General features: G+C 44.1%; 1 long non-coding RNA gene across 1 annotated transcript; it reads right to left on the bottom strand.

Annotated features, from left to right (window-relative positions):
• Positions 1-51,479: 51,479 nt before the first annotated feature.
• LOC310830293 lies at positions 51,480-104,859 on the bottom strand. The gene is made up of 3 exons (XR_014557550.1): positions 104,835-104,859; positions 73,429-73,570; positions 51,480-51,490 (listed from the first exon to the last, which is right to left on the bottom strand). It is a non-coding gene; the product is annotated as an uncharacterized lncRNA (long non-coding RNA).
• Between the last annotated feature and the right edge of the window lie 39,320 nt (positions 104,860-144,179).

Genomic DNA, 144,179 nt, shown 5'->3' with positions numbered 1-144,179 from the left:
GAGAGAGAGAAGAAGTGAAGCCAGTGGTAGTGGTGGTGTGGGAATGTAGCCACACACAAAAGTGCTGAATGTAGTGGGCAGTGGGCAGCTCCTTCCTTGACTTCCCCTGAAGTGATAGTGGTGAGATTCTGTCCATGAAGAGCATTTTCAGATAATCTTCGCTCTCTTTCTCTCCTCCCACCCCATACCCGATTTCAGCTCAGTTCTGCTTTTCCTCCTGATTGGTAATGACTCTCCATGATCTGAGGCAGAGGCATTTCTCAGTCCTGCTCCTAGAGGTCTGTTAAGCAGAGATGTTTGGGAGCGTACCCAGTATGCATGGAGAATATGTGCTCTGCCTATGAGGTCTGGCTCATCTAGCAACACTGGGGAATGTTAGTTGAAGTGTAATTGTGTGTGTGTGTCTTTGTTGTCTCTCTGCTTGACTTCCACTCCTTTTTCTGTATTTACAAATGATGTCTGATGGTAACAGAACTGCAACTTGCTGCTGTTTCCCATAAAGACAAGTGGTTGTTGTCATGAACAGGCATTTGTTGGAGATATATTTCAACTTTAACTAAATCATATAATCTCACATCCCTCCACTGGCATTCTTCATAAATCACTTTTTTTAAAAAAAACACGCACAACCCCAAATGCCTGTATTTCATTTTCATCCCACGCATTACTAAATGCATTACCAAATCATGAGCTGAGATGGAAAACAACAGAATCCAAATAAATATTGCAAGGAGACACGTCAAAAAGATGCTGAATTACAGTGGAGCGAGTCCAAATTAGAAGTGTCTTTGTTATCCTGCAAGATCAATCATTTTACAGTAACATAAAAGGCAAACATCTTTCTCAGCATAACATGCTCTGCAGATCCCAGTCCAAGATTCTGCAGCGAGGAAAGATGCAGCATGAAGCATCTGACAGCCATTTCCATTATGTTGGTGCAACATCTCCCTCTAGTGGGAGTAATGTTACTGCATAAACAGTTGAATGCCACTCTTTTTTTTAGAGCAAGAGGTCTCCAAACTTTCTGCCTTGAGGCAATTACCTTGCCACATCATTTTGAGCTCTGTTAAATACCTGCATCAATCTATTACTTAATCTATGCACGTTGCAAAGGTTTCCGTCTATGCAGGAGTGCTTAAGAAAGTCACCATCACCCCATGTGAATTAAGAACCCTCAACCCACTGCTACAGCTGCACGTAGCAAGGGAAGATCAGCTCTGATGGGAAAGCTTGTCTTCCAAGGAAATCTCCAACCACTGTGGATTTTCTTAATTAAAAAACCTTGATAAGTTCCCAAATTACTGCATTGTAATATTTTGTTGGAAGCTGCCCAGAGTGGCTGGGGAAGCCCAGCCAGATGGGCGGGGTATAAATAATAAATTATTGTTGTTGTTGTTGTTGTTGTTAAGAGCTGCAGGCTCACCTGCAACAACACAGCATAAGAGTCGTTGTTCACCCAGATGACCAGTGCAAAGTGCGATGCAACTGAATGTTAGGTTCTGTAGGCTAGCCCTGCTGCAGAGAGAGAGATGGTCTGAGGCCTCCATCCCTCTCTCCCATGCTTGCTTGCATCAGATCACTGTGCACAAGTGAGGGGGGGGGGAGTTAGGAGAAATCCTAGTACAGTGGTACCTCGGTTTACGAACTTAATTCATTCCGGAAGTCCATTCTTAAAACAAAACCGTTCTTAAATCGAGGTGTGTTTTGTCTAATGAGGCCTCCCGCCGCTGGTGCCCTTCCACCATTCAGATTCCGTTCTTAGACCAAGGCAAAGTTCTCAAACCAAGACACTATTTCCAGTTTTGCAGAGTTCGTAAACCGAATCATTCTTAAACCGGACTGTTCTTAAACCGAGGTACCACTGTACTTTTGAATTATAGTGCTGGAGGAGACTCTGGAGAGTCCCATGGACTGCAAGAAGATCAAACCTCTCCATTCTGAGGGAATTCAGCCCTGAGTGCTCACTGGAAGGACAGATCCTGAAGCTGAGGCTCTAATACTTTGGCCACCTCATGAGAAGAGAAGAGAAGTCCTTTGCCCCTCTTTGCTTCACTTGCAACAGAGGTTTCTTTTTCTGTGGGGGTTTTCTTATTAAAGATGGAGATTACTTCCAGAAGGCCTTGGTGTTCTTCTCCCCACAGGTGTGAGGAACAACTTGTCCTCTAGGCATTGCTAAACTACGACTTCCAGAGACAGACAGATGTCAACTTGCTTGCTGCAAATTTTGGAGCAAAGGTTGGGAACCTTTTGTTCTCTGGATGTTGCTGAACTACAACTCCTATCATCCCTGGCCACTGGCCATACTTGATGGGAGTTGTAGTTCAGCAACATCTGGAGAACCAAAGGTTCCCAACCTTTGCTCCAAAACTTGCAGCAAGCAAGTTGGCGTCTGTCTATCTCGGGAGGACAATGAAGGAGTGTATCTTGGGGGGTGAAGTCTAACCATTGGAGAGTTGCAGTGTCTGTTGTGGCTGTAGAGTCCCATGCAGAAGAGACATGTTTAGTTGCAGCTGGGGCAGATGAAGGCATCTGGTTGTGCTGCTGCAGATGCACCATGGCAACAGCTCCTGCATATGAAACCGGATTATCCACTGCATCTGTTAAAAATATGTTAAATGTTGAAAAATGTGAGTCATCTAATTGTTTATTCAAATATGCATGACTGAGCAGTTTTGTAATAAACTACTGAGGTGTCAGTAGATTATCCCCCTCATCATGTTTTGGGATGGAATAATTTTCCACTTAATTCTGGCTACATGGCTCTGTCTCTGTTTTCACCCACCATTCCAAGAGAAACCTCATGTATGTGTTCTGATTTCACTCTTTTTGTGGAATGAAGCAGTCTTATTAATGAACCTAATGTTGTGCTCTCTGCATAGCTGTCATGTCAATATGCTGGTGAATTTAACAGAAGATTACCCATTAGCTCTGATGCCACACTTAGCTTCCTGCCTTGCCAAGCATGAACAAAGTGAGCACCAAGGGCTGTGAAATGCAACGTGGCTTGACAGAAACCTGCCTTTTCAGGCCACGAACTGTTGCAATAACACACCTTAACAAGGAAAGTGTTGCTTTTAAGACACGGCTCCTGTTGCTTTCACATATTCTTCAGCACATCGTAAAAAAGTAAGCACTGCGCTGGTGTTACTCTGCATGTGAAACATGCCCTGTGAAACACATTTGCTTCTAAAATCAGAAGGTGCCTGTTTGTGTGTATGTGGTAATTGTGTGACTAAATATCTCAATATGTTGCATGAAATGGGATTCAGCAACCGGCAAAACCAAGGGAGAATAATTCTCAGGAGCAACACAAACAATTGATTTAAAAGCCCAAAGCATTTTGGAGAAATTGCTTCATCAGAGGCATCATTACAAATGAATCTAATCTCATCATCCTCCCAGTGAAATATGCCCTTGATGAAGGAATTTCTCCAAAATTTGTTGGAATTTTAAATAAATTGTTTGGGGCACACCTGAGAACTCTTCTCTCTTGGTTTTGCTGGTTTGTGGAGTGCCCTATCTGCTTTTGGTTTCTTCAGCAACCACTAGCAACAGGGTCAAAAATCGGTGGTCATCACCCCACACGAACTATGTATATCTGAGAACATACAAAGCTCCCCTGCAGTTCCATGTTTCAAAAGGAGGTTGCTAGTGATGGGCAAGCGGTCTTTTAGGGTGTGGGAGAAGTAATGTACTGCATGTGGCAAGAAGACTTCCCAGCAGTCTACTTTGTATGAGGTACGAGGGTGGTGCTGTGGTCTAAACCACGGAGCCTCTTGGGCTTCTCAATCAGAAGGTTGGCGGTTCGAATCCCCATGACAGTGTGAGCTCCCATTGCTCTGTCCCAGCTCCTGCCAACCTAGCAGTTCGAAAGCATGTCAGTGCAAGTAGATAAATAGATATTGTTGCAGCAGGAAGGTAAATGGTGTTTCCATGCGCTCTGGCACTCGTTGTAGTGTTCCGTTGCACCAGAGGCAGGTTAGTCATGCTGGTCACATGTAGAGATGTAAAATTTCCAGAAATTTTGAAGCCATGAGGGGGGGGGAAAGTCCCCCCCCAGGGTGAAATAAACATTTTTTTCCAATTTTTCTGGGGAAAACGGCTTTCGGAGAAAAATGGGGGGAAACTTGGGGTCCCCCCCCCATTTTTCTGTTTTTTCCCCCCAGGCCTACCCATCTCTAGTCACATGACCCAGAAAGCTATCTATGGAGAAACATCTGCACCCTCGGCCTGAAGGCGAGATGAGCACCGCAACCCCATACTTGCCTTTGGCTGGACTTAACCGTCCAGGGGTCTTTTACCTTTTACCTTTTACTTTGTATGAGTAAGGATTGAGGTATCAGTCCTCTGTCCCCCTTTCTCAAGAAACCTTCTAAGGAGGGAGGGGAATTTCAGAAGGCTCCCCCCCAAAAATTAGTCAGTTAGGTGATCTGAAATATCAAAATTCTAATGATTGATGTAGGTTTTAATGAAGACCTTTAAAAGGTAAAGGTAAAGGTACCCCTGCCCGTACGGGCCAGTCGGGTCCGACTCTAGGGTTGTGCGCCCATCTCACTTAAGAGGCCGGGGGCTAGCGCTGTCTGGAGACACTTCCGGGTCACGTGGCCAGCATGACGAAGCTGCTCTGGCGAGCCGGCACCAGCACAGCACACGGAAACGCCGTTTACCTTTCCGCTATAAAGCGGTACCTATTTATCTACTTGCTCTTAGGGGTGCTTTCGAACTACTAGGTGGGCAGGAGCTGGGACCGAAAGACAGGAGCTCACCCCGCCGCGGGGATTCGAATCACCGACCATGTGATCGGCAAGCCCTAGGTGCTGAGGTTTTACCCACAGCGCCACCCGCGTCCCTTTAAAATATCCTAAATCCAGTTTGACAATATCATTGCCAATTAGCCCACAAAGTATACGATTCACAGCATATTTTTAGATGAAAAGATATGGTGACAGTAATATATGCCTTCCAGGTGGGTGCCCACAGGCATTCGTGTGCCCACCAGAACCTGCTATGGTTCATGCAAAAGGTCTCAGTAAACATCGTCTCAAAAATCAACAATATATAAGAGACCTTGCTTGCTCTGTTCTTGTTTACAAAGGATTAGCTTCTCCAAATTTAATAAAATGGGAATCTTTTCTAATCTTCTCTGTATCGTTCCAATTTTAGTATATGTGCTGCCAAAGCGAGCACAATATGCCCCCTTAAAAATGGACACATTTTATTGTATGTCTGGAAGGGTTAAAAAATTCTCTTCCCCAGCCAGAACCTCTGGGAAAACCACCAACCCAAACTAAGCAATTAGGCTTGAAAAAAAGTTCACAATGCTTTCTTGAGCCTATCTAAAGGGCAGCAGAGGGACATGGGTGGCGCTGTGGTCTAAACCACAGAGCCTTGGACTTCCCAATCAGAAGGTTGGCGGTTCGAATCCCCACAACAGGGTGAACTCCTGTTGTTTGGTCCCAGCTCCTGCCCACCTAGCACTTCGAAAGCATATCAAGTGCAAGTAGATAAATAGGTACCGCTCCGGCGGGAAAGTAAACGGTGTTTCCATGTGCTGCTCTGGTTTGCCAGAAGCGGCTTAGTCATGCTGGCCACATGACCCGGAAGCTGTCTGCGGACAAACGCCACCTCCCTCGGCCTATAGAGTGAGATGAGCACACAATCCCAGAGTCGTCCACGACTGGACCGAACAGTCAGGGGTACCTTTACCTTTTAAGGGGCAGAAGAGAGTGAAATCTTTCTGCATGGTATGTGTGAGGCATTGTGCGTGGTGTATGCTGTGTATGTGTGAGAGAGAGAGGGGGAGGTTGTTGGGAAAACGCCCTGGGGTGCCCCTGCAGCCCCCGAGCTCCGCGCATCCTCCAGTATGCGCAGCTCTGGAAAAGGAATTCCCCTTCTTCTCCAGTGTGCTTCAGTGACATATACCAACTGGTATATGTACACTAATCTTCTGCCATAACACAGCAAAGAAGAATGAGACATTGTAGAGCTAATCTATGCATTTATTTACACACTACGTTACAAACAAAGGAATCATTGAGTCCTTTCTCTCCAGCTCCTAGAGACCAGACAGGACAGTGTAAGAGAAAAGACTGTCTTCCATTCCCACACTCTCCCAGAGAGGCATGTGAATTACACCAATCACATCTGCAGCATCAGAGGCATGAAATACTAACAGAGGTATGGCTTTAGTAGAAATATTATAAGGAACTAAGTACAAATAGATTATTAATGTATTAAAGGGAAAAAATAAGGTTAGAACATGTTAAGATAAATTACAGGACAGAAAACAGAGGAAGATGGAAAGGAATTGCTGAAACAGTTAATTGAAGTGGAACACAAAAAGGGAGGTGTGAGGAGGTCGTTGAAACAAGTTAATGAAAGATAAGATATTGAAATTATTGGATGTGTTTTAAATTGTTTTTGTTTTGTCTTGTTAATTCAATGTTTTAGTGTTAGTGTTATGTAGTGTCTTTGTTTTTGTATCGTATTGTATTGTTTTGTTTAATTCCTTTTCTTTCTTTTGTAGTCTCTAAACTGTTAATAAATATTATTATTTTTAAAAAATGAAATACTAACAGAGGTGACTGTGAGAGTATTTTTTATTTATTCTGCTCTTTTTCTGTCCCCTTCCTTTCACCTTTTTAAAGCTCTCCATTAATGAGCAAGCCACAACTGAAATGTCTGAAGAGAGACCCTCCCGTGATATCAATAATAAATTTTCCAACCTTCATCTTGAAAGTAGTCAGATTCTTTAGAGAGCATTCAAATTCTTCCTTCTGAGATCAAAGCCGTCGTATTTTCTGCAAAATGCTATTTATGACCAAGGCACTCTCATTCATTACCTAACTTACAGGCTACCTATATTCTACTTTAGCATATATGGCGATTTCTCCTTCCTTCATATTAATCCTCCTGGTACATTTTTATGCCTGAATCGTATCTCCTTATGCACATTATGACACAGCCTTAAAGTACTTGTAATACAGTGGGAAAGAATTGTGTTGTTTTATGATTTTAGGACACAGTGTTTCATATTATTAGTTTAAATTGCAGATTTTAATATTTTGCAACTGATTTGGGAAGCATTTGTGGCGGGTGGGGAGAAAGAAGGAATGAGGGAAACCTCAGCTCCCTGCAGACTTAGCCAGTAGGAATTGGATAAGAGTATAATGTCACCCAGATCCCATTTTTCTCGTGCCTCCCTTTCTGACTAGGAAGTTACCCATCACCCTTTATGTTCCCCTTATATAAGCATCTGCAGAATGTGCATTGCCTAGTTCCCTTGCATCCCTCATAAGTAGAACCACCAGAACTAGAGAAGAAAGCTTTGCTCCCTGCTGGCTTCTTTGGATGCAGGTAGGAAGAGTCTTACTCAGGGACGCGGGTGGCACTGTGGGTTAAACCACAGAGCCTAGGACTTGCTGATCAGAAGGTCAGTGGTTCGAATCCCTGCGATGGGGTGAACTCCTGTTGTTCGGTCCCAGCTCCTGCCAACCTAGCAGTTTGAAAGCACGTCAAAGTGCAAGTAGATAAATAGGTACCGCTCCGGCGGGAAGGTAAACGGCGTTTCCGTGCTCTGCTCTGGTTCGCCAGAAGTGGCTTAGTCATGCTGGCCACATGACCCGGAAGCTGTACTCCGGCTCCCTCGGCCAATAAAGCAAGATGAGCACCGCAACCCCAGAGTCAGCCACGACTGGACCTAATGGTCAGGGGTCCCTTTACCATTACCTTTCGCCATGGTGGGTATGTTCTGCCTCCACAGTTGGAGAAAACAATGCTTCTGAAGACCAGTTGCTGGAAACCACAGGAGGGGAGAGTGCTCTTGTGCTCAAATCCTGCTTGTGGGTTTACCACAAACATCTGTTTGGCCACTGTGGGAACAGGATGCTGACTTGGGTTCCAGATTATGGGTGCCCAGCAGCATGTGTGACGTTACGTGACGGTATCCCACCACCTGAGGTGGCTGCTTCAGCCTGCCTCACGGACCCTGAGTATCCTGGTCCCAAGCTCTATAGGGCTTTTAACACCAGAGCTTAGCCCAATAGCTAATTGGCAGCCCGTGCAATGCTTTCAGCAACAGCATGACATGACAGCAATAGTCGGCTGCAGTGAGAAGTTGAGCCGCTGCGTTTTGCACTAGCTGATCTTGGCACACTGTAAGCTGCTTTAAGCATAATGTACACAGGAAGCTGATAAGCAAATAAAGTAACCCTAGCCCTTAACTTGTGAGCAGGTCATTCCTTATGTACCCATAGGTCAAGCCGCTGGCTGCCTCCATGGCAGAGTGATTACTTCCTTCTCCACTTGGTCCTCTACCTTCATCCTCATACACCCACTTAAATGCATTGTTCCTGTGGTGTAGGGTTTGACAAGGTCCCCCTGAATTCTCAAACACGGGTATTACCAAAAAGGAGAGAGACAGAGACAGACAGACAGACAAGTCCCGCCACAAAATCAGTTTATATCTCCATAACTTCTAATAGTTAGTCTGCTTAATAACATCTGGTGGTTCAGGTATCATGAAGCGGTATGCCAGTGTTGCGAAGCAGGGGTGGGAAAACATTTAGCTTAATGGCATCAGGGCATGAGATTATATGAATTGTGCATTGTGGTTTGAGAGGGGAGAATTCAACACAGGGCTTCTCTTATGGGTAGCAGCCCTGCAGCTATCTCCTGGTTCTTAACTTCACTTGGGCTCTAGGATGTCAGTTCCTTTTTTTGACAAAGCTTTGGGTTACAGTTGTTTGTTTGTTGTTTTGCATCTTAAACCCAGGCCCGCAACCCTTCATGGAATCATTAATCCAAGTGTGAGGGGCTGCCAAGTTCAGCTGTGAACAAAATATTATGGAAACATGTGTTAAACAGATTCTGACATTTTCCTTCTACATTTGTCATCGTTATTCATCAGCTTTATGGAGTCTGAAATAAGCAGCATCAAAATCATCTCCCTAGACATAAGTATATTAAAAACAAACATATGTCTATAAAAATAAATGCCAACCGAAAGCAAATGTGTCATAATATTTATCAAACATTCTGGGCCAATTCCAATCTGGGTTCAGGCCTGATTTGGGAGCTGAATTGGACAAAATTGATGTGCACCCCTGTTGGTCTTCCATGATTCCCAGAGGCTTTTGATACCATTGACCATGTTGCCCTCCTGGAATGGCTCTGAAGCTGTGAGTGGATGGCACTGTGTTAAGGTAGTTCTCCGCCTATCTGCAGTCCCAGTTCCAGAGACATTGGGTGACAATATTTTGACTCTGTGGCATTTATGTTGTGGGATGCTACAGGGTACCATCTTGTCCCCCAGCACAATTTAACATCTATATGAAGCCACTGGGAGTGGTCATTAGGGACTTTTGGATCATGTAACTGTCAGGAGCTCATCCTACACTCGAGTAGGACCCTGGCAGAGACACATGCCCAACTGGCTTGTTCTCTCCCTCCTGGTCAATCATTCAGGAGCTTCAAAAGCTTTCTTGAGCCTGAACATCACAGCGACCGATGCCAACAGACATCGGCACACATCTGCAGAGTCTTCGCAGCTTGCGTAACAGACCTCGGCAACTCAGCATTTTGGCTAATCTACTTTCATATAAACACACATGGAGCACTGCAACATGGCTCCCTCTCTCTCTAGCATCAGACAGCAAAGAGAAAGAATAAAGGACAACAGTCCCACTTCACGGAACACAGTAACACAAACATCCTGTCTCCGTCACTTCCCACTCTGTGGAGTCAAAACATATACCGTCATGTGAAAGACAACAATCCCATGAATGCAATCACGGAGCGGGAATTCTAACAGTAACATGTGAGTTATATGTCGCTGGCCACAATATTCCTTATGCATTCCTGGGAGAAAAGGAAATGCTAATGTACATAGCAAACAGCTGTATTCTCATTGCCTTGCAAGTGAAAGTGACAGTGTGAGAAACTGTATTGGCTTATCTGTGAAAGCTAATTAGTGCACGCTCATACTTTACCAGCCATGTGACATTCCAATAATTCCTACGGAATAAATGCTGAGCACAAGGAAATCATATTAACTCCTGCAAGGAGAGTTTACAAATAGCAGGCCATGCTAAGTTCAGGTTTGTAAATGGGGGCATTAGACAAGGTCAATTGTGATCACAATTATCTTCTACATTTGTGATGCTACATGCCCTAAGCCAGTGGTTCTCAACCCGTGGGTCCCCAGATGTTGTTGGACTACAACTCCCATCATCCCTGACCACTGGTCATGCTGGCTAGGAATGATGGGAGTTGTAGTCCAACAACATCTGGGGTCCCACAGGTTGAGAACCACTGCCCTAAGCCCTTGACCATGGGTAAGCAAACTAAGGCCCGGGGGCCGGATCCAGCCCAATCGCCTTCTAAATCCGGCCCACGGATGGTCCAGGAATCAGCGTGTTTTTGCATGAGTAGAATGTGTCCTTTTATTTAAAATGCATCTCTGGGTTATTTGTGGGACCTGTCTGGTGTTTTTACATGAACAGAATATGTGCTTTTATCTAAAATGCATCTCTGGGTTATTTGTGGGGCATAGGAATTGGTTCATTTTCTCTCTCTGCAAAATATAGTCCAGTCCCCCACAAGGTCTGAGGAACAGTGGACCGACCCCCTGCTGAAAAAGCTTGCTGACCCCTGCCCTTGACCATTCACCCACAATCTCATCATGGTTCAACTATTGGCCCTCATCCAAATCACAACTGAGTCCATATAATGGTCCCGGATCTGCACAGTCACACCTGATTCAGATGTAACAGAGAAACAGAGTTGCATTTCATCAGTGTCCTAATGACACCATGATACAAATCCAGCCTGGTTTAACACCTGGCAATGAGGAAACTTTAGAAATTCTGTGGACCACCATACATGGCTGCTGCATTGTGTTTGGCTTCATGGATGACAAGACAGGAATGTAAGAAGATGTTATTTCCATTCTGCCCTTGTATTTGGCACACACAGCACTGTTTCTGTTCCACTGCCGTTGGGCTTCCACCCAAACCTATTATTTGTCTTGGAGGGGAATGTAGTCAATTATATATTTCTTGTGAACTTAAAGAAACAACATCAGCAAATCTCAATATACAGTATTTGCTTTTTGTTCCAGACTCAGGGGAAATCCGCGAACATCAACATCAGTTTCCATTTTTTTTCTCAGTTCTCAGACAACCAGGATAGAGTTGCTTTCACCTTCCCTCTCTGTGTGAAGAACAGCATGAGCTTTGATAGAGTCCAGCCGCTTTACTTTTCTCAACTACTTGGTCTCAAGTGTGTTTGTCATGGATCTCTCTCGTGAAAGGGAATAGCTAATGTACAACTGGGAAGTATTCTGGTAGGACCTCTGTGGCAGTTCACTTCAAGATGGGAAGGATCTTTTGTCTCTGGTAGCTGAGGACAAAATGATAAAAGTGCAAAAGAAGGAGTGGTGCCCTTGTTAAGGGATGCAGTTAATGGGTTAACTCTCCATGAGTCCGCAGAGATGACTCATTCTCTACATGTGCCTGCAGGCATATTGTGACTGTCTTATCAGTGTTACTGAGCTGATTTAGCATGTAACTACATAAGGGCTCAGTTTGCAGCATACTGTGTGGGTTGCAGTAGGAGATTGCATGAACAGCTGAAGGCTAGCTGTTGGAACTGTGAATTTGAGTGAGTACTTTTTGGATAGATTGTCTGAGAAGAAGTTGGAGAACTGCCAGACTTCAGAACTCAGAGAGCTCTATCAGTTACAGGATTTTGAAAGCAACTGAACTTGGCTGCGGACAAGACATAAGAACTTTGAAGCAGAGAACCCTCTCTGGGCTCAGAGAGAGAAGACTACTTGTGACATCCATAAATAGTGTGTGCATGTATATGTTGGTGCTAGCCTAGTCAAGACAACTCTGCTAACGACTGTTTTGTGTGGTGAGCTTAGCCGCTTTATTTAGCTTTTCCAAAGCATATACCTAACAGCCTTTAGGATTGGGATGGGAGGCAGTCCACAGACATTTCTCTATGCAAGCACCACTGAAATAGCAAAATACTGGAAAAGTGAGTTGGTACCAACAAAAGACGAGTGGCAACTGAAGTTGTGTCAGTACCTCGAACTAGCCAAAATGACAGAACTAATAAGAAACCACTCAGGAGACAAGGTAAACAAGGAATGGGTTTGCTTCCAAAACTACGTGACTAAGGATGGTTCCAAAAATAATACTTGGTTGTGCTTAGATTAATTTCACAGATATAATGGAAAAAAATGATTTAAATAAAGGAGTACAGATTATTGGTAACTAATGAGAAGTGTTGAAGCCACAAAGGGATAGAGGGAAGTCAATTAACATATCAGGGATTCAAACAAGTTTGGTGGAACAGAAAGAAAGTGATTGTAAGGAAAGAAAGAAAAGAAGAAATATTAATGTAATTTCTTTCTGGGAGCCTTTTGTATAGAATATTCAAATTTTGGTTTGTATCCTTTGAGCACTTGTGTGTATCTTTTAAATTCTTTTTTATTATTCTTTTTGCGTATTCGGGTGTAACTTTTAATTTATACTTTTTCTCTGTAACTTTCAAAAATGCAATAAAAATAGTAAAATTAATAAAAATGAAATAAATAGTTGTTGTCTGAAAACATGTTTCTTGTTCATTTCAGGAGAATTTAAGATTGAAATCTACTCACCCTTGTCAGTGGGATAAACTGGATTTAAATCAAGCTTTCCTGCTCGACTAGTCTTTCAGTTGAGCTGAAAGTCAAATAAATATGATTGCTATACTATCCCAAAATAATGCTGAGGTTCTTCGGTGAGAACTGGTGACACCTGTATAATAGCAGTCTCTGATGGCTTCTTGTAATAACACCCAAAGGAGAAGAGAGTAGCTTGAGGTTCCTCAGTTGATTGATGCTTTGAGAAAGAAACATTATTTTGTGTAGCATGATCATGCGGACAGAAAAAAGGAAATGAATCAAAGGGCAATGTTGGTGTCTATATTACACGGTGCTTTAAAGAAACAATCACAGGAGGATACTTCCTCTCTTGTTAGAATTCAAAATACACATGGTTCCCTCAGCTTAATATTGAGCTGGGATATTTTGAAAGCTGCAGTGAATTTGCTTCCGCCAAAACTGATTCCTTGTCAATAAAAAGCATCTAACCATATTTATATATATTCCGCATGAATATTGATAGTTTGCAATTGACATTTGAGAGTAGCTAATATTGCATATAGAATTATATTTAGTAATTGACATGTTTAATATCTGACAGACAGCAGCTTTCAGAACTATTATTGGCTTGTGACAGTGTAAGTATTAGGTAGCTAAGTGTGCTTAGAACTGTGACGTGTGGATCTGGATTTGCATCCTACATGCATTCATCTTACATGTGATAGTCAACATCTGTTATCTCCTGGCAGCCAACCTGAGTCTGATCTAAAGTCTCAAGCATCTGGTTTTACCTTTCAGAAAGTGCTTAAAGGATATTGGAGGTAGAGTTACAGTATATCAAATGCAGTAGTGTAGTGGCAAATTCAGAAGTACAGGGTCCCTTCATGGTAACTAGACCACAACCCCTCACATCCATGGCCCCTTGTAATACTATACAATAAAAATGAGCTTTCTGTCTCATGCTTTGTTTGGAGTTCTGTTGAGTGATGAACTCAAGATGAGGGCATGTCTTTTTGAGGTTCAGAAAGAATACAATTGAAATATACTCAGAGTCGCAAAGTGATTTCATGATCTTTATTCAGCTCATAGTGGTGAGGAGGAATGAATGAAAGCCCCCTCAAAGTATCTGCTTTATATACATTATTTACACAATGGGCTGCACATGATTGGCTAATTCTGGAATTCTACTGTAAGCCAATCAGGTTGTGGATTCACTTATATCTGGAGCATGATTGGGTGGTTCCTGCCAACCAATCATACTGCTGCATTGTTCTAGGACCAATCAGACTGCTGCAATTTGGATCCTATTGTTCTAGGACCAATCAGACTGCTGCAATTTGGATCCTATTGTTCTAGGACCAATCAGACTGCTGCAGTTTGGATCCTATTCAACTCAGTGCACAACAACAATGAAAGAAAGAGCAAAAGTGAGGTTTTGGGGTTTATTTTAGAGAGTTAAGTTCAGCTAAGAGAGAGCAAATCTCTCTCTCCCCCCCCCCCCTCTCTCTCTCTCACACACACAGAGAAAATGAAAGTGTGTTGTTACTGTTTTGCAGAGCAAAGTAAAGCAGCTTTCAAAAATTTCAATAGTTCAGTGACGTTTAAATAAAAAAAGAGAGTTGTGGGGTAGAGACATCAACATGCGGAACTGAAATAAAAAGCCCCACGTTTCAAAAAACCACATACACAGCCCAACAAGGCAACGACAAGAATCCGCCAATAGCATACAAATCAATCTGGCTAACCTGATTCAAAAACACACACCCACCCACCCCACTCACACTTGAAAACAAAGTTCACCACAGCCAATCACAAACAAACAACCACACCCTAGGCCAACCCCAACCTCTCTCACCACCAAAAGAACACAAACAAATAGTAAAGAGAACTCGCACAAACAACACTGACACAAAACCCCACACATACACTAAGTAGAATAGAAGCATTGCCACACGACCCCACCCCCACTCACCATGCCCCCCGCCTCTTTCCTCCTTTTCTCCCTAATGTAGCACTAATGTCTAAACAAATGAGACTGATCTGTAGAAACTGTAACTTGAAAAAAGAGACATTGCAATACTATTGTAAACAAAGAAATCTTCAATAAAAATATGTTAAAAATAAGTAAATACCAGAAGCCTTACTAAAGTAACAGCAATTTTCCTTCAAATGAAGCCCACTGCAAGCACTTCTCCAGAGAATGGAGGCACCGGGAGGAATAGAACGAGCAGAATCTTCAGATATCCCTGAGCATCCTTGACAACGGATGTTATGGCAAGAAATTGCAAAACTCTGAGGGGGAAAATTCTGGTGGTGCAGATGATGACCTATTAGGCTCATTCTTTAACTGCTTAGAGGAGCGGTTCTCAACCTGTGGGTCCTCAGATGTTGTTGGACTACAGCGCCCATCATCCCTGAGCTCTGGCCTTGCTAGCTAGGGGTGATGGGAGTTGTAGTTCAACAACATCTGGGGAACCACAGGTGGAGAAAAGCTGGCTTAGAGGGCAATTTACACCAGAACTTGGCAGCTCCTCAAGGCATGTCAATGCATATAATTACATTTTTGGGAGCTGGGATCATAGGATGCTGACCCAGCGAGAGCCCTGCTTCCAGAAAAATTACAGGTCTATGACCCTAAATGGCCCAAGATAACTAGACCCCTTTCCCTCATACATGTTAAAATTAAAGCTTGATTTAAACTGGGAACCGAGTTTGCTTTCAGGGATACTACCACTGGGCTTTTGAACTCTTGTTTAACTTCATTTGGTAAACATGGGGTGCATATGTTTCTTTCTAAACATATGCGGTTGCTGAGCAGCTTGGTAGGTTTCTGGAGGAAACATCGGCATTAGATCCATTTCAGTCTGGTTTCCGTCCTGGTTTTGGGACGGAGACGGCTCTGGTTGCCTTAACAGACGATCTCCGTAGACAACTGGATCGAGGCGGGTCAGGACTGCTGATCCTTTTAGATTTGTCAGCAGCCTTTGACATGGTCGATCATGATCTTCTGGACCACCGCCTCGCAGACGTGGGGATACAGGGCATAGCCCGTAACTGGTTGTGCTCTTTTATCTCTGGTCGGGGACAGAGGGTGGCACTAGGGAGGGAAATGTCGTCGCGCCACTCCTTGGTGTGTGGAGTGCCGCAGGGCGCAATTCTCTCCCCGATGCTTTTTAACATCTTTATGCGCCCCCTTGCCCAGATTATCCGGAGCTTTGGGCTGGGCTGTCACCAATATGCTGATGACACTCAGCTCTATCTGCTGATGGATGGCCACACCGACTCGGCCCCAAACACATTGACCAGATGCTTGGAAGCTGTGGCTGGATGGTTTCGTGGGAGCCGATTGAAACTAAATCCTTCAAAGACAGAGGTCCTATGGCTAGGTCGGGATGGCATGGGGATGAGGGACCAACTCCCTTCTCTTGCGGGGGCCCAATTAGTGCCATTGCCTTCCGTTAAGAGTTTGGGTGTAATCCTTGACGCCTCCCTTTCCATGGAGGCGCAGGTTACAGCAACAGCCAAGGCGACATTTTTCCACCTTCGCCGCATCAAGCAGTTGGTCCCTTACCTTTCCCGCTCTGACTTGGCCACAGTGATCCATGCGACGGTCATCTCCAGGCTTGACTACTGTAATTCGCTCTACGCGGGGCTGCCCTTGAAGCTGTCCCAGAAACTCCAGCGGGTACAGAATGCTGCAGCGAGGCTCCTCACGGGGTCTCTGCCATGGGAGCATATTCACCCAGTGCTTTTCAAGCTGCACTGGCTCCCGGTGGAGTACAGGGTCAGATTTAAGGTGCTGCTTTTGACCTTTAAAGCCCTTCACGGCCTAGGACCCTCGTACCTCCGGGACCGCCTCTCCTGGTATGCCCCACGGAGAGCCTCAAGGTCCATAAATAACAACACCCTAGTGGTCCCTGGCCCTAAGGAAGTTAGATTGGCTTCGACCAGAGCCAGGGCCTTTTCAACTCTGGCTCCGGCCTGGTGGAACGCTCTGCCTCATGAGACCAGGGCCCTGCAGGATCTGATTTCTTTCTGCAGGGCCTGTAAGACAGAGTTGTTCCACCTGGCCTTTGGCTTGGAGCCAGTTTGATTCCCTCCCTCCCCTCCCCTCTCTCTCTCTCTCTCTCTCTTTCCCCCCCTTCTTTTCCTTCTCCTCCTGCGATGAGGCTACATTTTAATATTTTAATGTTCCATTATTTTAATTGTTGTGTTTTATTTTTGTTTTTAAGTTTGTAATCATTCATCTTGTTTTTATTATTGCTTGTAAGCCGCTCTGAGCCCGGCCTTGGCTGGGGAGGGCGGGGTATAAATAAAAAATTATTATTATTATTATTATTATTATTATTATTATTATTATTATTATTAAAGATACTTCTCAAGCAAGAGCATCAAGCTGGGATGTGTGCAACCAAGATGATCAAGAGTCTGGAAACCAAGCCTTATGAAGAAGGATGGAAGGAGCTGGGTATGTTTAGTCTGGAGAAGAGGAGTTATGAGCCATTTCAAATATCTCAAAGGCTGTGACAGTTCCAGAGGGTAGGACCCTTACCAACGGATTCAAGTTACAAGAAAGGAGATTCTGACTAAACATTCGGAAAATCTTTCTGACAGTAGGAGCTGTTGGCGGACTCTCATTGCTTGGAGATGATGATGATGATTAATTCCATTTATATATTGCCTTTTATCAGAAGATCCCAGAGCGGTGTACAACATTAGAAACACAATTACAGAACACCAAAGATAAAAACATAATAAAAAGCATAAACAGAGGTTGGATGGCTGTCATGGATGCTTTAGCTGAGATTCTTGCATTGCAGAAGGTTGGACTAGATGACTTCCAAGTCTACGATTCCATGATTCTCTTAAGCTATGAACTCAAACTCGCTTCAATCCCAGTCAGCATGGCCAATGGTCAGGGATGACAGGAGCTTTCATTCTCCTAGGGTTGTATCCAGTGCTCTCTGTACACTAGTGCATGGGCTCTTGCACTAGCAGCTGGGTGAGTTTTAATCTTGTGCCAAAGAAGAATGCAGCACAGCAGCACAGCAGCAATCTGTGGTGCAACAGATTGCACCATCTACTGCCCAACACAGTTATCAGCAAGCTTGCTATGCATTCTGTTGCATGACAAAGTCCCTTGGAGTAAAAGCTTTATTTGAACGTCATGAGCCTGTTTCTGCCACCTATTTATTTATTTCCGTAAGAGGCAACCCTGTCCATGCAAGGCAACTTAAAGAACCCTATACCATGAGATGATTGTACTTTCTTTTCTGATAGGAACTATGACAGTATTGTCTACAGTTTAAACCTGAAGCCCCATCCAGTCCAGAACTCTCTCAATCCTGAATATGTTTATTTATAGATAGGCAGCGGAAGCCAGAGGTCTAGTAAGCCCCTGTAGGACTGTCTTGCATGGCCCCTGGTGCTACATTGCAAACCTCTGCAAATAGTCTGAATAACCAGCCTGATTTAAAATAAAACAAACGAATAAAGAGCAATTCTGATTCAATTGCCCTTCGTAAAGCACCTAGCATATCGCCCTTTTTTTATCTCACCTGTCACTGCACCATTACAGAATAAGAATAATGAAATACAGAAGATTTCAGGTGTGCTAGAAACCTTCCATAATGGAGAATGTCAAAACAGGTTTCAAATACTTGAAAGCAATTAGTTCTGACTTCTTCTTTAAGCAGGAAAGATTCCATCCAAAATCTGAGCAATTAACAGAGCGAGCAGGCAAAGGTCACATGCTATGGATCGTTGGCTGCTCAAATTATTTCAGGTAGTCTGGCTGCTCTTTTGGAGTCTGAGTCAGTTCACACCAGGTTGCCCCATAAAATGTTTTTTGATGGGCATAAAATTGATTCACAGCATGACCTAATACCTTTCAAAACTTTTTTTATATAAAAAAAATATGGGGAATATTCCTCTTTTTCTATCCACCTGTGGATAATTTGCTACTTTAATGAATAAATATGCAGCACGAGATATGGCAGAGCATTCCAAACATAAGCTTTATCCCGCCAGGTGTTCAGGGCTGATGTGCAGAGTGGCTACTTTATCATCATCTTGTTTTATAGGCTAACATAGTCAATAGACAAGTTGCTGCGGTGAGCAGTTTATAGTCTAAGTTTAGAAACTATGAGAGCTTCTCTCATAATTCTTCAACTCTAGAGTGCCCAGTGAAGTTGATTGGCCATAGCTTAAAGAATGACAAAAGGAGGAACTTTTCCATACTACAGTGGTACCTCGGAAGTTGAACAGAATCCATTCCGGAAGTCCGTTTGACTTCAAAAACATTCAGAAACCAAGGTACAGCTTCCGATTGGCTGCAGGGAGCTCCTGCAGCCAATCAGAAGCTGCAGAAGCTGTGTCAGACATTCTCAAACCAGAACACTCACTTCTGGGTTTGCTGCGTTCGAATTGAAAGGCGTTCATCAGCCAACGCACGACTGTACACACAATTAACTTTGAAACTCACCACCTCAAGATGTAATGATTACCTCAAGCCTAGATGACTTTAAAAATAAGATTAGACAAATCAACATGTGTCCTCAGTCGTGTATACACTCTCTCACACAATGAATATCCAAACACAGTGTGTTTCCTAAGATCCTGGCCCAAAGTCATGGCACGATGATAACAAGTTTTTCACAATGATAACAAGAAAGTAGGAATAGCAGATAGCCTACAACAGCATCCAGCACTGAATGCACATTACTGTGCAGTGTGCACATACTCCAATTCAGAGTAAGGGCAATGCTTCTAGAATTGCTGTCCTTTAAATGCTACAGCAGGTGGGATAAGACCCATGACTGGAATGTAATAATGGAGGGATACAATCTATTTCAGAGAAACAGACCAGACAAGAAAGGAGGAGGAGTGGCGTTATATGTCAGGGATGTGTATACCTGTGAAGAGATCCAAGATTTAGAACCTCAATTCCACCTAAACATTAGGAAGAACTTCCTGACAGTAAGAGCTGTTCGACAGTGGAATTTGCTGCCAAGGAGTGTGGTGGAGTCTCCTTCTTTGGAGGTCTTTAAGCAGAGGCTTGACAACCATATGTCAGGAGTGCTCTGATGGTGTTTCCTGCTTGGCAGGGGGTTGGACTCGATGGCCCTTGTGGTCTCTTCCAACTCTATGATTCTATGATTCTATGATTCTATGAGATATATGGAAGCCTGTTTTAAACAGCTGAACCCACACTACTGCTGCACTGATAAGAGACCCAACCATGTGATGGCTGGTCATACACATTACAGCAGTGCTGTGGAAGAGACTCAGGAAGGTAGCAACTACAGCACTGCTGTAACATCTAAACAAGCGTCACTTTTGAACCCCCTTCTAGCAATTCACTGGGAAAATGTGGCAAGGGAGGACGTTTTTCAGTGCTGCTGGGAATTTGCATGAAATGCACTCTCTTCCCCTAAATGAACTCAGCCCCAACTGTGAAAGGATGGAAAGGAGTTGTGTTGCCTGCTTGCCTATGCTAAGGATCCCCTTTTCAGACAATGCCTAAGACCTCCCATCACACATCTGTGCTGCTTCTCTACTGAAGACGTGTTCCATGAAGCTAGGCTGGCACCTGAAAGCCCGTGCAAAATTTGACTTCCTGCAGATCTTCCCCCCACAACCTCATTTCGAGCCACCTGTACTCAGACACAAACTGCTCACCCTGCCCTTCTTCCCCACAACCAACAAGCAACTTCTTTTTCCTTTTCCTCTTCATCTTAAAACTTAAGGTGCTTAAGATGCTAGGGGAGTATAAGCAAGAAAGGATTATAAATACAAGCTTCTGAAGTGTCCTGCAGAGACTATGTCAAGCAAAGTACAAGCTGCAAGGTGCAAATTCCTCTTTGTGGATAATAAGCAGCCTGAATACGTACTTATTATGTGAAGCAACAACACAAGAACCCCTGCCATGGAAAACCGAAGCAGATGCTTGAAGCTCAAAATATGAGTGGCTTGGAAGAAAATGAAGGGGCAAATCGTTTCTCCTCCTTCGATGGCTGCAGTCCCACTATATCTGAGTACCAAAAATAGCTGGAGGATATAAACAATAATTCTCAGTTGATCTCCATGTTCGTTTAAACGGCCTTTCCTCAAAAATCAGTAAAAGTTTATGCCAGCATGATAAGCCTGGTGTAGAATACTACACACTGCACACACACACTCTGCAATAATAGCCAATGGGAGCTTCCCCCACATTCAGATTTGCAGGCAAAGGGACCCTGATCTGGGCTGAGATCATAGTTTGTGTCTCTCTGTGTCTGTTTCTCTGTGTGTCATTGGATCTGATATGGATCTGCCTGCACTGGCAATTTGTGAAAGCATTGGGGTTGTTTTTGTTTTTTGTTTTTGTTTGTTTGTTTTGCCCTCAGCTAACTTCCCACGTAGTTTGGACTTTGAAATTGAAATATTTTATTGTCACTTGTACAACTTGTATACGGTGAGATAACACGAGCACCCCCCACTCAGCTCTCTTAGTCTTAATTCCCCTCGTTTACTGACGCACACCCACCAAACCCGAAAGTCAGTTGCCCTGTTGTTATCTTTTCATTCAGCAGCCCACGGATAGAAGCTGTTCTTTACCCTGTTGGTGTGACTAATCATGCATCTATATCTTCTGCCTGAGGGCAGGAGATCAAGAAAGTGCCGGACAGGGTGTGAATCATCCCTGAGAATTTTCCTTACTCTCCTGAGGCAATGTTCTTCCGCTATTTCATCCAGCAGATTCACAGGACAGGCCATAATATCTTGTGCTGTATTCACCACCCTCTTTAGGCACTTCCTATCAGATGATGTCAAACCAGCGTACCACACCGTGATGCAGTATGAAAGGACACTTTCTATTGTTGACCATTAGAAGGAGATCATCAGATGTTGATTGAAATCATTCCTCTCCAATACTCTGAGGAGATGGAGTCTCTGTTGGGCTTTCTTAACCACCTGGGTTGTATTTATTTTCCAAGTAATATACCAGTTTTGTGCATGAGTAGGTGAAGTATTGGGAGCTCAGAGCCACAGCCATCGTGGAACAGTGAGCTTCAGTCCAATGAAGCAATTGTTGTGTGAAAAAATGGTCAGATCCTATGCAGTTGTCCTAAGATCCTTGGAGGAAGGATGGAATTAAAATGTACTTTTTTAAAAAATAAAATTTTAATAAAGCTAATAGATAAGCACAATATGAATAGTTAATTTATCAGTCAATGGACCAGATAGCTTCTCCAGTGGAAGGCTGTTCTGATACGGCATATATGCCACAGAAGAAAGTTACATTTTTTATAAATGTAATTTCTAATGACAAAGATTATAACCCCTTGCTCTGCTTCCATGCATGTAGTGCCCCTAGTTGGATTAGGGCTGTTATGCTGAGACGCTAAATGCAACAGCAGACTAATAAGTGTTTTGGAGGCAAAACATGTCTGGCCGTAGTAAGAACAGGACAAGGTGTCTAGAAGAACAACAAGCTAGCCAACATTTTCATCAGGGAGCCACGTGCAATGATTCTGCTTATCCCTGCAACCCTGGAACAGCCCTTCATATTTTTAAGAATATGTCCATATTTTTCTCCATGTTGTATATATACCTTTTTTTAAAAAAAAAGATCTACAATTGAATAAATGGAGAACACTTGCAACCATTGGGTTGCCTTGCTTCTGAGATGAGGCAGCTCATTCTTACCAACATGGCTTCACTCAGCACTGTGTAAACATAGGGGTGCTGACTAGCTAGCAGACCTCAAGGGTGCCAGCAGACATCGCCTGTGCTGGAAGCCAATCAGCGGCAGAGATGTGTGAGGATTTCATTTGGCCCACATTTGTGAACCAACCTGATTCACACTTTCCAGACTAACATGTATTCAAACATCAGTTTTTGCACCCTTCTGGACTCTGCAATGTAATTCTATGGGTAGGGGGTGAGGGATAATTTTGATTCACTTCACATTTATGGGTGAGCCTACCAAATTCACCCTTTTTGAAGCAATACAGGAAGCACAGCTATCTGCCACTTTTTAAAAAAATAAATAAATTGCAGTTCTCCAGCCAAGTAATGTGCACCAAAAAATATGTGCCTGTTGGTGAAAATGGTATACAAAAATGCATTATACAAGGCATTCCTTCAGAATGGATAGGTTTGATCTTCTTGCGGTCCATGGGACTCTCAAGATTCTCCTAGCCAGGCACAAACAGCAAGGGGGGGGGGGGAATCAGGACGCAAATGTTTGGATTTGAGAAGAGGTATGATCTGGAATAAGGAAGGAAGGAACAGAAGCAAAGGTCATCCAAACTTCTGAAAGCAAAGAAAGGACAAAATCAAATACAAACTCCAAAATCACTTAGGCACTGCTGCTAACAGTTAATTAGCAAAGGGCACAGAAATCACTGGAAGAGTTCTTTCTACATAAAAGAGTATTTTGTATATTAATAAGACAAGATAGATCAGAAAGGTCGAAAGTAAGCTAGGATGGATAAAAGTCCATGATTCATACAAATATAACTGACTCATCCATCTCTCTGCTCTGTATATAAATCATCACCCTGGCCGAGCATACGGTCAGTCTGTGATTTCCACAACAGATAACTGAGCAAATGACCATCTGGAGAAGCCAATCCCAGATTGGAAGCTAGAGTTGTCAGTCACAGAACCCCACTTCTTCCTGTGCCTCCCCACCCCAGGTGTTTTCAGTCTATGGGGAGCTTGGAGGAAATTACAGTGGTACCTCAGTTTACAAACAGCCCTGTTTACAAACTATTTGGTTTATGAACTCCGCAAAACCAGAAGTAGTGTCCCGGTTTGCAAACTTTACCTCGGTCTAAGAATGGAATCCAAACAGTGGAAGGGCACCAGAGGCAGGAGGCCTCATTAGGGAAAGCACACCTCGGTTTCAGAACAGTTTCGGTTTAAGAACAGACTTCCAGAACGGATTAAGTTCGTAAACTGAGGTACCACTGTACAAAAATGCAGCAAATATTTTAGAAGCCCCTCACCCTGCCAAGGTTCCAGGAGAACTGAGCCAGCTGGCCTTGCCTTGGGCCGCCTCAGACTCCAAGACAGTTCCAATATCTTCAAGGTGAGGATTCTCACCCCAAACTCATTCCTCATCCGAGTCAAATATACAGCCCTGGCCTTCCCTCCCTCAAAATCCAAAATCCATTCATATGGATATGTGTACTTTTGCATTTAAATTTCTAAAATTGTGTCTCCTAGTTTCGACAAGTAGAAAACCAAATGAACAGCTAAAACTCTAAACCTCATAATTTACTCTTAGATGTCAGGCCAGTGGTGATCCTCCTCTTGGTTACTGCTCATCTTCATTTTCTTCTTGTTAAAATTTCTTAGAAACCATCCTAAAAATTTAAAATACCGTATTTTTTGCTCTATAAGACTCACTTTTCCCTCCTAAAAAGTAAGGGGAAATGTGTGTGCGTCTTATGGAGTGAATGCAGGCTGCGCAGCTATCCCAGAAGCCAGAACAGCAAGAGGGATTGCTGCTTTCACTTAGGAATATTTTTGTACTTGTTTCCGCCTCCAAAAACTAGGTGCGTCTTATAGAGCGAAAAATACGGTAGATCAGCAGCAGCAGCAGCTCGTTTCACACAGGAATTTTCAAATAATAAATTCCTTAAGCAACTCTGCTGTGAATTAAGCATGTGCATAGCTCTGCTATTGAAACCAAGAAAACATGGCCAACTTATCAGCTCTCTTGCCCCACCTCTACACACACACACACACACACACACACACACACACAAACCTTTGATTTTTAGGAGGAAACCTGCTGCTTTCAACAGCATGGCTAACATTCTTGGAGACCAGAAGTCATGGAGTTCTATTTACATAATCTCATACCCCCTGCCCCTCTGCAGGATGTGTTGATTTATTGAGAGCATTGAATATAAATTGCTCAGCTCTGCTTTTCACCCTGCAATGTCCTTGATATAGAGCTACCTTTAAATCTTTGACTTAACCTGTTCTCAATGACTTTGTCTCCAATAAGAGTGTTCCAAGGCCTTAAATTTAATTTGGGACAATTACTCTTGATGAATTCAGGACATTTAAGCTTGAGTAGTTGGGAGGGAGATCCAGAGGTTTTGAATTAGCCGCGTAATATTTTATGTCCTCATGACTCCTGTATTTTAGTTAAATGGAGGTGATGGTATTAATTGAACCAGCTTCGTTAGAAAATGAACTGCCTATTACATATCATTGTTGATGGGGTGGGGAGAGACAGGAGTTTAGGCGGGGCTTCTTTCCACTTTAAAGTCTCTACCAGCTTTACACACCCTAAGATTAATTGCTTTGAGATTAACACATTAATTAAACTACGTGCACACATTATATTATGTACTATAAAAATCCCTTTCTCAGAAGCTTCTGACACACACCATGGCAGAGCAGGCCCCCAATTCTTGGACTCATAGATCACTTACCGTTGTCAGAAATGTTAATAAAGGTCCATTGGCAGTACACCACAAAAGGAAGGGCAATAGCATATTTTTATGGAAAAAAAATAGACCTTGAGGTTCTCTCCTAAAATGTGATTGTGCACATGAGGCACTTTGCAAGCAGAAACGCTGCATACCTTGCAAATGACGGATGGAAGGATTTTAGATACTGTTTTTATCAGAAGTGGAAATCTGAGAAATCTTACTAGACTTAGCAAAATTATTTGTTGTGTGGCAAGTTCCCGCCTTCCCCCAGTGGAAATAATGATACATGGCACAGTTATTTTAGGTTAATGGGCTAAAATTGGCCACAACTTTATTGGTTACAGGTGATGAGCGGTATTGGCTTAGGCATTGGTCCTAATCGACTATCCAGCTTCATCCTGATTGCTTGAAGTCCGGGAAGGGTTAACCACCAGTAAAAAAAGGGGGGGTCCTGCTGATGCACATCAACTAGGAACTCCACCGGTGTCACCGCTCTGGGGTGTGCCTTAGGCCCTCACCTCCGTAGGCTTCGGACAGGGCCATGCCCCCCCGGAATCCTTTATCAGACTACCCTTCGAAATCCGGGGGAGGTGATGGCACTTCCTCCCCCCTTCATCTACATAACAATACCCATACCAATGCCTAACTGCCAATCTGAGGAAGTTGTGACGATTTGCTACGAGGTAGGTGAAAAACCAAGTGGCTGGTGCCAATTTGCCAAGTGGAAAAAAATTCCTACCAGGCCCCTTAATGGCGACCAACCGAGGTCCATAGCAAGGTCAACAGAAAATCTTAAAGGGCGGGAGGGTGGGAAACCGAAGAAGCTGCAGCAGCGAAAGAGGGAGATCCCCGGCCACGCTGGGGCTAAATAGCCCAGGCCACTCCCCCCGGGCCAGCTGATTGGCTGGCCAGGGGATGACGCAGCTGGGAATTCCCTCAATCGCACAGAGGCCAGCCCCTGCGCATGTGGAGGGGGCGTGAAGCCTGCAACTCCACCTCCTCTCTGGCTCAGAAATGGCTTTCTCTCCTGAAAAATTGATTGGATGTTTCTCCTGAATGGGACCCTCCAAATTCATCTGAGGCATGCTTACCCTTCCTTCCATCTTCCTTCCCTCCCTCGATCCCCTTTCCTTATGTTTATATTGGAAGCTCTCCAGGGCAGAGATCTGTACATGCCTGTACATAGGAACACTAAGTTACATAGGGCCATCGGTCCATCTATCTCAGCATCATTGACATTGACTGGAATAAGTTCTCCATCATTTCAGACAAGAGCCTGTTTTGGAGACACTGAGGACTGGACACTTTAGATGCAAAGCTGATGCTCGATTACTGAGCTACACTTGTGGCCAAAATTGTGGAAATCTTTTGGGGAAAGTATTTCTGAGGTTTGATGGCTCATAACACCACTTTTTTTTGAGTAATACCACAAATTTATATATCAATGGAAAGATAATTTAATGAAGAATGTAATGGAACAAAGTTTGTTCAGTTATCTGTATTATTTCAAAAGTTATAACCAAATAACCAGAAAAAAGAAGCACAACTTGCTTAGGTTGATATGCAGTAGCTTTCCTTCATCTGAATGTAACCAATGAGCATGAATGTTTAGAGAGCCAATCAGGTGTTATCAAACCTTGGAAATACACTTTTCCCAAAAGGTTTCCACAATTTTGGCCACTAGAGTACAGCCACTCTCTCAGCAAAGCACTATTCATACCAATGGCACTGTGTACATATTTCTCACTATATCCATACAACAAGAAATGCAATCCCAGCCTCAGATTCGCAGCTGGGAATCCAGTGCTACGGAAAGGCAAATGGCGTTCACAGAATAGCTGGACTAATCATCTGAATGAATTCCTCGCAGGTGTCAGGTAAGAATGTATTAAATCTCCCTGGGGAATATTCAGTCTTATCTGGATTCCTGCCTCCCCCCCCTCCCCCAAGTTGAAACACCTGGGTGTTTCAAGAAGCCAGGGTGGCTATCTAAAGAAACACCTGGGTGTTTCAAGAAGCCAGGGTGGCTATCTAAAGAACTTTTAACTGAGTTAAGATTAAAAAAGGATGTGTAAAAAAAATGGAAAAGGGGGGAAACCACCAAAGAGGAATTCAAACAAATAGCCAGCACGTGTAGACACAAAGTCAGAAAAGCTAAAGCACAGAATGAACTCAGGCTGGCTAGAGAGGTTAAAAGCAACAAAAAAGGCTTTTATGGGTATGTTCGTAGCAAAAGGAAGAACAAAGAAACAGTGGGGTCACTCAGAGGAGAAGATGGTGAAATGCAAACAGGGGACACAGAAAGGGCGGAACTCCTCAATGCCTTCTTTGCCTCAGTCTTCTCTGATAAAGAAAACAATGCCCGACCTGAGGAATTTGGAGCAAATGATTCAGCAGAGGAAACACAGCCCAGAATAATTAAGGAGATAGTACAAGAATACTTGGCTAGTTTAGATGTATTCAAGTCTCCAGGGCCAGATGAACTGCATCCAAGAGTATTAAAAGAACTGGGAGATGTGATCTCAGAACCACTGGCAGTCATCTTTGAGAATTCCTGGAGATCAGGCGAAGGCCCGGCAGACTGGAGGAGGGCAAATGTTGTCCCTATTTTCAAAAAGGGGAAAAGAGAGGACCCAAGTAATTACCACCCAGTCAGTCTGACATCAATACCAGGGTAGATTCTGGAGCAGATCATTAAGCAAACAGTCTGTGAGCACCTAGAAAGGAATGCTGTGATCACCAATAGTCAGCATGGATTTCTGAAAAATAATGTCAGACTAACCTGATCTTGTTTTTTGACAGAATTACAAGCCTGGTAGATGAAGAGAACGCAGTGGATGTAGCCTACCTTGATTTCAGCAAGGCATTTGTCAAGGTGCCCCATGATATTCTTGTAAAGAAGCTGGTAAAATGCGGACTTGACTATGCTACCACTCAGTGGATTTGTAACTGGCTGACTGACCGAACCCAAAGGGTGCTCATCAATGGTTCCTCTTCATCCTGGAGAAGAGTGACTAGTGGGGTGCCACAGGGTTCTGTCTTGGGCCCGGTCTTATTCAACATCTTTATCAACGACTTGGATGATGGACTCAAGGGCATCCTGATCAAATTTGCAGATGACACCAAACTGGGAGGGGTGGCTAACACCCCAGAGGACAGGATCACACTTCAAAACGACCTTGACAGATTAGAGAACTGGGCCAAAACAAACAAGATGAATTTTAACAGGGAGAAATGTAAAGTATTGCACTTGGGCAAAAAAAATGAGAGGCACAAATACAAGATGGGTGACACCTGGCTTGAGAGCAGTACATGTGAAAAGGATCTAGGAGTCTTGGTTGACCACAAACTTGACATGAGCCAACAGTGTGACGCGGCAGCTAAAAAAGCCAATGCAATTCTGGGCTGCATCAGTAGGAATATAGCATCTAGATCAAGGGAAGTAATAGTGCCACTGTATTCTGCTCTGGTCAGACCTCACCTGGAGTACTGTGTCCAGTTCTGGGCACCACAGTTCAAGAAGGACACTGACAAACTGGAACGTGTCCAGAGGAGGGCAACCAAAATGGTCAAAGGCCTGGAAATGATGCCTTATGATGAACGACTAAGGGAGCTGGGCATGTCTAGCCTGGAGAAGAGGAGGTTAAGGGGTGATATGATAGCCATGTTCAAATATATAAAAGGATGTCACATAGAGGAGGGAGAAAGGATGTTTTCTGCTGCTCCAGAGAAGCGGACACGGAGCAATGGATCCAAACTACAAGAAAGAAGATTCCACCTAAACATTAGGAAGAACTTCCTGACAGTAAGAGCTGTTCGACAGTGGAATTTGCTGCCCAGGAGTGTGGTGGAGTCTCCTTCTTTGGAGGTCTTTAAGCAGAGGCTTGACAACCATATGTCAGGAGTGCTCTGATGGTGTTTCCTGCTTGGCAGGGGGTTGGACTCGATGGCCCTTGAGGTCTCTTCCAACTCTATGATTCTATGATTCTATGATTCTACACCTCAAATATTTAACCTTGAATTTTTGCTCGAGGCAAAATTTGCCTCCATTGTTGAAATCTTTTTAGTAAGCCACCCACTTGCATTTTCCGCTCAGCTACCTTTACAGAAAGCTATAGAGAAAATAACACCCTCCACCAATTTGCAGAAGCAGAAAGCACAAGGGGAACTGAAACACAGTATGCATATTGGATAGAGTTGCCCTCCGTGTTTTATTGTAACGTCTGGAATATAAGTTAATGAGCAGAAGGGTATCTAGGCCATTTGTATCTTCTTGTCAGCCAGCTTCCCTCAGAAAGGTGCAGCCAGATGCTGGTCTGTCCTGAACATAGGACCTCCGGAAAGCAGGGGGGCACAGAACTTCTCATGGAGAGACGTTGTTGTTGTTTAGTCGTTTAGTCATGTCCGACTCTTCGTGACCCCATGGACCAGAGCACGCCAGGCACTCCTGTCTTCAACTGCCTCCCGCAGTTTGGTCAAACTCATGCTAGTAGCTTCAAGAACACTGTCCAACCATCTCATCCTCTGTCATCCCCTTCTCCTTGTGCCCTCAATCTTTCCCACCATCAGGGTCTTTTCCAGGGAGTCTTCTCTTCTCATGAGGTGGCCAAAGTATTGGAACCTCAGCTTCATGATCTGCCCTTCCAGTGAACATTCAGGGCTGATTTCCTTAAGAATGGATAGGTTTGACCTTCTTGCAGTCCATGGGACTCTCAAGAGTTTCCTCCAGCACCATCATGGAGAGATAGGAAGTCCTTTCTGTTTGCGAAAGACAGCTGAGATTGAAGATCCTGCAGAATGCTTTAAATGGGGATTTGCTAACCTTTACTGACTGAATCACTTCTTGCTAAAATAACACACAGGAGGGGAAGCACTGAGTGACCCTAATACCTTGGATCTGGTTTAGCAATTCCTGGCTTTGAGTTGCAGAAACTTTGATTCTGCCACCTGCTGGTTGGAGTTCCTTATTGCAACACACTCCCATTGCTACTGCAGCCTCTGTGTTGAAACAGGATATTGCAACAATTGCAAATTCTGTTTCCAAAGTAACCTTACACATTTGCTGCATCCCTGAACGTGACTGTGAGTAAGGGGCACAGACTTGCTTTGGCATGGGAAGAGGTTGGACATGTTGGACAAATATAAATGTTGTTTGGTTACCTATATTGCTAATCTTCAGCTGATCCACTGTTATTTGTTAGGCGAATAAATATCATTGCTTTCACGTATCTTGGGGCTCTGTGTGCTAAGGTAAAGCTGCTACTGAGTTACCCCCAACTGCCAACTCAAGGGTTCCATTTGAATGCATTTTAAAGGGTTTTTGCCAGGTTTTGATTAAGTCAACAATGAAATACAACATTGCTATTCTTTATTAATTGGGAGCATCAGGACATGAGACAAGTCAGCTAAACTTGGGGTGGCAGAAGTGGAACCTAGGTTTTCAGATAGTTACATTGTCTCATTGTCTGGTACATTAACCAGTCACAGACCAGTATAAATACCAACTCATAGAAGGGACCGTGAGAGTCATATAGTCCAACTCTCTGCAATGCGGGAATCTTTTGCCCAACATGACCCTAAGATTAAGAGTCTCATGCTCTACCGACTGAGTTGTCAAGCTCTTCTTATCTTTTCTTGTTTGCTCTTATTCCTATTTACACTGCCATGCTCAGGATATGAGCCGAAAGAGAAGGTTGGAAAAAATCCGGTTCCTTGTAGATAAAGCAGCTTATAGCTCTCGTATCTTCCTGTTTGTTTTCCCCCTAGCAGTAATGTTTATGGCACAGGCTCACTGCAGCACTACCAAGTAAGAGCAGTTTATAAGCATAATGCCGCCAGGCAGAAATTAGTTGCTGCATCATGATAGCATGGATTCCATGAGCTTGATCTAGGCCAAGGGCAAGTTGCAGCCAGACAGGCAGCCAAAGATAAATGTTGTGGTTAATGGTGTTTCCAGAGAGTTTCTGTGGCTGCCTTGCTCCACACCCACCCCACCCAGATAATCACAGGAGCATCTCGGAGCATCTGCTGTTCTAGCAGCCACAAGAACATTCAATCACATCAAACACTTAATTATTGTCTGTCCAAAAGAGGCCATGGAAGAAAAATGGGCAGATCTGAAGTCAGTGACAGTTGTCTGGGTCTAAGGAAACCAGGAGGAAAGCTTTGATGGTTGAGATATAATCCCTGGGCCTATTTTGACCAATGCCGTAGGTAAACTGGAGACCATAGGCATTGCAAATCAAGGGAAACAACCCACAATTTATATTGTTGATTTGTTCCTGCCTAGCTAGTTTTAGTTTAGTGAATAAAACAGTTGTTCTCCGAGAGCCAAGCACTAAAGGAGTTTAGGTCCAAGTACCAACTGCATTTTGCTAACTAGGATAGTTTCTTTTTATGTTACTTCAGTGGTTCGGTCAAATTTGGAGTAGCATTTTGGTCAAAGCCTCAAATCACAGGGGTTCTCCTGCTAAAATACTAGAAGGTATTGGTTGTTTCTATAATAATGGGGTGTATGGGATATGAGGGGAGGGGTAGTACCTCATTGGTGGACTGACCATCTTATGTCCGCAGCTCAACAAGAGTGATAATTTCGTGGTGACTGATGATAGCCAAGAGATAAATCTTGGCTCTCAAAATTCACTCTAGATGTAAGAGTGAACAGGGATTAACCTCTGATTTTCTGCCTAAGTTAGGAGACTGAGAAGCTGCCAGCTCCTGGGAACCCAGATGAGGGTGAGCGACTTAAGAGTAAAGAAGCAACATGGTACCCAAAAGCCACATAAGAGCCCTCATTGACAAATAGGGTCTGCAAGCCTCCCATTCTGTAACAATACAATGGTACCTCTGGATGTGAATGGGATCTGTTGCGGAGCCCCGTTTGCATCCTGAAGCGAACGTAAAATGAATCTGCACATCTGTGCATGCACAGGTCATGTTCTGCCACTTCTGTGCATGCGCATGACATCATTTTGAGCGCATGTGCATGCACGAGCGGCGAAACCCGGAAGAAACGTGCTCTGTTACTTCCAGGTCACCGTGGAGCACAACCCGAAAATGATTATCCTGAAGTGTATTCATCCTGAGGTATGACTGTAGCTGAAACAGATATAATTCATAACTTTGAGAGATGCTCTGTCTGCCAGTGTAAATTTGCATCTCTTGTGTGAGCTACTTTCTGACTCTGAGAGTAGCCGATTGTAAAAGTCTGAAGGCAAAACTGCCATTTTTGGGTTCTCTCTGTTTCTCATTTCTCCAAACTTAAATTCAGTTTCCCACATTTCCATGTGTTTTCTTTTTTAAAAGTCCTCATGAAAATATTCAGCACTTTATTAAGTGTTTGTCCCAATATGCACATTTTAACAATGAATTTTCCATAATATAATGCATTTTTGTATATTATTTTCACTCAAATATGCAGTTTATGCATATTTCCCCATATATATATTTCTGCAATTTTTTATGGTAGGAGAACTACATTGCTGATTTCGGGGAAGTGTGAATTTTGTGTTGCGAATTGTTCAGTGAAGTGTGAATCCCCACTGCTGCCGCTGCCTCTACTGCCGCTGCCACTGCTGCCATTCCTATTCTGAAGCAGTGACATTTACTTCACTGTGGCCTCTTTAGGGTAAAAGAACTGAGTATTACTATCTTACTTCTATTTCTTTTAATAACTGGGCTTCTGTTACTTGTGCAAGCTACATTTATTGTTCTGGGTTTCATTTCAAATCTCATTCCCTTCTTAATAAGCAGATTAGCATTTTTATTGGGATAGCTTGAACAGCTGGGGGTGGGGGGAGTTTCCCACATATATGCTATTATTTTTCCCAGAGCATGGACAGCCTCCTGCAAGGTTCTGTAGCAAATTTGTACTTTGTCTTGGATGCTAATGCCTCTGTTTAAATTATTCATTATTGTCTGTTTATCAGTGCCGTTTTTAGTTGCATAATGTGTTTGTGTCTGTGAGAAACATAAACAACTGGCTGCCATTTTGAAATACTACTGGATATGTTGTCACTGGAACATAGGAAACTGCTGCCTCTTTGCTTTGGGATGGCGCTTCAAGCCATTAAAGCATGAATTCTATGAGGCACAGACCAGGATTGACAATATAACAGGTTGTATTCGTGAGACAAGAGGAAATAAATAATTGTGAAGCTAAGTTTATCAGTGAGTTTACAGTAAGAATTTCTGGGTTTGTTTGTTTGTACACTTCTTTATACAGAAAAGAAGCAAGTATTTTAATTGAGTTTTCTAATTTTTCTGGTTTTTTTCTTTATTATATTTTTTAGACTTTATTGTCAAACAATTTAGGCAACAATTTATAAATAAATAAATTTAGACAAACACCGGCTCCCTTGGCCTATAGAGCAAGATGAGCGCTGCAACCCCAGAGTCATCCGCGACTGGACCTAATGGTCAGGGGTACCTTTACCTTTTACTAGACTTCATAAAGACTGTGGTGTTGAGCTGTATATGAATGTTTTGAATACATAAATAACTACACAGTGAGTGTTCATGATTGCCTAGGCTTCTTCTATTTGTTGTGTAGTACCATTGTAGAAAAACACTCATAGGGAGAATACCTTATCTGCAATGAAAACACCAGAGGAAACATGCATCTCGATTCTTTGGAAGGAAGGAAGGAAGGAAGGGCAAAGTTGGACCAGTTGTTCTTAAGAGATTCCACAGATGATAAAAGGAAACTAAACAAGGAAGCACTAAAGAGGAGGGGGGAACTGCAACTATTTAGGACCCATAAAGTTTGCATGGTTTCTGGAGTATAAATAGCTTACTCACCAATCACAATTCTGACATCACACGTTGGCTAAAAAGACTGAAACCAGGAGCAGCCAGGCTGGCTTATCTCACAGAAATTGCTTAGAGGGGTGCCCGTACATTTCCTTCTAGGGGCTTGCTTCTTTTTAATGAGAGTTCAGAGTCTTGGCCCTCTTGCAGGCAATGGCACCATTTGCGCCATTATGAATCCAGCCATTTTCCAAATTCCCTGAAGTTCTGAGCTGGCTTGAGCAACTGTGCTTTAATTGACATATGTAAGATTCTGCATTCGTTATATGAGATTAATAATAAATGATACTTTTTAAAATATAGGCTAGTTCTCCTTAAGGTGAAAATCTGCCCCTGGCCTCATTGCAAACTACAGACCAGGGCTCATACATGATGTGATGATGTATCCCTTCCACATAGGGAGGGAAAAACCCTCATAACACAGAAAAACTATGTACGACTGAGAACTTTGGGCTATGTTGTGTGTCTATTACGATTATCAAATGTTGTTATTGTTGATATCAAAGAGGTTCAGCCCAGGTTTATTGTCTCAGTGAGATCTAAACCTTTATTTACCATTTATTGTGGACTAACACAGGTAAGGTAAAAGGACCCCTGACCATTAGGTCCAGTCGTGACCGACTTTGGGGTTGCAGCACTCATCTCGCTTTATTGGCCAATGGAGTCGGCATACAACTTCTGGGTCATGTGGCCAGCATGACTAAGCCGTTTCTGGCAAACCAGAGCAGTGCACAGTAACACCGTTTTACCTTCCCGCCGGAGCAATACCTATTTATCTACTTGTACTGGCGTGCTTTCAAACTGCTAGGTTGGCAGGAGCAGGAACCGAGCAACGGGAGCTCACCCCGTTGCGGGGATTTAAACCACCAACCTTCTGATCGGCAAGTCCTAGGCTTTGTGGTTTAACCCACAGAGCCATCCGTGTCCCTTGTGGACTAACATAGGAGAACAATAATAGAATCTTAGAGTTGAAAGGTACCCAATATCAGCTAAAGCATCCATGACAGATGACCATCCAACCTCTGTTTAAAACCTCCAAGGAAGGTGAGTCCACTACCTCTTGAGGGAGTCTGTTCCATTGCTGAACAGCTCCCACTGTTAGAAAGTTTCCCCAAATGGTTTGAGTCGTATCCTCCAGAGCAAGAGAAAACAAGCACACTCCCCCCTCCATCTGGCAGCCCTTAAGATATTTAAAGATGGCTATTATATCATATACTTTTATGTCTATGTATCTCTATTGTGTTAAATATCCAGGCAAGCAGGCAATATATATGCAGACAAATATTAAACAGAAAACCAACCATCTGAAATTAAAATATAATTGCAAACAGCAGCAGATGAGACCAGAGAGCCTTTAGAATATGATGTTAATTCTCAGAATCAGGAAATGTCAAACAACATCCCTCACTTGGTTACAACAATGAGGTTGTTTCTTTAAAAATATTACAGATGTGCTGGGCGGGGGGGAGTAAAGCTGAAAGAAATATACTGGAGATTATATAATTAATGATGGCTATAATTTAGAAAGCATAGCCTTTCCCAGCAGTTCTGAAGAAACACGGAGACATTCATTGTGGCCATTAATCAGCAGGCATTTCTAATAAGGGTCAGTACGATCTAGCATTATTCTGTAGATTATTATCAGTGAGCTAGTAAAGAAACTTTGATATCTACCAAGTGGCTATTATCAAGCTGCCTTGATTTTATCTCAGCTGTTTAGAATCAACAGCCAGAATATAAATATGTGTGCATGTGTATTCGTATATCCTTGGGCTCATTCAAATACCCCAAATTGATGCTAATAATCCTTCCCATCTGATTTCAAGTTGTAATTTGCTCAAAGTGGCAATGCTAATTTGTGGATCATAGAGATGCCATTGAAACTGGGATGGGGGGGTCCACTAGTTGCTGAGATGTCACTTTTTTGCCCCCCCCCAAAAAAAAAGAGAGAGAATGAAAGCAGAAATAAAGAGTCATTGGTTTAATTATATGGGTAGCAACCACATGAGGATATTTTTTAAAAAACAACAACAACAACAACAAAAACAACAACAACTATGCATGGTGGGGAGAGGTTTAACCTTTTTTTTTTTTGCTCTAGAAACATTCCTGATTAAAATCTCCCCCGTGGCAATTAGCTTTGGGAGTGGGGTAATTCACCAGCATCAATTGTTTCCCTAAAACTAATTATCACAGGAGATATTTTTGTCAAGATCTTGGCTGGGGAGGGAAGTGCTAAACCTCTTTACAGACCCGATGAGAATCAGGAAGAGGGAACATACCTATTATTAAATTGGAAAAATCCCCTGATGTGAGCCCTGCAATCTAACTTTTTAAAAACCAACAACAGCATCCCTTTCCTAAAAGATAAAATGACTATTCCCTTGGCAAAGTGTATAGGAGTGGTACCATGGACAGCGTTCAATTAAACACCTGCACTTAGGCACTTTTAGACATTGCTTTATTAACTAGTAGTGTCCAATAATAAGAAGGTTTTTTTATAGCAAATTGTACATAAAAAAGTAAAATAATGTTAAGGCTGAAATTCTACACTCACTTTTCTGGGAGTATGCCTCATTGAACTTAAAGGGTAAAAAAATGAGGTGCCAATTCTCATATCTGTGGGCAGTTCATAATAGCTGCAGAGGGGTGCAGAGATGCTGGTACTCTGTACTGGTGAATACCAGCCTAATAAAAAAACTACTGGACGTCACCATCACTCCACACATCAGCACTGGCTCACACACTTGAGCTGGTGGATGATTTTGTTTACCTGGGTTCCACCATAACCTCTCTATCAATGCTGAGCTGCATAAGCATATTGACTAGGCAGCTATGGCAATGGCTCTCCTCTCCAAAAGGGTATGGGAGAATGTGAACATCCAATACCAAGATGAAGGTCCACCAGGTTTGCATGTTGAGCATGCGGCTTTATGGAAGTGAGTTGTGGGCAACTTTCAGCTGCTAGAAGGAATGCCTCGACACCTTCCACATGCACTGTGTCCGGAAGATTTGGGGCGTCACATGGCAGGACAGAGCCTCAAACAAAGATGTGGTCTCCCAAGTCCACATTACCAGTATGTTGACACTAGTATGTTGTGTCAGTGATGTCTATGTTGGCTTGGTCATGTTCACACAATGAAAGATGGTAGGTTCCCCAAAGATGTGCTGTATGGGGAGTTGGCTTCAGGCACCATGCCCATTGGCAGACCAACTCTTCATTACAAAGATGTTTCCAGTACATTTCCAAGCAGAAGAAGAAGAGTTTGGATTTGATACCCAGCTTTATCACTACCCGAAGGAGTCTCAAAGCAGCTAACATTCTCCTTTCCCTTCCTCCCCCACAACAAACACTCTGTGAGGTGAGTGGGGCTGAGAGACTTCAGAGAAGTGTGACTAGCCCAAGGTCACCCAGCAGCTGCACGTGGAGGAGCGGAGACGCGAACCCGGTTCCCCAGATTACGAGTCTACCGCTCTTAACCACTACACCACACTGGCTCTCAGCACAGTTCAAAGTGTTGGTGCTGACCTTTAAAACCCTAAACGGCCTCAGTCCTGTATACCTGAAGGAGTGCCTCCACCCCCATCATTATGCCCAAACACTGAGGTCCAGCTCCGAGGGCCTTCTGGCAGTTCCCTCACTGTAAGAAGTGAAGTTACAGGGAACCAGGCAGAGGGCATTCTTAGCAGTGGTGCCCGCCTTGTGGAACACCCTCCCACCAGATGTCAAAGGGGAAAAAAACAACTACCAGACTTTTAAGAGACATCTGAAGGCAGCCCTGTTTAGGGAAGTTTGAAATATTTAATGCTGTACTGTTTTTAACACTCGATTGGGAGCTGCCCAGAGTGGCTGGGGAAACTCAGCCAGATAGGCGAGGTATAAACAAATTATTATTATTATTATTATTAGTCTGCAAACATGACATGAGGTCTGGCAACATCAACCCTGCCATGTGACTGCAGTGTCTGGTTGTGTATCCATAGCAACAACCAGAAGAGGAATGACCGCTGGGAGGAGGGCAGAGAGAAGAATCTCCATGGTGCATCTGCAGCAGCACAACTAGACACCTTTATGTGCCCTAGCTGCAACAAAACATGTCTCTCTCATATCACTCTCTACAGCCACGGCAGGCACTGTAACCTTCCAACAGTTTGACATCACCCACAAAGGCGCACTCCCCCACTGTCTTCCAAGACAATGGTTGCCAACCAGGACCTGTATAGGATTGTGCTGTTAATACTGTGCTGCACCTATCTTCCTATGCTTGTGAGCTCTGATCATTAATATCTCTTTGTTCTCCAAAGCTATTCCTCACTCAAGGTTGGGCATCAATGTTAGATTGACGTATTTATGAGACAGATACACCAACACAGAGCTCCCTGGGGCATATATTATCTAACACAGCTTGTTAGATCAGCATGCTTGTAATTGGCATCTTCGATTGGAAGATCAATCCATCACGAAAACACATCTTAAATTAGAAGTCTGACATGCCAGCTCATATCCTTCCAGTAGTATTAGGGTTAACATAGAATATGTCGTCTTTAAATTTTAGCTATACATTTTGGCTTTTTTAATGTATTTTCCAACTTAATAATGGCGTGCATATCTGATATGTGTTCTGGTGAGTAAAATACACATCTTGGAGTTTCTCAGAGTGAGAACTAATATTTGCCGATTGAAACACGCCACCGAAATTGCATCCCCATGCAATTCTACCTTCTGCTGCTTTAACAATTCAATTATTTTCCCCTCCACCTGACATCATTTTACAGTGATTTATCCTTCCTCTAAAATTCTACCTACCTCCGACTTGTAGTTTTTTTATTGAACACCTACTGTACATGCATCTAGGGTGGGGGTACGGGAACAAAGAATGACTCAGAGACTTCTGTGTATTTATTTATTTGAATATTTATAATCCACACTTCCATAAAAGATATCAAGGTGGCTTACAACTTATAACACTATAAAAGCAATCTATGGATATATATATAAACCTAATTTAAAACATCAAATAAAACATTGATTGGCTAAACAGAGAAATTCATATAATGCAGCCCTGTCTAAAAAGTACAGTTTTCAAAAGATATTTGAGAGGAGGCAGGGATGGTTGCAACCTCTACTGGCAGGAAGTTCCATGCAGCAGGGCCTGCCAAACTAAAGGCTTGGTCCCTAGTGAAAGCCAACTGAACCTTGGAAGCATGGGGAACCACTAAAAGAGCCCCATCAAAGGACTTAAGTGATTGAGGTGTAGAAAGGGTCAGATAGGTCTTAGGGTACTTTGGGCTCAAGTTGTTCAGGGCCTTGTGAATTGACACAAGAACCTTAAACCTGACCTGGTAGCAAAATGGCAACCAGTGAAGCTCTCAGTGGTGGATGTCGCCAGTAATCTGCTCTTGTCTGTCCAATACTAGTTGCAGTTCTTTGCGCCTGCCCATTAGGGGAAATAGGAATCCCCAAACATATATATTTTTAGATGTCCTTTTTTTGTTGAGATTCATAGAGATACAATCGATCCTTTACTGAAGAGGCTCGCCGGTCTTTCAGACAAGTCTAAACTAAATTCTCTCCTCTCAGGCAAAGATCACAAGATGACCAGGCTGGTAGCCAGATTCTGCGCCCAGATTTGTAGGCACAGATCATCCTCTAGAATAAAATAGCTTACTAGGGAAATGCTGAAGTCTCCCTTTGGGGTGCCTCAGGGTCAATTTTTATGGTAGCCCAAATCTCAGTTGTACAAGTGTACGTATATATTTCAATTTTAACTCATGAGATATTGCTGCAGTCTGCTCTGATTGTATATTTTATCTTTATGAACGCTGTTTATATTGTGTTATGTGAGCTGGTCTTTGACCATAATAAATTATCTGGGGCTGCCCTTGAGACTGACCCAGAAACTCCAGCGGGTGCAAAATGCCGCGGCAAGACTCCTTATGAGGTCTTCGCTGCGAGATCATATTCATCCAGTACTATACAAGCTACACTGGCTTCCGGTGGAGTACAGGATCAGGTTCAAGGTGCTGGTTTTAACCTTGAAAGCCCTATACGGCCTAGGACCCTCGTACCTACGGGACCACCTCTCCTGGTATGTCCCACAGAGAAATTTACGGTCTGCAAATAAAAACATCCTAAAGATCCCAGGCCACAGAGAGGTTAGGCTGGCCTCAACTAGAGCCAGGGCTTTCTCGGCCGTGGCTCCAATCTGGTGGAACGCTCTGTCACAAGAGACTAGGGCCCTGTGGGACCTGACATCTTTCCGCAGGGCCTGCAAGACAGAGCTGTTCCACCAGGCCTTTGGTCAGGGCGCAGCCTGACCCCCTCCTCTGGCAACCTGCACAGAATTTTGCTTGATGGCTGCCATTAATTTGATTTTAATTAATTTTATAATGAATGTTTTTAGAATGTTGAACTATTTTGATTGTTGTTAGCCGCCCTGAGCCCAGCTTTGGCTGGGGAGGGCAGGATATAAATAAAATTTATTATTATCTATCTATCTATCTATCTATCTATCATCTATCTATCTACTAGTTGCAGTTTCCAGACGGGATACAAGGGTAGCTCTACATAAACTGTGCTACAGTAATCAAGCCCTGAGGTTACCGAGGTACTGTGGCTATTTTAAGGCCACAACTTTATTGGTTACAGGGCACCAAGTCTGGCATGGCACAGGGCGAGGATCCAGCCATCAAGCAGTCTGACTTGGTGGCCAGTGAGTCTAAGTCCCAGCTGAGTTGGCCTGATTGCATGTTCACTCCAGTGGAGTGCGGCAAGCTGGGAGTTCTGCCATCCAGCAGCCCCCAGAAATGGGGATGTCGGCAGAAAGCACTACTGCAAGATCCTTTCAGGGGATTCACCCTCATGGGAAACAGGTGCTCTCCTATTAGAGTAAAGTTGGGACAGGTAGAAATTAATCCTCTATAATCTCTGATACAGTCATACCTCGGGTTGAATGTGCTTCAGGTTGAGCACTTTCGGGTTGCGCTCCACCGCAATCCAGAAGTAACGGAGCGTGCGCAAACGCTCAAAATGACACCATGTGCATGTGTGGAAGTGGCAAAACGTGACCCGTGCACACGGATCCCGTTCGCATCCCAAGGTACCACTGTACTAGTTTTAGGAAGGCGAACTCCACACAAAGCCTTTCCCAGTTGTGCCTGTTGGTAAATTTTATTCCCAGCCCTATTACACAGTGGCTAAGCAGCATCTGTGGTTGGATAGTGTTTTTGAGGTTACCAGCATGAGTCTGACCAAACTGCGGGAGGCAGTGGAGGACAGAGGTGCCTGGCGTTCTCTGGTCCATGGGGTCACAAAGAGTCGGACACGACTAAACGACTAAACAACAACAACAAAGCAGCATCTGTAGCACTGTACCTCAACAATCCACCCCCCAAAAAAATATTACAGACAGGTCTCAATTTCTGAATATAATATGTTCCCTGGAAACAATTTGTTAGGTGAGTGTTCACATCACAAGTCAGTGATTTCCATTGACTCCTATGGCGAAATTTCTAACGTGTTCCTGACCACAGAATTTTGAGCCCCAAAATCAAAGGAAAAAACCGGGGGAGGGACGACGACCCTGAAACCTTATTAAAATACAGATCACTACAGTTCCTCAGCTAACCAGAAAAAGACAAACAATGAAGTAAAAAGACAAGAAAAAAGCTCTCTGTCTGGATATCTGAATCTGTGGAGTGTATAGTGAGATTCGGTAACTAATTCATTATGTTTAGATAAGTGAATTTTCACATAGCAAGCATGCAGAAAGTGGGCAATCTAAGAGGTAGGGGGGTTGGGTAAGCCTTTGTCTGGCATGGCACAGGGCAAACTGCTAGATGCCCCTGGGTTGGTCTGCATTCATATCACTGGAACGGACAAGAGGGAAGAAGTCTTCCCACCAGTCCTCTCCTAGGCCCCACCTCCAATAAGCCAATCAGAGCCCTTCATTAGCTTCCTAGAGATAGGACCAGCAGTGTGGCTGAGTGGTGTCACCACAACACTATGCCAAAATAAAAAGTGTGGAGAGAGAGAAATAGAGAGAGAGAAAAGAAAGGAAATGAGCCAACAGACAAGGAAGAAGCAAGGAAGGTAGAGAAGAGGCAGGGCTTGTTTCCTACCCTTATTCTTCAGGAACAAATGGAGAATCAGGAATCCTCAATTGATAAGATAAATCCAGAAAGCTGGAGGCATCAGGCATGGTTAGTCCATGGTACAACATGCACCAAGCAGAAATGGAAGTTCTATGCACAGACCAGGTCCAGACAGTGGCCAGGGGAATTGCTTTCAAAAGTACAAGGTCAAATTTTGGGCAGCAGCCTCCCTCCAGTGCCCCACCTACACCCCTGGGGTTGCATGGCAGCAGCAATGGCTTCTCGCTGGAAGCCACTGCTGCTGTGCAGCCCCAGTTAGCAAGACTTGGGCAGGGAGGAGGCACCTTCTTCATTTTGCCTCATGCGTAAAAACAGGATGCTTGATGGGTGAAGTGGTACCTGCCCAAATGGTCAGAAAAACAAACAGAACACTCAGTATTGTCAGCTAAGCTGACAATGGGTTGCAAAATGGCAATCTCAGGGAACTGCCATCGCAGCCAGAGGGAGAGGGAGGGTTCCAGAGGGGTTCCGGAGAGTGTCCCGGGAGGGAGAGAAGCAGCCCATCTTCTGGGGAAGGAAATCAGCATAGCACCAGTGGAGAAGGGGGGCAGATGGGGGAATCGGCGAGGTGGCTCCATGACTCCTCGCCGGAGACCAGCGGGGAGAGCACGGGTCCTCCGCTGCCCACACCCTCCCTGCGCATAAGCCTTTCACGCAGGGAGAGTAGGCGGTGACTAGGCATCAAAGAGCTTCTTTGCTGGAAGATGTTCAAGAAATGCCCACTGACGGATACTGCCAGCGATTGAGACAGCCACGGGTGAGTGGCTGTCCGGACAGAAAGAGTCCACCCAGGTAACCCAGCCAGGTGTGGTGCCGATTTACGCGCGAGCAACCCCTAGAACCATTACAGGCAAGGATTCTTTAGAACTGCAGGACTGTTATTAATTCACATCCTAAATGTCTATTTAAAAAAGGCTAGAGCAGAGGTCAGCAACCTCAAAGGAGCACCCGTGTGCATGTGCACATGCTATTTCCAGTGCTCCTCCGACCCGGAAATAGCGTGTGTGCATGCCCACGGTGCTTCTCCATCCCACACGGGCAAGCACATGCTATATCTGGCACACATCCGTGTCGGAGGAGCACCCCTGCGCATGCGCACAGGCGCCATCAACCCAGAAGTCGGTTCCCGTACCACACTGGTAAGAGCTGGCGGGGGGGTGGTAGGGGTCACCATGGGCCAGTTAGATAAGCCTCGTAGGCCACTACCAGTCCATGGGCCTTAGGTTGCCGGCCCCTGGGCTAAACACCTACAGGCTGGGGAACCCTGTGTATAAGAAAAGAAGCATGATTGTTGGTATTAAAAATGTGCAAGCACACTTTTGTTTTTTATTGCTGTAAAACATTGACTGCCAAGCCCAGGCTGAATAGTGGAGTTAATTACTATTATGCTATTTAGAAACAGACAGGCAACAGAATTCTTTTTCTTCCACGAGGCTATTAAAAAAGAAGTCTAATGGAATTAACCTGATACCTTTGCACCAGGGACCACTCGCTCCCTCAATTAATTGCTTTCAGTGTACAAGGTATTGTGGCACAACAAATCATTTAGCTTTTTAATGGGCTGCTCTCAGCCAGGGATGGCCAGCTGGCAGCCCATGGACCAGATCCAGTTCACAAAGCAATTTTATCTGGCCTCCCACCAGCCTTAGATTTTAATCAAGGTGTCATAAAACATTTGCCCAGTTATAAGGAAAATGAAATTGTTTTTTTAAAAAAGTTGTGTGAGAGATACATCTCAGACTTTAATATTATGACCCCATCTGCAGGATACTCTTAATGCAATATCATGCTACTTTAAACAGTTGTGGCTTCCCCCCAGAAGAATCCTGGGACCTACAGGTTGTTAGGGGTGCTAAGAGAAGGCCCTTATTTTCCCCATGCAGCTTCAATTCCCAGAGTGGGTGAACAATCAATCCCTCTTGCGTGTCGAGGTCCCCAGGTCCACCCCAATAACTCACACATCACACAGAAATTTTTGTTTAAGATTTTTGGCATAATTTTGGCCACAACTTTATTAAAATACAAATTTGTGAGTGGTTGCGTAGGCATTGGTTGCGACTATCTGCCCCCACCATGGGGGACAGACTGACATTCCGCACGATGCGAAAGTCAGAATGGGGAAATACACTTGGGGGTTACGCAGAGCAGGGAACCTGCCCTCACCCCAAATGCAACCAGGAGCTCATTGCTATGGCCCGAGCCCCCTTGACAGAGTGGACAAGCAATAGTTAGCCCCCAATTCCTTTAACGGAATCCCTTGCAGCAGCAGCATTAGAGGGGCAGGCACAGCCAATCCATGCCCCTCAACCAAACAAACCATAAACCAATGCCTAACCGCAACCTTACAAGTTGTGGCGATTTGCTACGCAGTAGACAAAAACCAAATGGCCCCAGCCAATCAGCCAGATGGACAAAATTCCTACCAGGCCCCCGCTCCAAAGCAGACGACCCCATGACAGGCATAGCAAGGTCAAAGCGAACAACCCTATTCTAGGGAGGGAGGGAGGGAGGGAGGGAGGGAGGGAGGGGCAATCCAATGCATGGGCGAAAAAAGGAAGCCCTAGCCTCGTGCAAGGAGTTTTACTATTTCTGGCTGTCAATCAATAAATGGCAACATTAACTTCTTCCCAACAACAAGGGAAGCCCCAATCGCATCAGTGGCCAACGATCAATTAGCCCGCCCTCCAACTTTGGAGTGTCCTGGCGGCCCCCACCGCAACACGTGTTCTCCATGAAGGAGAACACGCTTTCCCAAGAAACTACAGGAACTGTAGCTCTGAGAAGGCAATAGGGGTCTCCTAGCAACTCTCATCACCTTTAATAAACTTCAGTTCCCATTATTCTTTACGGATGCTTGTCTAAAGTGGGATGGTGTTGCTTCAAATGTAGATTTATGCAGGTGAGGCATAAATACCTGGGTTTTGTGTGTAATATGATGCTTGATTATAGATGTATCATAGGTGTAATATCCTTAATATGATGAACCAACCATGTGGGAAATAAAATCTGCAGACAGAGCTCTGCTTCAAACTTCATCTTATGCGGAGACTAGCTTGTTCCCTATTAAAAGCAGGGCCTTCTCCATTCCAGCTGCAACACTATGGAACTCCATTATGAGGAAGATTTGCTGTATTTGGGCTGCGGGTACTCCTAGTCATTTTGATTTTTAAGATGTGAATATTGATTTTGACTGACTAGAATTTCCCCTCAGAGAGGACTGAGGGATCAATCAAGTCCTTCAAGCATATTTGTCTCCCTTTACTGCTTATATAGTGAAAGGGTTAATGCTAGATGTACATCACTTAGGGTAAATAAGGGTCACTGAGAGTGATGTCAAACAAAGGCAAAAGTGTGGACACCTTTGCAAAAATACCAAAAATATTCAGAGAGGGAGGCAGTGTGGACACTGCAAAAAAATGCTTTAAAAGCAGCAAAAGTAGTTTTAGCTCAGTCCTAGGGAAAAGAATCATTGCTTGAGGTTCAGCTTTGGAATTAAATTCTCACCAATCAACCTCTATTTTGTACTTTGATTGCTATTAACCCAGATCATGATTTAAGTGAATGGCAGCATGAAATGTAATTACAGCTGGATCAATACGAGACAAAATTAATTTCTTTAGCACAGGTTTAGAATAATAGAATAGCACTAAGTAAAAAGCAACATTTGAATGAAAGTAACATAGTATAGAAGGCAAGGTAAATCCCCTTTGAGACAGATGATAGCAATCCCAGAAGAATAAAAATTATATTTTTATAAGATTCATAAAGTGAAAATTGACAGTGCAAAGTCCAATATTACAGACTATGAGGTAGTTCACGTTGACATGTAGATTATAATCAGCCTTCAACATCCAATTTTATTGCTGTTTCTACCCTTTGGTTTAATTTTCTTTTTAGGGATGTGAAGAAATTTGTAAAGATTTCTGGAGTGAAATAGTCATTTTCTTCTTTTATCTCCAGATCCAAATACACAAACAGGATCAAAAAACAATTAAAGGAGGTCAAGTAAAAACAATTAAAGGAGGGCAAGTAGAGCAGCCATCCCCACCTGGGGTTTTGGACCACACATAATTATTCTTTAGTACCACCCATGTCTCTACCTAGTCCAGAAATGCTCTGAGTCCCCACTGTTAAAAACAATTAAATGGACTGTGTACTAAAGACCCATTCCTTAGCTTAACATAAAGGGGGGAAATGCGAAGAAGAGCATTTGAACCATGTTGATTACATTGCTTTAGCTACTGTAATCAGCCATTTAAGTAAGACTCTTCTCCAAGAAGACATTACAAGTCTTTACTTTGGGTTTTGTTGACGCTTTCATGAGTAGCACGGGTAGATGTGAGCAGGCAGGCTGGGAAATTGGTATTATTGGCTAGAACCACTCGTTCAGAAGGCCTGGAGCCACCATAACACCCAAAGTTACACCATATCCACAAGGTTGATGTCAGGGACTGGGCTGAACAGGAAGACTGGGGAGTGTCCCCTCTGTCTGTTTGGCTCCTCTCAAAAGAGAAGGGGGAGTGGGAAGGTTCACCCCCCTTCTCTTTACCAGTTTCACGAGGAGAAGAAGAAGAGCTTGGATTTGATATCCCGCTTTATCACTACCCTAAGGAGTCTCAAAGCAGCTAACAATCTCCTTTCCCTTCCTTCCCCACAACAAACACTCTGTGAGGTGAGTGGGGCTGAGAGGCTTCAAAGAAGTGTGACTGGCCCAAGGTCACCCAGCAGCTGCATGTGGAGGAGCGGGGAAGCGAACCCGGTTCACCAGATTATGAGTCCACTGCTCTGAACCACTACACCACACTGGAGAAGGAGTCAGGGCTGAATTACGTCTGAATGAAGAACTGCCTAGTTACGAGATAGTGGAGGAGGAAGGGGAGTGAAAGAGAAGCCAGCAAAGACCTCCCTGAAGAGTCTGGGACAGGCTTCCTCAACCTTGGCCCTCCATATGTTTTTGGCCTACAACTCCCATGATCCCTAGCTAGCAGGACCAGTGGTCAAGGATGCTGGGAATTGTAGTCTCAAAACATCTGGAGGGCCGAGGTTGAGGAAACCTGGTCTGGGAGATCCTCTTTCTTCAAGGGCTTGTCGACCACTCCGCATTCAAGAACAGAGAATGCAGAGCAGTGTGACTCCTGGGACCTCCCATAGGTACTCAGGGTGTTGTTGAGGACGGAAGAGGGGGGACTCAGAGGAGGCAATGTCTCCTTTGTGTGGAGACATGGATTCTTTGTCTTGCACCCTGTTGACTGAATAAAAGCCATAATTACAAACTTGTTTGTTCTTCTTGCCTTTGATGGTACTGGGGGAGGATAGGATCCTCCATGCCTGACAGTTAAACAGCTGAGTTATTGTTTGTGGTTTGAATTTATCTGTTGTGGTCTTGTTTGTGAACCACCCTGAGACCTCCGGGTATAGGGCCGTGTGTAAATTGAATAAATAAAAAATAAAGAGGGTTCTGTAGTCAATGGTAATGGTGGCAACTGAGAGGTCCAGCAGAACTATCAGAGGGCTGCCCCTTCTGTCCAGTTCCTAGCATAAATCATGTATCAGGGTGACTAGGGCCATTTCTACGCTAAAACCAGGCCTGAAACTGGGTTTAAATGGAGCAACACAATCTGTGTAACCTAGAAAAACCTGGAGCTAACATGCAAGTTGACCACATTGTCTAGAAATTAGCAACTGGTCAGAAAATATCCAGAATAGTGAAATGGAGGGAGGGTATTGTTTTTCCAACAGAATTTTCACTACCGTCTCTTCCAGATTTGCCCAGAAGGCACGTCTTCCTGCAACAAGGCATTCAGCTACCAGCACCACCCACTTGAGAAGTCCTTCTCGTCCTGCGGCAGCTCTTATTATGCACAATGAGCCATAGTCAAGTGTAGATGTACTTATTCTCTCACCTCTGTAAAAATGCTGTCCATATCTTTGGGCTACACAAATTAAACAGTGTCCAACATAGCTGGAGAAGCAACTGCCAAAGGTACATCTGTTGGCCCTGATTTAATGGCACCGTCTCGGTTAGAATGGACATCAGTGACATTATCTGCAAATTGTCTAGCAAACTGGTCCTGGCAGGCTGCTGAGAGGTGCTCTCCTGAGGTTCAAAATGTAGAAACCCTCTGGCTACTCTGAAAAGCTCTGCTAGCTAACTCTTGACTGGATGCAGCAGTGATGGGAAAGTGTGATTTGTCTTCAAGAGAGCAGACTATGAGATAAGCTCCGGACCACATTCGATTGGATTTGCCACTGCCATAGTTACCACTGCGACTTCATTGCGGTCAACTCCTTGGGCTACGAAGGAGCTCATTTAGCTCTGTGAAAGTGGGGGAGGATAGTCTGAACTAATAATGTCAACTGCCTGGGCTATTTCCCCATTCCAGAGGTCAAATGGGGCTCTGATAGGATTGTCATCCCAAGTGACAGGAAAATAACTTTCTTTCTGGAAGGGCAAAAGACTTACTTTAAAAGAGAATAAAAGCTCAGAGTCTGGGGCGCCGGCCCAAGTCACCATTGGAAGCCTTTATGCAGGGCCAACCCAATACATTTTGGCAACTGAGGCAATCTTAGAATTGTGGGTTTGAGCCCTATTTTGGGCAAAATATTCTTGCTTTGCAGGGGTTTGGACTAGATGCTCCCTTCGAGCTCTAGAATATGATTCTATGTTTATTTTTACTTTGCATTTTCATTCTCATACATTTATAATAAAAACATATATTCTAATTTATACTGAAAAAATGTGGAAAATAAATAAAACAGATGAATAGCTTAAAAGAAACATGGGAGGAATTAACGCCCCCCCCCAAAGAAATAAAACAGTAGAATATGTAGCTTGCAAACCTTGTTTGAATAGATTTAATCATCCACATTAGGAATGTTCATCCTAATACTCTTTATTCTACATTATCCTTCACAACCATGGTGCTATCCAGATGCTTTGGACTACAATTCCCATCACCCCCAAGGCAGCACAACCATTCTGTTCAACATATTTGAGGACACCCAGCTCTCCGTGTTTTTATTCCGAGATGCATGATCTTTGCATTGGCTGCTCTGCACTTAAGAGGAATGTGGATGGTTCTTAATTGCAGCCATCATTCCCACAATTTACTATTCCAACAACTTTTCTATAGTCTACAAACTATCGGCATTGATTTTATTTCTTCTTTCAGTTCATTAACATGAACAGAGAATACCATTTGCCTAAGTAAGAAACAAACCCTACAGGGCCAATATAAAAGCCTACTCTTCTTGGATGATGATCCACCATTAGTAATTCTCCATTGTAAGTTATCCATTGAATGTGTACTTTGCTAGAATTGAATTTGTGTGGCATTGTTTATTTTGGTGCCATTGGGAGATCTCTCTCTCTCTCTCTCTCTCTCTCTCTCTCTCTCTCTCTCTCACACACACACACACACACACACACACACACACCAAAGCAAATAACAGCTTCAGAAGAGGCCTCTTCCTCAGGACTGCAGCATAACTGAATAACAATATAATTAAAAGGAGAAATAGTACAATGTTCACTAGTCTGCAAAAAAAGATGAGTGGTGGGGATTTATCTCAGGGAAATTTCCCACCGATATTTGTGTAAAAACAATTGGCTGAGAGTCGACAATGGTTTGGAAGAAGAATTGTTCCCTTTCTCATGTTTATTCATCTCCTTTTCTCCCCTGGTAATCTGGTTCGGTAGAGTCAGGGTTTTTTTTGGGGGGGGGGGAATAGGTTATAGATAAGAATAAGGGAACATCATGCATTTCCTCTGTATACAAACTTCAAAGAATGAATGGGCTGCTAATTGTTAACTGACATCAATACAGACATTTCTGATGTTTTGGTTACATTCCAAAGTCAGCAGGAGTTGATGTTGTTTTGGAATGGAGTTCAGTCGTGTGAATGCTGCAACATATACAGTGCCGGATTTACGTACAGTGGTACCTCGGGTTAAGTACTTAATTCGTTCCAGAGGTCCGTATTTAACCTGAAACTGTTCTTAACCTGAAGAACCACTTTAGCTAATGGGGCCTCATGCTGCCGCTGTGCTGCCGCTGAGGAGTGATGTCTGTTCTTATCCTGAAGCAAAGTTCTTAACCTGAAGCACTATTTCTGGGTTAGTGGAGTCTGTAACCTGAAGCGTATGTAACCTGAAGTGTATGTAACCCGAGGTACCACTGTATAAGCTAAACAAGCTAAACAACCCCACTCTCTTGGGGACCACCCAAAAATATACTTCTTAACTGTATTTCACTACTAATATACTTCTTCTTAATTGTATTTCAGTTCAACAATTACTTTGATAAAATACATATTTTGTTAGATACCTATTAGGTCCATAAATGACCATATAGCATATATTCAACTCAAAAAACAGTGACAATTTGTTGTTGACAAAAGACAGCTGAACATATAAAGGGCCCCATTACCTTCAGTAGCTTAGGGCCTCATCAAACCTAAATCTGGCCCTGAACATATATGAAGGCCATGAGATACGGGAACTAATTCCTGAATGCGAACACCATTATGTTCTGTTCTGTGCATTAGCTGGGTTCTATCCTTCTTTCTAAATAGCTTAGTATGAATTCTCTTAAACAAATTTGGCCTCTTTCTGGTGCCACAGCATACCTTTGGAATACATTGGCACTCAAGCTCTCCCTTCATTTTGAAAGTATAATGAATCGGACATCACTTGAGGTAGTTGATAATTGGCAATTCCTTTACAAATGTTGCAGTATCTACCAATTTGCCTCTTTCTCATTTCTGTCTTCTTACATTATTCAGTTCTAAGCCGGTGGGTTAGGGCCTTGTCAAAATTTCTTTATACTTAGATATAGCGTGTTCTCACTAAAAGGAGAGCACGGGTTGCGGATGGGGCTATACAAGGCACCCCATGATTGCTAGGCAAGTTAAAGCCAGGGCTTGTTTAGATGGGAGGATCTGGTTATCTGGGGAAAGTTGATGTTGCAAACTTAGGGGTGGGGTCAGTGGCTATTTAAGCAAGGTCCACAGCTTTCTCTTTCTCTTTTGCTGTGGACATCGGATCTCCCGCCCGCCCTCCCTTGTTGGGCTTCGCTTGACCTTGCTATGCCTGTCATGGGGTCGTTCGCCTTGGTGCGGGGGCCCAGTAGGAATTTACCTCTTGGCTGATTAGTGTGTGCCAATTGGGTTTTGCCTACTGCGTAGCAAATCGTCACAACTTGTAAGGTTGGCGGTTAGGCATTGGTTAAAATTGGTTGGTGGAGGGGTATGGATAGGCTGGGCCTGCCCCTCCAATGCTGCACGGGTATTCCGTTAAAGGAATTCTGGAACTTACCATCCCCTTCGTCCAAACCCTTGGTGCAGGGTGCGGGCCGTGTAAGTTCCAAGGAGCATGCGGGGATTAGCTGAGGGTCTGTTTCGCAGCTCCAGTTGACCCTGATCTTGCTCTTCCGCACTGACTACGGAGTCAGGGCTGTCCCCAAGGCGGGGAGGACAGATAGTCTAACCAATGCCTAAGCAACCACTCACAATTTGTATTGATAATAAAGTTGTGGCCAAAATTATGCCAAAAACCTTAAACAAAAATAATGTGTGAAGTTTGAGTTATTGGGTTTGGGGTGTCTTGGGGACCTCAGCACGCAAATCCTCCTCTTCCTCCTCTTTTGCTGTCTTAATTCACATTGTGAAATGTTTCCAGATGTGACATGTCTTGATCTTGTTATTCTCAGGACCAGTCACCATTATATAATCTACCAATGACTCAGTTTGAGATAGGTTCACTAAACAATCAGCATTATCAAGTGAAAACAGCAGAAAATGACCCATACGGGAAAAGAGACTAGAGTTAATTTATCTAATCAGTGTTTCTATATATGTAGCCTTCCAGGACTCCTGCAACTTGGCATCACATTAACAGGTAGAATAAAATGAAAAGAATAAGGTAAAGGTAAAGGTACCCCTGCCCGTACGGGTCAGTCATGTCCGACTCTAGGGTTGTGCGCCCATCTCACTTAAGAGGCCGGGGGCCAGCGCTGTCCAGAGACAATTCCAGGTCACATGGCCAGCGTGACGAAGCTGCTCTGGCGAGCCAGCACCAGCACAGCACACGGAAACGCCGTTTACCTTCCTGCTATAAAGCGGGGAAAATGAAAAGAATAAAAATAGCTAAAAAGAGGAATCAGTAGACTGTGGACTAGGCTTACCAAACTATGTTTCTCTGTGGTCCTGGTGGTCACATGAAGACATGAAGGCTCCAGCTTTGTAGCAATCTGTATGACAAATCATGACTTTTTATGACCTTATCTAACAATAGTCTATCTAATGGAAAGGTTTGCTCAACTAGTAGGCTCTTCGTGTTTTTTTGATTGCCTATACAGGCCAAGGCCAATTCATGCACTGAAGTCTCTATACTGTATAAATTTACCTTCAAAAAATTGAAACTGAAAGTGTGTCAATACTGTAGATCGACTATCCCAGCTACTATCACAGCCTATATAGTAATTAGAAACACTTTATTATGGTTGGGTTGGGAACCATTCCTCAGGAGGAATTTTCACTCGCATCTAAGTTATGGACACAATATATAAAAGGTAAAGGGGACCCCTGACCATTAGGTCCAGTCGTGGCCAACTCTGGGGTTGCGGCGCTCATCTTGCTTTATTGGCCGAGGGAGCCGGCGTACAGCTTCCGGGTCATGTGGCCAGCATGATTAAGCCACTTTTGGCAAACCAAAGCAGCACATGGAAATGCCGTTTACCTTCCCGCCGGAGCGGTACCTATTTATCTACTTGCACTTTGACATGCTTTCGAACTGCTAGGTTGGCAGGAACAGGGACCGAGCAACAGGTGCTCACCCCATCGCAGGGATTCGAACTGTCAACCTTCTGATCAGCAAGTCCTAGGCTCTGTGGTTTAACCCACAGCGCCACCCGCATCCCAATATATACTCCTGCCCTAATGCAAGCTCAGATTTGGTCCTTTTGATAATCCCAATCTCTTTCTACAATAGATGTACTCAACTGTTATTGCACTTTCCATTTCATCTCTCTCTCTCTCTCTCTCTCTCTCTCTCTCTCTCTCTCTCTGTGTGTGTGTGTGTGTGTGTGTTTGGAGCTGTACAAATCAAGTGTCGTAGCCATGCATTAATCACTGAGAACATTTACTGAAGTTTCGGAATCAAGAGTCATTTCCATTCTTTGGCAGTATAACTTTCCTCCACTCTATTATCTGGTGGGCTTTTGTTTGCTGAAGCCTGAAAAGTACCCATATAAAAGCTCACCCTCTGATCTGCAATCAGCCTTGCGCAGCAAAAGCAGTCCATGCCAAAGGGAGCAGAGACGTGCAGGTGTAGGGAGAAGAAGCATGTCGCCTTCTGGATTCCTATGGCCCATTGGTTGCTAACTGCACTGTGCAGCCGATTAATGTTGGAAATATATGCTCTGCATTTCATACAGGTAGATTAAAGAAAACTAAAATATCATTTCCAGCCAGAGTTTACCCTGAGGTGAAGCATGTACAAGACATGTACAGCCTGCAAGAATGACTCTGAATAGAGCCAAGGAACCCACAACAGTTCTGTTTTCCAACTCCCTTACCTGAGCCTTGAAAGTTGTTTTGCAAGAACTTGGCACATAATTAAGCATCTCACTTGCCCTCCCTTAGAAAGCTCACGCGGCAAATTTGCTGTAGGTTCCAGAAGCAAAATTAAAACTGAATTCCTCAAGCACTCTTTAAACAAAATGTTAACAATAGCATTTGGGGGGAAATAAACTCACTGCCAATTTATGCTGAAGTCAAACCAGCTCCAGAAGCTGTCACCGTTACATCCCGAGGAAAGCCACGGTATTGATTTGTGAGAAGATAGCGCTGGAATATTTGAAGGTGTACTTTAAAAGTTTGACTGGAAAACTGGAAGTATGAAGAGTATGAAGTAAAAATGGTGAGGACCTCAAACAAATAAACTCATATTTTGCGCATCATGGAAGTCAAACTGTGAGGAGACGAAAATGATGACCTCTTCCATATTCCATTTACAAGCTCAAACCTGTGCACTGTTCAAAAAACAAGTGTCACTCAATGCTAATGCTTACTGTATTTCATTTTGAACTCTAAGTGCCATAAAAACATTTCCACTGATCTGCCTTAGTTGTGTTCACCTTCAGCAATTACAATGATATGATCAGTCTATGAGTGAGCGAATTAAATTTAACTATGCACTGTGTGAATAAAGCCTTTCCTCCTTCCGGAGGGGAGGGGTTGTGAGCGGCAGACAATTCCCGCGTCACACAGGGGCTCCTAGCCCCCTGCCCATCAACATAGCTGCCGCGCCATGCCCCCCACCGAGCGCCCAATCAGGAGTCACAAAGGGGGCGTGGTTTAGCCGCTCAAATGTGGCTGCGCCAGCTACTTTCACCATTGCATTCCCGTCCTTGGGCTCGGGTGGCGGTTAGGCATTGGAATGTGTTGTTGGTGTATGGAAGGGCAAGGTGTGGCCATCGCCTACCCCTTCACTTATGGGTATTCCGTTAAAGGAATCCGGCGGTCGTGGATCCTGTCCGATGCCTGTGTGGCGGGGGGCCATGGCACGACCCTCGGTGACATCAGGGGAGAGCTTATAGTTGTATTAGCATCAACAGGCTTTCCCTACTGGTGGTTAACCCCTTTTCAGACTCACCCCTCCCCAAGTGGGTGGAGTCAAATTTGCTGTGGTCCAATGCCTAAGCCAATACCTTCTCACATGCTGTAATCAATAAAGTTGTGGCCTTTTCTTGCCCGTTAATCTAATATACTGTGTCCACGTGTCTTTATTCCCCAAGCCGGGATCGGGTCCTCGAATCACAACTAGCTTTTTTTGTCTGTCCTGAATCTTTCAATGGTTAGCTTCATTGAATGACCCCAGGTTCCAGCATTGTGAAAAAGAAACAAGCTTCCCTCACTAACTTTCTTATGCCATAGATATAATTTCATGTGCTTCTATCATGTGCTCACCTTCACTCCCCGCCCCCCGAACAACAAAGCTCCATCTATTGCAACCTTTCTTCATTGGAGAGTTGCTTTGACCTCTTGAGCGATATAATGGATTGGTAAATCTAACTGCAATATAATTAAATCACATCTATATTTAATTTCATCAGAAATAAAGAATTTATTTATGCATGCTACAACAGCGGCAAGAGTCTTGATAGCACAAGGATGGAAGAATGAGGAAACCCCATAAAAAGAACAGTGGCAAGAGAAATTGATGAACTATGCAGAACTGGCTTAAACTGACATACAAATTGTGAGATAAGGACACCTGTGACTTCAAAAAAGAGTGGGAACTTTTTACAAATTATTTAAAAAGACAACAAAATGAACTGGACTCCTTGGCAGGTTTTGAATAAACATGCACAAATTTATGGATGGTTAATAAAGTAGATAGATGATATAAGGATTTATACAATTTTACAGTATGCAGAGAACAATATGAGTTGAGAAATCAGAGAAAGGAGCTGAGGGAAGTCTTGGGGGTAGGGAGGGTTCATTGGGGGGGGAAAGGGGGGGAAATAATGAAGATGATTTGTTTTGATATTTTGTTATGTTGAAATTGTTAATAATATATATATATATATATATATATATATATATATATATATATATATATATAATTTCATCAGAATGTAAATCATAATATGAACCATATGTATCCTAGATTGGGTGATACATTTATATGTAATTTATATGTATTTATATGTAAAATCTTCTTTGTGGATTCTGTTCTACTCATGAGTTTTAGGATAATATTGGTTGGGTGATCATGTAACTGTATTAAGGGGGACTCCATTTTAACTTTGAAGAAGCCAAGCCCAAGGCTTAAGGCGGGCAGACCTCCACTGGGACAGATAGAAGGAGAGATAACAGTTTTTAATATTATGTACCATAAGTTTTTGTATTTTTAAAATGAATGTAATTCCCATCATTAAATAGATTTGCTGATCCTTGATTTCTAGAGTGACCATTAAACAAGGTATTGTGTGCCCAAGAAACAGAACGCATTCTATGCAAGGAGATGCATTTAGAGCATTTATTCTAACCTTTCCACAGGATGCTCAAGGCTTATGTATGATAAGAAGTAAAATCCCAGTAAGATTTCCGCTAGGAAAAAATAACAATCACCTCAGTCTATTGATTTCAATGGGTCTGCTCTGAATGAGGCTCAGATGACATAAACCTACAAGAGGATAAGATTATTGTGATACAATTTGTAGAATTTCATATTAATTTTAATTTGCTGCTGTTATCCTTTTCAGCTTTTATCACTGTCTGCTAAATTAGAATTTTTGTGCTTATTGTGGATTCTATGGTTCATGGATCTGTCATAACTGTTTTTAACCTTGCTTTGATTTTTGTGACATGCACACGGTTTCTTTAATCCATTTTAGATAGCCTCGTAGGAATGCAGGATAAAAAAAGAAGAACATTAAACTAATTTGCAATCCCCAGACTCAGGGAGAGCTTCAGATGCATTGCTTGGTTATAAAATTGACTTTGCACACAATCCCAAGAGTCTTGGCAATACACAGGTAGGTACTTTCTCCACAATTCCTACCTGTCATGGCTATTCATGCTTTTCTAGTAATAAAATTAAATAAATCATTTGTGAAATATCTTAAATATATATGTTTCATGGGAATATGGGAGAAGACCGATTCCACTGGGGAACAATTTTTTTTTTCATGGTCCGATCTGAAAAATACAAATATTTAGGTTACAAAACTATAAAAATAAAGAAAAATTAAGTTTGCAAAACAACAATTACCATGTTTTTAGGGTAGATCAACGTGTCAGTGTCCACTTATCCCCAGTGTAAATATGACATATAGGCAAAAGTCAGAAATTGAAAGATGTACATGGCATGCACACGAAAATTGAGTTCATATTTGAAATCAGCATTGAAAGAATATATAAGAACTGTTGAAAAATCTTGTGCAACAGAAAATGAAAAAAAAAAATTGTTCCCCAGTATACTGTGTATCCCAAGGGAATACCTTTTTTGCATACCTCCAACTGTACATAGAGATACATGTCATTTTCAATGCTATACATGTCATGTTCAATGCTATATAAGTCACTTACATTTATACTCATATTGTACTACTTTGGCTATGTGTTTAATAAAATATTGAATTCTTGCATTGTGAAAAACAAAGATTATGGTGAAAAGTGAAAAACGTGAATTGCAAAAAAAAACCCTAGATCTTACAGAACAAAACCAACTTCAGATATGAAATCAGCACGTCAAAATTAGGTTAGAACAACTGCAGGTGTCAATGCAACCAAATTTTTGTTTCCCAGTGTTCTTAATTGGCACTTTACACTGGGTAGGGATTATTCAAGTTACACAGCAGATTTAAAGTGTTAATTGGAATTTGTGAGGAGGGAAGAGAGACGGGGAGAGACGGATTCTCCTCCTTGAAATAGTCATTTAAAATTATCAATAGGAATAAACGTTGATTATGTTTTGGTGACTGATGAAAATCCATGTAATTTACACATTGAAATTAGAATTGATTGCAGAGCTGTGATCTCAGTCAGGAACCTGAAAGTTAGTTGTTCCTACACAAAGAGTGAGTTTCACAGAGTTCCATAGTTTTTAAGATTAATATTTACTCCAAAGGAAGCTCAGCCATGTACTTCTAATTAAGTATGCCATGGATGAAATGAAAGCAGGTGACACCTAAGGTTTCGTACGTGTGTTTTTAAAAAACATTTTATTCATATCATTCTATCAAACCAAAGCAATTTCTATATGGGGAAAAATATTTGCCTCAAAACCCTCCTCATTGGCACGGATGGAGAACTGCCCCAGCTCTGAAGCTGGATGTCTTCTCTGTTGACTAAAATGGGAGGAAAACCATATACCTGTATATTCTATTGGGCCTGCCAAATATAAGACACATAGGTGCATATAATCTATGACACAGGGGCAACATCTGTGCCCACTGGCAATACTGCTGCTTTGCTTGCTCACAAAAGGGAAACACAGCTTTCCCATGAAATAAACCAGGCTTTAAAAAGCCTCCTCTGGAGCAAATCTGGAGGAATGCAGGTGGATAAGAGGGGATGCATGTCAGGGCAAAAAATGATCACTTCCCCTATATACTGATGGGATCAAATCTGTCAATGACTCACCAGAAAGGAGGCCATATGGTAATTAGAGAACTTTTTGATATGAGAGCTGGACCAAAGAGAAGGCTGATCGCCGAAGAATTGATGCTTTTGAATTATGGTGCTGGAGGAGACTCTTGAGAGTCCCATGGACTGCAAGAAGGTCAAACCTATCCATTCTGAAGGAAATCAGCCCTGAGTCCTCACTGGAAGGACAGATCCTGAAGCTGAGGCTCCAATACTTTGGCCACCTCATGAGAAGAGAAGACTCATTGGAAAAGACCCGGATGTTGGGAAAGATGGAGGGCACAAGGAGAAGAGGACGACAGAGGACGAGATGGTTGGACAGTGTTCTCGAAGCTACAAACATGAGTTTGACCAAACTGCGGGAGGCAGTGGAAGACAGGAGTGCCTGGTGTGCTCAGGTCCAGGGGGTCACAAAGAGTCAGACACGACTAAACAACAACAACAACAATTGATATGATTCAGCAGGGGTCATCTTGAGTTTTTACGTCATGCTTGTAAATAAATAATAGCAAAAGATCTGGTTTGATTCACATGGGATTTCTGGGGGAGACTTCTCTCTCATTTGCACCAGCTCCCCAGTCTGGTTTGAGAAGGGCAATTGTTTGTTTTGGTGATGCTTTCCTGGGTGTAGTTTCAGAAGGGTGCGAGTTTGGAGTTTGTAGCCCAAACCACAGCTTTGTGCACACAGGAGCAAGCTGCATCAACATGACTGTGTGCAAGGATCTCTTCCTGTCATAGCTATCAAGTGTCCCTTATCTGAAGGGACAGTCCCTTATTCCAGTGCCATGTCCCGCTGCTGTCCCTTATTGATAGATGTCCTTTAAATGTCCCTTAAATGATGTCCCTTAAATTTCAAAGGAAGCAGCTCCTCTCCCTCCCTCCCTGCCGGTCAGGGAGGAGGGAGGCTCCAACTGTGTTGCTTGGCTGTGTTGCTCACCCAATAAGAAGTCTAAGAGTGACTCGGGGGGGTGGAGCTTGCATGCCTTGTGTGTGGCTAGTTAATGCAAGCTGAGGGTGTTTTTGAATGCTGGATGCCATTTTATTGCACATGCTGCTGCAAACTTTGCAGTGCAAAGCCAGGCCGGGGAGCCATCTTAAGTTGAGGCTGCATAGGCCTTGTGGTGCATGTGATTCAGATTCTATTCAGTTGAACCTCTGGTTACAAAGTTGGTTGGACAGTGTTATCCGAGCTACCAGCATGAGTTTGACCAGACTGCAGGAGGACAGGAAGACTGGAGTGCCTGAAACAGGTGAGGCTGCAGGTCCCTTAATTGGCTGCTGGTCCCTTATTTTCAAGGCTGCTGGTCCCTTATTTTCAAATCTGTAAGTTGACAGCTATGCTTCCTGTTCTGCTTTAACGAAGGCAGAAAGCACAGAGGTGCCGGGACCTGTCAGAAGGATACTTCATGCAGAGGACAACTGCATATGGAATCTTCACTAATACCACTAAGAAAGACAGTGATATTAGTTCAACCTGCTTAAATCTCTAATGTTACACTGGTTTAACTCGTTAGTATTATTAGATATACTTTGATTTTACTTAACTTTTGGTGCTGGCAGTATTCCATTTGGTTCTGGCAGTATTCCATTTGGTTCTGGCAGTATTCCATTGTGAGATAAGCACTGGGAAGTGTTTGGGGATTTTTTTGGGTTTTTTTTAGTTCAATAACACTATTAATTATAGCTGAATCTCAGTGAAAGTGTATGGATTTTACTGATGAAATGTAAACAGCTAAAAGGCAAATGAAGGCATCTTCCTAGTTTTCTTCTGCCTAATTAAAGCACAGGAACATTTATATCTCACCAGAGGGATGTAGCAAATACAGAAGAGATGGGGGGGTATACATTGCGTGTACACATTTAAATCATTACAGGTATTATAGCCGGTTTGATGAAAATCAAGACAAATAGAAAGTACAACACATGTAAACACATACATGCGCACACAACATTTAGCACATCTCAGATTTTGAAGACACTGCTAAATCACCATATCCTTTTCCTATCAGCACGACTAATCTCCTCCTTTATTGTGTGCCTCCTTGCAGTACTAAAGGTCTGTTAGGAGCACTAGAACTGTGCATTTGACCAGTAGAGCTACACCAAAATGCAAGTGAATGGCTACAAATTAATGAGTCAAGAGGCTGCAGTCAACTAATGCCTGTCGCGAGTGGCGCTGTGGGTAAAACCTCAGCGCCCAGGACTTGCCGATCGCATGGTCGGTGGTTCGAATCCCCATGGTGGGGTGCGCTCCCATCGTTTGGTCCCAGCGCCTGCCAACCTAGCAGTTCGAAAGCACCCCTGGGTGCAAGTAGATAAATAGGGACCGCTTACCAGCGGGAAGGCAAAACAGTGTTCCGTGTGCTGCGCTGGCTTGCCAGATGCAGCTTGTCACGCTGGCCATGTGACCCGGAAGTGTCTGCGGACAGCGCTGGCTCCCTACCTATAGATTGAGATGAGCGCACAACCCTAGAGTCTGGCAAGACTGGCCAGACCTTTTATTCATCCTGTTCAGACATCCGACCTGTGTAGACACATGAAGCCACCACACCACCCCTGCTTCACCAAGTCCTCATTCCCATCAGCCCAGTCCCTTCCCTTCCCTTCCATCTTTGGGTGAGAAATATGTGAAGGGGGTTCATACCCATGTTCACTCAGCATGAATAGAAGCCTATGCATGATTGGGAACCTTGGTTTATCAATAATGGGTATGTAGGTATATAGTCGACCACATAACACCGGTCTTGAAAGACCTACATTGGCTCCCAGTACATTTCCGAGCACAATTCAAAGTGTTGGTGCCGACCTTTAAAGCCCTAAATGGCCTCGGTCCAGTATACATGAAGGAGCGTCTCCACCCCCATCATTTTGCCCAGATACTGAGGTCCAGCGTCGAGGGCCTTCTGGCGGTTCCCTCTCTGCGAGAAGCCAAGTTACAGGGAACCAGGCAGAGGGCCTTCTCGGTAGTGGCACCCTTACTGTGGAATGCCCTCCCACCAGATGTCAAAGAGAACAACAACTATCAGACTTTTAGAAGACATCTGAAGGCAGCCCTGTTTAGGGAAGCTTTTAATATTTGACAGACTATTGTATTTTAATATTTTTTGGGAAAACGCCCAGAGTGGCTGGGGAAATCTAGCCAGAAGATGATCTTCTTCTTCTTCTTCTTCTTCTTCTTCTTCTTCTTCTTCTTCTCCTCCTCCTCCTCCTCCTCCTCCTCCTCCTCCTCCTCCTCCTCCTCCTCTTCAGCCTTTCCCTGCTCAACATGGGAAGGTTGGGAATAGGGAAGGTGGGATCCCATGCAGACATCGGGGTAGACATGGTATAGTCCCATGTCTCTTATGTGGATTAATCTTTCTTAATCAGGCACAGCAGGACTTTGCTCCGGCCCTTTGGATGCTTGTCTGCCTGTTCTTCAACTAGTCACTGAACCATCCCATTTGATATTTCCCCAGGCAAACCCTAAATCAATTTGCTTTACGAAAACATTCCTGCTTTAGACACCAAGGCTTGCACTATTCCTTCATTGGAGCCCTGCCCTGATTAACATAACTTCAGCATGATTTTTAAAAAATAATAAGAAAGGTTTTTGCTTTGATTTTTAAACACAGATATTACGGGTTTCCTCCCCAAAATTCCAAGAGAGTTCATGAGACTGTGACAGAGCCATCAATTGCCATGTAGGACTAACTGTTGAGAGACAGATTCATCATTCTATTGCAAGCCTCGTGTATCTCCACCTACATTTTCAGCCTTCAACACAATTTTCATCATAAAAATAGGAAGATTCTAAATCCCTGCTCCAAGTGGCGGTGCTTCTTGAAAGTCATATAGCAGTAGGAGGGAGAACCTTCAAGAACCATGCTGCCTTCAGATAATTGGGACATTAATCAACTCCCCGGCTAGGGCAAAGCTAGCTTTATTCATGCCTTATGTAGTTTTCTACCCTTTTCATTTCTCTGCAATAGTAAAAGCAGCCAGCTGCCTAGGGTCCCAGCTCCTTTGGCCCTCCTGTCTTCCATATATGTAGAACATCAGAGTGATGATTAATAGCTGCTGTGAGTGTCATGGCTTAGCACAAACCAACCTTCCTGCTCCCAAAAGATACCCACATGACTTATAAAATGTAAAATAAAAATTGTAAGCTACACTACCTTCACCAAGCATACAGACTGCATGGAAGATACCCAGAGAGTTATAAAACTGGAGCATTTCATCATTAAAGACAAGAACCCAGAAAGCTGGCATCTGATTCAAAGGTCTCATTCTAGAATCTGGGCATTAGTACTGATGGACATAGCCAATTGGCCATATTGTCTCAGCTTACCTGTTTCTACCTGCTGTCATGATTTGGAATTGGGTAAAAACAGCAGGTTACTGTTGCTATGGTTTGGATGTTCGAACCCCTTTGAATCCTTCCAGAGGAAGAAGAATTTGGCAGCATGGCCAATGGTCAGGAACAATGAGAACTGTAGCTCAAAACATCTGAAGGAGGCCTAACCCTGCTATAAAGTTCCTTAGCATGTGTCTATCCACTTTCCCAGGTAGGCAGCAGTTGCAGCTCCTTGTGGATCGGCCACCATCTCCGGCAATTGGAATGTGAAGGCTTGGCCAGCTATTGGTAATACCTCCAGCCAGCCACACTGCAGCATGGGACTGCCCGCCAAAAGCTTTAAGTCAAATGGGCCAATCAGAGGACCACTGATGTTTATATAAATTAACATTACTCAAAGTCTTCTTACTTTTTGCAGCAGTTGCCATGTTGCAAACTACCTTTGAAATTCTGCAGAGATTCAAGATTGTTTACCAGTGACATGGGAGTCTACTTTTTTTTTAAAAAAAGGGGGGTAGAAGCTTAAACACTACTGGGAAATCTGTTTGCCATACCTTTCTGTTTCATTCCTGAACGAAACCAATCAGTGATTTTGTGAGTTGTGGCTAATATGATTTTTTGTATGTGTGGCATTTCACAGTTGGGCTGTCGTTATGCCTGCCAAAATGAATTCCATGCAGTAAGCTTTATGAAACCAATGAATCCCCCCATATTTTTTTTAGAAAAGTATACAACGTAACAGTTTCCAGGCAAAGAATGAGCACGACATGCTAAATGTTGTAGTTTTGCCCCTTCCTTAGGAAAAGCAATATGTACATGATATCATTGTAACAGAATTACTGTAATTTAAGAAGTCTAACATCAGCAACCCCTTCCCGTAAATATGCTATGGTTTCAGTCTCTAGAAAAAAAATCCTTTCTTTTTTCTCTTGAAAGATTTCAGAGGCACATTTCGATGGGGGAAAAACTGAAATAGAAAATGCTGAATCTAAAATTAAGGTGGTGATTCTAATCCCTGAGCTCTACTGTGTGTTGTTCATAAACAAATGGAAGTATGAGTTAAATTATTTTCTCGACAGAGGTATGCATTTTAACCCCAGGAGGTTCAAGTTAGAATTCAGCTCAGGATTCATTTTATTTTTCAATGCCTGCAAGCGTTCCTTGTATAGTGAAAACTTGGTAGAGGAGCCAAGATACCCCACATCACTGCACAGTTAGGAATTGAAAGTTGGTGTTTCATTCTATCCTTATGGGTAAAGGTAAAGGGACCCCTGACCATTAGGTCCAGTCATGACCGACTCTGGGGTTGCGGTGCTCATCTCGCTTTATTGGCTGAGCGAGCCGGCGTACAGCTTCTGGGTCATGTGGTCAGCATGACTAAGCCACTTCTGGCGAAACAGAGCAGCGCACGGAAACGCCGTTTACCTTCCCGCCGGAGCGGTACCTATTTATCTATTTGCACTTTGATCTGCTTTTGAACTGCTAGTTTGGCAGGAGCTGGGACCGAGCAACAGGAGATCACCTCATCGCGGGGATTCGAACCGCCAACCTTCTGATCGGCATGTCCTAGGCTCTGTGGTTTAATGCCACCCGCGTCCCTTCTATCCTCATAAACCAGTCCAAATAGCAAAAATACTGAATATTAAAAGGAAACTCATGAAAAACTAAACAAGCAGAGAGCAAGTCTGCACAACGGGAAATAACAAGGAGGGTACAGGGAACCTTGGGAGGAAGCGATTATGTCCTCTTGGGTTTCATGATACAAAGTCAAGGGAAGGCTGAGTATAGTTGGATGTGAACTCTGGACTTTAAGAAGGCTGGTTTCAAAAAGCTTAAGGAACTACTGGGTGAGATCCCATAGACAGAATACTTAGAATGGAGTCCAAGATGGATGGGAGTTTCCTAAAGGTGAAATACTGAAAGCACAAATGCAGACAATTCAAACAAGATAAGTGGAAGGCACCTGAAGAAACCAGTGTGGTTGCATAAGGAGCTCACAGATGAGCTGACATTTAAGAAGGGCATGTAACAGAAATGAAAGGGGAAATTACAAAGGAAGAATATACAGTCATACCTTGGGTTACAGACGCTTCAGGTTGTGCATTTTCGGATTACGGACACGCCGAAGCCCAGAAGTATTGGAACGGGTTACTTCTGGGTTTCGGAGCTCGTTCATGGACAGAAGTGCTAAATCATGCTTTGCACATGCACAGAAGGGCTGAATTGTGGCCTGCACGTGCACAGACGCAGCACTGCAGGTTGTGAATGCTGCGGGTTACAAACGTACCTCCCACACAGATCACGTTCGCAAACCGAGCGTCCACTGTATATGACTAGCCAATACTTGCAGGGAGAAGGTCAGGCACAAATCTCCAGGGCCTGGTGAGCTGCACGCAAGTGCCCTGCTTGGTCACTGTTGAAACATGATGCTAGACTTGGCTAGATAGATCCTTGGTCTGATCTGGCAGGATTCCTCTTAGAGTCTTTCTCACCATGAAGTAGGGTGAGGCAGCTCACTAAAACAGCAGATTCTGGATACTACGAAGGATGGCAGAATGGAGACAAACATATCTGGCCCATGAGGACACAGTCCACTAGAATATACTCTTCCACATTCTAGTGAAATGAACAGGAGATATAAAAAGAACAACATTATACTCTTATATTCATGCAGGCGAGGGGCACTCCTTGGAGTTTCCACCTTAGGTCAACAAATGCCCTTGGCTTGCCCTGGTGGATAAAGTAAGGGAAAGGAGAGGTGGTGTGAATATATTTCCTCCTCTGTCACTCTTCTAATTCCATGCAGTAAAATGGAGTTGTGGTATCTAGAAGCAGGTTGGCTTCAGAAATGCTGGAGACATAGGTTGTTTGGTTGCCACGGGTACTAAATAATCAAGCCATTATTTCTGTGAAGTGACAGCATTTTCCACGCATTCTGGTGGAGCCACAGAACTGTCATACGTTCTGCTCCTTCGAACTCAGGAGGAGGAGAAGAAAAAGTCAAACACAAAACTTCAGCACAGGGAACAATTTTTCTCGCAGTGGTCCTTTTATCACAGCTGAGCCTTGCGAAAGTTCTGCAAAGTCTCCATTACTCATGGTGACCTCTCAATTGCAAATATTTTTGGAACTCAAATTGGCTACATTTCCCCCCATGATTGTAAACGCTACCAGAACCAGGATTAAGCAATTACAAATAAAAACACTGTGCTAATATTTCTCATGCGCAGGGAGGTCATGTCCAGCATGAAGAGATCAAAGCCAGCAGCATGGCTGTGCCTGAGAAGCTAATGGACAGATTACTCCAATTTCAACCTGCCTAGGAAAAAAGGGAGGGGAGAAGTGAAATATGTAGGAGATACAGCAACACCTTGCTGCAGATGGTCAGGCCCTTGTGCCTTTTTGCAACGCATTTTTTCAGTATTTAAACTTGATTTACCGTACATACACAAAATGGGATTTTCAGACATCTCAAGCCCATACAGCTTGCAACCCACTCAACTGAAACAGCCCTCCAGGCTCTGCCAAACACATCATGTCCCTGTTTTTGTATTTTAGTTAACTTGGAGGGGAAGGAAGGATGAAAGCTGCTTGTGGGCAGGGCAGTTCTGACCCCCAACTAGGATCAGTGGGGTGGAATAGAAGAGCAACAGCTTGTGCTGGCTTGGCAAAACAGAATGGCGGTGGTCCTTTCTTTTTCATTACATCAACTCCAGCTTGCATGGTCCAGCCAGGTGCCTCTCAAGGTAATGGAGCATCTTAGGATTCAGCCGGTCCATGGCTGCAACTGCTCTGCCAGTTAACCCTCTACTTTGAGACCTTGTGCTGGCTACCACTGGCAGGAACAAAACTGTGGTAGCATTTGATCAACTATACTCTATGCAGCTGCAGTGTGTGTGTTATGGAGGATCTATACCATGGGTAGGCAAAATAAGGCCCAGGGACCGGATCCAGCCCATTCGCCTTCTCAATCTGGCCCGTGGACAGTCCAGGAATCAGCGTGTTTTTATATGAGTAGAATGTGTCATTTTATTTAAAATGCATCTCTGGGTTATTTCTGGGGCCTGCCTGGTGTTTTTACATGAGTAAAATGTGTGCTTTTATTTAAAATGCATCTCTGGGTTATTTGTGGGGCATTTTTCTTTACTTTTCAAAATATAGTCCGACCCACCACAAGGTCTGAGCGACAGTGGATCGGTCCCCTGCTGAAAAAGTTTGCTGACCCCTGGTCTATACAGCAGCAGAACTTTGGCAGCAGAGGTCAGGGGATGGACCCATCTGCTAAGTCCTAACCTCCAGCAATGATCAGGGGTTTGCATTGCTCTCTAGGTGTTTTTTAAAAAATAAAAAAATCAAAGTGTACTGAAATATCCCAAACACTCTGGAAAGGCAAATATTGAATAAAACATTAATGTTCAGTTACCTTCACATTCCTTCTTCAACAGGAGAAAAGAAAAAGCTTTTGGCGCAACTTGACCTGTCACATAACTCCAGCAAATGCTGTTTCTCTCCCACAAATACATGACATTTGTAACGAACAGGAGCAGAATGAATTCATGTCTGTCAAAGTTTACTCTCTGCGGGTTAGTTATCTTTATTAGCAATAGAAATACAGTCACATAAATTTGAAAAATAGCAGAATGCTATTTGCATATTCATTTGTTTGATCTGAATGAGCTTTGCTGTGAGAATAAATTGTTGAAAAATTGGTGAATAAAAGAATGCATGAATTAGATTTTTTGGGGGGGGAAGGTTTATGGATAGTCTGAGATCTGTCACAACTGTGGAATATTAGTTTCCTTCTGCCCCATAACCTTGCTTATAGTTAATTAATATTTGCATCTTGTTAATAGGCCTCGTTGTGGCATTAGTGCTGCCTGTCAATCTATCACATTTCTTTTTCCCTTTCTCCCAGAACTCAAAATTGTGTACAGTCTATTTTTATCCTCATAGCGATTCTGTGAAATAACGGGGGATGAATGCTGCTGGTTTTTCTAGCTACCTGTCTGAATGCACAGTGGTGCGAGACCACCAACTCTAGTCATCCATCTAAGGCAAAACCCAAAATCAAGTCAGCCACTGGGGAAACTGACAGGCAGGGCTGTTGCCTCCTTTGTTCTCCCAAGAGGACCGTCTAATCTGGGTTACATCCACACCAGACATTTAAAGCACTCATAATGAGGCATCTGATCAAGGCCTGTATTTTAAAATGAGCTTAAAGATTTGCAAATGTTTTCATGCCAGGCAGAAAACCAGCTGGCTAAGGACTTTGGCAGATGTTTATCCTCCTGGACAAGGGCCCCCCTGATTTATAGCAGGAGCCAAAAATTCTCAAAGTTGTAAAAAGGCAATTACAGGCTGGGAGCAAAGGTTACTGACCCTACAGAATACAATCAAGCTGCAAAAACACTAATTAAGAGTTGGTAAATAGTAGGATTTATTGTTTAACAGAAAATAATACCATGTGCCTCCCATTAGAGACTTTAGCCACATTTTCCTAAGGTTAAAGGGCAAGAGCTAATGGGAAAAGCAGCTGGCCAGGAAAGAGAGGTGTAAACTGAAGAAGTTTTACTTTGAAAATGTCTTTTCTTCTAAAAAGCTATCTATGTTAATGTATGAGATTTGTTGGCTTAAATGTAATTATGCAAAGGATTTAGAAAGTAAGAAATGTTAGATTCTTATGTTAGATTCTTATTTCATTGATGGTGTGTGAGAATGTGAACCCAAGATCTCTGTTTAAGACAAAATGTAAGACAGAATGAGCCATCTGTTTTAGCCATCTATTTTGGAATGGAGGGGCAACAAGGGCAAAAGGTGATCTGGTAATTAAAGTGCCTTGTCGAGGCAAATGTAAGATATATGGCTACTTGTTTGCCATTTATGGATAGAAGGAAATATAGCTCTTTGTCTCCCATAAAAGGTAATAGGAAATGGGTGTATCTTTTATGATTGGTTCTAGCAAACAGCCAATAGGAATTTCAACCAGGCTGATTGGACAGAGGCAGTCAAAGGAGGAGCAAGGGGGCTGGGCTGAGGAAATATAAGTGCTGACCATCAGGGCTGGAGTGGGCAGAGCTTTGGTAACCATATACCACTGTGCCTATCATTTATTTGTCTGACAAATAAAGTATTATTTTAATTTCTCTATTGCTGCGTTGAATATTTAATTCCAGCTAAGCGTTAACCACAAGCAGGGTGCTATAATATCACTTTAAGAGTCATGGCTTACCCCCCCCCCCAGAGAATCCTGGGAACTGTAGTGTGTTAAGGGTGCTGAGAGCTGTCAGAAGGCCCTCAACAATCTACAGTTCCCAGGATTATTTGGCGGGTTGGGAACCATGGCTCTCAAAGTGACATAAGAGTGCTTTGCGTGTTCAGACCCAGAGACCTCCCCCCTAAATAAACACACATTTGACTCAAATTTTAGTTTTGGCTTTTGGCAGAATTTAGGCCACAACTTTGTTGATTACAGAAAATTGAGTGGTTTCATAGGCTCTGGTTCGACTAGCTCCCTGCACCCCTGCAGGCAGCGCTGACCCAGGGCACCAGCATAGGTCAACCAAGGGTGAACACCTGGATAGGCGAAAAGCCGGGACAGACTATGTTCACCACCTAGATGTCCCCCTGGACTCAGGCACAGGCACAACCCCCTCTCGGGGGTTGACCAAACCAACTGAGACCCTGGATTCCTTTAATGGAATACCCTTCACATAGGGATGGCGAGAGCGTTCTCCCATCCCTATCACCTGAACCAGTGCCTATCCACAACCTTACAAGTTGTGACGCTTTGCTACGTGGCAGACGAAACCCAAATGACAACAGCCAATCCAAGTGGAAGAAGACAACTTAGCTGAGTTTCTGACCAAAATATTTTCCAAGTTCTGGAACTTAGAGGAAAAAGACTTTAAAATTGTATCAGCTTTTAGGCTTGGAAGACTTATAAAGAAAGACAAACCCAGAGACTGTTTGATAACATTGAGATCAAAGGAGGAAAGGGACAAGATCCTGGGCCTGCACTACGGAAAGTCACTGGACATTTTGGACAAAAGAATTGAATTTTACAAGGACATTCCTAAACAACTCTTGGATCTTAGATCTGAGTACTTGGAACTAGCAAGACTGTTGAGGAGTAACTCAATCATCTTCAGGTGGGACTTTCCTCAAGGATTATCCTTTACTTTTAGAGGGAAGAAGATTAAAATTAGAACATTGGAAGATAGAGATAAATTTCTAAACGTGTACGGAGAGGACCTTCAAAAAGGACTCGGATTACCCTCAGGGCCTGGAGCACCAGAGGCACCGGCACCCTTGGATTCTGAAGACCCAGTGAACAAGGTACCACCCCCAGAAAAATAACCAGATTTATTCAGGATGTCTCTGCAACTGTTGAGTTGGAATATAAATGGCTGTAATATTCCGGAAAAAAGGAGGAAATTTTTTCATATATTAAAAAAGGAACAATTGGACATTATTTGCTTACAAGAAACACATGTGACCAGGTTCCATAGAAAAGTGTTAATAAACAAAAGACTTGGTCAGGAATTTATATCTTCAGATATAGTAAAGAATAGAGGCGTGGTGATATATGCAAAAGAGAGCCTGTCACCTAAATTTTTATTCAAAGATGAACATGGAAGAATTTTGGCAATCGAAATACAACATCAAGGAGAGAAGATTCTGTTATTAGGAATTTATGCACCAAATGAAGGAAAATCGGAATTTTATAAGAAGTTGCATGAGACTATGCTGGAGTATCTGGACTATGACAACATCATTATGATGGGAGATATGAATGGAGTCGTATCAACTAACATGGATAAGTCACAAAGCCAAAATGTTACAAAAGATGGCAGACTACCAAAGACCTTTTTTGAAATGACAGACAATATGGACTGGATTGACATTTGGAGAACGAAGAACCCCTTGGGAAAAGAAGGAACATTCTTCTCTGAAGCCCAGCTGACTTGGACAAGAATCGACCAAATATGGATAACTAGAGGTCTGGCACCCAAGGTCAGGAAAGTGGAAATCTGCCCAAAGACCTGCTCCGACCATAATGCACTGAAAATGGACATGACATTATTACCAACCGGTTCCTTTAGATGGAAGATGAATGACAATTTGTTTAGAGATCAGGAGATTATTAAGAAGGCCCAAAAAGTTTTGAAGGATTACTTCGAGATAAACATGAACACTACGGTGGAAAAAAGGATCATTTGGGACGCAAGCAAAGCCGTGATGAGGGGGTTCTTGATACAACAGAATGCTGTAAAGAAAAGAACACAAAATGAGAGGAAAGACAAGATCTTGGAGAAAATTAAAGAGTTAGAGAAGTTAAGATCGAATCCGAAGTCACAGCCGATTCTGAGAGAAATTAAACTCCATTAGGCACAATATTCTAAACTGATGAACCAGGAAATAGAGTGGAAGATCAAATTAATGAAACAAAAAACCTTTGAATCGGCAAACAAATGTGGGAAACTGCTGGCTTGGCAGTTGAAGAAGAGACAAAAGTTAAATGTAGTCACAAACCTGGAAATTGAAGGAAGAAACATTCAGAACCCCGTGGAGATTAGAAAGTGTTTTCAGAAATATTTCAAAAAACTATACACTCAAGGGCTGCAGGATGAGGTTGAGATTAAACAATTTTTGGAAAAAAATGGACTTAAAAAACTTTCACAAGAAAATAGATCACTCCTGAACAGCAAAATAACACGACAAGAGATCGAACAAGCCATTCAGAACATGAAATTGGGCAAATCTCCAGGGCCAGATGGCCTGACCTCCAAGTATTATAAGACATTAAGAGATTATTTGATACAACCATTGATGGAGGTCAGTAATGAAATTATGGAGGGAAAGAAGGCGCTGGATTCGTGGAAGGAAGCTTTCATCACATTGATACCAAAATCGGAAATTGAGAAGACACAACTCAAGAACTATCGTCCCATCTCCCTTTTAAATGTGGATTACAAAATATGTGCAGATATCTTGGCAAGCAGACTTAAAAGAGTTTTAAATGAAGTAATTCATAAAGACCAGGCAGGCTTTCTCCCAGGTAGACATATGTTTGCTAACACAAGGAACATCATTGACATTTTGGAACTTTTGCAAACAAACATAAATACAAAAGCAGTGTTAATTTTTATAGATGCGGAGAAGGGCTTTGATAATATTTCTTGGAAATTTATGAAGGGAAATTTAAAAGAAATGGGAGTGGGACGGGGTTTTGAGAATGGGATTGATGCAATATATTCAGAACAGAAGGCAAAACTGATAGTTAACAAAGTGGTTACAGAAGAGTTTAAAATTGAAAAAGGTACACGACAAGGCTGCCCGATTTCCCCTTTGTTATTTATCTCGGTTCTGGAGGTGCTCTTGAATAGGATTAGAGGGGACCGGTTGGTGCAAGGGATTCAGGTCGGAGCGAAACAATATAAACTTAAAGCTTTTGCAGATGACCTAGTTTTGACTTTGCAGGAGCCAGAATCTAGTACAAAAAGAGTATTACAACTGATTCAAGACTTTGGTCGGGTGGCGGGATTTAAACTAAATAAACAGAAAACTAAGGTGTTGGGGAAAACCTTGACAGATACAGAGTCAGAACGGTTTCAGAGAGAAACAGAACTAACTGTGGTTAAAAAAGTAAAGTACCTAGGGGTAAATATAACAGCAAAAAATCTGAGTCTATTTAAGGATAACTATGAAAAATGTTGGTCTGAAATTAAGAGAGACTTGGACAGTTGGACAAAATTGAAGCTTTCTTTGTTAGGCCGAATTGCTGCTATTAAGATGAATGTATTGCCAAAGATGTTGTTTTTGTTTCAAACATTGCAAATTGTGGACAAGACGGAGTATTTCCGGAAGTGGCAGAGAGATATTTCTAAATTTGTCTGGCAGGGCAAAAAGCCCAGAATTAAGTTTAAGATATTAACTGACGCAAAAGAAAGAGGGGGCTTTGCCCTGCCAGACTTAAAGCTGTACTATGAAGCCGCAGCTTTCTGCTGGCTAAAAGACTGGCTACTTCTTGAAGACACTGATGTGTTGGATTTGGAAGGTGTTAACAACGCTTTTGGTTGGCATGCATACTTATGGTATGACAAAGTTAAGATCAATAAGGCCTTTAAGAACCATATTGTCAGGAAAGCAGTATTCAATGTCTGGACAAAATACAAAGACTTATTGGAAAACAAAACTCCGAGGTGGCTCTCCCCTCTGGAAGCTAAGGCCAGAAAAAGACCCAATATGGAGGCCAAATGGCCAAAATATTGGGAAATATTAGAAAAAGACGGTGACAATTGGAAATTGCAGAGTTTGGAGAAAATGAAGGGTAAAGTGTGAGACTGGTTACATTACGCCCAGATTAAAGAAGTTTTTAAAAATGACAAAAAACTAGGGTTCCAGGTGGAGAAATCGAAGTTGGAGACAGAATTGTTAGAACCAAAGACTAAGGTACTATCAAGAATGTATAACTTGCTGTTAAAATGGAACACACAAGACGAAATGGTTAAATCTGCTATGATAAAGTGGGCACAGGATATTGGGCATAACATGATGTTTGAGGACTGGGAAAGGTTGTGGACCACTGGGCTGAACTTCACTGCATGTAATGCTTTGAAGGAAAATGTAATGAAAATGATATACAGATGGTACATGACCCCAGTTAAACTTGCCAAAATATACCATTCGTCTGATAATAAATGCTGGAAATGTAAAGGAAATGAAGGAACATTCTTTCACCTCTGGTGGACTTGCCCTAAAGTGAAGGCCTTCTGGGAAATGATATATAACGAGTTGAAAAAGGTATTTAAGTATACCTTTACTAAGAAACCAGAGGCCTTCCTCCTGGGTATTGTCGGCCAGAAGGTGTTAAAGAAGGACCGAACATTCTTTATGTATGCAACAACGGCAGCAAGGATACTCATTGCCAAGAATTGGAAAACTCAAGATCTACCCACACTGGAAGAGTGGCAGATGCAACTGATAGACTATATGCAACTGGCGGAGATGACTGGCAGAATCCGAGACCTGGGAGAAGAAAGGATTGAAGAAGATTGGAAGAAATTTAAGATTTATTTACAAAGATATTGTAATTTGGCTGAATGTTAAGAAGGATGCTTGATCATAAATAATTGGCCACCACTAAATTAAACTGGAATTTGATGATAAGTGAGATCAAGGAAAATACAAACCCTTTGGGAGAATTATTAGACTATATTTAAATGAGTGGATATAAGATTGTAAACAAGATGATAATTTGCTTGAAAAAACTTTTCAACAATGTAAGTGGGAGCAGGAGACGTGAGGAAGTCTAAACAAGTTATGAAATTTTGTTATGATATAAGCAATGTTGTTTATTATTTATGTATTTTTTTTCACAAAAAATCGTAATAAATATTTATATAAAAAGACAACAGCCAATCCCCCAAGTGGGGAAAATTCCTGCCGTGCCCCTGTCCCAACAACACACGACACACGATGGCATAGCAAGGTCAATCACAAAATGCCCTAAAAGTAGGAAGAGGTGGGCGTGTGTTCCGATGCACGAGCCAAAAGAGGAAGCTCTGGGTCACATGCATGGACATATATAGGTCCCTTGAACCGTTTAGACTGCACCCCATTGGCCAGATTAAACCCAGCAATGAGGGACCTACCAATTGGGTGTTGTGGCTGTCCAATAGACCCACCCACAACCAGGAGGTCAGTCTCCAGGTCTCACCGCAACACGTGCCCTCTTTTAAAGGTATGGTCTGGATGTGACATTGGGCTAGGCTTGCCATATGTCAGGAAAATTCGTGACATGTCCTGCTTTTCAGGTGTAAAAATGGTGTCAGGGGAATTTTGCAGAATCAGTTAAATGTCAGGAAAAACCCGGATGTATGGCATTGCGATGGAAAAAGCAGCGGAAACAGCTCCAAAAGCATAAAATCACTATTTTGGGGGGAGGTTTCCCAAAAAAAGCTCAATAATTTGGGTTTGTTCCCACAATTTTGGTGGGTTCCTTAAAAAAAATGCTCAACAGGAATTTTACTTTTTGAACTACAGTGGTACCTCTGGTTATGTACTTAATTCATTCCGGAGGTCTGTTCTTAACCTGAAACCGTTCTTAATCTGAAGCACCACTTTAGCTAATGGGGCCTCCTGCTGCTGCTGCGCTGCCAGAGCATGATTTCTGTTCTCATCCTGAAGCAAAGTTCTTAACCCGAGGTGCTATTTCTGGGTTTGCGGAGTCTGTAACCTGAAGTGTCTGTAACCCGAGGTACCACTGTATGGCATCCCTACATACAAATGTACTGTTTTAGTGTTGTTAGCCGCCCTGAGCCCGGCTTCGGCTGGGGAGGGCGGGATATAAATAAAATTTATTATTATTATTATTATTATTATTATTATTATTATTATTATTACATTGGGCCTTACTGTTTCCCCCATTCTTATTTATGAGAGCAGCAGAGGAAGCATTCTGCTAGGGAGTTGGCTGCACCAAATGGGACCCCCAAAAGTAGCCTGGTGGTTTTCTCATCAAAGACCATCAACATTTCCAAGAGAATGGCCTGCACTCGCACACCAGCGAACAAGCTGTTAGCAGCAGAAGGAATGAGCTGAGCTTTAGAAAAGATTAGGCTGACTTGACCAGCTTCAAAGATCCATCTAATTTCCCTCATGTCTACGCTCAAGGAAGTAAGAAGCTACCCTGAGGACTAGAAGCTTAAAAGAAGATGAGCTTTGCTTGGCACCCTCTTAGATATTTCTGATATGACATTCTAAGATTAGAGAAGGAAGCTTAAGAACTGGGATATATGGGAAAGCTTTCTGCCTTTCTGCATGGCTAGCCCTTTCCTCTGTAGCGGGGCTCCAATCCCACTGCCAGGAGTAAGAACTGATTCCACAAAAGCTGATTAGAACAAAAAACTACATTGCGAAGCAGGGAGGCAAGTGAAGCTGCTACCACAAAGCACCTGAGTCAGCTAGATTGATCCTTCCTTGCTCCACCTGCCCATCACAGCAGCCACAAACATCAACTGGTCTGTATGAGTGAGTTCTTGGGAGGGAGGAAGCAGTGGAAGCAAAGATTCTCCAGAGCATTTTGCACTTGAGTTCCAGAGAGCCTTTTCATTAGCGTTTCCCATGAGCCTGGGCTAATATTTAAATGATCCAGCTAGCTGGGTGGGTGCTACCTGTGCACCCAGGACTTGTGGGATGTGATACATAAGAAGCAGTCAAATACAACATTCCTTGTTTTCCTAGAGTGGACATGCAGGGGAATGTTTGGTGCACCCAGTTGAAAACTTCCTGTTTCCTCCTGGGCTGGAACATCCTTCCTTTGCATGTGACTGAATGTGGGCGTGACATTACCTGTTCAGGTAACAAAAGGACAAGGCATGCAGCACACACTCTCTTTTGACTTCTCCATCGTTGGACCAGCTTTTTAGCTAGAAATGCTCTGTTGGCTTTCTCTGTTGGCTTTTTTAGCTAGAAATGCTCTGTTAGCTAGAAATGCTCTGTTGGCTTTCAGCCAACAGAGGACACTGAGATTATCCCCATAGGGGAAAGACCCACATGTATATATTTGTAATTAAGTCTGCCTTCAAGGATCCATCTGTGAACTGATGTGAGTAAACTTCTTTTATATACTTTAAACAAGATTGTGATGTGTTTATTCTTTTAAGAGGGATATAAGGGAAATTAAAAGGTTGCAACTCTGGGGTTGCACGCTCATTTTGCTCTATAGGCCAAGTGAGCCAGTGTTTGTCTGCAGATAGCTTCTGGGTCATGTGGCCAGCATGACTAAGCCGCTTCTGGCGAACCAGAGCAGTGCACAGAAACACCGTTTACCTTCCTGCCAGAGCAGTACCTATATATCTACTCACACTTTGACATGCTTTCAAACTGCTAGGTTGGCAGGAGCAGGGACCGAGCAATGGGAGTTCACCCAGTTGCAGGGATTCGAACCATCGACCTTCCGATTGGCAAGCCCTAGGCTCAGTGGTTTAGATCACAGCGCCACCCGCTTACCAGGAACTTAATAGTGAGAGGCTTACACAAGCCTGCAAGCAGCTATCTGCTGTGCGTTTAAAAGGGAATGTAAAACTCTGCTAAGTAAAAGAACTTGCTAGTGCAAGTTAGGAAGGATATTAATAAACAATATATTCTCTCCTGCCTCCCTGAACATTCCCACAGAACTGACACCCAGACAAGAGGCTGATATAGATTCCATGGGAAAGACCTATGCAATCAGCCTTCACCCACATGATTGGGTCCCTTGAATGTTAACCCCTACTACACATGGAAAATCAGCATCTTAGCAACTTGTAAAATGCCCCCATCACATGCTCCTGAGGCAACTGAGCATTGCCTCTTGTGGTGCCTCCAGCTACAAAGGCATTACATATTTATTGTCCATGTTTGCAAATCCCTTTTCCACAGCTACCATGAGGATTTGGGATAGAGCAGTGTATAACTATAAGCAAACAAACTGTACACCTTTTGTGACGTTGTAAAATGTGATAATGGGGGGAAACAATTTGCTTATTTGCTAGAAATGTCTGCTATCAAGCAAACTAAAAAGACGGTCCAATTAGCACGTACAGCAAACGATATGAAAATAAACTCTAATTGCACAGAAAAGGGAGGCATAAATAAGATGATGTTTGCATCTGTCATTGTCCTCCGCTAAGGGGCAGCTGAACTTGCTAACTACAGTGGCACAATTATCGCTTTGCATGCATTGGATAACATGCTTTGTTTGGGCAATGGGTTGTCTCCATGGAAGAAGCTCAAAGGTGCAATTCAACAGCAAAAAACTGCTTATTTCAGTTCTTGCCTAGAGCAATTTGAAGAATATGAATTGAACTCCCTTCCTGAAACATTCATGCCTTTTGAGTTCTCAGTGCTGTACTGTACTTTAGTAAGAATGAGCATCTCACTGAAGCTTCAGTTGATGAGAAGGGAGGATTCTCAGCTGGGTGCTATTGACTGCTTAACAGAAAATATATAAAAATGAAGAGGTATAACAGAGCTGCCTGTGCATTTCTCCTAAATGTGGAGGTTCCTGCTTGAGTGAAATAGTCACAGAATTCTGAGGGAACCACAATTACCCAGTAATTGTCAGTGCCAAGCAACAAACTTCCCTTTTGATATTTCCCACCCACCCACCCACCGCCGGCATCTGGACTCAAAGGTCTGGGGCACATTTCTGGCCGTAAAACAAGATGGGCATCAAGTCTTCTGAGCCTCCACAAGCAGGGGGTCATGGTGGCCTGAAAACACCTGAAGTAAAGACTCGCACATAGCCTGCTGGGATTGCCAGTTGGTGCTGCGCCTCCTGCCCTCCCCCCACTCAACAATCTGTGTAACCTATGCAAGGGTCACAGACAATATTTAGGACACGTATTTGTGTGAGAGAAGAGGGAGTTGCCCTTGGCAACTGTTGTTTATATAAATACTTAATACATCTATTTTTACTGAAATGTCCAATTAATCAGAAGTACCTTTTTACTCACAGATTTCCAATCAAACTGATTAATCAATTATGCATTGCAACTCTAGTTAAATCCAGTATATACCAGAAAAAAACCAGCTGCTAAGTGTCAATCTAGACATGATGGTGGCAACCGCATTTGGTTAATCACATCTCTGCCTAGTTTGCATTTTGATGTGGGATCTGATTATAAGATCACTAGGGATGTGAGGTGGAGGGGAACTGACCCCTTACCTCCCTAGGCTACCTGTGTCAAGCACTTCAGGCTAGGGAGAAGAGTTTGGGTGGCCAAACGTTCGACAATAAGGCAGGAAATGGGAGAGGGTTCAACTACCTTCAACTGCATGTCCCTGTTGATGTTATATCATCAGACTCCACCTGCCCACCTCCCACTTTTGCTCTGAATTGTTACCACCTGTGACAATTTGGAGCAATTCTGTTTCTGAATAATTTGAGTTGACAACAGAGGAGCGGTGTGCCCAGTTCCTTTCACACAGCTTTGCAAAAAACCAGTTGTGCCTCTTTGTCATTCCCACATCAGGGATATTCCAAAGAACCAGCTTTTATTAGCCATGCAATCAGTTTACTTACACAATATGACATGAGCTGGAGAAGCTGTTCTGACAGAGGTCATAGACGGATCGCAGCTCTGTAGCCAGTGCATTAAGATGCCATTGTTTGGCATGTCTGTTTGGCTTCCCCTTGGCTCTCGCAGAGATATGTGGATTCTGGCATCTGTTGACATCGGTGCGGGGGGGAGAGGATAATAAAATATTCTTCAGATGTTTCAGAGAATAAGGCTGTGCAAGGCAGAAGAAGGATTATGAGTGACGGAAGTTCAACCATTTGTGTTGTTCAAGAGGTGTAGGCTTCATGTTTGCGTTGCCCCAGTTGCCCCCAGCTCCAGCTCTGGCGCTGAGGGAGCTGTCAGGAACTGTTTTCATGTTCCTGAAGTGTAGTGTTGACACTACAGAGGCAGAAGAAGATGAGGCCTGCCACTTCAAGCGCTCTAGTTATCAAGGATTAGGTTTGAGAAGCCCCACTTCAGATAAGTATTTCACATGTATGAAGGTTTCATCTTTCCTCAGAAAACAAAGTCGAGGTGGAGGGTGTTCAGACTTCAAAAGTTGTTTTCCTGTGAATGTACACATAAAGCACCAGTGTGATATTTCCGATTTCTAGGAAGATGTTACATTGCAGTGGGTTCAAAACGAAAACTTTCCTCCCCACCTCACAATGAAAACATGACGTGGAATGAGATGGGGAATTTGAGCATGCATTTGAATACATAACATAGAATCATGTCATTAGCATGTACACTCAATGCCTTGAGTCCCCCTCAGGGAAAAAGATTGGGTATTGTGATGGGATAATGAGCTGCTTGTGCGTAAAGCTTGATCCCTCCGGGTTTTGGCTGGTCAGCCAACCTAAGTCTCTAACGGAGCCCCCAAAGCATGACTCCGTCAGTCGCTGGTAGAATCCGACAGTGGGCGTCTACGGAACTTACTCCAACATAAAAGCTGTTTGACGGACATGCGCCTCCTGGACTCTCTGCGTGACAGCTTCCGGAGAGGGGTGGGGGTTGCTAAAGGGGGTCTTGTTACCTCCTCACTGTTCTCACTGGAAGTATCCCAGAGCCTCCCCTCTGACTCCCTTTCCCTTTGAGCTCCTGCTCTCCCCCTACTGGTTCCCTCTTCTGCTGCAGAGTCTCTCCTATTCTCCTGGAGCCTTTCTACCACCTGTTCTTCCGATGGCAGTTCCCTGACAGGTATAAATAAATAAGATTCATGTCAAAGGCAGAAATCCTCTTCTCTTCTCTTCTCTTCTCTTCTCTTCTCTTCTCTTCTCTTCGAGGGTGGTGGCTGTTTGACCTGTGCTGTTAATATTGCTGTAGTTATTGTGAGTAATATAGATTACTCTGCTTGTTCATATTAACAGTTCAATATGAATTTATCCTCTGAAACATGGTTGCTGTACATCTCAAATTTCTTTTGAACACACCCACCCACCCAAATACCACTCCTGTTATTGCACTGAATGTAGTAAAGGTAAAGGTAAAGGGACCCCTGACCATTAGGTCCAGTCGCTGCCGACTCTGGGGTTGCGGCACTCATCTTGCTTTATTGGTTGAGGGAGCCGGCATACAGCTTCCGGGTCATGTGGCCAGCATGACTAAGCTGCTTCTGGCAAACCAGAATGATTGTAATGTAGAAAAAACAATGGGAAAATGAATTACTACCTTTTTTTAACAAATTAGAGAAAATAAGATAAGCAGAAGAAAATAGAAAGATTGAAAATGGTAACCATGGAAGGGTGGAGGGAAGTCAAGGGATTCAGAGAATTTTAATTGAAGAGGTGAATGATGTGTCTGTAATTAAATTTCTTATGCAAAACTTAATAAAAATATATTTATAAAAATAAATGCATGTCGTGCATCTGAAAAAATAAAAAAGAAGAAATTTTGTAAAAAACCTACTTCACATTACTTTTAAGTACGAATTTGAAGAGCCTTCAAATTTTCATATTAATGGAGAACGTTTGACTGAATTTATACCGTTGAGATTTGTAACTCAGTGAACAAATTATGAATTACAAGATAGCTGCTAATAGCCACCTTTATCCATTCCTGTGTCTAGTTATCTAAAGAAAAACTGACTTAAATGTGGAGTGAAGCTTTTGGACTTTTTTATTCCTACCTTTTTTGTTTATGGTGTATGGAATGATCCTTTGTTTCATTAAGTAATTCTAAAAGCAGAACAGAACATCTTTGAAAGCTGGCTGTTCTGAGCCTTGATTTGAAACAAAATCAGCAGAAAGGCTTAATAAATATCAGCTCACAGACGATAATTCTGTTGATTCACTGGAGCAAATGGGGCTATACTCAAATGTGTATCTCCTTATGGCTGAATTTCCCTATTTTTGTTTTGTTTTATTTCTCTCACCCACATTTATATTCCCATAATTTATTAGCCTTGGAAGTTGAGAAGGAAGACAAGGCAAAAATGTAAAACTTGAAGACATCTCTCTCCCTTCCCCCTCCCCCCAAAATAATGTCAGAAGACATTAAGGGGGAAAAGATGAAAGTGGATTTTATTCAGTATAAATTAACAGCTGGCTGCACTGCAATTTCACTTAGAGGTCTTTATGTGTTGATTCCCTTTTAATTAATGCAGTAGGTAGAACTACAGCTGGTTGATGTTTCCTGGGGCTCTCTGTTCTTTCATCATTATAAACATGCCTATATGCCATGGCTCTGTTTCCGATGTCCTCCCCCCTGCTGCATGATAATTCTTACTTTCCCCTTTCTTCAGTTGCAAAGCTCCAAGTTCTTTCTCCATCATGGGATTTCATAAGTAAATAAATGTGTTATTTAAGAAACATACACAAAAACTCCCCACCACTTCTGTGATTTTTAATTAGGATTGAAAATGTTGTCATCATAAAAGGACAGCTTTATGCACTGGATCAAGAAACAGATAAAACAGGGTCTTTCCTAAGAACATTCATGCTATAGTCATTATAGCGAGGAATGTCAGAGGAATCTGCAGAAAACGGACTGCCAAGCAGATTTCCTTCTGCCCACTCATTTGACTCATAGATTCATGCTGTGGAACCTTTTCGCCTTAGTTCTCTACTACAAAGTGTGTTCTCCTTCATAGAGAGCATGTGTTGCGGTGGGGTCTAACAGGCCACCCCTCTGTTGCTGGGCGAGTTAGTATGGATGACCATCCGCAGTGATTGGTCTGCTTGGGTTTCTGGAGAGATTTTGATGTTGCCAATTTGTGGGATGGGCCCAAGGTTATATATACTGGGCATGCAACTTTCAGCATCCTCTTTTGCTGCGTGCATCAGATCACCCACCCACCCTCCCTGAATTGGGGATTTTGCGCTTGACCTTGCTATGCCTGTCATGGAGTAATCTCCTTTGGGGGCAGGGGCCTGGTAGGAATTTTGTCCATCTGGCTGATTGGCTGGGGCCCATAGGCGCCGACTCCATGGGGCCTGAGGGGGCCCGAGCCCCCTCAAAAATTCGTTTGGAGGGGCTTTGCCCCCCCAATAATTTAAGAAAATTATTAGTTATATTATGCTTTGTAAAATCACAAAATTATGTTGGTATTTTTTATTTTCCTTGTTTGACGATAGTTACCTTTTAAAATACATTCAGTAATGAGTTAAAACAAAGCCACTTCCGATCTAGAGAGGGGGTGGGGTTGCGGGCTCTCGACCCATCAACAATCTCGCGGGGCTGGCGTCAGCCCCGCGAGAAGCGGGGATTCCCCCTAGCTCATTAATATTCACTGCCCACGGCGGCAGCCAATTGGCTGCCGCAAAGGGCGGGATCTCACAGGTTCACTTAAGGTCGGGGCAGCCCGGGGCTCGCCCCTTTCGTTCCCCCAGCAGCAGCGGTTTGGAGGTCTTGGGCCCACCCAATATTTTTTATAAGTCGGTATAGGCCCCCGCCCCCCCCCCAATATTTTTTATAAGTCGGCGCCCCTGCTGGTGCCATTTGGTTTTTGCCTACTGCGTAGCAAATCGTCACAACCTGTAAGGTTGCGGTTAGGCATTGGTTAATTTTTGGTTGGTGGAGGGGATGTGGTTGGCAGCGCCTGCCCCTCCAATGCTGCTGCTGCAATGGAATTGCATTGAAGGAATCCAGGGGTTTGCCATGCTTTCGTCCGAATCCCTGGCATGGGGCTTTGGCCACACAAGCCCCTGGGAGCATGTGGGGAGAGGTGAGGGCCTGGGGCTCAGCTCCATTTTTCCCCCAATATTGTTTTCCCTTACTGGCTTTCGCTGGAATCCGGAAGTCAGTTCTGTCCCTGGGCAAGGACAGATAGTCATAACCAACGCCTAACCAACCACTCATATTTATGTATTTTAATAAAGTTGTGGCCAAAATTTTGCCAAAAACCTTAAACAAAAATTCTGTGTGAATTGTGATTCATTTTGGGGTGGCTTGGGGACCTCAACATGCAAATACTGTTGTTGTTCCCATGTGCAAACAGGTGTGGATTGCACTCCCATTTTGCAGTAAGGACATAGCGGAACTCAAGAGAGGGGAGCCAGAAGGCAAACAGGTGGGAGCGCAACACCAAGGGGGAGGGTCTCAGATCATGAGGGCTGTGCATAGCAGAGGGTGCCAGGGAATCTCTGAGCATGAGCATGGTTCAGGAGGGGACCGTGATGGGACACATAGACAGGGTAAGCATGCAGAGCCTTGGGCAGCTCAATGGGGGTGGGAATAACAGGCACTAGTGCATCTTCAAGAGCTGGCATTACAACAAGAGAATGGAACAGGGTATCAGGAGGTTCTGGATGAAAACTGGGTGAGGAACACCACAGAAAGATGGTCTCTCTTACCTGGCCCCAGATGATCCTGCTCTGCTGCAGGTGTGGCCATGGGTAGCTGCAGCTGCGGTGTGACATTGTTCAGCACCACACAGTTGACCGGAACGTTCACCATTTTCATGGGAGAATGGTCACACATGCTCCCTATCATGGAGGCAGAGAACTGCCACTTGACTATCCCAAATGCCAAGTTGATCACCATACTTGTGGGGCCTTGCAGGCAGGCAGCCAGCACTCGGCACAGATTTCCATCCAGATGGAAAGCTAGGATGCACTCAATGTTGGATGGACTAAGACACAGCATGGCTCCTCTGCTCCCAATGGCACATCAGTTGGTCCAGCATAGACACCAGGAGGATGGGTGCATACAACTGGATTGAAAATGGGGCATCTTGCGAAGCAGCTTGGTGGGGGAAGGAACAGATTTATGAGTGGGAGGCTGTGGTTGGGCACGCAAGGTATGCACACCATGGTGCCACCCGCTGCCCCGTCCTGTCCCTGCGAGCACAGGCAAGTGCCACAGCACCGCAAACTTCTGCACAGGTCAAGCATTCTAAGCTCTGTGATGTTGCAGTTGCCAGTAGCCGATGATAAGGGCCAAACCTGATGGGACAGGTCTTGGCAGAGCCAAAGGCATCACAGAGGACAAGCCGAGTTGTGCTGGTTTTCTCTCCACTCTCCTCCCAGCAGTACAACATAGGGGGCAGCCATTTCGTTGTACAGTTCTACCTTGTTTTGCAGCCGGAATCCGTTCCGGAGCCCTGACCACTAGCCAAAAAGGACTCAGGACAAAGCGATTTAACACTTCTGCGCATGCATGAGCAGCAAACCCGGAAGTAACCCATTCAGGTACTTCCAGGTTTGTTGCAGGCATCCCCTGGAATGGATGCTAGACAAGGCGGCCGTTTGCAGAAGTACTACTGTACATAAAATGACTGTACATTAAATGCACAGAATTGCACAGGAAGTGACAGCCTGCTTCCTGTACCATTTTGAAAAATAAATGGCTTTTATCTAGTACAACAGAGGTTCTGTGCTTTGGAATAGCTTTACACAGTTAAAACCATATATATATGGAACAGCCCTCAGTACATCTCTAGCCCTTAATTTGGTGCATTTTTGTGGTTTTTATTATTGTGTTGTCCTAAAAAACATCCACAAAGAAAAGGGGAGGTATGTACTCTGGGACATCCACAGACCAAAGCATAATACGGTGGACAGGGATAGATTCCACCAATCATTAGTTAGGTGATCTTTCTTCTTTATGGTGAATATGGCTGAAATGTGGCTGATCTGATGGATAACCCTTTTATTCAAACTTTCTCCACATCCCAGTACTGCCAGAGCCCTTAAGTTGGAACTGGTCCAGATTTCCTGTAACTACTTGGGCAGCATATCAGATGATCTAAGAACATGTCATTTCATTCATTCTTATTGTTTTACTTTTGACTTTCTTTGGAGTACCAAGGCTGACCTTATCAAATTTAAATCAACCCTACACAATTCATTGCGGCTTCTGTGGAAGTCTGTTTTTCACAACCGCATTGCTCTTAATGCAATGAGAACAATGCTCTTTGGATACATGAAGGCTTTTTATCTGACAGTAAAAAAAGAAGGAGGAAAGGGAGGTACAAACGGAGAGGAAGGAGGGGGAAATAAATATGTAATGTTGATCTTTGGGTTCCTCCTGCTCTGGCGTTGAGTATGTGATCTGGCTGATGATGTCAGGCATTGCAGATATCAGGTACGGTTGTAAAATTGGCATTTCTATACAGTGGTACCTTGGTTTACAACCATAATCCATTCTGGAGGTCTGGTTGTAAACCAGAACAAGTTGCAACCCAAGGCGTGCTTTTGCCAATGGGGTCTCCCCCCCAAAAAAAATGGGTTGTAATCCAAAAAAAGGGACACGTACGTCAGGGTTTGAGGTGGTTGTAATCCAAAACGGTTGTAATCCAAAGCGGTTGCAAACCAAGGTACCACTGTACTTGGAAAGGAATTCATATGCTATGCCCTCCATGAACCAGAATCATCTCAACCCCCGAACAGGCAAGTAGGTCATATAAAGGAGCTCAAGTTAAAAGGTTGCTGGTATCTATTTATTACAAGGGACACAGGTGAAGCTGTGGGTTAAACCACAGAGCCTAGGGCTTGCTGATCAGAAGGTCAGCGGTTCGAATCCCCATGACAGGGTGAGCTCCCGTTGCTCGGTCCCTGCTCCTGCCAACCTAGCAGTTCGAAAGCATGGCAAAGTGCAAGTAGATAAATAGGTACCACTCCAGTGGGAAGGTAAACGACATTTCCGTGCGCTGCTCTGGTTTGCCAGAAGTGGCTTAGTCATGCTGGCCACATGACCTGGAAGCTGTACGCCGGCTCCCTCAGCCAATAAAGCGAGATGAGCACCGCAACCCCAGAGTCATCTGCGACTGGACCTAACGGTCAGGGGTCCCTTTACCTTTACTATCTATTTATTACAGGTATCTTCTTGCATTCCACCAAGAAGCTCAAGGTTTTTTATGGGGTTCTCCATCTCCTCTTTTGTCCTCACCTCAACCCTGTGAAGTAGGTGAACTTCTCATGGAGTATCTGAGAGTTCTCTCTGGCTAATCCTGTTAATAAACTGTGCATTTTGAGTGTCCCATTCAGTTGATTGACTGACTGTCATGGAGGTGAGGTATGGCAGTAAACTGAGGTCAGACTTAGCTTGAAAGAGTCTGAAGGACTAAATGTGAACTGAGCCAGACTTTTCAAGCAGCTGAATTTCAATCTTCACAGAAGCAGCTGACTGGGTTGGGCAAAACTGTTCCACTCATTTCCTACCAGGTGGGCTGCTGTTAGAAGAATATAGGAACTACTGCAAGTCATCAGAAAAACCTGACAGGCCTTTTCACTGGAAGTCCTTCCCCTTTTATATAAATTTTATATCACTTGATATTAATTTTATATGGATTTTTTTTTGGAGGATGTGTTTTAGGATACCAGTAGCCTATGTATCTTACTGTATTGTTATCCCTGGTCTGATAAAGAGGTTTCAAGTCCCTCAACTTAAGGTGTGGGTGCAAATTTCAGTCCCGTCCAATTCCATCAGATTTGGTTGAAACTAAATTTTGTTGGATTTTGTCCAAATGCCTTTGAAATGAAATGTAACACACACACACACTTTCTGGCTAACCACAGCTATTTAGGTTTTTAGGTGCAAAACCCATTATGGATGAGATCCCCAGTTCCTTTGCAGTACTGATTAATAGCTCTTTTTGTGCCTTATTGTTAGGACTGCCGCTAGGTCCCAGCTCACAGAGGACCAACGCCCAGTGGATGTTATATACAAAAGTCTTTATTAAAGTTTAGTTTCCATTTCCAAGCTCTGGGCGCACAGACCCACGTCTCGACGCTAGACCGGCTAAGTCCCCTCTGACTCACTGCTCCACCCACACCAGTTTAAGATTCTAGCCCGGCTCCACCTCCTACGCTGTTCTTTCCTTCGCTGGGTCTTTCTGCCCTCTGGGGTTCCCTCCTTCCTGGACTCCTCTGACGATGAGCCTCCTGAGTCTTGCCCCTCCCTCCGGCGGGCTTTAGGACCTGGCTCCCTTTCCGGGCTCCCTGCTGTGCCGCGCTCCTGTACATTTGAACTTGGCGCGCGCGCCCAGCCGGTGACTTTCCTTCTGACCGTTTCCCCGCTTCCTGATGTGGGCGTTGCCAAACCTGACTCCTCTCCTCCCTCTGGTGGTGAGGACACTGGTCCCGACTCCTGGGACTCCCCCTCCCCACTGCGCTCTGGTGGAGACGCTGGTCCTGATCTCCAACTGCTGCTCAGGGACTCCCCGCTGGCCCCTTCCTCCTGGGGCTTCCCCCCTGGAGCCCCCTTCGCTCTGGCCACCGGCGCTCCCTTCTGTGAGTCCTCCGATTCGCTAGAGAGGCTTGTGGAATAACTCTGGCCACTGTCACTGCCTGCGCCCCCCTTGTACTCCTCCTCCTCACTCTCCATTTGCTCCCCCTCCTGTGTCTCTCCTTCTGAACCCCTGACACTTATGATAGACTTCTTGCTCCTTTATCTTAACCCATTTGCCACCACTGTTTTTTGATTGCCTCCTACCTGTTCCAAGAGGAAAGGAAGTTGATGATGGATTTGCATAATTAAATATGCAGACTTTTGTAAATTCACTTGTTCAATTTTCTAATACCATTCAGAGACGCTGCCTTCAAAAATTGGCAGGCTAATGCCCAGGCAGATGAATGGAAGTTGCCAACATTTGTCATTTTCCATAAAAGCAGTGATTCAGATATGCCAAGAAGTAATTTAATGATCAACCTACTGTCACCTGCTACTGAAGCTATCTTCATAATTACCCTAAATGGCCTATGGCTAAAATCTGAATGTGAATTTCCTGATGACAAAGTGGAGTTTTCCCCGCAGCGCTCAGTAAAAATAGAAACAAAACAATATGTTCAGCACAGTTGCTTGAGTTCAGGGAATGAAGGTAATTTCCACCCTCCCTTCCCAACAGGTGGGTGGGGTTTGCGACACTGAGCAGGCTTACCTGGTCTGGTGCCTCCCACCTGGGTTAGGGCGGCTATCGTCCTGGCCTGGGAGTACAATGGATGGCCAGCTGGGGGTGGGGCGAGGGCCAAGGGAAAGAGGCCGACCCCTTTGGCCAAACCTCACTTTGTTTCCTCCTCTTCCAGGTTCACCCACCCATCCCTCCCAAATTAATAATATTTTATTGCAGCCTAATGTTTTGCGTTCCAGGTCAGCGGGCACTGCTATGGTCGTAAGATGGTTGCTGTATTCAGAACCGGGAAGGAATTTTCCCTGCATTGGCAAGTTTTGCCTTCCTCGTCACATATCGTCACAACTTAGGCGTATCTTTTTGTTTTTGTTTTTAAATAGTTTTATTAATTCCAACATAACAAATTATCAAACCATATAATCACATACATTATTTCCCCCCTTCCATCCCTCCCTCCCTCCCCCCCACCAGAGACTTCCCTCAGCTCCTCTCTGCACATATTATTCTCTGCATGTTATAAAATTATATATATCCTTGTTGAATGGTCACTGTAAAATGTGAAGATTCATTATTGTTTCACAAGTTGTGTATGTCTTTAAGGGCCAGGGCAAATAACGATACCCAGTCTTACAGCTGTGAAACATAGCAGGTGCTGCTTGGTTGTGTTAATTAAGCTGTGTCAGCATTTGGGCATAGTATATAAGGAGCAGCACCTAGCTCTCTCATTACCCTGGGGGTTGGGTCATGTTTGTTGTCGTTATCTTTAGTGTAAAAGAAGTTTTTGTTTTGTTATTAAAACCTTGTTAAATTTATTTTTGAGTTCCTTGTTATGCATGGTCTCCCCAGCACACTCTCTGCAGCGCTACTAAACTGCAAATAGCCAACAATCCTTTTTTTAAAAAAAGATATTTATTGAAGTTTTACAAACAAAAGAAAGTTACAGAATAAGAAAAGAAAAAGAAAAAGAAAAAAGATACAAAAATACAAACAAAAATACAAAATACATGAAAAAAAAAATTAAAAACAGATCAATCTTTTCGTGTCTTATATTTCAATTACTTGTTTCCTGACCTCCTCACACCTCCCTTTTTTCTGTTTCAGTTCACATAGTTAATTTAGCAAATCCTTTCCCTCTTTATTTTTATCTTAATTCTATATCTTAACATATTAAAACTTCGTATCTTCATCTGATTATCAATCCATTTTTACATATTCTTTTTAACTTTGTTGCTAAAGCCATTTCATTTCAATCCAACATCATTTTAACATTCATTAATTTTACAATGTTTCTGTAGATAGTTTTTAAATTTATTCCAATCTTCTTCCACCAACTCTTCTCCCTGGTCTCGGATTCTGCCAGTCATTTCTGCCAATTCCATATAGTCTATCACTTTCATCTGCCATTCTTCCAAGGTGCCTTGTCTATCTATCATGTTATCAACCAATAAATTTGTGAATGTTTATTCAAAACCTGCCAAGGAGTCCAGTTCATCTTGTTGTCCTTTTAGATAATTTGTAAAAAGCTCCCATTCTTCCTGGCAACTTTGGCAGTTTTTAGGGCCTTGGCAAGGTCTATCTTCAAGTTGGGGGGGGAAGCATTTCATGCAACCCCCCCCCCCATTTAGCGGCGTTTGCGGGGGCCGTTAAAGGGTTGATTGTGGGAGTCCCTGGGCCTAGAGCGGTGGCATGTAGGATAAACTCCCAGCTGAGGTAAGGTGGGAGGGCACGCTGTGTAAGTTCGTGCTTTACAGTCCCCCCCCCATTGCCCTGCACATCCTCAGTCCCAGTTGGGCTGAGAGGGTTACATGACAAGGCCTAAGCCAAGTTTCCCACATTCTGAAGTTCAGTAAAGTTGTGGCTCACCCCACTGCGGAGATTCGAACCGCCGACCTTCAGACCAGCATGGACGGCAAGCCCAAGAGGCTCAGTGGTTTAGACCACAGCGCCACCTGCGTCTCTATGGGAAAGGTATTAGACAGGAAACAAAACCAGAAATGTAAGGGTCATAGGTTCAGGATATTCTGCAGAACCAGGAAGCACTCCTCAGAAGGGTCAACTGAACCATAAGATATGGAAGCTCCAATAGTCTGAGGCTGATTGTTTGTTTTGAAATAAATAAATCTTCAAGCTAATTACGACTTGCACACTGTGTTATCAAGCCTGGGCTCCTGATACCTGCTTTCTAGCCACAGGGCAATTGAGACTGTGGGCGAGCTCTTTGCCAACATAATCCTGTACAGCTGCCAGTTTGGTCAATGTGAATATTCCTTGATCTGCTGCCCAGGATGTGTTGATCCATTTTGTACCCACCATGGGACACTAAACAATCAATAGTGGCCTTTTTTGTGTCTCCCTTCAAGCTAAGCCCACCTCATTACTTGGCAGCACCTTCACAAATGTGTGGATTTGCCCAGAGGAACGCCACCAAAGATGGCATTTGGCTGTGAGGAGTCATCCAATACTCCTAGTATTCCCTTAGATCCCCATGCCTTGTATTGTATTGTATACACTTATCTGTGATCTCTTATTTAAGAAGGGCATTTCAATTCTATCTCTATCATCTCTATCTATCTATCGTCTATCTATCTATCTATCTATCATCTATCTATCTATCTATCTATCTATCTATCTATCTATCTATATCTATCTATCTATCTATCTATCTATCTATCTATCTATCTATCAATCATCTATCATCTATCATCTATCTATCTATCTATCTATCTATCTATCTATCATCTATCTATCTATCTATCTATCTATCTATCTATCTATATCTATATCTATCCACACACATATATGTACGAATGTATAATCTACTGCAGAAATGAACATAATTTTATTAATTTTCTTAGATGGCTTATGGTTCATGAACAGTAAAGGGGGGGAGTGAATTAATGAAATCTGTTATGACTGGCAATTGTTTACCCAGTGCTGTTAATTAATCAGTGTATTAATTACAGGATAAAATTATTTATGAGGTTTGCGCAGTCAGGCAGGCAGTGCTGGGAATGAACAGAGGAACAAACTCTTCTCACTGCAGCCGAGAGCAATTTTCTGTTTCAAAACTCTGTCTAATTGTGCATTATAAGATTTTAAAATCAATACAATACCAAGTAAAAATGTTTGTGAAGGATTAATTTCCTTCTCGTTTAAGAAGCAGAGTTGGAGCCCATGCAAGGCGATGGAAGCATTTTTTGTCATTATCCCCTGTTCCAATCACTTAAAAACATTGCATTAGAACAAAGGAGGTGGAAGAGGTCTTGCACCCATCATAAACTGGATTTCTGGATCCATGGTCCAGGCTGGGTCCAGTCAGGTCCAGACCAAACGGGGGCCCAATCTGAATTGCTGAATTGAGCCCTGAAGCAGATTTTTGTAGGGAGGGGAGAATAGCACAGCCTTACTTTGTACCTTCTGATAAGAAGCCTGCAACATTATAGACTAAAAGGATCAGGGAGTTTTGTGCTAGCTGCATTTAAAATGGATTTTGGGAGAAGAACTAAAAGAGATCCACTTCCCTCTATGTGGTTTTCTGTTTTTTTAAAAAAAACCACTATGAAAATGACATACTCTGCAGAGATGTCCTTATGCAAATAACCTGGAAAAAAATCAGAAGGATGAAGGCAGAGACTAAGGAGTTATTTTTAAGTAAATGGCTTTTTACTATACTGTAGTTTTTATTTCCATGCACTAACCAGAAAGTCTCCCAGCGTTTACCCATGTTTAATACAGTCAGTTCTTGCATTATTCCCCTATATGATGAATCAAATGAATGAAATGTTAATACTAGACTAGGAAATAAAATTGATTCAGCTGTAAATGGAACAGCGAGATATGTGGATTGACAAGGAACATTTCAGTGTTGAAATACCCTAAAGAACAACTCCCATGTGGTCACCAAGATTGATTGAGTACAGCCCTGCATGACATCTACAGCTCCTAGCAAAAGTGGCCGCAAAGCAGATTTTGGGTTTCAACTGTATTCACAGATTCAATTTTAATATTTTGGCATAGGCCCTTTTAGATCATTGAATAGCTCTATTGTGCAAATTAATTTCTTCATCTTCTTATTACTTATGAAAGATGTTTGCAATCCCAATTAGAGATGGAAGGAAGCTAAAGCGTCAGGTGACTCTGTGGAGGTGGAAGAGAGACAGTTTTGCACTTGAGCTTTTTTACTGTGCTGTTTGGGTGGGGAGTAAGGTAAAGGTAAAGGGACCCCTGACCATTAGGTCCAGTCGTGACCCACTCTGGGTTGCAGCGGTCATCTCGCTTTATTGGCCAAGGGAACTGGCGTACAGCTTCTGGGACATGTGGCCAGCATGACTAAGCCGCTTCTGGCGAACCAGAGCAGCGCACGGAAACACTGTTTACCTTCCCACCAGAGTGGTACCTATTTATCTACTTGCACTTTGACGTGCTTTTGAACTGCAAGGTGGCCAGGAGCAGGGACCGAGCAACGGGCGCTCACTCTGTTGCGGGGATTCGAACCACCGACCTTCTGATTGGCAAGTCCTAGGCTCTGTGGTTTAACCCACAGCACCATCCGCTTTTGGGGGTGGGGTACAGAAGGCTAAAAAAATTCAACCCAGAAAGCTTATGGGAAAACAAAACCTAAAGACTTAAAAGCGGGGAAGAGAAACCTAGCAAATAGTGAGAAACTGAAACTTAATGTGAACTCTGTCGTTTTGACTGGCCTAGAAGTTGGACAGCAGAGTGGAAATAAGATATATGACTAAAGCTGGTAAACAGAGAGAGATAGAGATGGGGTTAAAACACCACTAGAGAAAAAAGAAAGAGCTGAAACCAAAAGAAATCAGAGGACTACAGTGGAGCCATACTCCAGGAAGAAAAGCTGGACTCTGAGAGGGCTGGAAAGCCCCTTAAAAAGGGACCCCTGACCATTAGGTCTAGTCGTGGACGACTCTGGGGTTGCGGCGCTCATCTCACTTTATTGGCCGAGGGAGCCAGCGTATAGCTTCTGGGTCAAGTGGCCAGCATGACTAAGCCGCTTCTGGCGAACCAGAGCAGTGCACGGAAATGCTGTTTACCTTCCCGCTGGAGCAGTACCTATTTATCTACTTGCACTTTGACGTGCTTTCAAACTGCTAGGCTGGTAGGAGCTGGGACCGAGCAACGGGAGCTCACCCCATCATGGGGATTCAAACCGCCAACTTTCTGATCAGTAAGCCCTAGGCTCTGTGGTTTAACCCACACTACCACCTGCGTCCCTTAGTGCTACATAATTGTCTTGGATAGTGAAACAGTCAGTGCTATTTTTCTAGAGAAAGACATGCAAGAACTCACCATGAATTCGCGTCACGGTTTAAATGGGGCCCGGCCACGCCCCCCAACCAGCGGATTGGCTGGCTGGAACAATGACGTGGCCGGGGACCTCCGGGAGACACGGGACTCCACCCCCCGCCCCCGGAGGAGAGTGGGTGGCCATGTGGTCCACCGCAACTCCTCGCCACTAGGAAGTGGAGCAGATTTGCTTGTTTGCTTTAAAGTGGAACCAGCCAAGGTGAAAAAGTATGTACCTATTTGATGGCAGTGATGAGGACAAAAGGAGTAGCTGGATTAGCAGTTTGGCTCTTCTCTCCTCCCTCCCACACTTGCGAGGCTACAGACCTGGTTATCACATCACTATATATTGTATTTCATGTAAAAGTGACATGGGCCTTTCAGTTGGCCAGAGGAAGACTGTAACACTCCGTTTTTGACAATTTGTAATTTTAATTCAATTTGCTGCAAGATTGCCTGCCCAAGCATGGAGGCATCTTTTAGTAGATCAGCCCTCCTGAACTTGACAGCTGAAGCAACCGCATATTAGTGGTGACAAGCTGAAAGAGCACTTTCATGTTTATACAGACTTTTAGCATCTTAGGAGGCTTTGGCAGTGGGATCCCTGAAGCTGTGGAAGAGATGTCGCCTACAAGAGGCACAGCAGGGCACACTGCAGCCCCAAAACCCACCAAGGAAATAACCTGAGAAAGTCCAGAGAAGAACCTGGCCTGGCAAGAAAAAAAAAGTGACCCTGGCCAAAGAGAACCAGCTCTTTATTGACTCTTGCCCCACCCCCAGCTTGTAGCCAGGTAAGCCTGCCAACCCTCAGTGCACGTAAGAAAAAAATTAAATGTTATTTTTTCCCATCTACAATACTGTCTTATTTATTTTATACTACAGTTCATTGATTATTGCCTGCATTTTATGGATCTATAGCATGGGTAGGCAAACCAAGGCCTGGGGACTGGATCCAGCCCAATCGCCTTCTAAATCCGGCCCACAGACAGTCCAGGAATCAGTGTTTTTACATGAGTAGAATGTGTGCTTTTATTTAATATGCATCTCTGGATTATTTGTGGGGCATCAGAATTTGTTCATTTCCCCCCCCCCCAAAAAAAAATAGCCCAGCCCCCCACAAGGTCTGAGGGACAGTGGACAGGCCCCCTGCTGAAAACGTTTGCTGATCCCGATCTATGGTCTCGTTAGACAGTAAAATCTGTGTTAAATTGCTGTTTTGGGGGGTGTTTTTCATCATCTAGAACGGATCAATTCACTTTTCCATTACTTTCTATGGAAAAGTGCGCCTCTATTTATGTACATTTCTAATTACAGTGGTGCCTCGCAAGATGAAATTAATCTGTTCCGCGAGTCTCTTCGTCTTGCGGTTTTTTCGTCTTGCGAAGCACGGCTATTAGCGGCTTAGCGGCTTTAAGAAAAAGGAAACAAACTCGCAAGAACTCGCAAGACGTTTCGTCCTGCGAAGCAAGCCCATAGGGAAATTCGTCTTGCGAAGCGACGCAAAAACCGAAAAACCCTTTCGTCTTGCGCGTTTTTCGTTTTGCGAGGCATTCGTCTTGCGGGGCACCACTGTATAACCGGACATCCAGAACGGATTACAGCTGTAAGTAGAGGTTCCACTGTAAATGCATATGCAACCATGAAGCTCAACTTGTGACCTTGTTAAAAAAAATGAAGCATGTCATGCTGTCTTGTAAGGTTGTTGCTGAGATTCCTGCATTGCAGGGAGTGGGACTTGATGTCCCTTGGGATCTCTTCCAACTGTGCAATTCTATGATTCGGTGAGTTTATGTACTCTGCCTGCTGGATGCTTGAGGACTAGTGAGTTTGTCATTCACTGAGAAAGCGGGAAGGAACTTCTTCAGAAGAGCAAAGTGCATGGATTGCAATCCAAACATTAAACAAGGTATTTCAGAAAATCATAAAAACAAAGGTAAAAGGTAAAGGACCTCTGGATAGTTAAGTCCAGTCAAAGACGACTATAGGGTTGCAGCACTAATCTCACTTTCAGACTGAGGGAGCCAGCATTTGCCCACAGACAGCTTTCCGTGTCATGTGGCCAGCATAACTAAAACGCTTCTGGCGCAATGGGACACCGTGACGGAAGCCAGAAGAGCACATGGAAATGTCATTTACCTTCCCGCTGGAGTGGTACCTATTTATCTACTTGCACTTTGACGTGCTTTTGAACTGCTAGGTTGGCAGGAGCAGGGACTGAGCAATGGGAGCTCTTCCCATCGCATGGATTCAAACTGCTGACCTTCTGATCAGCAAGCCCAGGAGGCTCAGTGATTTAGACCACAGCACCACCCGTGTCCCTACATAAAAACACAACAAAACAGTTCACCAGGACATCATTGCTGAGAACAATTCAGCTGGAGTTGGAGTCAGCTTTCTGGAGTCCCTTTCTGACTGTCACACAGCAAACCGGGAGGTAGGTTAGCGTGTTTAGTTTCAGCATTGCAAAATACTGAAAAAAATAGTTCTGTTCAGTTCAACATGCATCATTTCATAATACCAATTGAAGGGAGTGGAGGGAAGGACTAACACTGTCCTTCATATTTGCTCACCATTTACCGGTATGTCCTAGACTGGCAGATGCTACTTGATGGGCAATTAGTTCTTTCACTGATTTGTAAGTGAAAACACTGACGTTCTGGATTTGAAGTGTATCTGAAGAAGTGTGCATGCACACAAAAAGCTCATACCAAGAACTGACTTAGTTGGTCTTTAAGGTGCTACTGGAAGGAATTTTTTTTGTTCTGGATTTGGAAGGTTTTAACAATGCTTTTGGTTGGCATGCATATCTGTGGTATGACAAGGTTAAGATCAATAAGGCCTTTAAGAACCATATTGTCAGAAAAGCAGTGTTTAATGTCTGGACAAAATATAAAGACTTATTGGAAAATAAAACTCCAAGGTGGCTTTCACCGCTGGAAGCTAAGGCCCGAAAAAGACCCAATATGGAGGCCAAATGGCCAAAATATTGGGAAATATTAGAAAAAGATGGAGACAATTGGAAATTGCAGAGTTTGGAGAAAATGAAGGATAAAGTGCGAGACTGGTTACATTACGCTCAGATTAATGAAGTTTTTAAAAATGATAAAAAGTTAGGGTTCCAGGTGGAGAAATCGAAATTGGAAACAGAACTGTTAGAACCTAAGACTAAGGTACTTTCAAGAATGTATAACTTGCTGTTAAAATGGAATACACAAGATGAAATGGTTAAATCGGCTATGATAAAGTGGGCACAGGACATTGGGCATAACATCATGTTTGAGGACTGGGAAAGGTTGTGGACCAACGGGCTGAACTTCACTGCATGTAATGCTTTGAAGGAAAATGTAATGAAAATGATATATAGATGGTACATGACCCCAGTTAAACTTGCCAAAATATACAATTTGTCTGATAACAAATGTTGGAAATGTAAAGAAAATGAGGGAACATTCTTTCACCTCTGGTGGACCTGCCCTAGAGTGAAGGCCTTCTGGGAAATGATATATAATGAGCTGAAAAAGGTATTTAAGTATACCTTCACTAAGAAACCAGAGGCCTTCCTTTTGGGTATTGTCGGCCAGAAGGTGTTAAAGAAGGACCGAACATTTTTTATGTATGCAACAACGGCAGCAAGGATACTCATTGCTAAGCACTGGAAAACTCAAGATCTACCCACACTGGAAGAGTGGCAGATGCAACTGATAGACTATATGGAACTAGCCGAGATGACCGGCAGAATCCGAGACCTGGGAGAAGAGAAGGTTGAAGAAGATTGGAAGAAATTTAAGATTTATTTAAAAAAGCATTGTAATTTGGTTGAATGTTAAGATGGAGGCTAGATCATAAATAATTGGCCACCACTAAATTAGATGCAATTAGGACGTTAAATGTGATTGAGGAAAAATCATAAACCTTTGGGAGAATTATTAGATTATATTCTAAATGAATGAGACACAATAATGTAAACAAGATGATAAATTGCGGGCAAGAATTGACAATGATGCAAATGGGAGCGGGAGACGTGAGGGAGTCCAAAGAAGTTAAGAAACTATGTTATGATATATGTTACATTGATCATTATATATGCATTTATGTTTAAAAATCTTAATAAAAATATATTTAAAAAAAAGTAAGTGAAAACAATCAAGAAACATATGGAGATAACATCAGCAGTACTGGATGTTTCCTTAGGTGTAGCAATGTAAGGGGTTACTGTTCTGAGCCACGTTTTTAATATAAAGCACTAGAAAGGATCACTTTGGGACATCCTTCATTTGTATCCATGCACCCAACCAATCTCTTGAGCCCTCCCCTGAGCCAGTGGATCAGGACAGTTACCTCTTTAGAGACCACTAGACCATGGGTAGGCAAACTAAGGCCTGGGGGACGGATGTGGCCCAATCGCCTTCTAAATCCGGCCCGCGGATGGTCCGGGAATCAGGGCGTTTTTTACATGAGTAGAATGTGTCCTTTTATTTAAAATGCATCTCTGGGTTATTTGTGGGGCATAGGAATTCGTTCATTTTCCCCCTTCAAAATATAATCCGGCCCCCCACAAGGTCTGAGGGACAGTGGACTGGCCCCCTGCTGAAAACGTTTGCTGACCCCTCTACTATACTGTTGCTAGGTGAGTTGTCACTACTAGCACCATAACTCAGCAGGACAATAAAGGTACAGGTTTGTTGCTTGCTAACAGCCACAAACCAGGAAATATAAATGGTCCCGACAAAGACATCCCCATAGAAGAGTGGGGAAAAGACATTCCAAAAGGTGTGTGTGAGCAGATGGTAACATTGGAAACTCCCCCCTTTAAAAAAATAAAATTAAAAAAAATTTATGAGTCTTTTAAGGAAGTTGCTGTCCATACTACTTCTCTAACTAAATAAAGTATTTGAGGGGGGCTATTATTTTTAGGGGCTTTGTTCCACAGTTCAACAAACAAAGGTAAAAGATAATTCCATTGCCTCTGGCATCCTCCTTCTGCAATTGTGTGTAGCTGAAGGCAAAAGGAACTGAGCTTGAGGGAATTTTTTTTATTATTATTTTTTCGAGATGCTACTGTGGGTATTCAAGTAATTCAGGGTCACGGGAGTTGTGCATTTTCTCCTTAAACTACATATCAAAATTAATTCTCATTGACTTCATGTCACAGTTTCTGTCCATTAACTGATACACAGGGGGAATCCCTTCACTGCAGAAAGAGTTATCTCCCAACACTCGTCAACTTCTGACTGTACAAACTACCCATCTATCCCAAAATGTGATCAAACTGCCACAGCACCTGAAATAGAGCAAACAAATTTGGTGCTCTGGCAAGTAAAATAAAATCATAAAGCACAGGCTGACATTGCTGGTGCTGAATAAAGGTTAGGCGGGGGGGAGGGGGAGTCTGTACTGCATTGTTTGCAGTTTGCATTTTGAATATTCGACACAGAAAGAAACTTCTACTGGAATCCAATTTAAACAGAAGAAAGATAGGACTCATGGGGTTTTTGAAATCAACAACAAAGTCATTGAGAAGATCATTTTGAGTTGAAGGACTGTTCATTGGTCTTGGCTGAATGAAGGGTCCAGATGACACAGAGAATGGGAGGTCCACCATCCCAACATAGTTTTGTTTTCCTAAAAGCAGCCATGGGGAATTGGCATTTGGAGAAGGGCTGTGGTATGGGGCAGTGGGGTGGGGAAGGAAAAAATACCTGCTTTCCCACCCACCCATTCCCCAGTGTGAATCCCCACCATGAAGCTGTTATTCGGCATGGAGGAGAAAACACAGAAGTGTGCTTTGCTCAGCATTTAGAGAATATTGTAACTGTTTTCCAAGAGTAAAGTGAAAATATTTCTATTTGTGGCATTGGCATTTGGAGAACTGCATTGTTTCCTGCTTGGCAGGGGGTTGGACTCGATGGCCCTTGTGGTCTCTTCCAACTCTATGATTCTATGATTCTATGCATCACAAAATTCAGAGGAGTGCAAATTTCGACGGATAGGGTAGTTCTGGATTGTGTGGTACGCCTGCTGATATTCCCAATCTGGTCAATGTTATACAAGGCGACCAGGCTATGGAGCTGCAATCTGTTTAAAAAAGTGAAAATGTGCTACACTTGAGTGTCAGTTGATTGTCAAGGAATGCATGAATGTGGACAAAAGTTCAGAAGGTTTATGATAATTGCAGTCCATACTGTGCATCCTCACAGAGTTCTCCCATTGTTAACTGAATTTTATGGATTTTTCTTTGATTGCTTCCCTGGCCTTCAGATTTGGGCTCGGCTGTATTATTACACCCGATGCAACAGAGAAGTTAATTCCCTTCCCCGCTGGTATTCTGATTGGACTGTTGCACTCTGTTAGATTCTTTCACTAAATCATAGCTCTGGAATGGTCTTGCCACGAACTGTTGAATTTACATAATGATTTTCATACTTTTTTCATACTTAATCCAGTTTACAAAGCCATGGCTTGTTTGCAGAAGCCGTTGCCCCAAGGCCACTTACAGAATAAAAGGATGTCTGGATGCTGGTTTAGCTCAGCAGTCAATGTTCCACTAATAGTCTAGTCAATCTAGCTCAGAACACAACTTCACCTACACACAGATTTTCCAAGGGTTTGGTGTCTCCGCTATGCGAGTGTGACGGGAAAACAGTTGAATCTCTTCCACATATAATGTTCAAGTGTCCCTTACATAGCATAGCCAGGACTAAATTCCTGGGTCCTGCTTTACTGCGCTTGGTTGGCAGGCCTGTTGAGTCACATGCCGCACTGCTTTTGCAGGATACAGATCCTTCTGTAACTCTGCAGGTGGCGAGATTCCTGAATGCGGTTATCTCACACACAAAAACCACCAAAAAACAACATCAACAACAAAAACTAATTGGACAGTTATGATGAGAGTGCATGACGGATCTCGTCTCCAGTTCTCCTTTTTCTGTGAACCGTCCCTTGGATCTTTCCGGGCCCCAAGCTGTTATTTGTCACTGCTCAATGACCCACCCTTGCATCGTGGTGTTCCCCTTCTGTTGTTAGATGTATTGGTTTTTATGTTTCTGTGCTTTTAGGTTTGTACATATTTTATGGGCTAATAGCCGTAAATAAATAAATTTGATTTGATTTGATTTGAACTTCACCTACAACAAATTGCAGTCAAAGCATTTCCTTCCCGATGCCAAAATGCTCAGGAATTAATGGATTAGATGCTCTAGAACAGAATCAAATTGAGGTGTGCTTAAATCATGAGTCATGTTCTCTTAATATAAAAGCATTTCTTCCTCATTATTCTACGTATAAGTGTAACTTGCAGCCCCCTCCCCATCCATGTTTAAACACATGGGAACTCACAATATCTTTATTTAAACAAAATTATGGTGGGAAATCCTTCATTCCCCAAATCTCGTCTAAAAAGTTAATCTAAGTAAAATTAAAAGTTGAACTCGTTCCCTTTCTCCTATAATTGTTTGAACTCCTTCATTTTTATGAACATGAACAGGCTTTGACTGATATTTGCATTTTGATGAAGTGAGTCCAGTATCTATGTGGCAATTTAATTATGACATATATTAAGACAAAGTTAATTTTATTGAAATTGTATGCATTCATATCCACAGACTTGCATGTGATTCCTGAGGATTGGTATAGGTTTGAGAGAACTGCGTCTCCTCAGTTAGACACGGGGAATGAGAATGAGGTGGGTTTGCAATGCAATTTTTATCAACAATATATTTTGGAGAGTTGTTTGTTCAGTAAGCATTTGGACACCTCTTGAGATACCTTGACCAAATTTTTCATGATGGTTTCTGAGATCAAGTAGCAGCTTCTCATCTATGTTTTGATGCAACTGGGTGTCATTTTGAATCAAGCTATGTTAAAGAAATCTCTTATAGAGGTGATTGACAGAAACCCACCCAAAGTCAATGTAACTTGCTCTACGTGGGGCTGCCCTTGAGACTGACCCAGAAACTCCAAAGGGTGCAGAATGCTGCGGCGAGACTCCTTATGGGGTCCTCGCTGCGGGATCACATTCACCCAGTACTATACCAGCTGCACTGGCTCCCGGTGGAGTACAGGATCAGGTTTAAGGTGCTGGTTTTAACCTTTAAAGCCCTATACGGCCTAGGACCCTCGTACCTACGGGACCGCCTCTCCTGGTATGCCCCACAGAGAAACCTACGGTCTGCAAATAATAACATCCTCAAGGTCCCAGGCCTCAGAGAGGTTAGGCTGGCCTCAACTAGAGCCAGGGCCTTCTCGGCTGCGGCTCCAACCTGGTGGAACGCTCTGTCACAAGAGACTAGGGCCCTGCGGGACCTGACATCTTTCCGCAGGGCCTGCAAGACAGAGTTGTTCCACCAGGCCTTTGGTCAGGGCGCAGCCTGACTCCCTCCTCTGGCAACCTGCACAGAATATTGCTTAATCGGTTGCCATTAATTTGATTTTAATTAATTTTTATAATGAATATTTTGAATGTGTGATTATTTGATTGTTTGATTATTTGATTATTGTTAGCCGCCCTGAGCCCGGCTTCGGCTGGGGAGGGTGGGATATAAATAAAATTTATTATTATTATTATTATTATTATTATTATTATTATTATTATTATTATTATTATTATTTCATTGCCCTGTTAAGGCATGCTTACCAGTGAGTGCCCTAGAGGGCAACGTTGGAGGATATTGGCTGTCTGGTGTGACCCTTTGGATGGCATGGACATCAGGCACTGGGGTTTAAAACTAGGTTGTGAAATCTATATGAAGAAACCATCCTGAGACTGAAATCAATTTATTATTAATTCACATATGTGCAGGAATCTGTATAGTTTGAAACTAAGTCTTAAACAACAACAAAAAGCAACAAGCTGTTACCTCCATATGTGATGCTTATATGGAAACAGAGATACAGTGGTACCTCGCAAGACGAAATTAATTCGTTCTGCGAGTTTTTTCGTCTTGCGAATTTTTCGTCTTGTGAAGCACGGATTCCCATAGGAATGCATTGAAAAAGAAAAAGGAAACAAACTTGCAAGACGTTTTCGTCTTGCGAAGCAAGCCCATAGGGAAATTTGTCTTGCGAAGCAACTCAAAAAACGAAAAACTCTTTCGTCTTGCGAGTTTTTCGTCTTACGAGGCATTCGTCTTGCGAGGTACCACTGTAGTCAAACAAGCAAATAAACAAACCCTAATAAAGCATATTGATGATAGCATGGTAGGAGGTGACTTGGTGAAAGCCAGGTCCCTGATAAATAGTATAGAGATGAATAATCTAAGAGCTAATTCTTTGGTACCCCATTAAATGAAATGAACACTTTCAAGCCTTCTTGGAAGCAAAGTCCCAAGTCAAATCACTGTAATGAGCACTCACACTTTAGATTGTGGGTGCCCTTTGTGGAATTGTACATGGTTCTACAATTCCCAGGAAGCTTACTGGCAAAGAGGGGCTGGCTTGCCTCTCAGTGTTAATTTTTGGAGGTTCACGCCCAGCCTCAGTAATCAAATTTCTTGCTGGGAGGTGGGGCCAGCCCCATTTTTGTCTCCCCATAGCAATTCGTCACAACTTTGGCAGTTATGGCCTTGGGTGGAATCCTTTAGTCTTTTCTTCCCCATATGTGTGTGTGTGTGTATGACGTGGTGACTCATCCCACCCCCTGCGTTGGCGATTTCAGGCCCCCCTCTTATAGGGGTTGGGTGTCAGTGGCCATACACTGTAAGGTTGTCAGTGAACTACCCTGCGTGTGGGGATATGGGCTGGGCTACCTGCTACATTTATGTATTGCAGAGCACCCCCATATCCCATTTACCCTGATGAGCCCCAATTCTCCCCCCCCCCCAAGCTGGGGGGCTGGGAGGGATACATGCCCAATGCCTAAGCCAAGGTCTTCTTACATTCGGAGGTTTAATAAAGGTGTGGCCTAATTTTAATTCCATATAATGTTGTGAGAGTCTTTATTCCTTCCTTATGATCCCTGGGGGCTGGGGCTGTTGCCACCTGGTCACACAATATAAACCTCTCCTAGCTTTATGCATAGCTGTCAACTTTTCCCTTTTCTTGCGAGGAATCCTATTCGGAATAAAGGAATTTCCCTTAAAAAAAGGAAAACGTTGATAGGTATGGTTTTATGTTCAGCTGAAATCAGTCCTATTCCTGAGATGTAGAAGGGTACAGATAACCTATCCTTTTCAACATCCAATCCAACAGCTGAAGGTAAAGTGAGAGTAATGGAGAGCACTGGAGAGCACTACACATGAATTGGGGTAAAGATATGGAATATTACACTTATGAATAAGTTGAATGGCTGCCCAAGCTGTGTATTTACCTTGAGGTTGGTTATATAACATCAATACCCCTCTTGATCTCCATCAGCAGCTCTGCTGAATCAATGCCTCCCCTCTAATGAGGGCGTCACTGTTTAGGAATATTTTATCCCTGCTACAAGTCCTTTCCTTTTGAGTGATTTGGAGGTGTGTGTGTTCACAAAGGATGCAAATGTGTCCTCCTCATGGATCACTTCCAAACAACCAGTGCTTCCTGCCCAAATCTGCTTAGGTTCATGGGAGCCTAAATTCACAACATTAACTGTGTGGTCCCTCGTTGGATGTGTTCATGTAGCTAACAAGAATACCATGCAGTCTGGCACAGATAAAAATGTCACCAAGGCAACCACCAATTGAAGCTGTAATGAGTGGAGTCAGAAATCTTCTCAGAGCGAGCATATTTGCTTGTGAGATACACTGTTATTTTAACCCGGCAGTAGAAATGAGTGTGTAATAGGAAGATGCCAACTTCTCATAAATAGACTTAAACCTGCATTTAACTGCTAGTGGTCAACTTTGCCTCAGGTGATCACTAGCCAGTTAAGCATTGGGGGCTATGACAATGAAAGTAATGGGGTTTTCATCTTCCTTTCAGTAAGTACTAATGATGAGAAGAACACAAGCAACTGGAAATAACTGCATAATATCCACTGGAAAGAGACCCTCGTTAATAATAAACCGCACCACATCTTTATTTGAGTTGCCTTTTCTCTTTTAAAGTAAAACTATTCCTGTGTGGATAATTCCTTCAAAACTCCACGCAAGGAGAAAAGATGTTGCAATGCAATCACATTTCAACAGCTGAATTACTAGTTTTGCAAGAAAATTGCCCGTAATGATCCACTATTTCCACAGTATAATTGTTTGGTCAATACTTTTATCTCAAGAAAAATGTACAGTCCCTTTAGTGCTGCATACAGGAGCCTAGCACAATTGGAAATATAGATTAGTGGCTTATGCTTTTATGTTGTGGTAACAGCCCATGAAATCCAGCAAGAATAAAACTACAGCCTCAGTCTTCATAACATAACACACTCAGGTACGTTCCCTTTACCCACAAAAATTACTGTGTGGATATAATACTGGGCAGGAGGGGAGAAGGTCAAGGAAGTGGTTCATAAGCAGGTATTTATCTGCAGTGTTGCTGGATGATGAAGGTGGGTGGAGGCAATGGAGATCAGTCAGCATCTTGCGAATCCGTTGCCACTCACTAGCTAGCAGTACCCTCTGACATAAGAAGCCATCATCAGCCACACACCTCTATGTGCTAGGCAAGTCACCCTGACTCAACTCCAGAAGATTTTCAGCAATACATGGAACTGGCCGAAATGACTGGCAGAATTCGAGACCTGGGAGAAGAAACAATCGAGGAGGACTGGAAAAAATTTAAGGACTATCTGGAAAAACACTATAAGCTGTATGAATGTTAAAAAATGCACCTTTTAGGAAACTCTAGCTTCAGTAATGTTAAACTAAAGAAATGGAAATTAAGGCACAAGAAGTCTGAGATAGAATAAGGAAATAACTTTATTGTGTTTAAATGAAAATGCACATGATTTGGGTTATAACACATTTGAAATTGGGTAACATGATAAAACGAAGGATACAATAAGTAATGAAATAAGTTAACAAATTGCTGATGTTATGTTCACAGAGAATGCAGGGTTGGGAGGATGTGGGGAAGTCCAGTAGATTTGGAAAAAAGAACAAGAAAATTTGTAATCTTTTTATTTTATTCTCATAACATGCTCTTTATTTATTTTTTCTGTATTTTACAAACTTAATAAAAAATATTATAAAAAAAAAAACCAGAAGATTTTCAGCAATAATACACTTCCCCTCTCAATCACCCCACAATGGTGGAGGACGCGGGTGGCTGGCGCTGTGGGTTAAACCACTGAGCCTAGGGCTTGCCAATTGGAAGGACAGCGGTTCTAATCCCCGCAACAGGGTGAGCTCCCATTGCACTGTCTCAGCTTCTGCCAACCTAGCAATCCGAAAGCATGCCAGTGCAAGTAGATAAATAGGTACTGCTGCAGCGGGAAGGTAAACAGCGGTTCCATGCGCTCTGGTTTCCGTCATGGTGTTCCATTGTGCCAGAAGCGGTTTAGTCATGCTGGCTACATGACCCAGAAAGGTGTCTGTGGACAAACGCTGGATCTCTCGGCATGAAAGCGAGATGAGCGCCGCAATCCCATAGTCGCCTTTGACTGAATTTAGCCCTCCAGGGGTCCTTTACCTTTACCTTTGATCCCTACCTATATCAGCCATTGCTAAAGAAGAAGAAGGTGTTGAGGTTTGTGAGAAACTGCAGCTTTTGAAGTGGACAATTAGTGAGTTGGCAAGAACCCAAGTTAAGCAACAGGTGATGATTGGCTAAACGTTTTTCCCTTATAAGCAGCATGACACAGTAGTTTGGTGTTGGAGTTCAGAGGTTGGTGTGTAGAGTTTGAATCGAGTCTGTGTATATAGGAACTTGTACAAAGCTGTGCTATGTACATAATAAAAGCAAATACAAATCAAGTTACTGTTCAGCACGTTATGTTCCTGAGTCATCATCCTGGACTACACGGACTAAGCAGCCGGTAGCAGAGAGTTTTGGTTGAGATCCATCAACAGAAGGTATTACGGAGAAAGAAATAGTCAGCATCTTTGGCTTATGAGTGCCTTGCAGTGCTGTGATTCTGTGTCTAATGCTACAATGTCATTTTGTGTTTTTATACTAGAAACCCTTGTGGAAATGGGAAACCAGAAAGTAATGTAATGAATACGATCTACCAGGAAGTTGTGCTGTGGAAGACTCATTTAAATTCAGGAAAATTTCCCCACAGAGTAGGTCAGGCAGATGGCAGATGTGGCAATTGGTTCCAGAACCAGTGTCCCACCCCTGGGAGCTAAGAGGGAGGGCGTGAAGTTAGATTCCAAGGTATGAAGTATCTCCTGGTTTTGGGGTGGAGATTTGGCTGCAAGGCTGTCAGTGGAGTTTGATCATAAAGAAGTACATTTCTGGCTAAAAGCCTTGTGAATGCAAGTATCGAGGTGGCAGAGGTAAGCTGGCCAATGTAGTCAATTTCCTATACTGCCTTTGGTAGACAGGAAGAGTCAGGAAATCCCCAAATATTGTGCTTTTGCCTCATCATATTTTGTGAAAACTTCGACAGGGAGGTAGAAAGTGTGCCTGCCCTGGAGATCAACAAATTACAGCACAGATCTAGTAAGTGCAGAATTTACAAGGAGTCATAATAGTAACAATAATGCACTCTGCTCCATGCCTCACCAAAAATGCCACTTGCCATTTCATTATGTGTTATATTTTCCCTTCAGGAATTGAATTTAGCACAGAAAGATGGCAGTTAATATGGGGGAGGTAATAACAGTAGATTGGATTGTGTGCAGAAGCCGTGCATTTGCAAGCTGCAAATAACTGCATTCTGAGGTCAACAAACATAGTATTTTAGCTGACATAATCACTGTGTTCTTCCCACTTGTGTTTTCTTGTTTGGTATTTGTGGAGGCGCTCACCTGCCATTTGATCCACCCACCTTCCTAGGAATTGGGTTTTTTGAAAAATAAAATAGCTCTCCCCTTTCTATGAAAGGATAGGGAGGGTGGCTTACAAACCCGCTACTGTAATAAAACATGCAGTCAACAATAAAGTCAATATGCAAAAATATAAAAAGGAGCACTAAACTACAAATGAACAGCAGTTGAATAATGCAAAAAACAAACAAAAATATATCCATTATTGGGGCTCACCCCACTCACAAACTTTCCCTGCAATTACCCCACATTCATCCCCTAGAGATTCCCCTTCCCACACCATGTGGTTACTAAGCTTGTTTTTCATGCTCTCAACTCCATTATGAAGCCTATTCTCTCTTCTCTTCTGCAGCCCAACTTTGTACCCATTTTCAGCTTCACCCCCATGTCTGTGCCTCCCCCCCAACCTTCTGTGAAACCTCCTGCATCTTCCTAACACACTGCAACAACTAAGCACCCTTTCCCTCTTTTGCCTATTTATAAAGCCACTGTCCCCTCGTATTCTCCAGACCCTTTAATGCTGCTGCATTCATCTTCAACCCCATTCCTGTGGTAAAGGGTGTTCTCCTTCATGGAGAGCACATATTGCGGTGGGGGCTAACAAAACACCTCACTGTTGCTGGGCAGGTAAAGGAGTGTTGGCCACCATTTCAATTGGGCTCTTCTTGTTGTTGGGAAGATTTATATGTTGCCATTTTGTGATTGACAGCATTGAGCTTCCTCTTTTCGCTGCACGCATCGGATCATCCACCCACCCACCCTCCCTATATTTAGGGGTGTTCGCTTGACCTTGCTATGCCTGTCATGGGGTCATCTGCTTTTGGGGCAGGGGCCCGGTAGGAATTTTGTCCATTTGGCGGATTGGCTGGTGCCATTTGGTTTTTGCCTACTGCGCAGCAAATCATCACAACTTGTAAGATTGCAGTTAGGCATTGGTTTTATGAATTGATTGGTGGAGGGGTATGGGTTGGCTGTGTCTGCCCCTCCAATGCTGCTGCTGCAAGGGTATTCCATTAAAGGAATCCAGGGGTTCACCATGCTTTTGTCCGAACCCCTATCAAGGGGCTAGGACCATGCAAGAGCCCCTGGGAGCATCTGGGGAGAGGTGAGGGCATGGTACCCAGCTCCATCTCTCTCCCCAAAATGTTTTCCCTTTCTGACTTCATGGGCACGCAAATGTCAGTCTGTCCCCGTGTGGGGTCAGATAGTTGCAACCAATGCCTAATCAACCACTCACATTTTTTGTATTTTAATAAAGTTGTAGCCAAAATTATGCCAAAAACCTTAAACAAAAATTCTGGGCCAATTGTGTTTTATTTCAGGTGGCTTGGGGACCTCGACACACAAGTAGCAGGGCAGACGAGCTGATAATGTTAAGAAACTAGCTAAGTGGATAAGAGCTTGGCCGAGCTCCCCAAGTAGGAAACTGTTGAAACTGAGGAGTCTGTTCTGAATCAGGCATTATGAGGCCATGCAAAACCCTTCTGGACCTTAAGGTCATCTCACTCAAACTCAGTGTTGTGACCCTGAAGTCCAGCATCGATCCAGACAAAGTTTCAGACAGAGAAGGAAACTCCAAATCTCATCACTGAGCCCGAGCTGACCCACCAAGGACCTCCTTAAGTAAAGGTAAAGGTACCCCTGCCCGTACGGGCCAGTCTTGACAGACTCTGGGGTTGTGCGTCCATCTCACTTAAGAGGCCAGGGGCCAGCGCTGTCCGGAGACACTTCCGGGTCACGTGGCCAGCGTGACAAAGCTGCATCTGGCGAGCCAGAGCCGCACACGGAAACGCCGTTTACCTTCCCGCTGGTAAGCGGTCCCTATTTATCTACTTGCACCCGGAGGTGCTTTCGAACTGCTAGGTTGGCAGGCGCTGGGACCGAGCAGCGGGAGCGCACCCCGCCGCAGGGATTCGAACCGCCAACCTTTCAATCAGCAAGTCCTAGGCGCTGAGGCTTTAACCCACAGCGCCACCTGCGTCCCATAGGGACCTCCTTAGCAACAACCTAAGTATCCCCCAAGCTCATGCCACTGATTGGCCTTGCTTGTGCAGCCTGCCCATACCTAAGAGGCTGTTGTGGTCAGAGGAGGGTACCATCACGTGACCATCTGCTCCCCTGGCCACACCAGAAGATGGCGGCCTCTATTGACCCTCCATGGCTGCAGAGAGAATGCCAGCATCTCCAATCCTCTTGCAAACCATTTGGGTGGGAGAGAGAGTAAAATGTTTTGGTCCTGCTGCCAGTGTTCCCTGCCTGAGCCTCCTGATGCCTTCAAGCTGCAACAATAATGCCTGAATTGGCCCCTGGCCTAAATGCATAGGTGGTGAGAGTCTGTTCTGATGTGTTCATGTTTCTTCGACACTTTCGTTTTTGAATCCCTGCTGATGCTAAGGAATGGACTTAATTGCAATGTTTGCTTAAGGCGCAGCACTGTGAAATATCGAAGGCTTTATAAAACTACCCCAGGAAGAATTGTTTCACATTTTGCACGTTCTGTTCCTGATAAATATTATGGCAAGAACTCTTAGGAACAATCCTTAAACAGGCAGTTTGTTCTGACTTATCTCTAGAAAAGTGGCAGGATGCCAAGTCAAAACCTCATTTATTTTCACACTTGCGGCTTTGGCTGCAAGCAAAAGGTTTATTTCTGACATTTCTTCCAAAGGTCCAACTTCGTGAAGCCCAGGGAAAAGAAAGAAGATTGGACATGACCAAAAGTATTCAAGTTATTATCTAGTCAATTCAGGCCTTTATGTCTTGGGGCCTTTTCTTCCTTAAAGGGTAATCCACAGAAAGGAAAAACTGCAAAAATGAGTGGTAGATAGTCTGCTGTTGCCAAAGAAACACATTTATTTGGTTTGTCTCTTGACTAGAGGTTATAACATCCCTATATAACTTAATGTAATGTAAAGTTATATAGTGTATATTTAACCATCTTCGTGAAAGTGTCATACGGGCCTTTACAAATTTTAATCCGAGAAGCAAAATAGTAAATCCTCCAAGAATGTAATAGATAGATTGGCTTTGGAGGAGAGTACGCATGTGTCAAGTCACCAGGGCGACAATTCCCCACAACTTTATTTCCGTTCATAATATTTAAGCATAAAGTGTAGAGTGAGCCGTATTTTCAAAATTAAGTGATACAGCGCTGGGTAGAGAAAATTTGGGCTTTGGTGCTAATGATTTGGCATGGAGGAGATCCATCACATTGGTGAGGGCAGATTCAGTGGAACTTGGGTGGGGGCAGAAGGCAGATTGGATGGGAGTCAAGGGCAAAATTGGAGGAAAGAAAGTCCAGTTAGTGGAAACATGCAAGAAAGCAGCATTCTCCAGGAGACTGGCGGCAAAAAGTAGGCGGGCTGCAAGTTGATTTCAATATTCAGTGATTATTATCCCTTGACTTCAAAGACCCATTTTAGTGGGCAAATGGCCTTTTATTTTCTCACTTAACAGCTGTAAATTTGAAAAAACCCTTTAACGCAGACTAAAAAACTCCCTGCAATTCACATCTAGTGTGTTCCCTGCTTTAATGATCCTTTTGGTTTTCCTTGTGCTTATAGATCTCTGTCCTCAGCAGATGGTTTATAATTTTAAAGATGCCTTCCACTTGATTGCCTATAGAAAATTGGCAGCTGGCGCTCTGCCCTCCTACAGGGATCCCCAGGATGCATTTTAGTTACAGGGTATCCAATAATTTACTCAATATTGTATAGACTGTTCCTCATTAAAGGATGTATATGCAAGAATTGTCATCTAGCATTGGGTCAGCCTGCAAAAACTTGTGTTCTGCAATAACTGGATTAATATCCAAGACATTAAAGGTAAAGGTAAAGGTACCCCTGCCCGTACGGGCCAGTCTTGACAGACTCTGGGGTTGTGCGCCCATCTCACTTAAGAGGCCAGGGGCCAGCGCTGTCCGGAGACACTTCCGGGTCACGTGGCCAGCGTGACAAAGCTGCATCTGGCGAGCCAGAGCCGCACACGGAAACGCCGTTTACCTTCCCGCTGGTAAGCGGTCCCTATTTATCTACTTGCACCCGGAGGTGCTTTCGAACTGCTAGGTTGGCAGGCGCTGGGACCGAGCAGCGGAAGCGCACCCTGCCGCAGGGATTCGAACTGCTGACCTTTCGATCGGCAAGTCCTAGGCGCTGAGGCTTTAACCCACAGCGCCACCTGCGTCCCATCCAAGACATTACACCCAGGGAAAAAGAGTACTGGCTATGACCAAATGTATTCATGTTACTCATGACTAACGTATCCCTATGGGATTAAAGTGTGACTGATTTTCTCTACGTGTATTTCCTTTCTCTGGAGATCTGGAGACTGATCTTCACTCAGGACTGGATCCAGACTGGGTTTCTACGCCATTGCGTACAATGTTGACATCATTACCTTGTGCTGGGGCTGAGAGGCTCTTGGTCTTCCTTTCATGACATCTTCCTTTATCCTCACATTTGAAGTGGCTGGGTAGCAGGGTGGGTCTCATCTGTTACTCAAATGCTGTATCAAGGATGTATGCCTCTGGGACTTGGGATACACCAAAGTGATTGCTGAGCACAAAGGCATTATTGGGACCCAGGATGTATCAATTTATACTTGACTCTCAGATCTGGTCCAACATGAACCAGATGTTTCTCCAGTTCAATGTACGCCATCATCTCTAATCTAATTCCAGATTCTTGCTGCATGTTATTTTGCTGTCAAATTCATACATTAACACTGTGGTTTGAAATGGTTTTCTATGGCTGGCTTCTGTGCTTATTAGCAATGCCAGCAAAGTTCAAAAATAACATGCTTGAAATCCAAATTTCCCCAGCTTATAATATCTGATTCTTTTGAATCAGAACTCCCTTGCCCTGAAATTCTTACTCCATTTGTAAACAACAAGAAGATATGTTGTGAGCAGATCTGCCCATTTTGCACCTGCATGGCTGGCATTCAGGGAAGCACATTCAGGTGTTTATTAACACCTTCTCAAATGAAAATTGCCCTTGATTGCCAGAATGGACTTCAAATGTTAACATAGAAATGTATTTACAAAACAGTACCTTGGCACCTGAGAAATGAATTAGGCCACTAATTTCTCTCTCTCTCTCTCTCTCTCTCTCTCTCTCTCTCTCTCTCACACACACACACACACACACAGCCTCTGATGATGGCAGGGTTTTAAAAGATGTGGATATTTTCTGACTTGTAAAACTAGCAAAAATCCTCAAAGGTGTTGTCCCCAAATTTGGCTGCAGTGAACTTTGAAGTGAAATTAGGGAAATCCCCATTGGGTAACATAAATGAGGAGTTGGAAAGGGTTCAAAACAAAATTTTGTGGGGGTGGGTTTTCACTACATCCCTAGTTTACTAGATGTTGTTACGAACAAAATTAAATGATTTCCAACGTTTCCCTTCAAAGCGAAACAACCAAAGAGTTGTGTTAATTGATACTAGTGAATTTCTAAGGTGGCATTGTGTCTTTCACATTCTTGTGAGATGAAGGGAAACCTTGAGGTGTTGATTTCAGTGTCTTGCCATAACACAGTCATCCAACACTTCTGAAGGCATATATTGTTGAAGGCAATATATGCAGGCATAGTACTCCTGAGTGACTGTCTCAACTCGGGTCCCTCCTAGCTTTACTTAGCATCGCGGAGCCATTCTCTTGCCTCCTTTGATCATGTTGCACATGTAATGAGCAGTTTTAATATCTATGCTAATATTGCCTGCTGCCTCAGCCTTCTAAGCTTGACATGAGCCCCTGTGGCAGCAAAGGAATTGTTATCTAAATTAAACTGTATCAGCTTTGATTGAAAAGGAAGGCAATTTTATTAACCAGTCACTTGTGGGAACATGTCATAAGCTAGCCCAGGTTTGACTAGATGTCACGGGAGCCCAGTATCTCTTGATAGATGTCAAGTTCAGATGCTTCAGATAAAGTAACCCTTCTCCCTCTATAAACTTTTAAACATGGCTGATAGCTGCCCAGACTATGTAACGGAGGTTAGCTTTATCTACTTAAGAATGTTGCAGATTAGTCATGGAAATTAAGGAAGTTGTAGCCCATAGCCTTGAGTCTTTATTCCAAGAGGGTGCCACACCCCTGGTTTCTACACTATTTACAGTAGTAGTAGTAACAACAACAACAACAACAACAACAATTTATTTATACCCCACCCATCTGGCTGGGTTTCCCCAGCCACTCTGGGCGGCTTCCAACAAAATATTAAAATACAGTGATCTATCAGTTGGCATAATGCCTAAGTAACTATGCACAAATTTTTAGCTTTAATCTGGGACAGACCATCCCAAATGCCACTTTCCACTAGAAAATACTTAAGATGATCCACTGCTTTCTACAACCTTAGGTGCCATTAGACATAATCACTCCATAACTCATCCTTATCACAGTCTTCCTTGCATAACTAGCAACCAAAATGACTTCTGTTAAGGAAAGACAAAATGTAGATGTTCTGAAATGGCATTTCTGGAGGGACCACAGGGTAGAGAACTCAACACTCCGATGTTGAGTGGGAAGACCTGAAGAGGGATTGTGGGTATGTTTGGCTGAAAATGGGCAGAGCCCTTCTGAGAGGTCGGACCTCTTGTTACAATTCCTTTCAGAGCTTCCTGCTCCACATGGGAAGTTGCGGGGAGAGGGGACAGAGTGCATGGTCCCACAGCCCCTTCACAGACACAATTTCAGAAAACATGAACAGGGCTGTCATGCTGGAAGCAACCACCAAGAATGAATGTTGGCATAGAAGATAAGCATCTGCCAGCAGAACTATCCCATACACCCACCCCACCACTTGGTAGTCAATCTGATGGTTACTTTGAAAAGGAAAGGAAGAAGGAAAGGAAGAAAGAAAAACCCTGCTTATTTCCTATTCCTTTGATGAGTTTCTGTCTGCCGACTCTCCACTACTGCACATGAAAAATGCTTTCTGTAATTTTCCTTTTGTCCCCACACAAGAAGCCACTTATCTGTCTTTATCAAGTTGATAGTGTTTGGTTGCAGAAGCTCTAGCCAGGTCCAAATCTGGAATTTAAAGTTCATACTTCTGCCTATCTCTCCCTAATCTCCACTCTTCTTCTCTCCTTTCTGTACCATCAGAAATCAATTGGCTGACTGATGATTGCTTGGGCAGACTAGAGTTCCTGCCCCTACTTCTTCCTGCTGGGTGTTGAATCCACTTGTCAGAGCCAGTAATTGGAAATGTTCATGTGCTCCTCTTTTGCAATGATAGAAGGGGGAAGCTTGCCAAACCCTTTGTTCTCCTGCTAATCTCTGCTGTGAGTTGGAATAGGGAATAAACAAGAGTCAAAACTTTATTCTGGTCTCAAACAATTGAGCAATGCTGAGCTTGTTTGGGTTGCCTTTCACAATTAATATGATTTATAATTAACATTCGAAACCCTGCTCCTCCTTCAAAGGAGTACAAGGTGAGAAGGTATTTGGAGTTATTCAGTTTTCCCTTGTAACAACTTCATGTGGTAGAGTGTGGCATGTCAAGTAAGGATTTGAACCCAGATCTTCCAAATCCAGTAGTCTGATCATTGTACCACATGGGTTCTAAAATATCATGGGCTCTCCCAGACTCTCACATCTTCAGTTAGGGCTAACAGAAGGAACCTCCTCCCTGCAAAAATTATTCTACCTATTTCTAGATATCCATTTCACAGTTCACATCATCTGCCCCACTGCCATTGTTACTACTTTTATGACTGTGGGAATGAACTTGCCCACAACAAAGTTCTCCCCCAAATTCTCTTCTATGGCGATTGTGTCAAATATTCTTTGAACATGGGGGAATGTCCATTCAAATAAATATGGCATCTGATAATACTGAATTGCAATATATGCTGCTTAAACGTGTTTGATAGTTGAAAAGCAATAATATTTGTTCAGCAGTTTTTGATCGTGGATGTACAATAGTAGTTGACATTGCTGGTTATCTGGCAGAATTTACTTCTGAATTTTTTTATAGTTGGCATCTTATGGTGTTGATTTATTGTTTTACAACTGAAGGAGGGTAATTGGTGAATAGTTCAATAGCTATATTGTTAAATGTAACTGTGAATGATCTAATTCTTCAAACACCAAACCTTTCCACCAAAGAATATTTGTGCAACGAGAGACATCATTCTTACAGCATAATTCGAGGTGCTCATTACACAATCCCTAAATGTTTTAGGCCCAACATGCTGTAGAGATCACTTCATCCCATTAAGCCCTCTGAGATCCACTGCTATGCATGTCAAGTTAAAGGAAGCTAGAGTCAAGACCAGAATTCTTGGGCTGAACTTGCCCCCATTGTGGAACATCTCCACATATACATTCTTAGCACTTTTCAGAAGACGTGTCAGGAAGAAGTGTGACATTATCTAAACCTCCTTAATGTACTAGCTTCGCAGGAGTTGGGGTGGGGGGGAGTGAATATTCAAGTACGCTATCCATCACCTGAAGTCTGCAACTCAATCAGACTGTCTATACAGTTTTCGAACATCCAGCTGCTATTATCTTCCTCATTTACATTTCCCATTAGGGATGCACCCTGAAGTGTGGAACATAATAAAAAATCACCCTCCATTTATGAAACAATACTTGAAAGGCTGGCCATGTGGATTTAGAATGGCTTAATCAGCCTAATGATTTCAAAAACTGGTGTGCATTCTAAACAGTGCAACACATTTTCTGATGAAATCTAGAATGCCATCCAGAAAGTTGTGACTGCAACACTACATCTCCAACAAAGCACCTTCAGAACAATAAGTAATCAGTGCATGATCCTAAGTCAACTCCCAATGCACACATGTAGGCTTCTTGTAAAGTCCAACCCAACATAGTTTGCTGCTTAAAGCAGTGAAGCCAATACCTCTCCCCGTATTTAAGGAGCATAGTAACCAACACCAGATGTCCTTTTGGAACACTGCACAAACACATAACACAGTAAAAATACAATAATATTTTCTGTCCTCTCTCTCTAATTCAATCTTTATTATTTTTTTAAATGTACATTTATACAACATTTATACAACACTCTCTGTTTTCGTTTGTAACTAAAAAGAAAACGATGGCAACTGAAGCAAAGATACTTTGTATACCTCACAATACACATGACACTACAATTTATGAAAAAAATGAAAAAGAAATAAAAATATAGAAGAAAAAGTAGTTGAGGTTTTAAAAAAGGGTTCCAAACATTCTCATTGTGCGTTACCTGTTAAATACAGAGCTAGACTGAGCCTTGTAGTATATAAAGGTAAATGACAATTTACATAGAAATATGGTAAAAAATAGAAGATATAAGTAACTGTGGTAATGGAATATTTTCTGTCCTCTCATGACATCCAAAATCCACCGCCTGAGGCCTGACCCACCCTGACTAATAGTAGGACCAGCAATGTGCATATGGGGTAGGGTAGTACCTCTGCTGGGGGACACATCATGCTGCTTCTGGTGTAGTTTGTCCACCTTTGCAGTCAGCTGTCACCTGTGACACTTAGAAGCTGTCAGTGTGCGGTAGCAGCCCACCTTCAGGAAACAGTTTTGACTAGCAGGCTGAACCAGATGAGAGTAGCCGATAGGTCTCAAACCCTTCCTTGGTCAGTTAGAGACTTCCCCTGCATTTGAAGACAGGCCTCAGCAGATTGAGTGGATGAGACCAATAGTGGGTCAAATGGTCAAAAAGTTGGTTTCTGCACTTCTGGTAGAAGGAAGTGAGGGACAACCTAGGAAGCTAGCCCTCTGTAGAACTTTCTTTATGTATGCAACAACAGCAGCAAGAATACTCATCGCAAAGTATTGGAAGACACAAGATCTACCCACCCGGGAAGAATGGCAGATGAAGTTGATGGACTACATGGAACTGGCGGAAATGACTGGCAGAATCCGAGACCAGGGAGAAGAGTCGGTAGAAGAAGATTGGAAGAATTTTAAAGTCTATTTACAGAAACACTGTAAAATTAAGGAATGTTAGAGGGATGCTGGAATGAAGTTATGTGGTTTTAGCAATAACGTTATAAAGGAGTATGTAAAAATGGATTGTTAACAGGTGAAAATGTAAAGTTACAATAAATTAAGATAAAATATCAAGATAAAAGTAAAAAGGGTAAGGACTTGCTGAAACAACTACTGAACTAGAATACAAAAAAGAGAGGTGTGAGGAGGTCAGGGAAACAAGCAAATGAAAGACAAGACATGGAAAGACTGATTTGTTTTTAATTGTTTTTTATTTTTCTGTATTTTGTATTTTTTGTTCTTTTTTCCCTTCTCTTTTCTTCTTTCTACTTTTGTAACTTCTTTGAAACTTTAATAAATATTATTTTTTTTTTAAAAAAAGGAAGCTAGCCCTCTGCTGCCTTGGGGGAGATCTTTGGGAGAAGTAAAGGCTAAGGAGTAAACATTACACAAATCTGGAGTGGGGTGCCTTAGATGGTTGGACGGCACCAACATTATTTTTGAAATTTGTTTTTGCTTTTCAATTTTCTTCACTTCCTCCAGACTTCTGCTCTGCGTAACAATTTTATTGATTAGGAGGTGTACAGAAGAAGAAGAAGAGAAGAGTTTGGATTTGATATCCCGCCTTTCACTCCCCTTCAGGAGTCTCAAAGCGGCTAACATTCTCCTTTCCCTTCCTCCCCACAACAAACACTCTGTGAGGTGAGTGGGGCTGAGAGACTTCAGAGAAGTGTGACTGGCCCAAGGTCACCCAGCAGCTGCATGTGGAGGAGCAGGGAAGCGAACCTGGCTCCCCAGATTACGAGTCTATTGCTCTTAACCACTACACCACACAGAACTCAAGAGCTTGCTACTATTTTGCAAGGTTTCTGCTCGTCTTAATCAAGGCATTGCCCAGCTGTAGACTGAAGGGACTTTTCTTCTTCTTTTGGACAAAGCTACCTTTGCTCTTTTATGTGTGTTAGAGAACATGAGATGGAGAAAAATGACAGACTATAGTTTGTAACATGGCTGGAAAGAGTGTGCTCCTTCCCTCCTCTGCTATTGTTGTATTCGTTGTCAAATAAATGAAAACCAATAAAAAATGTTTTAAAACAAGAGAAAAATGTATACTGCATGGGGCACGTCTTCATTTGCCCCAACAGTTGTTTGTCCCGTGCTGGTAAGAGGTGTCTGTGTCTTGTCATCAACTACTGTGTGAACCTATCTGGTTCCTCAGTTCCCTGCACTATAAATGAAGTCTGGCCTGACCCAGTTCCCCAGGATAGTTTCTCATGAATGACAGACACTTCCCACTTCCCCAAATTTCAGGTTTTGAGGGTCCCTCCTCCAGCCCTTCCACCTGAGATCCTCTGAAGGGTGATGTTGGGGACAGAGAGCTGGTCCTTGTGGATGCAAAGCACATACAGGTCTGCTACTGACAGCAGCCAGATTAAAGTCCAGCCTCTGTGATTTATATTCCAGAAGGAGAAATCAGATTTTTCTGAAGGTGAAACAGGCAATCACCCTGATTGCTAATTAGCACCTCGGCCTTAAAATGCTAGCATGGGTGATGTCAGGATGAAACCCTGCCTGTGCCAGTAGAGAGATACCTTAAGTGGCAGGCAAAAAGGCATTTTCTTCCCATTCAGGGAGGAAATAACGGTATTTCAGGTTGTCAGTGCTGTGATTGATCAGGGAGACGTTATGCAGATAAGCTTTTTGCATTTTGGTTGACATTGTGCTGGAATTTACATCTTGCTGTGCTGAGTGTTTTGCAGACAGCTGGAAATAGGAATATACTATACCTTGAAGTGTATACCAGTGTCAGATTTGTTGGCTGCAATCCACCGCCCCCCCCCCTTTGGGCTTGCATTGTACTTTTCCTTTCTGACATGCCTCACACATAAGGATTCATCCCAATTTATTGATTTCAGCAGTACTGGGCCCCTAAGCCAGGACAGGACTAGTTTCCTACTGCTGGAATCTGGCAGCTCAGGGAACAAAACTAGCATGGGTTATAGATGGAGCCTGGCAGTTCCTGCAGGGGGTCGGCAGAGATGAGCATCCTCAGAAGTTTGTTGGCTTTTCAGAAGAGATGGACCCTTCTTTGCAACTAAAGAAAACAAATGCCTTGTGAAAATGGCCCTCAGCTGTGCTTATATTTTGGGAGGAAACACAAATAGGAAGAGAAATGTTTGCCTGCTGATGGCTGCAGTGTGATCCCTCACCCTCTCCTAATTCTCTCTTCACAAATGCTGTTACAAAAGGAGAGGCGTGGGAAATGCAACACTGCAGTGAAAAGCGCATTTATTTTCTTTTTTACAAGAATGTTCTTTCTTGATACAACCTTCCTTTTGCTGGGTTGAAAACACCCCCCGCAAAATGCTGGTTGCAGCTCTGCTTCTCAGACCTCCGTATTGGTTTCATGACACAGAATGCATACCTCGGTTTGAACAATAAATTGTGGTTGGTTGACAGCAGTACTGCACTGGGAACAGTTCGTAATACTCCTCTGGGTGGGAAGATCAGTGTGTGCATATGTGCGCGCCGATTAAATGCACTGCACTCAAAGGAATCCTGAAGTGATTATGTGATCTGACTAAGATTTGCTTTTTGTTTAATGTTTTAATCAATGGGCCATTACACTCATGCACATCAGTAAAAATAAGCACAGGCTAGAAACCGTAGCAAGTGACAGATGTCCAGTGCTTGGAACAATGGCTAGACATCAGAAACAGAATTATGGTGAACCACTAATGTATCAGTGACACTCTGCAAACAAGAGTGCAGAATTCAGTCCCCTCAAATACAGGGAGAGATTCAGATGGGAAGAACTTTGTAATAATTACATGGCATTTTGTGTGACTATATATTTTGTCATTTGCATGTTGAGTCCCACAAGCCACCCCCCAAAAAAATTCACACTTCACACATCAATTTTTGTGTAAGGTTTTTGGCATAATTTTGGCCACAACTTTATTCAATATACAAAAAAATATGAGTGGTTGCTTAGGCATTGGTTATGACTATCTGTCCTTGCCCTCAGGGACAGAGCTGGCCTTCTGGACACCAACGGAAGCCAGCGTGGGAAACAAGTATTGGGTGAGAAATGAAGCTGGGAATCAGTCCCTCACTTCTCACCCTCATGTTCCTGTGGGGCTTGCACGGCCCAAGTCCGACTCCAGGGACAAGGACGAAAAGAATGGCAAGCCCCTGGATTCCTTTAACGGAATTCCCTTTGCATCATTTGGAGGGATAGGCACTTACCCCTCCAAGCACCAATTTAACCAATGCCTAACCGCCAACCTTACAAGTTGTGACGATTTGCTACGCAGTAGGCAAAAACCAAATGGCACCAGCCAATCAGCCAGATGGCAAAATTCCTACCGGGCCCCTGCTCCAAAACAGACGACCCCATGACAGGCATAGCAAGGTCAAGTAATCAAGAAAACCACCCTAATAAAAGGGAGGGAGGGCGGGTGATCCGGTGCAAAACGGCCAAGAGGACGTCCAACGTCTGGCCCCTGTATATAAAGTCTCTGACCCTCCTCCAAATTGGCAACAATCAAAACTCCCCAGCAATCCAATTTAACCACTTACAGGCTTCGGTTCCTTACCAAATTTGCCTAGTCACCGCAGGGTGGCCTGTTTCCCCAACCGCAACACGTGCTCTCTGTTAGGGAGAACATGCTTTGTTTGTTTATTAAAGTGGTACCTCTAGTTACAGACTTGATCTGTTCCGGGGTGCTGTTTGCACCAGTCCGTAATGAGCGCCGCTTCTGCGCATGCGTGCGGCATGATAGAGCGCTTCTGCGCATGTGCAAAGTGCACAGAACACTTCTGCACACGCACGCCAAAACCCAGAAGTATACACTTCCAGGTTTGCTGCATTCACAAGCCAAAAAGACACAACATGAACCTAACGCAAAATGAGGTATGACCATATAAGCATTCCACTCTTCAGTGAAAGGTCACTGTGCCACCAAAATAAAGTATAACACATTAAGGGCACATGGAAGTATTGAGCAGTCCCTGGCAACTGATGTCATGGTCCAGGTCCCAGACTCTTCCCTCCAGAGGGTTGGGATAGTAGGATGTTGTCAGAGCCACCCGAGGTCCCAGCTCACAAGAGACCAAAATCCAGTCCAAGTTATATACAAAAGGTTTTATTGAAGAACATTGTTGTCGTTACATCCAAGCTCCGTGGCTCAGCATCTGTTACCCTTAGATGTTAGAAGTCCCCTCTGAGTCAGTCCCGCCCCTGCACCAGCTTAAGAGGCTTGTACTGCTCCACCTTTTCCTCTCCTTCCTTTTCCGCAGGGTCTTCCTGCCCCCCTGTGCTCCCTCCCTCCGGGACTCCCCCGAGGCTGAGTCTTCTGACGCCTGCTCCCCCCTCCTTCGTGCTTTGGGACCAGGCTCCTCCTCAGGGCTCTCCTCATTTCTGCGCGCCTCCACATTTGAACTTGGCGCGCGTACGTTGCCTCTGACCTTCCTTTCGACCGTTACGCTACTCTCGGTACTACACTCCTCCCCTTCCGGCAGGATGTTCTGCTCCGAACTCCTTCCCCTCTCTGCTTCCTGTTCTGCTCTTTCTGACACACTGGCAACTCCACCCCCTTCACTCCGTTCCGACGGAGAGGCCGGTCCCGATCTCCAACCCCCACTGGGGATTCCCTCTTCATTCCCCTGCTTCTGACTGCTTCCCTCTCTACTGCCCCTTGGCCTGACCAGGGGGGCTCCCTTTTGGGAATCCTCGGATTCACTTGACGGACTCACTGACAACCTCGGGTCGTCGTCGTCCTCTTCCTCGTCGCCCTGGGACCCCTCCCCCTCGCTCTCTGTCCCTGAAACCCTGACATCCATCCCCCCCTCGAAGCCCCCCCTTCCCCCCTCCCGCCCATCGGGTGCTGGTTGTAGGAGCTGCAGCTCTTCGGAGGTGGATGCAGGATACAGGTTGTGTACCTCCATATCCTCTGCTTGCAGTTCGGTGTATGAGTGTTCGAATTCGGGTTCTTGACCCAAAGTGTTCTCTTCTCCCTCTTCCATTGGTACCTCGTCTGGTGCTGCCGGCCAAGGTCCCGTCAGCCATTTCCTGCGCCAGTCCTCCTCTGGTTGCTCGTCCCACCAATAAGAGGGTTCTGTGTCCACCCCTGAGCACGATCCCCTGGGTGGGCTAGATTCTGGCGTTCTCTCCTCGGCTGAAGAAAAACCCCGGAAAGTACTGTCTGAGAGTGTGGGCGTAAAGAGCCAGTCATCAAAGTACTCGGCTGGCATGGGTCTATGCGGGAAAAGGGCATGGAACTCGTCTTTTAGAAGAGGTTCGTCTAAAGCGTAGCCCGGCACCCAACCGTTGGCACTGGCTGGAGTGCCCTCTGTGGCTAGAAAGTATTCTACCCCCTCTTTCCCCCATCTCGAGTCCAGGATTTCTGTGACCTCGTTGAGTGGTTCGGCCCTAGGCGCCCTCTCCCTCTCCTGTGACTTAGTGTGTAGTTGCGGGACTGTTTCAGACTCCTGAAACCTGTGCGGTGCCTTGTAGGGGGTGAGCACCGACCTGTGAAATACCGGATGCACTCTGGAACCTTCGGGGAGGGCTAGTCGAAAGGCTACAGGGTTGATCTTAGCCTCCACCTGGTACGGCCCTAACTGCCTGTGCCCTAGCTTCTTCTTGGCCAACGACTTGGCTGGCATCGCTTGGGCCGCTAACCACACCCAGTCCCCCACCTGGATCTCCTCCCCCGCTCTCCTGTTTTTGTCTGCCTGCACCTTATATGCTTGCTTGGCCAGCTCCAAATGTCTCCGCAACTCTTCGTGCACCTCCTGCAGCTCCGCTGCAAACTGGTCGGCTTCTTGCGGCACCCCCTCTCTCGGTGCCCCGAACCCTGGGAAGGTTCTGGGATGACGACCGTTGTTCGCGAAGAACGGCGTCACCCCCGTGGACGCGTGCTTCGTGTTGTTGTAGGCAAACTCTGCCATCGGCAGGTAGTCCACCCAAGCTGCGGGTCGCTGATTGGCGTAACATCTCAGGTACTGCTGCATGATCGCGTTGACCCTCTCAGCTTGGCCGTTGGTCTGTGGGTGTCTCGCCGACGTAAGGTTGATCTTGACGTTCAGGATACCTAAAAGCTTCTGCCAAAAATTGGAAACAAACTGGCGCCCCCTGTCGGACAGGATGGACTGCGGCAGCCCATGCACCTTGAACACGTGATCAATGAAGAGTTTGGCAGTCTGTTCCGCCGTCGCCACCTTTGCGCACGGAATGAAGTGCGCCATCTTGGTGAACAGGTCCACAACCACCAGTACCGCCGTCTTCCCTCTGGAGCTGGGCAGGTCAGTAACGAAGTCCAGGGCTACCCTCTCCCACGGTTGCTGTGGCGTTTCCAGCGGTTCCAACAGCCCCGCTGGCTTCTGGTGTACTGGCTTGGACCTTTGACAAGTGTCACACCTGGCGACGTAATCCGCTACCTCTCCACGCATCCGAGGCCACCAAAAGTCCCTTGCCACCAGTTCTATTGTCTTCTCCTTGCCGAAGTGGCCCGCACTGGGGGCGTCGTGCAACTGCTGCAGAACCTTTGCGCGAAGCTCGTCGCTTGGCACGTAGAGGGCACCTTTGCGAGTTAGCAGCCCGTCGCGTAGTTGGAAATCTTCGCCACTCTGCACACCTCTGCGCAACTCCTCCATCTTGGACTGTGCGAACTGATCCACTTGCAACGCGCGTCGCACCGCGTCCAGATCTACTGTGATGGCAGCGCACGACCACGCCTGCGGTGCGAAAATGTGCCTGGCTGCTACTGGTGTCGCTTCATCGAGATATTGCGGTTTCCTGGATAGCGCATCGGCTATAACGTTGGAATCTCCGGGGATGTACTCTATCCGAAAGTCGAAATCCGCGAAGAATTCCGCCCAGCGCATGTGTCTCTGGCTTTGGAGCTTCGCCGTGCGCCAATACTCTAGGTTCTTGTGATCCGTGCGGACCTGTACTGTGTGCTTGGCTCCTATGAGGAAGTGTCGCCACGCTTTGAACGCTGCGTGAATGGCCAACAGCTCTCTGTCCCATATGGTGTAGTTTTGCTCCGCCTTGCTGAGCTTTCGGGAGTAAAAGGCACCGGGTCTCCAGTTCCCATGTGGATCTTCTTGCAGGAGCACGGCTCCAACCGCCCTGTCTGACGCGTCGGTCTCTACTCGCATGGGCCTGCCTGGATTCACGTGCAGCAGCTGCTCCTCGGAGGCGAAAAGGCTTTTAAGCTTCCGAAAAGAGCGCTCCGCCTGTTCCGTCCACACGAACCTCTTCTTCTTGGAACTCAGAGTGTCCGTGATCGCTGCCGTCTCCTTTGCAAAACCTCTGATGAATTTGCGGTAGAAGTTGGCGAAGCCGACGAATCTCTGGACTTCCTTCCGATTGCGTGGGCTCTTCCAGTCCAACACCGCGCGGACCTTGACGCTGTCCATGGCCAGCCCCTTGTCGGACAGCTTGTAGCCCAGGAAATCCACCTCCGTCACATCAAACTGGCACTTCTCTAACTTGGCGTAGAGCCTGTTCTCCCGTAGTCTTTGCAGGACTTCCTTTACATCCCTCTCGTGGGCCTCTTCCGTCTCCGAAAAGATCAGGATGTCGTCGAGGAAACACACACATTTCTTGTAGAGGAGTCCCGCTAGCACGTGATGCATAAAGGCTTGGAAGACGTGAGATCCATTTTGGAGACCAAACGGCATAACTCTGTATTCATACATGCCCAGAGGCGTGAACATGGCCGTTTTCCACTCATCGCCCTCCCGGATGCGTATGAGGTTATACGCTCCACGCAGATCCAATTTGGTGAAGATCTTCCCCTTCCTCACGGTTGCTAGGAGATCATCAATCTTAGGCATGGGGAAGGCCTTGGGTTTGGTCATACTGTTTATGGTTCTATAGTCCACAATGAGTCTCTTTTGGGGCGTGTCCTTCTTCTTCACAAAGAACACAGGACTGCCCCCCACTGCTTTCGATTCCCAGATGAATCCACGCTTCAAATTGTGCTCTATGAACTCCCTGAGCTCTTGCATTTCGTCCTCAGACATGGAATACAGCTTTGCAGTCGGCAACTGTGCCCCCGGCACCAGATCGATGGCACAATCATAAGGTCTGTGGGGCGGCAACTGGTCAGCTTCCTTCTCACAGAAAACCTCCAGGAACCCTTCGTACTTGCTAGGTACTGCCTGCACCATGCCAAGTCGCAGCTGCTGCTCAGCCCCCTCCTCCTGGCAGGACTGGATGCAATTTTGAGCACAGTACGATGAACAAAAGGTGATCTGGCGTTGGTACCACGCTACAGCAGGACTGTGTCTCTCCAGCCAACTCATGCCCAATACTATAGGCGTGTCAGACAGGTGGGTGACATTGAAGCTAATGACTTCTCGGTGATCTCCAATCCGCATCACCATGGGAGGTGTCTGTTGCACAACTTGCCCTCCTAGCAATTTCCTGCCATCCACCGTGACTACGTTCAGAGGCGTTGTGGCGGGCAGAAGCGCTATGCGGTGCTGCTTGACGAATTGCATCCCCACGTAATCGGCGTTGCTCCCCGAATCGATCGTGAGGGGCACTTCTAGGGTGGTCCCATTTGGCAACTGAAGTGTTGCAGTGAGCTGCACCGCTGGCTTGGGTGGTAAAGGGTCTGTGGGTTGCAAAGACGCTGGGGACTGTTCTACAGATTCGCCTGGCTGAGCCCCAGCAATTCTGCTTCCAGCCAGGCATTGTCGTTTCCCTGAGGTTCCTCTTCCTGGATCACTTCTGCAGCTACCGTCGCTAAAGCTGCAGTGTGTTTCTGGAGCCTCTGGGGGCACTCTTTCGCCATGTGCAGTGCACTGTCGCAGATGTAACACTTCCTGGTCCCTCTAGGAGGCTTCGCCTTTACTGCACCGGAAGCTGGGGCTCTGGCTGTTGCTTGAGCCTTAGCACCACCAAGTTCCATCGGCTCCTCCCCCTGCCTCCCCAGCGGCGAGGGATGTGACTGACTGAACTCCCTGGGGATGAAAGAAGACGTCCTCGCTGGTGGACGCACCTGACGTTCTTCCTCATTGTGCGAAGGACGTCCCTCGTGACGTATCCCAATCGCCAGAGCCCTCTGCACCACCTCCTCCAGGGTCTGAGGTCTGTCTCCCCTGGCAAGTTCGTCCTTTATGGGACCGCTGAGACCCTCCCAGAACAAATCCCTCACAGGTGTGCAGTCTTTCTCCCAGCGTAACGCAGTCAGTAAAGCAAAAAATCTGGAATGGTACTGACGCACAGTGGCTTTGCCTTGCCGCAGTCCAAATATCTCCCTGCGTGCAAGATCCAAATCTACGGTTGACTGGAAGCATGCATCCATCGCTTTAATGAATTCATCAGAATCGCGGCGGGCAGGGCCATCTTCACGCCACAAATTGCGCAACCAGTCTCTGGCCGGCCCATGCAAGTGAGAAACAATAAACCCCACTTTCTCCTCCTCATCTTTAAAGTCATGACGAAGCAAGTGCAGTGCATACAAAACATCTGCTCTGAAACTGGGGTAGTGCTTCAGGTTCCCATCGAAGTGGGTGACTAGGCTGCCCCCCCGCCTTCCAAGTCCAATGCCCTCTGATCTGGACCCTGGGAACCCTTCCCTGTTTGCACGCTCCCACCTTGTTTGCAGGTCCTGGCAGCGCTTCTCCATTTCATCATGCTTCTTCTGAGACGCAAGGACTGCAGCGGTGAGTTCGGAAACTGTAGTTCGCAGTGCTGTCAGCTGATCCTCCGCACTCATGGCTGTCACCGTTTGTGAGCTTTGCAAAAAAAAAATTTGCGTTCTTTGGGAGGGGACTTACTGTCAGAGCCACCCGAGGTCCCAGCTCACAAGAGACCAAAATCCAGTCCAAGTTATATACAAAAGGTTTTATTGAAGAACATTGTTGTCGTTACATCCAAGCTCCGTGGCTCAGCATCTGTTACCCTTAGATGTTAGAAGTCCCCTCTGAGTCAGTCCCGCCCCTGCACCAGCTTAAGAGGCTTGTACTGCTCCACCTTTTCCTCTCCTTCCTTTTCCGCAGGGTCTTCCTGCCCCCCTGTGCTCCCTCCCTCCGGGACTCCCCCGAGGCTGAGTCTTCTGACGCCTGCTCCCCCCTCCTTCGTGCTTTGGGACCAGGCTCCTCCTCAGGGCTCTCCTCATTTCTGCGCGCCTCCACATTTGAACTTGGCGCGCGTACGTTGCCTCTGACCTTCCTTTCGACCGTTACGCTACTCTCGGTACTACACTCCTCCCCTTCCGGCAGGACGTTCTGCTCCGAACTCCTTCCCCTCTCTGCTTCCTGTTCTGCTCTTTCTGACACACTGGCAACTCCACCCCCTTCACTCCGTTCCGACGGAGAGGCCGGTCCCGATCTCCAACCCGCACTGGGGATTCCCTCTTCGTTCCCCTGCTTCTGACTGCTTCCCTCTCTACTGCCCCTTGGCCTGACCAGGGGGGCTCCCTTTTGGGAATCCTCGGATTCACTTGACGGACTCACTGACAACCTCGGGTCATCGTCGTCCTCTTCCTCGTCGCCCTGGGACCCCTCCCCCTCGCTCTCTGTCCCTGAAACCCTGACATCCGTGCAGGTGGATTTATGAGACAGCTAGTGTTAAGATGCCTACTCACCGTTTGCTAGGCATCTAAACAGCTCCAAGATGAAGGTGTCTGGAGCAACAAAACATTATAGACAAAAGCATTTCCATTGGGTAAAGGGCACATTCACTGTCCTGGGTGGAAGCCTACAGTTTCCCTGAATATGAGGGTCCAAACTAAGTCAGCTGCACTTAGGACCCATTGAAATGTGGAAAATTAATCACCAAAGTCCCATTGATTTCAGTTGGGCTAAGTGTTATTCTAGATACAGTTGAGAGTCAACCTCCCCTCCTTCTTAGCTTTCAGGAAGTAGCTTCCCTTCCTACACCAGAAAATTAAATGTGCAAATGCTTTTAATGTATCTCCCCCCCCTTTTTTAAAAAAAAATAACAGTTGAGAAGTGGATGGGGGAGAGTATAATCAGGGCATACGAGCAGCGGCGTAGCGTGGGTTATCAGCACCCGGGGCAAGGCAAGTAATTTGCGCCCCCTAACCCGGGGCAAGGCAAGTAATTTGCACCCCCTAACCCGGGGCAAGGCAAGTACAGTAATTTACTCTCCCAAGCAGAAGCAGCGAGGCTTCTCTTTCCCCCGCGCTCTCCCGGAGCTGCCTCTTTTCTTTCCTTTTTTCCCTTTCTCCAAGGCTTTTCGCTTTCTCTCCTTAATTGATTCCCCCTCCACACCGTGGCGTTTCCTGGCTGCTTCCCCCCCCTTCCCCTCTCTCTCCTTCTTGCTCTGCTTGCCTTGCCTTGCCCTGACCTGCCTGAGGGTGCCCTGAGGAGACTCCGCTCTCCTTTTTGACCAGGCGAGGTGGAAAAAAGGGGGGAAAGTCTCTTTCCGCCCCCTCGCCAGACTCCCTGCTCGGTGCGGCCAGTGGAGAGAGAGCCGCAATTACCATACAGCTCCTCTCCCTCCACTTCGCCAAGCTGTCAAAGCCCGGCAGCAGCGGCAACGGCAGCAGCAGGCACAGCCAGACCCCGCCAGCCAGCCCGCCCGCCCGCCCGCCCGGCTTCCTCTCCTTTTTTTGCCCGCGGCAGAAGGCTTTGCTCTCCCCCTTCTGCGACCTCCTCACCAAGCCGAGCGAGCGCGGGCTCCCTAACCCGTGGATTTTAGTAGGGGCAGTGAGCTGCTAGTGCGAGTGCGCCCCCCCGCCCAAGTTGCGCCCGGTGCGGCCGGCACCCCTGGCACCCCCCACGCTACGCCACTGCATACGAGTAAAGGCAATAGAAATTGATAGAACACATTGCTTTGCATGTAGAAGGTCTGAGGCTCAATCTCTTTCATCTCCAGGCAAATGACAGGGAAGGGCCTTGTCTGAAACACCGAAGAACTTCTGCCAGACAGACTAGACAATACTGGTGTCAGAGACATGGCCGGCAGAAAGGAGTCTGCAGAGAGGGAAGGAAGAGGCTGAAGAAAACAGGAACTTGATTCTTTTGCACAACGAAAGTGAAGTAAGCCCTTCTCGTTCTGGAATGCTGCCTGTAGGTTTTTGCAGCAGCACAGAGATGCAGGAGGCAGGTGGTAGTAGGGGGTTGGATTCAACCCCAGAGGAGGAGGAATTGGCTGTACCTGAGTCTCCAAGAAGTAGGAGGCAGAGCAAGCAATTAGAACAAAGGAAGACCAGCAGGCAGCAGGGGCGGGCCTGGGGTATATCTGGCCTTGGGAAGGGCAGGAAGCCAGTTGCGTCAACTGACTCCGACAGTGAGGAATGAGTTGTGGGAGGCTTGGATTGCTGAAAGCCTGCTATTGCTAAATAAACTTCAACTAGTAAAACTGCTAGGGAGGTGGGTGGCGTCTAAACCACTGAGCCTTTGGCTTGCCGATCAGAAGGTTGGTGTTTGGAATCCCTGCGACGGGGTGAGCTCCCGTTGCTCAGTCCCAGCTGCTGCCAACCTGGCAGTTCAAAAGCACACCAGTGTGGTGTAGTGGTTAAGAGCGGTAGTCACGTAATCTGGGGAACCGGGTTCGTGTCTCCGCTCCTCCACATGCAGCTGCTGGGTGACCTTGGGCTAGTCACACTTCTTTGAAGTCTCTCAGCCCCACTCACCTCACAGAGTGTTTGTTGTGGGGGAGGAAGGGAAAGGAGATTGTTAGCTGCTTTGAGACTCCTGAAGGGGAGTGAAAGGCGGGATATCAAATCCAAACTCTTCTTCTTCAGCGCAAGTAGATAAATAGGTACCACTCCAGTGGGAAGGTAAACAGCGTTTCTGTGCGCTGCTTTGGTTTCACCAGAAGTGGCTTAGTCATGCTGGCCACATGACCCAGAAATATTGTCTGCGGAGCAGACAAAATGCTGGCTCCCTCGGCCTGTAAAGCGAGATGAGCGCCGCAACCCCCTGAGTTCTCCACGACTGGACTTCACTGTCAGGGGTCCCTTTACCCTTTACCTTTAGTAAAACTGCCAGCGTTCCGTGTCTTGTTTGAGAGAAGTGCTAAACCTGACAACTGGCCTTGATGAACCAATGTGCTGACTCTCTATAGGGCAGCTCTCTTTCCTCTTCTGCATCACAGCCATGATGAAAACCACAGACATATCCCAAAGCTGCTTCCATCCTTAAACCAATGGGAGTGTAGTGCTGGGGGCGGGGGGAGTTCCCTCAGGATCTTGGCTCCTTCCCTATACACCCTGATAAGCCTGCTAGCCGCACAATTAATGTTTATTATTATTATTATTAGTTAAGAAAAAAGTTACCTCGTTTTCTCTGTAGCTGGCACGTATCTTAAGAGCATGGTTCTATTTTTGTGAATGTGTTTTAGATGCTAATGTGTAATGCAAAAGGGCAAAAAAAAAAATACAATCTAGCTAACAAGATTAATTATAGCATTATAAAAATTCCTGATGAAGCATTTAAACTAAAATGTAAAAACTTTATCTCTGAGCTTTAGCAACTATAATAATTTGAAGCCATGATCATTAATTTTATTCCTTTGCTTTTCAAGAGTTAAGACTCTTAATAATGGGCAAAATGAAATGGAGATTTAAAAACAGAGCCTGCAGAAAAGCAATGCTGGATTGTTTTCCCAAAACAGCCTTTGCCAGGGTGTTTTGCAAAAAGCAAGTAAAAGGGGCACCTTTTTCTTATTTTGCCCATGTGCATTGCATGAGCAGACAGGGGCTGGAATACAAAAGGGAAGAAAATCAATAATCTAGCAATTGCAGGTAGGTATGCCTCAAGCATTTGAGTAGCTCAACCATATGAGCACCCATGCTCAAAGTTTCCCAAGTAGAACCAAAGTGAGCACAGAAAACCCACACAGAGAAACATGCAATGTGCCTATGTACGTGTGTGTGGAGGGGGTTGAATTCATATTGGTTCATAAATGGGCTGAACCATCTCCTGATTTTGTTGTTGTTAAAAAAAAAATTACTTCCAAGTCAATCATTTGCAGCCTACCCATCCTGAGTACATCTTGCTCATGCAAAGCTGTCATTTGTGGCTTTATTTATTTCCCCTTTTTGACCTCGGTCCTCAAAGTTACCAACAAACATCCATGGATCCTGTTGACAGACGGCAGGTGTCCACTACCTGTATTTTCCAGAAGACATTTCTGTTGTTTCAACTGGCTTCTCTAGCTGAGTGGAAAGGTCTGTGCCTTTGGTGTTGATTTTATATTCTTAAAGCTATATTTAGTTATTCTTTTTTCTACTGTTTCTGGACTTTTAGACTGGTGGGATGGGCAATACTTTTTTAATTGTTACTACTTTATGTATTTTTTGTATTGTAAACTGCCCTGTGATCCTTGGATGAAGGGTATTACAACAACAACAACAACAACTTGAAATATTTAAATAATATCTTCTGACTTCAAATTCATTTTGTTAATTTTATCCATTCTTTCATTTTGTTAGGTTCTCTCTCCTATCAGTAGCATCTTAATCCTGTTCCTGTGGTGTTAGCGACCACAGCAAGTTTGGTGCCATCTGTAGATTTGATGACCATCCTTTGTCTAAGTCATTTACAAAGATGTTAACGTTGGATCTAGGACACAGCCTTGAGGCAGCCTACCTTCCATTTATCTCTAGGTTGACAACACACCATTGATTAGCATTGTTCTGGGTACAATTTGTCAACTGCCTAACAGTTGCATCATTTAGCTCACATTTCACCAGCTTGCGAACAAGAAGCCATGCTGATATCGAGGCAATCTACATTGCTCTGATTTACTGAGCGAATGCTGCTATAGAAAAAAAAGACAGGCTTAGTCTGTCATTACTTGTTTGTCAGGAACCTGCGCTGCCTCTTTGCTTCCCTTTGGTTTTTCTTAAAAGGGTTTATTTGCTGTGTTTTTTGTTGTTTTTAAATGACTGACTTCCTGTTTTATACCAACTTGTTTTACACTAACGTTTTGAAATGTTCCTGGTTATGTTTTCAGCTTCTGGTTGTTTTCGCCTGTAACTGTTTTAAGAAATATTTCGGTGGTTTTTAATGTACAGTGGTACCTCGGGTTAAGAACTTAATTTGTTCCGGAGGTCCGTTCTTAACCTGAACCTGTTCTTAACCTAAAGCACCACTTTAGCTAATGGGGCCTCCTGCTGCCGCCACGCCACCGCTACACAATTTCTGTACTCATCCTGAAGCAAAGTTCTTAACCTGAGCTACTATTTCTGGGTTAGTGGAGTCTGTAACCTGAAGTGTCTGTAACCTAAAGATTCTGTAACCCAAGGTACCACTGTATTTTATAATGTATTATATCTTCTTCTTTGGCAATCACTCGTAGTGAAGTAAGATTGTCTTCCATGAACACGGTCTTAACAGTGAGTCCGTAAGTGACTGTGGAGGCCAATTCTGGATTATGTTGTTGTTGTTGTTGTTGTTGTTTAGTCGTTTAGTTGTGTCCAGCTCTTCGTGACCCCGTGGACCAGAGCATGCCAGGCAGTCCTGTCTTCCACGGCCTCCCGCAGTTTGGTCAAACTCATGCTGGTAGCTTCGAGAACACTGTCCAACCATCTTGTCCTCTGTTGTCTCCTTCTCCTTGTGCCCTCCATCTTTCCCAACATCAGGGTCTTTTCCAGGGAGTCTTCTCTTCTCAGGAGGTAGCCAAAGTATTGGAGCCTCAACTTCAGGATCTGTCCTTCCAGTGAGCACTCAGGGCTGATTTCCTTCAGAATGGATAGGTTTGATCTTCTTGCAGTCCATGGGACTCTCAAGAGTCTCCTCCAGCACCATAAATCAAAAGCATCATATATTGTATTATATAACCGTTCTTGAGACAGCTAAACTCTAAAAGGTGCCGTAAAAATACTTTTATAAAGAGTCACAGTGTTTTTAATCCCCAAATGCTCACAATTTGACTGCTTAATGGCTTTTCCTAAGAGTTCTCCAGGTATCAAAGGGAAACTGACCAGACAGCAGTTTCCTGAATCCTCATCTCCAACCCACCTTTTGAAGATGGTGACATCTGCCCATTTCCTGTTCTTCAAGAATTCTCAAAAAGAATAACCAATAATACATAAGCATTTTCATTTGGCATCTCAGGAAGCAATCCACCCAGTCTTGAAGATTTCAATTTATTTAGAGTGTGTAACTGCTCCTTCACCACCTCTTTATTTATCTTGAGCTGCAGCTCCTTCACTTCATGACTAGATTTATTTCTCCCAGGTTGGGCAGATTCCTTTGTGGTAGAAGACTGAAGTAAAGTAGAAGCCGAGTAATTTCTCTTCCTTCATGGTTGCTTCCAGTTGACCTTCTTATTTAACATCCATGCCAATTTGTTTATACAAGGTTTACACAAAGCAGGGAGATTATATGATGATGGCTGTTTGTTGAGCGTCCATTCTGATTTGTTTGCTTGGAGGTTACATGAGAAAATTTCAAGCGACTGCTGTCCTGCACTTTTCAATGCATTTTCTCACCACTTTCCTTACTGCAAAAAGGGAAACTTATTGTCAAAGGCCTCAAATCCTGTTTAACTGCACAGTTTGAATTTGCTGGTATGCATTGAGTCCCACTCACAAATAGTCTGGAGGCACCTTCTGTGGCCTTTCTTCTATATTCATGGGACCTACTAATCCCTTGTTTTTCCTCAGCCTCTGAAACAAAGCTTCAAATGCCTGCAGAACCTTAGGCCTGAGGGACAAATATAGCTGTTCAGGCCTCTCTATCTGGCCCTTGAAACCCTCCTCAGGCCACACCCCTCAGTGTGGAGCTAAGAATGCAAAGGTTGTAGGTTTGATCCCTGTAAGGGACAGTTGCATATTACTGCATCACAAGGGGCTGGACTAGGTAATCCTTAGAGTCCCTTCCAACTCTATGATCCTTCATAATCCATGTTTCCTTCCTGGCTAGAAAGCATCCTTAAACTTTTGCCATTCCTCTTGTTTGTCTGGATGGAGGGCAGGTGTGTATATGAATGTAAAACTAGCCTACTTGCTGTTCTGCCCACTTTGCCTCTTGCCTGTTCTCATCATTTGCATGTGGCCCTCAGATAGTTGACAAGAAGGAAATGTGGCCCCTGGCCTGAAAAAGCTTCTCCACCCCTGCCCTGACCCTCCTTTTGTTTCCTATACATGCATCTTTTCAACCTGAGCTCATCTGAAAAATTATCATGCATGCAGCCATCCAGATTTTCTTAGATGCCTTTCAGTTTCTTCTTCACCAGAATTGTTTGTGATTGTTCTTTTAAGAAATACCAAACCATCCCAAATTCCCTCCTTGAATTTTTCAAACCACCATACCTCGTTCGTGCAGTTCTTGATGAAAAGTCCAAGTTGCATGTCTGATTGTGGCCACTTTCCCATTTCTTCAGTATCATTCATCCAAGATTCCCATCCCATCAAGCAATTCTTCTGTGATGAGAATCTGGTCTAGGACAGCCAATTCCCTTGTCTCTTTTTCCCTTCTTATTTTGTCTGTTCTTTTTGAATAAATTGCACCCTCCAATCCCTGCATTCTAGTCACAGGTATCATCTCATCAGGTTTCAGTAATACCTATTAAATATTTCACTTCCTGTACGAAGATTGACCCTGTTTATTTCCTAAACTCTGTGCATTTGTACAGACACGAGAAGCCATGCATAATGTACACTGACTATTCCTTTGCTGCTTCTTTTCCTGCATATTAATGGGTACCGACATCACTGCTCTGTTTCACTCATACGTTATTCAACCTTTGAGTCCTGCAGAAACAGGCAAACACCTGAACTTCTTACACAAATGTTCCTAGAAACTGACAGAAATTTCCAACAAAAATATATTCTGAGCTTTGGAAAGGAAATAATTAAGTCAGCCCAAAGAGAATAATGATCTGAGTCAGCCCAAAGAGAATAATGATCAAATCAGCTCCCCAACCTGTTACTGTTGGAAATTTGTGAATTCTGATGGGCTGCTTCAAGACTATACAGAGGAATGGAGAGGGTGGGGAGTTCATACATATTTCCCCCTTATGATCCTATCTGGTTCTGTGTCCCATCTATCTTTGACAGATGGCAGGAAGTTGGGATAGAGACTTTTCTGTTGGGCAAATCCATACCGGCCCTCAATCAAGGATGAAGGGTCATGACTCAGGAGCTGCGAAGGAGGGATGTTCCTAAACTGTTGCTTTTTGGACTCAACAACCACATTCTTCTGCTTGACCAACAACAACTGCACAACTAACAACCAACAGCAACAAGTTCACAATGAGCATGCTGGAGGTATAAGAAAAATATGCATAAAATGTGTTGTTTGTATGCATTGTGTTTGAAAACGTTTTGTAAATACTCTTTGCAGCACCTTTTAACAGAGAACACACCTCAGGCACTTCTGATGGGGTGCTGCAGTAATGGGCCTCACCTCTTGAAGGCTCATAACACTTTGATGGTGAAGATCCTGGAAGCAGGCCAGGCAGGAACGGAGAGAGACCAAGAGCGAGAGCTAATGTGTATGTGAGGGAGATAAAGACCCTCCTCCCTGGAAGAGAGGGGAGTGGTTGTGGGCGGGAGAAGTGTGTGGATTTGCGGCCACAGTATAGTCCATTGGGCCCGCGTACGGGAAGAGCTTATGCCATTGCTGGTGGAGAGAGTAGCCACGTTCGGCCCTCCCGACATCCTTATCATTCAATTAGGGGGAAATGACCTTGTTAACAGAAGAAGTGCGGACTTGTCGTGGAACATAAAAAGAGACTTGGATGCGATTGCTGCCTTGTGTCCCGGAACAACGGTGTTCTGGTCCTCCTTCCTGAAGCGAATTGTTTGGCGCGGTGCGCAGAACTGTATGGCCATTGAAAAAACCAGGAAACTCGTAAATCGGGCAGTGGCCCATTGGGTGCGCTTTATGAATGGCGAGTCATTTATCATTACCGTATCCGGATTGGCGACCAGGCCTTGTACCGGAATGACGGGGTTCATCTCTCAGACCAGGGGGATGACATTAGTTGGATAGCGTCATCAGCAGCATTAGGGATTGGTTACAGCTGTGAGTGTATTGGCGGTGAGCCCCCTTTGTGGCTCGGGTGGCGGTTAGGCATTGGAATAATGTGTTGTGGTGTGTAGAAGGGCTAGGTGTGGCCATCGCCTGCGCCTTCAATTTTTGGGTATTCCGTTAAAGGAATCTGGCAGTCGTGTATTCTGTCCAATGCCTGCGTGGCGGGAGGCCATGGCACGACCCTCGGTGACATCAGGGGAGAGCTTATAGTTGGATTAGCATCAACAGGCTCCACCTACTGGTGAATAAACCCCCTTGTGTTAGACATCCAATGCCTAAGCCAATACCTTTTCACTGCTGTAATCAATAAAGTTGTGGCCTTTTCTTGCCCATTAACCTTATATCACGTGTCCTTGTGTATTCATTTCACATTGCGGGGCTCAGGACCTCGAACCACAAATGGGGTGGTAGAGAGCAAAATAAAATTATATGTTGCTCCAAACTCTGTCCACCATCAGCTCTGACCCTCAATCCACTTTTCATGTTGGTCACTGGATCGTCATAGAAAAATGGTTCCCACCCCTGTTGTTTGCGGTCACAACTCCTGGAAAGATGTGTTTGGTGGGATAGAGACAATTGGAAATTGCAGAGTTTGGAGAAAATGAAGGATAAAGTGCGAGACTGGTTACACTACGCTCAGATTAATGAAGTTTTTAAAAATGACAAAAAGTTAGGGTTCCAGGTGGAGAAATCGAAATTGGAAACAGAACTGTTAGAACCTAAGACTAAGGTACTTTCAAGAATGTATAACTTGCTGTTAAAATGGAATACACAAGATGAAATGGTTAAATCGGCTATGATAAAGTGGGCACAGGACATTGGGCATAATATCATGTTTGAGGACTGGGAAAGGTTGTGGACCAACGGGCTGAACTTCACTGCATGTAATGCTTTGAAGGAAAATGTAATGAAAATGATATATAGATGGTTGTTGTTGTTTAGTCGTTTAGTCGTGTCCGACTCTTCGTGACCCCATGGACCAGAGAACGCCAGGCACCTCTGTCCTCCACTGCCTCCCGCAGTTTGCTCAAACTCATGCTGGTAACCTCGAAAACACTATCCAACCATCTCGTCCTCTGCCGTCCCCTTCTCCTTGTGCCCTCCATCTTTCCCAACATCAGGGTCTTCTCCAGGGAGTCTTCTCTTCTCATGAGGTGGCCAAAGTACTGGAGCCTCAGCTTCACAATCTGTCCTTCCAGTGAGCACTCAGGGTTGATTTCCTTCAGTATGGAGAGGTTTGATCTTCTTGCAGTCCATGGGACTCTCAAGAGTCTCCTCCAGCACCATAATTCAAAAGCATCAATTCTTCGGCGATCAGCCTTCTTTATGGTCCAGCTCTCACTTCCATACATCACTACTGGGAAAACCATAGCTTTAACTATACGAACCTTTGTTGGCAAGGTGATGTCTCTACTTCTCAAGATGCTGTCTAGGCCTGTCATTGCCCTTCTCCCAAGAAGCAGGCGTCTTTTAATTTCGTGGCTGCTGTCACCATCTGCAGTGATCATTGAGCCCAAGAAAGTAAAATCTCTCACGACCTCCATTTCTTCCCCTTCTATTTGCCAGGAGGTGATGGGACCAGTGGCCATGATCTTCGTTTTTTTGATGTTGAGCTTCAGGCCATATTTTGCGCTCTCCTCTTTCACCCTCATTAAAAGGTTATTTAATTCCTCCTCACTTTCTGCCATCAAGGTTGTGTCATCTGCATATCTGAGGTTGTTGATATTTCTTCCGGCAATCTTAATTCCGGCTAGGGATTCATCCAGCCCAGCCTTTCGCATGATGAATTCTGCATATAAGTTAAATAAGCAGGGAGACAAAATACAGCCTTGTCGTACTCCTTTCCCAATTTTGAACCAATCAGTTGTTCCATATCCAGTTCTAACTGTAGCTTCTTGTCCCACATAGAGATTTCTCAGGAGACAGATGAGGTGATCTGGCACTCCCATTTCTTTAAGAACTTGCCATAGTTTGCCGTGGTCGACACAGTCAAAAGCTTTTGCATAGTCAATGAAGCAGAAGTAGATGTCTTTCTGGAACTCTCTAGCTTTCTCCATAATCCAGCGCATGTTTGCAATTTGGTCTCTGGTTCCTCTGCCTCTTCTAAATCCAGCTTGCACTTCTGGGAGTTCTCGGTCCACATACTGCTTGAGCCTTCCTTGTAGAATTTTAAGCATAACCTTGCTAGCGTGTGAAATGAGTGCAATTGTGCGGTAGTTGGAGCATTCTTTGGCACTGCCCTTCTTTGGGATTGGGATGTAGACTGATCTTCTCCAATCCTCTGGCCACTGCTGAGTTTTCCAAAATTGCTGGCATATTGAGTGTAGCACCTTAACAGCATCATCTTTTAAAATTTTAATTAGTTCAGCTGGAATGCCATCACTTCCACTGGCCTTGTTATTTGCAGTGCTTTCTAAGGCCCATTTGACTTCACTTTCCAGGATGTCTGGCTCAAGGTCAGCAACCACACTACCTGGGGTATACGAGACATCCATTTCTTTCTGGTATAATTCCTATATAGATGGTACATGACCCCAGTTAAACTTGCCAAAATATACCATTTGTCTGATAATAAATGTTGGAAATGTAAAGAAAATGATGGAACATTCTTTCACCTCTGGTGGACCTGCCCTAGAGTGAAGGCCTTCTGGGAAATGATATATAATGAGCTGAAAAAGGTATTTAAGTATACCTTTACTAGGAAACCAGAGGCCTTCCTTTTGGGTATTGTCGGCCAGAAGGTGTTAAAGAAGGACCGAACATTTTTTATGTATGCAACAACGGCAGCAAGGATACTCATCGCTAAGCACTGGAAAACTCAAGATCTACCCACACTGGAAGAGTGGCAGATGCAACTGATAGACTATATGGAACTAGCCGAGATGACCGGCAGAATCCGAGACCTGGGAGAAGAGAAGGTTGAAGAAGATTGGAAGAAATTGAAGAAGATTGATAAGTGAGATTGAGGAAAAATTATAAACCTTTGGGAGAATTATTAGATTATATTCTAAATGAATGGGACATAAGAATGTAAACAAGATGATAAATTGCGGGCAAGAATTGACAATGATGCAAGTGGGAGCGGGAGACGTGAGGGAGTCCAAAGAAGTTAAGAAGTTAAGAAATTATGTTATGATATATGTTACATTGTTCATTATATTTGCATTTATGTTTAAAAATCTTAATAAATATATATATATATTTTAAAAAAGATGTGTTTGGTGGGATAGTCATTGCCCAGTTGCCACTAACAAAGCCAGGAAACCTCTTGGATTGGGATGTGTCATGCGAAGTGTTGGCACTCAGGGGCCAGGTGATTTGCCACCCAGAACAATGAGGCCCTTTATCATGCAGATGCCATTCATCTTTCCGACGGAGGAAATGATGTTAGGCTGGCTGATGTTATGAAAGGCTTAAGAGATTGGTTGCAGGTGTGCGGGTATTGGCAGTGAGCTTTGGGCTCGTGCGGTGGCTAGGCATTGGAATAGCGATGTGGGGGGGGGAGGGGAGGTGCGGCCATCACCTGGCCCTCCATGCATAAGGGTATTCCATTAAAGGAGTCAGGGGGTGTGGATCTTGTCCAAAGCCCATGGAAGGGGCTAGGACCATGCCATGACCCCAGCAGGAACCCAGGGGGGCTCGAGTCGATCCGCATCGGCGGGCTCCCCCTACTGGTGGCCTAACCTTCCAGACTTCCTGCAAGGTGGGCAGGAGTCAGATATAGTCTGTTGATGCCAATGCCTAAGCCAATACTGCTCACATTCTGTAACCAATAAAGTTGTGGCCTAAATTTTGCTCATTCACATTAACCTAAAGTCTGTGTCCTTTTGTCTTTATTCTCCTGGCAGTGGCTTGGGAGTCTTGAAGTGCAAAAATGGTTCCCACCCCTGTGGTAATGCTCATACAACTTGTAGCTGCTTCTTGCCACTAGAACCCCATTACTGCCCTCCTGCAGTAATGCTACTGCCATTACTGCCATTATATAGGAACAATAATTGAATCAAATCTAGTTATCAGTAAGGTGGCAAAAGTGCATCTGTGCCACTTCCTACTGTAGGCAGGGACTCGCTTGTTCAAGTACTCCCCCCAAAATAAACCCCTTGACCTAGAAATCTAACCTTCTCTCTGACAGACTAGTTTTCTACGTGTGTGGATTTTTAGCTCAGCTTTTCTATGGAGGACAATTCGGCTTGTAGTCTGAAGTGGCACAGCCCAGAGAAGTTAGGACTTGGGAATAAACCTCCCAAGTTTCCAATATAACACCTCCCCCCGCCATATGCTTTTCAACAGTGCAGACAGCCTGCAGCACTAATCCTGGCTGCTCTGGGATTTTAGCCTTCTCCTAACAAGAGGCCACAATAGCCTTAGGAGTTGCACTTTTCTGCGCTTCATTACTTCTTGCCCGAATCAGCGCTGACACTTTGGCTGCTTGTACTGATCTGACAGAAACCAACTTTTGCGACTAACTCATGACATTGCAGGATGAGTAGCTGTCAGTTAATTTTGAGTTCCCCTGCTCTTCATATCCTCAGAGCAATAATTTCTCCTCCCTGAGGCCACTCCTAAAATAAAGAGGTGAAACATTTGCCATTGGTTTAACAAGAATGCTTACATTTATTGCTGTTTAGCAAAAAGAGATCTGTTCCAAAAACAACATGGATACTTGGTCTTGGAGAATGAAATATGGTGGCTAAACTTTCAAGAACTGAAAAAAGAGTAAAACTCATAGTGAGCAGATGGTTGCTTCCACCTTTCCCTTGGAGAAATTTGGTGACATTGTCCCCTCCATCCATGTTTTCTGTGGGCAAAGTTGTGATGATTTGCTACGCGGCAGGCGAAACCCAAGTGGCATCAGCCAAATAGGAAAATTCCTACCGGGCCCCAGCCCCAACAGCAGACGACCCACAACAGCATAGCAAGGTCATTAGTCAAGGTGAAGGTAAAGGGACCCCTGACCATTAGGTCCAGTCGTGGCTGACAGTTAAGTCCAGTGCAGATGACTCTGGGGTTGCGGTGCTCATCTCGCTTTACTAGCCGAGGGAGCCAACGTTTGTCAGCAAACAGTTTTTCCAGATCATGTGGCCAGCTTGACCAAGCTGCTTCTGGCGAAACCAGAGCAGTGCATGGAAATGCCATTTACCTTCCTGCTTGAGTGGTATCTATTTATCTACTTGCACTGGTGTGCTTTCGAACTGCTAGGTTGGCAGGAGTAGCAAGGTCATAATGGACCCTAAATATAGGGAGAGTGGAGGGCTGATCTGATGCAGGAGGTGCTAAGAGGAAGCTTGACGCAATGTGCAGCAGCATAAATAGGTCCCCCAGCTGCAAATTCTCTCAACCCCATTGGCCAGAATTACCCCAGCAACCAAGGGACCCAATCGGGTTGTTGTGGCTATCCAAACAATCCCACCCACACAAACAAGTGAGATCAGTCTTAGTGATCTCACTGCAACACGTGCCCTCCATGATGAGGACACAATTTTTCACGTAAGGTTGGAGCAAGCACAAAACTGAAAGACAAAAGTACACACGTCAGTCTCCTGCCTGCTGGTGGGAAATGCTGATTGGAACCCATATCAAAAAGCTCTTAGTATGTGTCTAAGCAGGGCTATTTTTTCAGCCAGAACTCGCCAGAACTCAGTTTTGGCACCTCTCAGGAGGGCACCATTGCCATTCTCAAAGAATAAGGGAGGCATTCATGATGAGTTCTGTCACCTCTTTTTCCAGAAAAGTAGCACCAGGTATAAGTGAGCCAAATTTCCTTCTTTGGGAAGGAAGTATGAGTTCAGTGCTTAACTGCTGAGCAATACAGATGAGAAAATCTGATGGTGGAGACAATATCAAGACACCCAAAACTGAGAACAGGCTGAGGCTGGCAGGGCGTGCTAGGAGCAACAAGGAGGGCTTTTTCATCTATATTCAAAGCTAGAGGAAATGGAAGCAAGTGGCAGAGTCTGCCGTTCAGAAAGTATGATAAAATGTTAATGGAGGACAAAGAGAAGGTGAGAACTGCTGCACTCCATCTTGTCCCCAAAGAGAAACTGGGTGCAATCTCACAAAAAGCAGTGTGAATGGTGAATGATCAGAGCTGCATTGAAGACTGTTAATGACTTGGTTGAGAAACACTTAGCTACCATAAGTGATTTTAAGCCCTTCAGACCAGATGAATTGTACCCTGGAACTTGGGCCACATCTGCACTACACATTTAAAGAACTATTATTCCACTTTAACAGTCATGGTTTTCCCCCAAAATATTCTGGGAACTATGGTTTCTTAAGGGTACTTGTTAGGAGACCTCTAGTCCCCTCACAGAACTACCATTCCCAGAGTGGTTAAGCAGTCGATCCTTCTTCCAATGGAAATCTGGGCATGTTAGTTATGTGAGGGGAATATGACTCTCCTAATGATGCTCGGCACCCTTAACAAACTACAGTTCCCAGAATGTTTTGGAGAAAGGGCAGTACTGTTTAAAGTGGAACAATATTGCGTTAAGTACAGGTGGGGCTGTCCTGATAGCCAGATCACCACCTGCTGGGGATTATCTTCCTCTAAATTTCTTGCATTGAGTAGGAAAAAAGACTTGCATAGTCTATAACATGGGAAGGCAAACTAAGGCCCGGGGGCCAGATCCGGCCCAATCGCCTTTTAAATCCGGCCTGCAGACAGTCTGGGAATCAGCGTGTTTTTACATGAGTAGAATGTGTCCTTTTATTTTAAATGCATCTGTGGGTTATTTGTGGGGCATAGGAATTCATTCATTATTTTTTTTTTCAAAATATAGTCTGCCCCCCCACAAGGTCTGAGGAACAGTGGGCTGGTCCCCTGCTGAAAAAGTTTGCTGACCCCTGTATAAGGCCCCTTCTGTTGTATGATGCAGATGGCACTGTGGGTTAAACCACAGAGCCTAGGGCTTGCGGAGCCTAGGGCTTGCGGATCAGAAGGTCAGTGGTTCAAATCCCTGCGATGGGGTGAGCTCCCGTTGCTCAGTCCCTGCTCCTGCCAACCTAGCAGTTCGAAAGCACGTAAAAGTGCAGGTAGATAAATAGGTACCGCTCTGGCAGGAAGGTAAATGGCGTTTCCGTGAGCTGCTCTGGTTCGCCAGAAGCGACTTAGTCACGCTGGCTCCCTCAGCCAGTAAAGTGAGTTGAGCACCTCAACCCCAGAGTCATTTGCGACTGGACCTAATGGTCAGGGGTCCCTTTAATCCTATGTGCACTTTCTCCCACCCTTATATCTGAGCCTGATGGGAGTCTGCATGAGAAATGTTGAATGCGTTCTTGACACTTGTGTAAAAGCAAACAGGTAAGATAGGGACTGGGCTCAGCCCATATCACGAGTGACCTTCCAGATATCCGGTATTTATCTGTTCCTATTTTATCTGTAGGACAACTTGAGTACTTGTCAGAGAAAAAGACAGGATATAAACTAACTAACTAACTAACTTACTAACTACAAGTAGTAGCTCAATAACAACTGTGGGGCCATAGGTTCTCCAGCCCTGATTTACATGATAAATACAATCATTCTGATACTATCCACTTTTAACATTATTATTAAGCCAAAGCAGCCTCCTACTGGTGGCAAAAGAGGAGCTGCTGTGATATGTCTAGCTCTTTCATCTTTGAATTTTTCATCTCAGAATAAACTGCCACGGGACAAGATCTGGGGTTCTCTTGTTTTTCCTTCTTACAGATGAAAAAGCAGTTTAGGGAAGGTCATTCTGATTTGAATGGGGGGGGAATAACAGAATAAGAAATGGCTAAAATAACCACTTCTGCTCACACTCAAAACCTCCCCACTGAAAAGTGGGGAGGAAGAAAGAAATCTGGGAACTCTGTGCTATGTTGTCTGAATCGTGAACTTTCACACTTAGCTCAGATAGCTGAAATCAACCGGAGCCCAAGACGTAATGCAGAGATACACTTTCTTTTTCTTGGTTTGGCCATAGTGTCATGGTGATTTGACATGGAATTGTCAAGATGCTCCACAGGAGAAGCGTGACAGCCAGTATGTGACAAGCATAGGAAAGAGAAATACAATGTGACAGAGAGAACTTATGAAACAACTTTTGGTTCAGAAAAATATATATATATCTAAGTGAACATTTTGCTCTCCCTTTTTGTAGAACAGCAGCAAAGAAAATGGCAGAGCCCAACTACTAATCATTCCATGTATATAAATAAGTCCAAATAATTGCTGCAAAACCCAAATCCATGA

Source organism: Podarcis gaigeae (assembly GCF_964106915.1).
Source record: "Podarcis gaigeae genome assembly, chromosome: 13".
Classification (NCBI taxonomy): Eukaryota; Metazoa; Chordata; class Lepidosauria; order Squamata; family Lacertidae; genus Podarcis; species Podarcis gaigeae.
Note: the sequence above shows the minus strand (reverse complement) of the source record. Positions and strands in the feature narration are given on the sequence as shown.